The 144179-nt window shown below is 40.7% G+C and overlaps 4 protein-coding genes across 22 annotated transcripts; 3 read left to right on the forward strand and 1 right to left on the reverse strand.

Annotated features, from left to right (window-relative positions):
• Positions 1-4890: 4890 nt before the first annotated feature.
• Positions 4891-72197, reverse strand: SUN3 (Sad1 and UNC84 domain containing 3). Of its 6 annotated transcripts, none has more exons than XM_073003869.2 (14): positions 72071-72197; positions 40673-40797; positions 37939-38036; positions 35615-35705; positions 34351-34406; positions 32258-32343; positions 17845-17873; positions 13168-13239; positions 10206-10377; positions 9461-9560; positions 7597-7712; positions 6264-6431; positions 5351-5443; positions 4891-5108 (listed from the first exon to the last, which is right to left on the reverse strand). In XM_073003869.2, exons 2-14 carry the CDS (start codon positions 40771-40773, stop codon positions 4992-4994), a joined length of 1299 nt encoding a protein of 432 aa, XP_072859970.2. In that variant the 5' UTR covers positions 40774-40797; positions 72071-72197; the 3' UTR covers positions 4891-4991. The 6 variants fall into 6 exon arrangements, with proteins under 6 accessions (XP_072859970.2, XP_072859971.2, XP_072859969.2 ...); XM_073003870.2 differs by lacking the exon at positions 72071-72197 and adding an exon at positions 43339-43474 and having other exon boundaries at positions 9476-9560; XM_073003868.2 differs by lacking the exon at positions 72071-72197 and adding an exon at positions 43339-43474.
• On the forward strand, positions 5997-30363 carry LOC140708366 (uncharacterized). The gene is made up of 8 exons (XM_078377591.1): positions 5997-6072; positions 19795-19878; positions 20032-20073; positions 20802-20920; positions 26610-26657; positions 27003-28475; positions 28861-28976; positions 30174-30363. Exons 1-5 carry the CDS (start codon positions 6017-6019, stop codon positions 26615-26617), a joined length of 309 nt encoding a protein of 102 aa, XP_078233717.1. The 5' UTR covers positions 5997-6016; the 3' UTR covers positions 26618-26657; positions 27003-28475; positions 28861-28976; positions 30174-30363.
• C6H7orf57 (chromosome 6 C7orf57 homolog) lies at positions 42551-68686 on the forward strand. 8 transcript variants are annotated; one of them, XR_013537422.1, is made up of 10 exons: positions 43144-43321; positions 45641-45697; positions 48140-48337; positions 49362-49470; positions 49593-49749; positions 51079-51126; positions 59377-59470; positions 60738-60838; positions 62441-62556; positions 66572-68686. XR_013537422.1 is itself a non-coding variant. In XM_078377589.1 (9 exons), exons 2-9 carry the CDS (start codon positions 45643-45645, stop codon positions 66616-66618), a joined length of 831 nt encoding a protein of 276 aa, XP_078233715.1. In that variant the 5' UTR covers positions 42551-42567; positions 45641-45642; the 3' UTR covers positions 66619-68686. The 8 variants fall into 8 exon arrangements, 6 of the variants coding, with proteins under 6 accessions (XP_078233715.1, XP_020671197.3, XP_020671198.3 ...); XR_013537421.1 differs by lacking the exon at positions 59377-59470 and adding an exon at positions 66256-66395; XM_078377589.1 differs by lacking the exons at positions 43144-43321; positions 59377-59470 and adding an exon at positions 42551-42567.
• UPP1 (uridine phosphorylase 1) lies at positions 71856-87603 on the forward strand. Of its 7 annotated transcripts, none has more exons than XM_073003873.2 (8): positions 71856-72122; positions 74227-74282; positions 75818-75935; positions 77892-78050; positions 81328-81442; positions 81559-81768; positions 84432-84578; positions 86488-87603. In XM_073003873.2, exons 2-8 carry the CDS (start codon positions 74242-74244, stop codon positions 86625-86627), a joined length of 930 nt encoding a protein of 309 aa, XP_072859974.2. In that variant the 5' UTR covers positions 71856-72122; positions 74227-74241; the 3' UTR covers positions 86628-87603. The 7 variants fall into 7 exon arrangements, with proteins under 7 accessions (XP_072859974.2, XP_078233710.1, XP_078233712.1 ...); XM_078377584.1 differs by having other exon boundaries at positions 72030-72122; positions 75818-75897; XM_078377586.1 differs by having other exon boundaries at positions 72031-72122; positions 74227-75078; positions 75818-75897.
• Positions 87604-144179: the final 56576 nt, after the last annotated feature.

The following is a 144179-nucleotide window of genomic DNA, read 5'->3' on the forward strand; positions in this document are numbered from 1 at the left end:
TCCTGTGAGGGAGAACTTGGTTGGTTGGACAGAGAATAATTGGAAATCTGAGTACCCCTATGCAGCTGGGTGAGTTCTGGTGACCACAGCCAGGGCGTACAACAGACTACTACTTATAAGTCTGCCCTAAAAAGATACCTGCTGACCCTTAAGAAAGCTCAGCAGGAGGTTACACATGAGCTTTGTAATCCTAAGATCTACTTGGCTCAATTAGGTAAGACTCAGTAGCTTCATGTGGCCTTGCTTCTTTCTCAGGGTATAGCTAAGACAGCTTCACTGTTCAAGAAGCCAAAAGATTTTATAACTGATCTTTTTACTGAAAAAAATATATATAGATTTACAGAGTAAAGTCAGTTTGATGCAAAAGCATAGCAAATAAGTGTTTTGAAGGCTTGTTACAAATTACAATTAAGGCAAAAAAAAATCCTCTTTTAATTACAATAGCTCTAAAAATCTCTAAAAGCTTCCTTAGGGTAGGCAAAAGGCCTAAAGTCCCCTTTCTCTTCTTCCTTGACTCCCTACATCTTCCCCAGTCCTTTTCCTGCACGGAAACAGCAGGCAAAAAGACCTAGAAAAATCTATGGTTCCATCCAAAAAGGAAAAATAGGAACAAGATGGAACACTGCACATGGCAAAAGTTCTTGGCTATCTTCTTGGCTCCTCCTGTTGCCCTGGTCTTCCCACGCTGTCATACGATCACAGCATAAGGTGACAGAAGCAGTCCCCTCCTTCTCTTCTCATGTGAAACAGGTGTTGTTTTTCTCAGTCCATCGTCTTCTCCGCCATAACAAGTGTCTGGTCTTCTTATCTTGTATTGGCTTGTACAGTGGACCCTGGACTTACGGAATTAATCCATATTGGAATGGTGGCCGCAGGTCGAAAAGTCCATAGGTAGAGAGTCCATTTCCCATAGGAATGCATTGAAAACCATTTAATCCGTTTCAGCCAAAGGAAAAAAAAATTCCGGGCATTCCAAAGCTGCACCTGCTGCTCTCTGTCTCCCGTCCCTGGTGCCCTCTGCCTTCTGTCCCTGTGTGGACAGAAGGCAGAGGGCACCGGGATGGGAGACAGAGGGCAGCGTTTCCAGGTTTGGAAGCCTGGGAAGCCAGAAGCCGCTCTGCCCCTGCTGCTGGCTTTTGGCTTTCCAAGCTTCACAACTCCCTTTGCTGTCCCTCTCCAGGGATGGGAGACAGGGACAGCGAAGGGGTTTTTGAAGCTCGGAAAGCGGAAAGCTGCTCCGCCCCCGCTGCTGGCTTTCAGAGAGCACCAGGGATGGGAGACAAGGACAGCGAAAGGAGTTGTGAATCTTGGAAAGTGGAAAGCCGGCAGCGGGGGCGGAGTGGCTCAGAAACCAGGCAGTAGATGCGGAGCAGCTTTCGGCTTTACGAGCTTCAAAAACCACTTTGCTGTTCCTGTCTCCCATCCCCACTGCCCTCTGCCTTCTGTCCCTGAGGGCACTGGGGATGGTAGGCAGAGGGCAGCAGGGGCGGCTTTGAATTTCCTTCCCAGCACCCCTGCCTTTCGTAGGTTGAAGGTCCAGCTGTTAATGGAAAAACATTTTGCGGCATCAGCTTTTCATACCTCAAAATTTTCATAAGTAGGGACCTTCGTAAATCGAGGTTCCACTGTACTGCCCTAAAGGAAAAACATTCCCACAGCGCTCTGGAAATAAATTCCCATCATATAAAATCATTCATAGATAGAACCAATATGGAATCCATTTTACATTGTTCCCAACTACATATCCCATCTTCAGTGCATGAAAAATGCTCTTCCCCCCCCTTTCCCTTCCGAGGCTTGCCGAAGGCTCGAGGAAGAGGCGGGAACTTTAAAAAGGGTTTTGGACAAGCCTCTGCAGATGCCGATCGCTGCGCATAGGGACCCGGGCGAGTCCCATGGTGCAAGGTAGGCCTGCAGGACCCCCTGCAGGAGAACCCTGGCGGGGGTGCCCTGAAACCACCCGAGCCCACTTTAGAGCACTTTGGAGGCTTTTCCTGATGGTGAAGGAAAAGCTTAAGCTAAACAGCCTTGGACAGGAAAGTGTTCTCATGAAGCAGCGGCACCACACACTTCTTTATATGCATGCTGCCAGAAAAGGAAGAGGCAGGTAGTGGCACAGCAAGCAGCCATCATTTGAGCTGGCTTTAAAAAAATGTTTTCGCCTGGCTCCCTGGGGTTCTCTTGGAAATCTTGTAGAAAAAGGGCAAGCAGTCGAGAAAAATCATCTGAATTTGTAGCACGGGCAGTTCTCCTAGATATTCCATACTCCTGCCTTCTTTGACTCAAAGAGGACTCTTAGGAGACAGATCAAGAAGAACAAGTAGAGCCAACTTTAAGAAGAGCTGGTCTGTGAAGCACTGTATGCATCTTCCCTCTCTTGCAGCATGTGTACAGAGTGGCATGTACAAGCAACATTTTATAGAAGGAAGAGAGGCTGGATACCACCATCTTTGGAACATAGTGACAAAGTAGAGCAACTTAAGGATCCTGAGATAGCCCATCTATACTTAACACTTGGACTGGAGGCACAGCAGGCATGCTACCGTAAGTGTACCCAAGGCAGTGGTGATAGCAGGAAGAGGGAGCCTTTGCATTTATTTTATTCCATTTTTACTCAATCTGCCTTCCAGTTCAGGGAGTCAGCTGCTACTCCAAGTGTTCCACTGCTTGAGGCAATCACCTCAGTGCAGCTAATGACAGGGTGAGCACTGACTGCTCATCATGGATGTGATGAACTTGGTTATGAAAGCTAAATAGTGATTTACTTTATAGTTACAAAGTTAGCCTGGAAAAAATCCATTTGATTCTGTGTGTGCGTTGGAGAGGTGAAAATTCCAAGGATGTTTCTTTTTGCAGTTTGCAACTCTGTGCAGCTCAAGGTGACCTTCATCTCGTAACTTAGCAACTATCCTAGTATAGAAGGAACAAGGACACAACATTTTACTTAAGACTCATGGGAAGGAGAAGAGAAGAAGAATTCCAGCACGGGGAGAAAGAGAAGATGGACGTCAGAAGAAAGGCACAGAATGGGCTTTGTTTTTGAAAGGACCGTAAGAATGAACTTTACTTAATAGAAATTACAGTTTGAAGATGTAGTTTTTCTGAAGTTGGAGAGAAGGTCAGCCTTCCTCTAATTATAATAGTTAGCTGTTTGTTATTTTTTTTTTGTAGAGGAATTCTGTCTTTTGTTGATTGGATGGGGTTGGAAATAATTAAATATGTAAATATGCCTTGCTTTGCTTAAACTTATTTCTTTCTGAACTTTATTTTTCTAATAAAACAAAATATGCTTAATGTCTGGACGTTGACTTCTTGGATAGACCATAAGCTACAATAACTAATTGGCTTATCTAAACTGATATAATTAATAAGGCCACGTTTACTTAACGCTACCATTTGGGTCCAACATATTCCTGAGTGCTAGAAGGCTATATTTCCCTAGTACTCACGTGTGAACCTTGGTTCTCAATGAAATCGGGTCAGACCTGGTCAAAGAGTGATTCAGCTGCCCTAAGGTAAAATTAGTGGACCCAGTTTTGCCTGCTAAAGTAGCTAATCATTCTGAATCCTCTCTGTCCCGTGTATAAGCAGTTTCTCAGGAAGCTGGCTTTTACGACAATGGACACCGTCAAATGGAAGATCACCTGTCTAGACAGCTCAGTGAGTCAAAACACCCCACCCACAAGCTGGTTGTTCTACCCCCCCCCCCCGTGCCCTGTAAGAGAAGAGCCAACCTGTGTGGTTATGGGCAAACTACACAGTTACAGAGTGCCCCCAGAAGAAAGAACTGTTAAGCTATTTCAGAATATTCTATACCTAGGAAATGATGAAAAAGGTCACCAGAATCAACTTCATGACATGTATTTCGAGAAGAGGACTGTTCTCTGACAGCCTTTCAAGTAGAGAACTATCCCCTGTAATAACATACCTGTTGATCTCCAATATTATGAGAGTTTTTTCTTAAACAATGCATAGCTAATGTGTACAGGAGATCACCATTAAGCTGTTAAAATGTCCAGACCTTAAATGTAGCCTTCATACAACAATTTTAGCAAAATATACAGAACTATGAAAGGCTATTCTGTAGCAATATTCTGTAGCTATTTGTACAGAATTAAGGCTTGGAGCAATAATTATTGCATTCACTATGCATATGTAATCAGAAGTGTGCTCCATCAGGTTCTGTAGATCTTACTTCAAGTTACCTGCACTTAGTTCACAAAACTGCAAGCATATTTTCCTTCAAGGAATTCATCTTCAAATTATATGACTACATAGGCCCTCAGATGCTTGGTGTGGGACTTACATGAATGCCCAAGTGCTGCCACTGATTTTTTTGGGGGGGGGGGTAGCACCTTCCATGCCCCGAGGTGAATACTACTTACATTGGGGAAGATGATGCATTGAATGCATTATCCACACACTGTAGGAATCTTCCAGATAGTTATTTGGGTGGCTTGGGGCAGTGCAATTAACATGAGAAGGGCATGAGGGAAAACATAACCTTTCCTGCCCCACATGCCATTCCTTTCCATGACTGTGTAGATGGGGGGGGGATACTGACTCCACCCCCCACCCCGCCATGCAACCTTCCTCAACCCACAGGCAGAACTTGGAAAAGTTACAAATCCCATATTTCAGTCACCATGACCTGGGGGTTTCTGAGAGCTGATCAATTTTACTCCCCCAACTCTGACCTTTGGGAACAAAACTGTTTCCCACCCTTGCTTTGAAAGCAGTCTTCCCATTCAATGCATAGTTTTTCTTTCCCAGATACTGTTCTGTAAGTCAGTAGTTGCAAATAGTTCACCATTTTGTGGATGACAACAATGCTACTTTTTATTTGGTAATAAAAATGAAGGATTAAATAATGTCCCACACACTTTCCACTGTTGTTCTTCCAGTTTTTAATACAAGCAGATGCACAGCAAACTCACATTAGCCTTGCATTGTGTTGTTGTGACCTTATGCGTACACCATTCACAGAATACCTAACTGTATTCTAAATCTCCGTGGACCCTAAAGCGATAAATGCAAGTATAGTTGGGATGGCCCCAGTTGTCTAGAACTTTCAGTTTCACATGGCTCATAAATTCAGAAGATTCATTCTGTAAGAGAAAGCACATATTTTAATTCTTACTGCTATTTAGTTAGAAAACTAAATGATTTGTTCTTCAGTCATATTTTCCTAGACAAAAGATCATTGCATATCCAGCGTTCCAGTAGCAGGTTTCTTCTATATATATCCTGAGAAAACAGGACATACACATTGCTTTGGTCAAATAATTTTGGATTATCTTTTTGTCCAAAAAGAACATTTATTAGAAATATCCCATCATGTTCAACGTACCCTCAGTCTGAATGTTTGAATTATTTCTCCTTCAGTGTCATAAACAAACTGGCCCAAAAATGATCCCTCTTCCTCTTCTTCTTTGTTTAGTCCCTTGACAGCCAGAAGGGTGGGAAGAGAAAGGGCATATTATCATTAGTGAAGAAATAGATTAAAAAACACAGTATTGCACAGATTTTCCCATGATAATAATGACAGCAGAATAAAAACAAAGATTTTATCTCTTCAGAAGTGCAGATCTGAATACACAAAATATCTGGTTAAATAAAAGTAAAATATTTTTAAAGAGTTCATATTATAAGAATTTTTTTTCTAAATACTACCTACCCACATTGTCCCCAAAATATCAATGAATGTTATGATTGAATCATAGCTGTCAAGTATGTGAATGAAATTGTTAGCAGCATTTGTCTTAACTAGCAAACATATTACATTCCTAATATTTAACAAATAAATTGGTTAATGGTACCTTTAATTACTTCAGTGCCATAAACAAGGAGGGGTGAACCTGTGGCCTTTCATATGTTGTTTGGACAACAGTTCTCATTGCCTCTAGTTATGTTGACTGTTTTGATCCTGTCATCCACCATTTAATGAGGTGAACAGTTAGATTCAGAATCCCTGAACAGCAGCCTTATGCAAACCTCTTTTGTTGTTTAGCAGTTTATGAATGGACCAAGGGGAACCACCACTAAGAAGCCACAAGACAACCATGCTATATTGTAAGCAACATATAATTATAACCAAGTGTTTGGAAATTATTTCTGTCACCACCAATGAAATTAAAGTTGTTGGGTTCGGTTTTAGTAATTATCCACTTTTCTTTAAACAAAAGCAATTTGTGGATGATAATTCGTAATCTGCTTCTCATGAACAAATAAATCTTGTATGAAGACTGAAACATGATGCTCACATAAATGACAAAGTCTTTGGGTGCACTAGAGATCTCTCCTGTGGGCGAGACTTTCTTAGAAATATGCTCAATTGTAACTGCTCTTGGAATAATTTTCTTGGCTAGCCTTACAACAGTTTCACCTTGCTTCCCAGGGAATGACCAGCAGTTTCCGGGGTGTACATTAGGCTGTAAAAAGAGGAAACAGAAAGTCTGCAAAGTGTCATATGTACCACCCAAATTGTAAACAACAAGGTCACTGTTGCGAACAGAATAGTTACTTTTAAAATAGTTCTAATGCTAGAAAACCACCTGAAAAATCACCTGAAATCATTAAAAACCAAAATCAACTCTAGCTAGAGCTGGTTGTCACATTGACTGCCACTGTCTCGTCTTTTAGAAGCAGTATAAAGGGAAGATTGTGGAAATACAATGCCTCTAATGGAGGTATATATCTTCCTCTCCAGAACTGAGCAGGAGCATTGAGTGTTGGTGGTAATCAGGCATACAGAGGATCTGGAAAGCCTCTCTTGACGATTCAGTGCCTGAAAAACCCATGGAGAATCCAAAACTGGCATGTAGTCAGCCCTGGAAGGGTTCTTCTCCAGTCCAGATTAGGTCTTCACTGCACAAATAAAAAACATGGTGGGTACATCTGGAGTCTTTTTAGTGGCTGTAGCAGTTTGCTTTTTGTTTTGAGTTTTATTTCCTGATATACTGCTTCTTTACTTAGATCGATAAACAGCTCATTTTCCTTTCAGTGTCATGCACAAAGGAAGAAACAACAACAATAAAGGGAAACAGAGACCTTTCTTTAAAAAGAACATAAAGGAAGTGTAAATATTTTTAGAGGTAATATGAAACAGGAGAAGGTACATGTGAGCACACAGCTAAGATACAGGTTAAAACATGAGAAAATAGGAACTACCTAGCAGAGCTCCATTTTTAGGCAAAGGTAGAGAGAGGAATGAGGCAGAATTTAGCATCTTCAGATCCAGACAGAAAAATCCAAGCTCAAATGAGCTCTGAGTTCATGGATAAGAGAGGCAGTTACTCCATTGTCAATTAGGTCTTTCAATCAAATTGAGAACACACTGCAATTGGAGTCCTGCAGAAATTGTGACCACACATGCAAGGTAAACTCTCTTAACAATCATTCCCAAATTTAAAAATGAAATGTAATGAAATAAATAGGAACCACTCCCTAGGATTTATAGTACTTGTGTCTTGGTAGCCACAAGCAATGACTAAGACTTGGGATGGCAAAGACCCCCCCCCCATCCAAAATAAGAATAAAATGCTTGGGGAAAAATTAAGAAGAAAATGTGAAAGTTTTCATCAGGTTTACTTCTACCTCAAGAATCACATCTGGAGGCTTGACATAAGGCAGCACAATGAATGACATCCACAGATATTTCCCTCCATCATGGCGGTAGCTCCTGGTAGTTTTCGACTCAACAATACTGGCACCTAAAATTGAATAGCTGTATAATAAGACTTTTCATACTTTTCTCGAACGTGATACTGTGTAAAAACAAATCTAGGCCCAGAATAGCAGCACTGTTTGTCAAAAATTACTATCTAGAATAGTGGTTCCCAACCTTGGGTGACCTAGGTGTTCTTGGACTGCAGCTCCCGGACACCCCAGCCAGCACAACTGGTGGTGAAGGCTTCTAGGAATTGCAGTCCAAGAACACCTTGGTTATCATGGGTTGGGAATGACCCACAGCTTCTTCAGCGGTAACTTTAAAACAACTTCCTGTCTCATCTAAGAGGTGCCTGGTGAAATTTACCTTGCCAAGAACTTTATATCTAAGAATAACCTCCTGACTAATCCTATCTTGCCATGAATGTTTGGACTTTTGGTACTTGGTTTGAAGAAGTGTGATTTAGCCATGAAAGCTTCCATAGTGTATGTTTTTTTTATTTCTTATTAGTGGCCTATAAAGCTATTAGTGGCCTATTCTTGCATGTCCAAAAAAGAGGATCACAAAAATATCAAATTTCTATTGGATTTCCTCACTCAGATTACCTCAGTTTGGATTTCTTCATTTGGATTATTACCTCTATTTCACCCATGCTTGTAAAAGCACCTCACTGATATTCCAACAAATGGCAGTGTGAGTCTCATGAGAAGGGCTGTCAACGGCTAATTAGAATGCAAAGAACATCCTGGAAATGGGAGGAGAGAGTTTGAATCTTCAAAATGATGTGGAAAACTGGAATGGCTATTCTTTTACTGCTTGGCAACTTGTTTTCCTATTGGTGCTAGAGCACCTCTGCTGACTTCCTTTTTGCATTTCGATCCTCATTGACTTTGCTTTTGGCTGGTACCATTACATCACTGCAGGTTATCATAATTATTTTGGGAGGGGGGGTTACCTCGTACTGTTATTCCTCTATTATTATTATTATTATTATTATTATTATTATTATTATTATTATTATTATTATTATTATTATTATTATTATTGTTGTTGTTGTTGTTGTTGTTGTTGTTGTTGTTGTTGTTTTGTTGTTTTGTTGTTGTTTGTTGTTGTTGTTTGATCCTTCTTTCCTTTATCTTTTTGGATTCCTTATTTTTTTGGTCTGGGGGAGGGGCACAGGCTTTCTCTGTTTTTGTTTCATGGGGTGGAGATTTTGGTCTGAGATTTTGTCTAAAGTGAGGACTAGCTGGATGGGTCAGATAGGCCTGGGTGAGGCCTATCTGACCCATCCAGTTAGTCCTCACTTTAGTCCTCACTGAGTGAGCAGGGGGAGGATCTGATCCACCTGACCAATTCTGGCATATGTTGACACTACAGGCATATATATGCCAGGCACAGCAGGCAGAGGAGACTGAGGCTAGTGTGCCATTGACATCATGAGGTGGCAGAAAGTGCTGCCTCCAAAGAGCAAGGGATGCAGATGGGGAGGCAGTTCGACAATGGCAAAACATTTTAGTTATTCCTGTCTTAAGGCATGACTACAGCAGCCTTCAAACAATGAGCTGCTTTTGAATGCAGTTAGAGGTTGCATCTGGTACCAAATCTGACCACATACACCATGATACTTACTGGCTAGCAGGTGCACTGAAGTGGCTTCCTAAAGTGTTACAGTACAGTCTTCGTACTAAGGTTGAAAGTGTTTACAGTATTGGAATAGCAAACATACCCAAATTCTATGTGCAAGTTTGATAATACTTGCACATAGAATTTGCACATGGAGTCTGATAATACCTGAACCACTAATACCTGCTGACTTGAGTGCATAATCGGGCATTTGAACGTAATCTTCATCCAGCTTTTCCATAATTTTTTTGAGCATCTTTTCAACGCTCTGTCAGTGAACAACAGATAATTTAAAAATCAGTCATCATCATAAGAATTTACAACTGTGTAGAAAGCAGAAAGATATAAGGCACTGCTGTAAAGCAATAATAAGTCATGGTTGTAATTCTCCTGCATTGTATTAACTCAGTTAGGGCAGAAATAGTGAATCTGCACCTTATGTGCACCAAGTGGCAGAAGTACTTGGAGATATGGAGCAGATTGGCCCACGCGTCTCACTGTGACAGGGACTCAGGCCTATGTTCCTGACTAGTGATTTGAAGGGCCAAAAAAGGGGGGAGGCGAACACTAGAGAGGGACACTTTCTCTCCTACCCAATATTTTGGAAATCAGGGAGAGTAAAAAGAGGTTTTTCCCATCCCATCCCTGCTTCCATTTTGTTATACCTGCCAACCTCTCCTCTGCCGTTGTCTATTTCTCTACTAAGCTGCTCAGCAAAGCCATCCGAAGTTGCATGAAGCAGCAGTCATCACATAGTGCAGCATGACTACTGAAGTGTGTGTTAACAGCAGGATTTTGTCAGGATTTGATTTATTGTATTTTTGTAGTACTGTTAAAGATTTATCACCTTTAGTTTAAAGTAGCCCACAAAAACTATGACATCTGTCTATAAAATCTCATTATTTCCTCTTACCCATGTTGTAATGCCTTTGCTGGTATATCGCTCCAGTACTTCCCTGACAGCTTGAAGAGCAATGTCCTTCCTGTTTGAGCTCAGAACATCAAGCTGGGATTTTAGGTTCTCCACTTGCTCTTTCAGAGGTGGAATTTCAAGTCCTTTTCTTTCCAAAATGTGATAAGCATGTCTAGAGAAAAATCATGGAGGAAAGTGATGCAGAGTACTGCTTCTTTGGTTCTGTTGACCCCTCTTACTATGGAGATAATTCTAAGGAACCAATTTATCCTAAGAGATCTTATTTACTTCTGAAGGGCTTGGGGGTTGATTATTAGAACACCAAAGTCTAGAAAAAGTTTCTTCAAAAGCAGCCCATATTAGCTGAAGTCCTGTTGGGTGAAGTCCATCTGTACTACAGAAATGACTGGTTGTCAGCAGGAGATTGCTGTTGATTAAAGACTTCCTTTTTCAGTTTTAGGGTGAAAGCAACTTGGTCTCACAGCTTGTGAACAATGCACTCTAATTTGGAAAAAAAATCTTTAAACAGCTGCAGTCTACCACTGATTATGTCATTTCCACTGTACAGGCAGAACAGGATTCTGGCCACTCAATATTCCTATCAAATAATACTGAAGTGAGGAGTAATAGTGGCACCGTAATGTAAATTGCAGTTTGATTTAACCACAGTTGGTTTAAAAACCAGGACCCAGTCTGCAGAATAGTAATGGAACTATGGTTTGTTTTGCCTGATGCTGTTTTGATGTCCTTCTGCGAATATCCAAGTACCATATCAAATTGCCTTCGAGCAGTTAAGAAATGTGATTGCTTCACTGCATCACCAGTTCTCTGACCATCAGCTATCACACAGAGAAGGCAGTGCAATGGCTCTCACCCTTTGGTATCCTGAATCCCAAACACTCTGTGAAAGAACCTGAGTCCCACCATGATAGGAAAAAAGGCATATTTTTCTTTGGGACACTTAAATATTTGCAGACCCTCTGTTATCATGTTTGCAGTAAGTTGTTGGGCATGACAGCTAGGTGATTAAGAGAAACACAAAGTGTCCAAAGCTATTACTAGCACATCAGAAGGAAACAGATGGATAATCTGAGGATGGTATGTCATACTGGCAGGAAGACACTTATGTTGAGCGAGAATGAATTCTTGATAATGATGAAAAACCTCCATCCCACTTAGACTCCTTCTGCATCTTGGTTAAGAACCATTGAGAATGTTGATCCTATCTTCAAAAAGGGCAAAAAATAGGAACCTGGAAACTACAGGCCAGTCAACCGGATGAAATCCCAGGGAAAATTCTGGCGCAAATTATAAAACTGTCACTATGCAAGCACCTAGAAAACAACACAGTAATAACTAGAACCCAACATGGATTTGTAAAGAACAAATCCTGCCAAACTAATCAATCTCATTTTATGATCGGGCAATCTCCCTGAAAAACAGGGGGGATGCTGTAGACATAGTATATTTTGACTTCAGCAAAGCTTTTGACCAAGTGCCCCATGATATCCTGATTAGCAAGCTAACTAGGTGTGGGCTGGACATACAGTGGTGCCTCGCATAACGAGCACACCGTTTAACGATGAATCCGTATATCGATCTATTTTTTGGGATCGCTAATGCGATCGCATTGCGATGTTTTAATAGGCAAAACATCGCATTGCGATGATCGGTAAGTGTTTCGCTTACCGATCTTCGCATTGCGACGTTTGTGGAACAGCTGATCGGCAGTTCCAAAATGGACGCCGGGTGCACAAAATGGCCGCCGCAACCATTTTCGCACAATTTCCTCACTTACCAAGGCGGCGAAAATGGCGGCACTGTGATGAATTTGGTTATGAAAGCTGGTTATGAAAGAAGGAGAGAGAAAGTGAACATGGAGGACGGTTGAAAGACACAGAAGGGACTTATTTCTGTTTGATGAATTTTAGCAGAGGATTTTTCCTAATGGACTGATGGATTGTGGATTTTCCAGAAGACTGGTATGTTCTTGATTGGACTATGGACAATGGGATTTACAGTAATATTTTAAGATGTAGATTTTTGTTTAAGTTAGAGGGGAAGCTTGCGTTTCCCAATTTCATTAGTTAGTAAGTTTGTTATGTTTGTTTCTTCTAGAGGAGTCCAGTTTCTTGTCTAACTGGATGAGATGGAAATGTACATAGATGCCTTGCTTTGCATAAACTTTATTCTTTCAGAACTTTATTTTTCTAATAAAGCAAAATATGCTTAAGATCTGGAGTTTGGCTTCTTGAATAGAACAAATGCTACAATTGGTTATTTGGTTTACCTAAATGGTTATTCTTTACAAGGCCACGGAAAAGTAACGCTACCTTGGGTCCAGAATATTCCTGAGTACTAGGAGAATTAGATTCCCTAGAACTCACGTTATATCTTGGTTCTCAAAGAAATCGGGTCAGACTTGGTGCATGAGTGAAGGTGCTGCCCTAGGGTAAAATTGTTGGACCCGGTTTTGCCTGTTTAAGGAGTCATTCACTCAGAATCCTCTCTGTCCCGTAGCAGAACAGTTTCTTAGGAAACTGGCTTTGCTCACAGGCACTATGGAGGATCTTCGCATAACGGTGAGTTTTCACCCCATAGGAACGCATTAAACGAAGTTTAATGTGTTTCTATGGGGTTTTCTCCCCCGCATTGCGATGTTTCCGGATATCGATGATTAATCCGGAACGGATTAATGTCGCTATGCGGGGCACCACTGTAACTGTCAGGTGGATACACAATTGGCTACAGAATTTTACTCAGAGGGTGATGATTAACGGCTCCTTCTCCAACTAGGAGGATGCAACAAGTGGGATACTCCAAGGCTCAGTCCTGGCCCTGGTGCTCTTCAACATTTTTATTAATGACTTGGATAAGGAAGTGCAGGGAATGCATGTCAGATTTGTGGATGACACAAAATTGGGTGGAATAGCTGGAGAACAGAAAGAGAATTCAAAATTACCTTGATAGGCTGGAGCTCTGGGCTGAAAACAACAGAATGAAATTCAACAGGGATAAATGCAAAGTACTGCACCTTGGAAAAAGAAACCAAATGCACAGTTACAATATGGGGGATAGCTGTCTCAGCAGTACTACAAGTGATAAGGATCTTGGAATTGTCGTAGATTACAAGCTGAATATGAGCCAACAGTGTGATGTGGCTACAAAATAAGAAAATGCTATTTTAGTCTGCATTAACAGTATAGTTTCCAAATCCTGTGAGGTGCTAGTTCCCCTCTATTCAGCACTGGTTAAGCCTCAACTTGAGTATTGGGCCCAGTTTTGGACACCACACTTCAAGAAGGATGCTGACAAATTGGAACAAATTCAAAGGAGGATTATCAAGGGGTTGGAAACCAAGCCCTATGAGGAAAGACTGAAAGAACTGGCCATGTTTAGCCTTGAGAAAAGAAGGCAGAGGGGTGATATGATAGCACTTTTCAAACACTTGAAAGGCTATCATACTAAGGAGGGGCAGAATATGTTCTCAATCATCTCAGAGTGCAGTACATGCAACAATGGGCTCAAGTTACAGGAAGTCTGATGTTGATTGAATGTTAGGAAAAACCTCCTAACCGTTAAAGCAGTAAGACAGTGGAACCAGTTATCTTGGGAGTTGGTGAGTGCTCCAACACCGGAGGCATTTAAGAGAAACTAAGACAACCACTTGGCAGATGTCCTTTGATCTATATTTTTGCATCAAGCAGGGAGTTGGATTTTATCGCCTTATGGGCCCCCTCCAACTTCACTATTCTATGACACTATGATTCTACCCTGGTTTCCCAAAAAGCAGACCTAACCTGAAAATAAGCTCTGGTATGATTTTTCAGGATCATCATAATATAAGCCCTACCCCAAAAATAAGCCCAAATTAAGTGAAATCCTGCCCTCTACCATTTTGCAGCAACCAGAAGAAGATGACATGACTATATTTGAATAAATGTAGACAGTTGTACATGAAAAAAAATCCCCTGAAAATAAGCCCTAATGTGTTTTTGAAGTAAAAATTAGTGTAAGACCCTGTCTTATTTCCGGGGGAAAACGGTAAATAAAGAACAAGAATCCTTTCAGAGTTCTTCAGCAGCTTTTGGCATGCTCTGAGACAAATATATTTTTGGAAGCCTGGAAACCCTGCGGGAGGGGAGGAGGAATATGAAAGTTTTTATGAGCCATAAAAGCCCATGCCTAATGAAGTTATCAGCTTTTGCAGGCATATATTTATGAAAAAAGATTTTGGCCAATTGATATAACAAGTAATGTAATGAGGATGCTGCACATTACTTTCTCCCTCACCGAGAAAAATAATAATGAATGTTCCTTTTATACTGTAGAAGGGATAGAATGAATTTTATTTTAGAAATATTCTGGGCTCCAAACATATTGCTAAAGTTCTACCCTTTCACCTGTTCTTAGACATAATCCTCAAAGGCTTGCTAAGTATCACTCTTAACTCCAAATTTCCTAGATAAGGTTTCACAGGAAGTCCTCTGCCCAGAGTCTCATGTCATTTTAATTAAGTGTCCTGGTGGCCCCAACAGTAGGATGGAGGAAGTGATCCAGTATGAGGTTGCTGTCAATATAGATTTATCAGAACAATTCCGGGGACCTTGGTAATGGCCTGTGATCAGTTCTTCTAAAGTGCTTCTAATGGTTTGTGCTTAATGAAGATTGGCTCCTTTAAATCAGAGTATCACTGAACTCGGTGGCAAAACCCAAGGTGCATGTGCGGGCATGCGGGTGCATGTGTGAAGGGCGGTGTGACGCTCACACGGGTGCACGCGTGCTCATGTGGATGCATGGACAGCGTGGTGCTCGGAGACGCTTGAGGCACTTGTGCACATGCGTGAAGGGGTGGGGGAGCGCTTGTGTGGGCGCAGGCCCACATGTGCATGCACAAAGGGGCTGTGCGGGGGGAGTATATGCCTGGGGAGATCTGTCTCCGCGGCCCAGTCTGGCTCAGGCCACGGACCGGCACTGGGCTGTGGACTGGGGGTTGGGGACCTCTGCTTTAGGCTGATGGATCAGATGGAGAGGATGGGCCAAGAGTAGGAGAAATCATTTTCCTCAAACACTCTAGTCTTCTGTTCAAACACGCTTAGCAAATCAGTGGTCATAAACTAGCATATGCAATAAGAGCAAATGCAACTGGCATATCTAGCAGCAGCAGCAACAACAAGAGAGCTAATTGGGGGGGCTTTTACAATAATGATGGGAAGATGGAGCTGACCCTTGGATACCTCTACTCTTGGAAGTAGAGCTTCTAATGCTCCTTCCTTTATAAATGGGAAAATTACATTATGGCTCAAATGTATCACAGGGATATCTTCTGGGACTTGGCCTGCTATCAGTTAATGAGGATACAGTCACATAGACATAGGTGGATTTTGCTCCCTGGAGCCAAGCTGGGTTCTGGGGAGTACAACTCAGCTTGCCAACTTGCCTCCCTTGGGAAAAGGGAGCGCTCACTACCTTAGTACATGCGCTCGTAATTTCTAGATTAGACTACTGTTACGTGCTCTACGTGGGGCTTCCTTTGAAACTGATGCGGAAACTTCAAGTGGTGCAGAATGCGGCGGCCAGACTCCTTACTGGAGTGAGAAAATACCAACATATCTCTCCTACTCTGGCCATGCTGCACTGGCTGCCCATCCGTTTCCGCATTGACTTCAAAGTGTTAATGCTTACATATAAAGCCCTAAACGGTTTAGGACCTTGATACTTGGCGGAACACTTACTCCCAACTAGTTCTACCCGTGTCACCCACGCGAGCCAGGAGGTGAGGCTGAGGAGCCTGACGCCGAGGGAGGCCCGGACGGAAAGAACTAGAAACCGGGCCTTCTCGGCGGTGGCTCCTCGCCTCTGGAATAACCTTCCTCCGAAGATTCGTGTTGCACCCTCGCTGGGTACTTTTAAGAACCAACTAAAAATGTGGATGTATAGGCAGGCCTTCCCTTCCAGTTAATTCCTGTCCTCTTTCCTTTTTTTCTCTTTATTTTATTTATTTTGTATTTTCCCCATCTTGCAGAATCATTTAATTAATTAATTGTTATAAATTTCTCATGAACTTGTTATGCTTTATGTTGTAAGCCACCTAGAGTGGTCAAAATGACTAGATAGGCGGGGTATAAACACAATAAATAAATAAATAAATAAATAAATAAATAAATAAATAAATAAATAAATAAATAAATAAATAAATAAATAAATAAATAAATAAATAAATAAAGACATCTTCCAAAGAGACCAGTATATTGTACGGTTCTCCTCTCTTCAGCTGAGGTGACATCCATATTCTGCTTTAAATATTCTCAGCCTCTCTTATATTTTCTTTCTCTATTTTTGACTTTTTTAAAGTGAAAACTGGTATTTTTCCCCATCTTGCTTAGGGTTTCTGTGATAATTCAGAGAAAAATGAACACACTAAAAAAATAAGGTATGGTAGAGTTATGCCAATGCTTGGAAGCCTGGCAGAGGGATAGAGAGGAGGTGCAGTGCATGACAGGTGGCCCCTCTTTCATGTGACAGGAAAGAGTGTGGGGGTGAACTTCTGGCTGCTGTCTTTCCAGGAAGCCACCAGCAAAATGGGGGCACCAGCATCATGGTGGTGCCAGGAAAGGAGGGAGACTTGAAAGAGAGGTCAGAAAGATGCAAAGGAAGGAATGCATGTGGTTCCAGTTTAAGGGCATAAATAAAAACAGAATTTTATAGAGAGAGAGAGAGCAAAGAGGTGGGTTGTGAATTTTGGACTGCTGGGGGCCAGCAGTCTGAAGTACATATTTTTATTTCTTTTTATATGGAAATTAGCACTATATCATTTAAGCAATGGGCCCCCTGAAACATGCATGGCCATATATTTTCTTTATTGTGCTTGCACACTCCTCAGGCTTCCATATACTTGTTGCTCCGCCTCTTGTCTTCAATAGTGGAAATACTTCAAAAGACAGTATTTACTCCAGCAGAGGCATTCACATATGCTGAAACAATTTAAAACAAATTGCTTTTGTATTGATGTTAAAATTAAAAGCCTTCGCAAAGCTTTTCAAAATGACTTGCTTGGTGACCAGAAGAAATTAGGCACCCCCGAGTGACATGTAGCCAGGAATTTTAAAATCAATTTTAATAATGCTAACACCAATTCAACTGAAATTCTTATTGCAAGTGTGACCAAGCTCTCAGTTCTGCATAAACAGTGTCTCTTGCAGCATGTAGGGGGAGCAACCTACTTCCTCTACAGCAAGAAAAATAACTAATATCATCCATGGACCCTTTTCTTTTCTTTCCACTAGGATAGAGGGAGAGCTTGTCAGAATAATGCCAAGGTCTGAGAAAATATTAGCAATTGTCTCATTCATGAGAACAGCTTCATTTTCTAGATGCTTTTGCCTCAAATCCTCTACAGCCAGGCAGAAGGTGGAACAATGCAACAAACTAGAACAAGAAATGCAGGGGGGGGGGGAATCAGAAACCATAGTAGTTGGCTGGCTTGGGTTTTGACATACACACAAATCACAATCAACTTAAACTATGGCTTACATCTTATCCAAACATGGTCAATGTTTCAAAATTACACCTCACAAAAAGAAACAGTATAGATCTATTTGCTAAATACTTGCATAAAATATATGAAACTCATTCTTACTTTAGGGACCTCAGATCTTTGGCTTCATTCTATGCAAATGGAAAGGAAAAAAGGTGAATTACAATTTCAAGACACCATAAGATTATTATGAAAAAGCAGGCAGGAAACATCAATAAGCTCTCATATTCTTCATTACTGCAAATGCTATACACATTTGAATTACAATGAACAACCTGGGATCAACCAGTGCTGCAATACTGCTGAGTGAAGTGCAAATGAATCTCATCCCCCATACCATGTTATTTCTGAGCAATTTACATCAAAGATCCCATAGACACTGATGTGAAAGGCAAGGCATTAAGAGACTTTCCAATCTAGAATCAGATCGACAGGTTACCCACCTGTAATTGTAGTTCTTCAAGTGGACCTCTGTGATTCACAACCTAGGTGATTCACGCATGCGCGGTGCCTCATTGGAAGATTCTAGAGCTTCTGAGGTAGCAATAAACATTAGAATATGCCCCTCCCCACCCATATAAGTACCTTGGCACCAAGCGTCCTTTTTCTGTTGTGTCACCCACTGCTTAATAGTAAGCAAACAATGGTGTGACAGAGGGAAGGACGGGTGGGATGTGTGAATCACAGAGGTCCACTCAAAGAACTACACTTACAGGTGGGTAACCTGTCGTTTTTCTTCATGGCCTCTGTGAATCACACCCTGGTGACTAATAAGCTGTCTTACCCAAAGGCAAGGTGTCACACCAAGGTAGAGGCTAGAACAACATGTCCAAATGCCACATCAGGCTTCTGCCGAAGGTTAAGTCTATAATGACAGTTAAATGTGGATGGCCGTGCCCAAGTGGCAGAGGCGCAGATGTCCAGAAGAGTTACGACACGGAGAAAGGCTTTAGAGGCGGCCACTGCCCTGGTGGAGTGAGAGCGAACCACTCTAGGGGCTGGTTGTCAAGCAAGTTGGTAAGCCAAATGAATGGTAGAGGTGACCCATCTGGAGATAGACTGGGAAGTCACCTGACAGCCTTTTGTAGGTAGCTGATGGCTTATGAAGAGATGAGATAACTGTCTAAAAGGTTGGGTACGTTGGAGGTAAAAAGCAAGAGCTCTTCTGACATCCAATGTATTGGAGTATTTTTTCTTGGTTTGAAGAAGGTGACGGAAAAATGAAGGAAGGACAATTGGCTGGGAAAGATGAAATTGAGGGACAATTTTGGGGAGGAAGGAAATGTCCATGAATAACTTCACCTTACCGCAGGGATCAGAGAACTTTTTAACCTTTTACCTCCCCCAAAAAATGTATATACGCCAACATTACCCCCTTGATTTGAAAGGAAGGAAATCATACATTATTTGAATTCAAAATCTTATTGAATCTATTCAAAATTACTTTGAAAGCTTCAACTTACTTGAAAACTTCAGATTTTGAAGAAATGATGTTGCTTTATGTTGGATATGAGAGCATCAGTATTGGGGCTCTGCTCATCCTCATTACCCCCAGGATTTTCATTTTTACCCCATTTGGGGTAATTTACCCCTGTTCCCTGACCACTGCCTTACCGGGGAAAAATGTAGATAAGGGTAGTCATAGCATAAAGCTGCCAATTCACTAGCTCGTTGAGCTGAGGTGATGGCTACAAGAAAAGCTGTTTTAAAGGTGAAGAATCTTAAATCAGTTGTAGCTAATGGCTCAAAAGGAGCTTTGGTAAGCTGCTTCAAAACAAGAGTTAGCAACCATTGTGGAGAGGGAGGTCAAGTATCGGGGTAGATATGAAAGAGACTTTTCAGAAAATGTTTCGTTTTTGGATGTTTGCTGCTGGAGAATTTGGAGGTTGGTATGATATTACTGCCAAAAAGTAGACTCTCAAGGGTGAGATGGAGAGGCCCTTGGATTTGAGATGTAGGAGGAAGCGGAGCACAGTGGAAAGTGATGAACTGATGGAGAATGATGAGGAAGATTTGGTAAAACATTGAAATTTCTTCCATTTCTACAAGTAGGCTTTCCTTGTGGATGGCTTTTTGGCATGGTGAAGAACATTCATTAACAAGGGAGAATCCTCCATGCTGGCAGGTACAGAACAGGTAAGCCCTGGTGTAGGACTTGGGAGTTGTTCTGTGTGAGAAGGTGTGACAGGCGGGGGAAATGGCGGATGTCTGACTGCGGAGAACTAGGAACCAAGTCTCTCTCAGCCACCAAGGAGCTATAACGATGTCATTGGTTTTGTCTTGTTGTAGATGGATGACAACTTTGTGGAGGAGAGGGAACGGCAGAAAAAGGTAGGTAAGAGTCTTGGGCCAACAGCTGACAAATGCATCTCCCTGGGAATGCTTACCTATTCCTGCTCGGGAGCAATACCGTGAAGCCATGAAGTAAGGGGAAGAGATTTTGTCTCTTTTCTGCAGAGAGGAATGTGCGAGCTCGTGTGGAGTCTATGAGCATGCCTATGTAATGTATAGTCCTTGTAGGTTTTAATTTTGATTTCTGTTCATTGACTGAGATCACAAAGAATGGCAAGGGTGAAACGGGTGTCTCATCGAGCTTTGCGACTGGAGATTGCTACAAGGAGCTAGTCATCAATATATGGAAATATGAGAATGTTTTGAAGTCTGAGGTAGGCGGCTACCAGCACCATGCACTTGGTAAACACTCTCTGAGCTGTTGCAAGGCCAAATGGGAGTTTTTTGAATTGGTATGCTTGTGATCCAAGTTGGAAACAGAGGAATTCTCTGTGTGTGGGATGTATTGCAATATGAAAGTAAGCCTCGTATAGGTCTATGACGGCGAACCAGTTGTTTTTCCTAAGTAAGTAAAGAACTGATCCTAGAGTAACCATGCAGAACTTTGTGGTGATGATGTAGTTATTAAATAATCTTAAATCTAGAATAGGCCGAAGCCCCCCGTGTTTTTTGGGGACGGTGAAATAGCGAGAGAAACCCCCGGTGTTGTTTTGATATATTGGTTGTATGGCATCTTTGAGAAATAAATTTGTTATTTCTTCTTGCAGGGGTTGTGATGGAGGAGTAACGACATGTGTTGTCGGAGGAAGTTTGAAGAAGTGGATGCGGCAGCCATTTTTGATGATGGAGAGTACCCAGGAATGTGTGCTGATGGATTCCCATGCAGGTGTTTCCAGAGGGCAGGGTTGATGGGGTGGGTGGTGATCTCGGTCAGAGGAATGTCAAACATGGTGTTTGGGTTTCCGGTCATTCTGCCTACTGGCAGGCTGTTGCCGGGTTTTGGCTCTTTGGTTTTTGAAGTATGGATTGTAAGAGGTTTGTTGTGGAGGGTCTCGTTGGAACCTCTGTTACAAGTTATAGGGCCGTTTCCATTGATTTTGCTGAGGACATTGCTGGTAGAAAGAGTAAACTCCCCAGGGTCTGGCTGCTGAATGTTTCTTTTGTATGTTCTCTAGTATATCATCAGTCTCAGCATGAAAAAGACCTGCTCAATCGAAGGGGAAGTCTTCAATACATGCCCGAGCATCTTCGGCTAAGTTGGACGTTCTTAGCCAGTAAAAATGGCATGGGGCTACTGAAGTGGCCATGGACTTGGCTGTAGTTTCCATGGTGGGCAGAAAGCATCTGTTATTTAGCAACAGAGAGACCTTCTTGTTGGAAGGTTTGAGCTAGTATCTTTTTATCCTCTAGCAGGGATTCAATAAAGGTGGACATGTTGTCCCAGAGGAAGCATTGGGAAGCTCCCAGGGCTCCTTGGTAATTAGTGACTTGCATGGTACAGGCTGCAGAAGAGTAAAGCCATCTACCCATGGAGTCTATTTGTCGGCTGTCTTTATTTGGTGGTATGAGAATTTGTCGGTGTCGAGATCTCAACTGAGAGGCTTCGACAAATACAGAATTTGGAACTGGTTGTTTTTGGAGGAAAATGGCTCCTGGGTCATGGATTCTATAGAGGTTATCAATCCGCTTAGACATGGAATGGGAGGAAGCTAGTTTTGTCCAGGATCTCTGTGCAGTACTAAGGAGAGATGGCAACATCAATATGTGTACCGGAGTGGTTGTATTTTTAGAGATTGGATCATATAGATGATCAGCTGGTTCTGTCAATGGTTGATGGATCTGCAGATCAAGGGATTTAGCCATGCGAATCATAAGTTGGGCATAGGTCTGGAAATCCTCTGCCGGTGATGGCAGGTCAGTATCAACAATGTCTGACTCTGGAGAGGAAAGTAATACTGATGGAATCTGTGGCTGAGATTCATGGTCAGAGCCATCGAGGTCGCGTTTGGAGTTGATGGACTGTAGATCGACTTCGGTGTCAAGAGGCTGAGTTTTGTAGTATTGCCAGTTAAGAGTAAAAAAAGATGGAGGTGGCATGTCCATGGACATCTGTCGATGTTGAAGATTGTCAACATCGAAAGATGGTGGTTGAGCATCGACGGACCTCGATTGGTAGGGATGGACTTCGATGTTGAACTTGGTGTCGTAATGGTGCTGGGTTTGATGACTTGGATTTACCAGAGGACGGGAACTGTGTTGATGTAACAGAATGGAGTGTGTGTCCATGGACCAGGATGAATATCGAGGATCGTCGATATCAGGACTTCAGTGTCAAACTTGGTGTCATAACGGTGCCGGGTTTGATGCCTTGGATTTACCAGAGGACGGGAACTGTGTTGATGTAACAGAGTGGAGTGTGTGTCCATGGACCAGGATGAATATCGAGGATCGTCGATATCAGAGCCTGTGTCTATGTGATGTTGAAACAGAGGTTGCTGATGCAATGGCATAGCAGTACAATAAAAGGACGCTGGCAATGCCAAGCATGAAGAGTGATTTCCGTCATCTGTTATAGTAGGGAAGTATTGGGAGGCTGAGGATGAAATCTTCGATCGTCCGAGGTTTTTTCAATACCAAGTGGGGTGCAGGTTGAGGTATAGTCACCTCTCTGTGATGTGGCCACTTCGACACTGATGGTTGTCGAGAGGTAGGCTGACTACTAGATGGTATTATTGAACCAGGTAAAACACCTGGTCGACTAGTCAGTGCAGTCTGTCAAGCAGAGCACTGGTCTGGGCAAATGGCAACTCGATGCATGTGCTGAGTGTGGGTTTGAACCACATGCGATGAAGCGAGCTATCGAGATTCTTGATGTTGACGGTTCTGGTTAGGGATTGGAGGGCAATCCGAGGGCATCGAGTATGAAATAGTGTCGAGCTGTTTGGGATGGGAATTCTCAGGTGATGGAATAACTGAAGGATTGCTGGAAGGAATAGAAGGTTGTGGACAGGGAGGAGAGGATGTTAGTTGGTCGACTCTATCATCCTATTCTGGAGACTGAGAAGAGGGTTGATGGGACAGAAGTGTGTCATCATCTGAGGGAGATCCGACCAAAATTGATTCTGAAAGTTGTTGTGGTTCTGGTGGGATGTCTGTAGGCTCAGACTGTTTAGCTCGTTTAGGAGGAACAAGCTCCGGAGCTGGAGCAGCTTCAGTAGGTCTCTGACGTTTAGAAGTTGTTTTTGAAGTCAAGGACTTCGGTATCAAGGGTTTCGATTTGTGCGTCTTTGAGGTCTTAGACGTTGCAGATGGAGAATCGAAATGAGCTGGTGTAGCCGATGGACATTTATTTCAGTAATGGCTGAATTGGAATGAGCTGGTGTAGCCGATGGACATTATTTTCAGATAATTCAGTAATGGCCTTTTCCATTGCTTTGGTTTGGGAAGTGACCTTACAGGGAGGTTGGGCCATTTGAACTGGTTGTAAGGATTGTTCCCAAAGTCAGAGTTTTAGCCTTGAGAGATAAGATTGAAGGATTCCAAGCTTAAAATTTTTGCGATGGGTACAGGAGGAGGTTTGATGTTGTTCTCCCAAACAGAAAAGGCACTTAGCATGTCCATCGGAAAGTGGGATCTTATTATCACATACAACACAGTGCTTACACGGGCCCAAAGGGGACATGAATAGGAGAAAATAATAGAGGAGGAAAAAGAGAGGTTACTTACCTGTAACCATTGTTCTTCAAGTGGACCTCTGTGAATTCACACAATAGGGTTCAATCTGCACTTGCACAGGAATTCTCGGAAGTTTCTAGAGCTTTTAGAAAAAAATCATAGTTGAGAGTTACCCCTACAGCGTGTGCTCTGCCCACCTCAACCCTCAGTTCCGTTTTATCTGCCACAATTAAACTGAAGGTGTGGCTCAAGGAGTGACGGGCAGAGGGGAGGTAGGGCAGGATGTGTGAATACACAGAAGTCCGCTTGAAGAACAATGGTTACAGGTAAGTAACCTCTCTTTCTTCATCATGGCCTCTGTGAATGCACACAATAGGGTGATTAGCAAGCACAATTACCAGGAGGAGGGACGTCACTCCAGGATAGATGTCAATACTGCTCTCCCAAACTTTGCCTCCTTTTTGGCTTGTAGGTCTAGTCTATAGTGCATTGCAAATGTGGACGCTGTTGACCAAGTAGCTGCTCTCCATATGTCAGGAATATCTACACCTCACAGGAGTGCTATAGAGGTAGCAATAGCCCTAGCCAAGTGGGCTCTTAGGCTGTCTGGAGGGGTACAGCCTGTAAGTTCATAAGCTAGAGTGACAGTAGACACGAGCAATCTCAATATTGTGGAGGACGATGCTGGAGATCCCTTGTGTGGACCATAAAAGCATAGGAAAAGTCTGGGAAAAGATCGAAAGTCCTTGGTCCATGATGTGTAGAATGCTAGAGCTCTATGCACGTCCAAAGAGTGGAGCATCCTTTCTGTGTCTGAAGAAGGAGAAAGAAATAACGTGGGCAGGATTAGTGGTTGATTTATATGGAAATCGGAGACCACCTTAGGAAGGAACGACACATCTGGATAGAGGAGCACCTTGTCACGGAAGAATTGTAAATAAGGAGTTTCTGCCCTTAGGGCCACAAGCTCACTAGCCCTTCTTGCTGATGTTATCGCCACTAAAAATAGAGTTTTAAGTGAAAGCAGCTTAAGATTGGAGGTTGCTATGGGCTCGAAAGGTTGCCGTGTAAGACAGCGCAAATTAGCTTTAGAGACCATTGCGGTACCGGAGGACGAACAGGTGGGCGCAGGTTATTTAGAAATGCTTTGAGGGTAGGACGGGAAAAAAGATGTGCTGATTCCAATTGATGCGGCTGGAAAGAGACAACTGCTGAAGCACAGACCTTTAGAGTTGAAATAGCCAAACCAAGGTCAAATAAGTGGCATAAATAAGTGAGAAAAGTAGAAAGAGAAACAGGAACTGATTTCCCAAGCACTGATTTTTAGATTGTGCAAACTTCAGGAAGCTTTTCCATTTATATGAATACAACAATTTGGTTGATGGTTTTCGCGCATTATCCAAGACTTCCTGAATCAGGGGAGAATCCTCCAGACTGTCAGATGTAGAGACTGGACATCTGGGTGGTAAATGTTGCACGCATTCTGAGTGAGTAGACGCGGCAATGGAGGCAATGTCATTGAATCTGATGTCATTTGTAGTAGTGCTGTAAACCATGGCTGACGTGGCCAGCATGGAGCTATTAGGATTATATTGGCTCTTGTCTGATGAATTCTGATGAGGGTCTTTTGTATAAGAGGGAAAGGCGGAAATAGGTATAGTAAGTCCTTGCCCCATGGAGTCATGAAAGCATCTCCAAGCGAGTTGTGAGTCCTGGCTGCACAAGAACGGAACATGGTGCATTTCTTGTTCCGATGGGTTGCAAATATGTTGATCAGTGGATAACCCCACCTCTAGCAAATCGTGTGGAACGTGTGTGTGTCGAGCTCCCACTTGTGGTTTTGTGCTGTCATACGGCTTAATGTGTCCACCATCTCATTGTCTGTTGTAGATACATGAATTGCCACTGAGAATACATGATGGTTGAGATACTACTCCCAAAGGTTGACTGTGAGATAAAGTAGGGACATCGATTTCGTGCCTCCTTGCTTGTTGATGTAAAATACCATTGTGGTATTGTCGGACACCACTTGCACTGCATGACCGGTAAGAAGAAGGAGAAAGGCACGGAAGTTCTTTATTAGTGCCAATAGTTCCAGATGGTTTATGTGCAGACACCTTTCTCGTCTGGTCCACAGTGCATAAATTTTGTGATGAGCACAATGCGCTCCCCAGCCTGCGAGGCTGGCATCCATTATGACTTGAATGGATAGTTGAAGTGGATGGAATGGGCGACCCGTCGTCAGGTGTGGGATGAAAGTCCACCATTCGAGCTGCTTTGTGAGTTCTGGAGTGACAAGAAGTCATGTGTGTTGGCTGTCTGACATGGGATCGAATTGTGCTAAGAACCAAGCTTGGAGTGAACACATTTTGAGTCATGCATGTGGCAGGGCAGATGTTGTTGAAGCCAGTAGACCTAACAGGTGTTGAGTGTGATGTGCTGAGACACTTGAGTGAGGACGAAACTGTTCGCTGCGAAAATTTTCTGAATGTGTTCTGGTGGAAGAAAAATTCAGGCGTTTTTGGAATCAATTCTCGCGCTGATGTAATGTACAGTTTGAGAAGGCTTGAGATGGGATTTCTTTGTGTTGACTTTCAGACAGAGTCATTGTAGAGTGTGCAGAATGAATTCTGGGTCTTGATAAGAGTCCGCTACTTCTAACCAATCGTCTATGTAAGGATAAATTGTGATTTTGTTGAGATGGAGATATGCTGCTATGGGTGCCATGCATTTTGTAAATGTACGGGGAGCGGTGGAGAGACCGAAGGGAAGTGCAGAAAATTGATAAGCGGTATTTGTGAAGATAAAACGTAGGTATTTTTGATGATGTGGATGAATGGATATATGAAAATATGCATCTTGCAATCTATGACAACGAACCAATTGTTTTGTTTCAACAGGTGTATGATGGATTCTAATGTGAACATGCGGAACCAACGGGGGAGTAGGTAAGTATTTAGTTCTTGAAGGTCTAGGATGGGTCTGATTCCCCCGTCTTTTTTCGGCACTGCAAAGTATCGGGAGTAGAAGCCATCCATGATGTTTTGTTTTGGCACCTGTTGGATAGCATGTTTTTGAAGTAACATTGTGATCTCGTCTAGAGCTGGAGAAATGGTGTGAATTTTAGAAGCCCTAATTGGGGAAGGTTTGCGAACTCTAGCCAATAACCAAATTGAATTATGCTTAGCACCCAAGTGTCCTTTGTGATTTGTAACCAGTTTTGAATGAAAGGGGATAGACGAGTGGTTAGAAGAGGTTTTCTGATTTGTCTTTTTTTTTTTTTTTTTGAGAAGGACGGAAGGATTGTCACCACTGTGAAGACGTCTGGGACCTAAATGGAGTAGATGTGGAACAGCCCTGAGAAGATCTGCCTTGGTTTTGCTGCTTAAACGAACAGTAAGGTTGTGATGTTGGCTGATATTGTTGTTGAGTATAAGATTTTTGCCATTGGTACCTCTGGAATTTCAGTTGTTGTTGAATAGTATAAGATTTAGCTGTTTTCTTTATCTTATGCAAGTTCTCCATGGTGTCATCTGTCTTTTTGTTAAATAGACACTTGGCATCGAAGGGAAGTCCTTCAATGCATGTTTTTGCATCTTCTTTTATGCCAGAGGATCTTAACCAGGCGTGTCTTCATAAGGCAATTGCTGATGTCATTGACTTGGAAGTCACGTCGGCTGCATGACGAGACGCGAGCCTTTGATGTTTGGCTACTGACATGGCTTTGGTATAAGTGTTAAACAGGGACTTCCTAACCTCTTCTGGGGCGGACTCCAACGTAGGAAGTACCTTAGCCCACAGTTGGCGCTGGTATGCCCCCATTGCTGCTTGATAGTTGGACACACGCAGTAAGAATGTAGCGAAGGAGTACATCCAATGACCTAGTACGTCCAACTTCCTACCCTCTCTATTGGTTGGAGTGACTTTAGCTTTCCCTCTGGTTTTGGAAATGTTTGATTGCACTATGGTAGAGTTAGGTGCAGGATGTTTACTAAGAAAATTTGACTCATCTCCATGTGTACAATAGTGATTTTCCACTCGTCTAGTGACCTGTTTGAAGGATGAAGGTAAGTTCCAAGATTCCTTAACTAGGTCCATTAAAGTTGGGATAAAGGCGAGACTCAGAGGTGGGGAACATTCCTGATTAATGCCCCCGAAAACTAAGTCATCTTGAGGAGGTGGGGGCTGTTCCACATCCAACTTTAAGGTTTTTGCCATTCGAGAAATCATATTGGCATAAGAGGAAAAATCCTCAGAGGGGGAGGATGGATGAGGGTCACCAGCATCTGAATCGGGCATCCTTCTATCCACTTGAGTTTCCTCTGATACTTCAGATAGAAGTTCCTGATCTTGGTCAGAGTCAGCAGATGTGATAAAGTCCTCATGCACTGAAGGCAGAAGTGTAGGTGTTGCCATTTTTGTCCTTGTTTTGTGAGTAGAATGCTGTGTTTTGACTCTAGATTGTGAAGGTTCGGGGGTGATGGTGGAAGGTCTGCACCTTTTGGCACATCACAATGCTTTGATTCCTTTAAGGCATGTTTGTAGACGTCGTAATATCTGCGGCTCTCGATGTCTAGGTGGAGAAGGAAAAGAAGAAGACAACGTCGAAGCATATACATATCTGATCTTCTTGCTTTTCCTGTAGTGCCTATCAGAAGATGAATTGGAGTTGGAATCTTCATCTCGATGACAATGTTGGGACTGTTTCCGGCCGAGATGTATGACAAGTGGGTTGTCATATTTGGATTTAGTTCAACGTCAACTAGGTACGATGGCAACTTCACGATGGGATGATCTGCATCGATCCGGGGAAAGGTGTTTCTTTTTTGACAGTCTTTTACGAGGTGGAGACTGCGACCCCGAAGAAATGGATGGAGATCGATGTGCCATCAATGCCCGCCCGGTGTAAACAGGGCTTTGATGGGCAGAAGCCGAGCTAGATAGGGCATTATCCTCTAACTGACTGGGATTAGGCGAGTGGCTTGACAGTTGAGGTGGAGCCTGTACTTGTCGAGGGGGAAGCGATGGAGCGGCTTCTGACAATGACTCCCGGTCCCGGGAAGAAGGGGAGATCGGAGGGATATTGCCTTGTTGATCTTTCTTATGTCCCTGCTTGACTTTATCTTTTAATGCACCCTTTTTCTTTTTTAGATTGTCCTTGGATGGCGCCACGGAGCAATCTGTCGATGTCAACGCTGAGGGAAGTTGTCGTTTCGATCCCAACACAGAGGTGTTTTTGGGTGGTTTTTGTGAGGTTTTCGGCGCTGGTAAGTTGGTCAGTGACTGCCCCGCAACCTCTGGGTGGGGAGTGGTAGAGGATGTAGAGGCTGTCTCCATGTTGGTAGGTTTTGTTGCCGACAAAGTCTTATCCCACAGAAACAACTTTAGGCATTGTTGTCTCACCCTGAGAGCAGGCTTGGTCAGATTTGTACAGTGTCTACAAGATTGCGGGTGGTGAGCTTCCCCTAAACAGAATAGACACCGCTCATGACCACCCGATAATGAGAACTTACAAGTACAGGTCATGCACCACCTAAAGGGACCTGATGGGGACATAAATTTATTTTTATGTATTTATTTATTTATTTATTTCATTTATACCCCGCCTATCTAGTCAATTATGACCACTCTAGGCGGCTTACAACATGCATTTAAAAAAGAAACATATAACAAACCACATCACAAATAATAATTACATAAATTAAGATAGAATAAAAAAAAAATTTTTTCCCCCAAAGATGGCGAGAAACGGGATATATTATAACAGAAAAAGAAAGTGTTAGGTAGAAAGGGGGAAGGCCTGCCTAAACATCCATGTTTTCAGTTGTTTCTTGAAAATACCCAGCGAGGGAGCTGCGCGAATGTCAGGAGGTAAGTTGTTCCAGAGGCGAGGAGCCACCGCCGAGAAGGCCCGGTTTCTTGTCTTTTCCTTCCGGGCCTCCCTCGGCGTCAGGCTCCTCAGCCTCACCTCCTGACTCGCTCGGGTGACACGGGTAGAACTGGGTGGGAGTAAGCGTTCCGCCAAATATCGAGGCCCTAAACCTAAAGTGCAGGGCAAGATAAAACTCACAAAGTACGAGCCAAAGTGAAACAGTCCAGGTCAGAAACCATAAGAGTAGAGTCCAAAGGGGTAAGCGAATAGCATGGTTAAAAAAAAACAGTTTGTGTGAGGCAGCAAAAAACAGTCCATGAAAAGAGCTTGGGAATGTAACGATCTGGGTCTTGCCACAAGAAAAATCAGTCTGAAGGGGGAAAAAGAAAGCAAGGGAACTAGCGCTGGGGTAACAAAGCCAGAAAGAGTAAACGTAGCCAGTCAGTCCGTGGTCGATCATAAAAATTCAAAAATAGAATGAGCTCTAACCAAGAAGTTCCAAATACCAGGGTGGTAAAATGGAACTGAGGGTTGAGGTGGACAGATCATGCACTGTAGGGATAACTCTCAACTATGAATTTTTTTCTAAAAGCTCTAGAAACTTCTGAGAATTCCTGAGCAGGCGCAGATTGAACCCTATTGTGTGAATTCAGAGGCCACGAAGAAGAACTGATGATTGAAAAGGGGTGTGTGTGCTGCGGCTGGAGGCCGAGTGAGGGGAAAAGAAAACATCTTTGATGATAATACGTAGTTTAAAAGAAAAAAAAGATTAATAACAGGAAGAATTATGAGGCTCTCAATGCAGCGGTTGAAAGAAACTGAAAGAGAATGCTTGGCATCAAGGTACTTATATGGGTGGGGAGGGGCATATTATAATATGTTAATTGCTACTGCAGAAGCTCTAGAATCTTCTGATAAAGCTCAGCGCAGGTGTGAATCACCCAGGGTGTGATTTACAGAGGGTGCAAAGAAGAACTATGTATCTTATGTTGGAATATGTCTGTGCAGGATGAAAACCAAGGGCTACCAGGACAGGATGGTGATTTGTTGCATGAACTTTTCAAAATTATGGCTGCCTTGGGATCTATGCATCTGGTGTCTAAATTTCATAAACAGCCATGTGAATAGGATCTAATCCAGTTTGATCGGGGTTAGTTAGTATCCCATTAATTACAATTACCAGAATGCCTTCCCCAATCTGGTGCACTCCAGATGTGTTCAGCTATAACCTTCATCATTCTCAACAAGCATAATCCAACAAATGGAGGGAGGGCAGGCTTGGAAAGGCTATAATAAGACATTTTCTGAAGCTGAGAATGAAATAGGAAATTAGGCAGCTATGTGGTTTATGTGGCTCCTGTCTCTACTACAGAACACCTAATAAGAAAAAGACTAGTGCAAATGTCATGGAAGGTTTACATAGGTAAGATCCTTTAAGAATGAAACCTCTTCTCATAAGTTAGAAATTATTACTTCCAGTTTTGCCTCTGAATTCACTCTACCACTTTAAAAATTGTTATATTTCTATGTCTTTAAACAGGTTGGCATATAGCAGCGATGGTGAACCTATGGCACGCGTGCTACAGCTGGAGCCCTTTCTGCCGGCATGCGAGCCATAAGTCGCCAGATCGCTACTCCCCCCAAGCAGCCAAACCTGAGAAGGTGGCTGCAGCTGCGGTGCTGGTGCTTCAGCAGGCAGATCCGGAGCAGCTGGCACTGGCAGCAGATCCAGAATGGGGTCTCGAGGAACCTCCATGCCCAGGATTCCCCCTTCCGCTGCCACTTCTGGTTCCACCACCGCCACTTCCGGTTCCAACACCGCCACACCACCCACTGTTTTTTCTTTTTCTTTTCAGTTGGTCACACAACCCCAAAAAGGTTCGCCACCACTGGCATATAGAAATTAAGATTGATACAAAGCAAGAGAGAAGAACCTGTGCTCCTATGAATGTTGTTGGACTCCAGACTACAGCCATTATGGCTAATGGTCAGGAATGATGCTAGCTGTTATCCAACAGTATCTGAAGGGCCCCAGATTCTCCACCTTGACACAAAGTGATCAGAAGAGCTTCACTGACTTAACTTTTGCATGCGAGGCAGCTATTTTTAAAAAAATGGCAAATCTAGGTCGAATACAAGATATTTAGCATTTTACCTGATATGTACAAGTACTGCATTGATTTTGGATGCAGAATGAATGGAAACAATGCATGGAATCATAGAATAGTGAAGTTGGAAGAGGCCTATAAGGCCGTCAAGTCTAACCCCCTGCTCAGTGCAGGAATAAAAATTAAAAAATCTGCCAAGTGGTTGTCTAAATCAGTGGTTCTTAACCTTTGTTACTCGGATGTTTTTGAACTGCAACTCCCAGAAACCCCAGCCAGCACAGTTGGTGGTGAAAGCTTCTGGGAGTTGCAGTCCAAAACCCCTGAGTGACCCAAGGTTAAGAACCAGTGGTCTAAATTTCTCTTGGATGCTTCCAGTGTCAAAGCAATCACCACCTTGTGAGATAATTGGTTCCGTTGCCTTACTGCTCTAACAGTCAATAGATTTTTCCTGATATTCAACTGAAATCTGTCTTTCTGTAACTTGAGCCCATTACTGTGTGTCATTATATCAGCATATTAATCATATACAAGAGAAGTTGGTGAACTAAATTAGATATTAAAAAATCACCTGGATGAGATCACAAATGGAGAAGTCTTCCCATTCTTCCCCAAATAGCTGTTTACTTCCATCAAACAGTCCCATGTAGGTAGCACCTATCAGCAATTTTTAAAACCTTGTATTTAAACCATTTCTTGAGTTCTTTCATGTCAGCAGATTATCACCTGCTTTAGCCTCTCAGACATCTCTAAATCAGCAAGTTTCAGCATCATATACAGAATAAGTGTTGCTCTCTGCTTCTTCATATTACATTATCTATTTTTCTTATTCTACAAATATATATTGCTTGAAACTTCATCTCATAATGAAGGTATCAGGCCAAATACTTCAAAGTTGACATGGTTACATAGCTGAGGCTCCTACAAAAAGCAGTTAGAGTATTTTAAATAAAATGAGAAGCCGAGGAAGAACATATGCATTTTCCTTGGAGCTTGGGTTTCAATGAATTCAGCTTTCTGCCTGAACCACAGCTAAATTGTTCACTTAGCACTACTGATAACCTCAATTATAGTCTATTGGAGTTTCTACCATCAAACCATAGTTTCATATCTTGTTTAAATAGTTACCAATGGTTAATATTATGGTCACTTTAATTGTTTTTAATGCCAGTAGTTTCTTACCTATCTGTGTTCTTTCATATCAATGATTTACTAAATTACTTTGGCTAGAGTAGAAACTCCAAGGTCTCATTAAACATCTTTTCACTGTGCCACAAAACATGTTTTTAAATGTCAGATAGTACAAATACTCCTTGAACCCAAAATATTTTGAAGATACCATCCTCAACATACTTGCAAGGAATTAAAAATGCAGTCTGAAACAGACTTTTCAGTAAGCCAAGACACAAGCGAGACTTCCTTCTGAGTAGACAGACAAAGAGTGATGCTCTAAATTCCACTGAATTGTTAGACATATCCAAAAGCAAGAGTGGATGATACTTTATTAGATCAGATAAAACATAAAGGTTCTAAATATCATGGCCAGTGATCCATTTCAGGTCCTTTGTTAATAAGTAAGTTTCAAAATGGGGGCTGCAGACTTAAGACAGAAATGGAGGCTTCATATTCTGCCTCTGGTGGTATAGATTGGAATATCTCTCTTCATCTTGTTAGATGTGTCGGGATGTGAGTGAAATAAATCACTCTTTGGTAGTTAGCGGAGTCCAGGAAAGAAAATTTACGCTTCCTCTTCTCTGGACAGCAGTGAAAAATAAGACACAACAAAACCTTCACTCTGAGGATTCGAACAATATAACTCACAGAGAAATTGTTGTTTTTCTCCAACAAAGGCTTTTTATCTCATAGTTTCAGGAAAATATTTACAGTAGCTATATACAGCATTCCAGACAGCAAATGGACAGCATAACGCTCAAAACTTCAAGCTCCACCCACTGGAGAATGGTACTGACTTGGTTACTTTTATATCCACAAAACCGATGCAATCTTGCTACCGGGATTGCATCAGATACACAGTGACCCGGCAGAGATTCACTGCATAAATCCATCATGTCATACCTTTTCTTAAAGAGACAATATTCTCCAGCATTTAGATCAATACTCTGACAAGATGAAGGGCTGCAAGTCATTCAGCATTCCTCCCATCGCCTTATACTGAAACATAAGATTCCTTTTGGTTGGGAACAGAGGTATAGAGAAATGTGGCAACCGTACATCAAGGAAGCTAGGTTAAAATTTGAGTTACACACTAGGTGAGCCAACTGCAGCCAAATTAACAGAACTGCCATTAGTATTACCATTGCTAGTTATTTTCCATAGTCTAACAAAAAAGAAATGGGATGTACATCTGACCATAATTTTTGGAACTTTTATGTATGTTTTTTCTGAACACCACAGCTCTGTGGCACCCATACAGCCTGAGGATGAACTATACTAGCTAGTTTGTACTGACAGTTTTAAAGTAGTCTTATAAATGTGTCACCCATTTTGCCTTGGGAACATGTATAAGGAACATATGTTTTTTTAATTATTGAGACATGTCCATATAACCAGTTTCTCATAAGGCAGGTTCTAATATGCAGTAGTACCAGTGAAACTTTAATTGATTTTTTAAAAAAATTCTTAGCCCAATGGGAAGAAGCTCACCCAAAAATAACAGGAACAAGGTCATCCAAAAGACAATTTTCTGAGCACAGCTCCCACTGTGAAACAACAAAGAAACAGAATATAATGTCAGGATTAAACCATCTTACAGCATTAGATAAAACATTCACACTGGTGTTTCTGCTATGGTCTTGATGTGCTGTTTACTGATATTAGATAATGTATGTGTGTGTGTGTGTGTGTCTGTGTGTGTGTGTGTGTGTGTGTGTGTGTGTGTGTGTGTGAGAGAGAGAGAGAGAGAGAGAGAGAGAGAGATTCCTTCACTAGAACCACAGTATACCCAGCACTTTTGTAAGGCTGTTGTAAGAGATAATTTTCTCTACTGTATTTCATTCAGTTCTAAACTTTTCCTCTAATACCTTATATGCCGCCGTACTAGGTGACGGGCCGTATTAGACGACCCCCCCAAAATGTGGCGCCAGGAAGAGGCTTGGGGGGGCAGCAGCAGGAGGACGAGGAGGGAAAGCGGGGAGGGGCGGGTGAGCGAGCGCGCGGCACTTCCCTCCCTCCATCTGCCTGCCTGCCCGCCTGTGTTCCTCCCCGCCAGCGGCAGGAGAGGGAGGAGGAGGTGGAGGAAGAGGGAAAGCGGAAAAGGACGAGGAGGAGGAGGAAGAGGGAAAGCGGGAATGGCAGGCGAGCAAGCGAGCGCCGTTTCCCTCCCTCCATCTGCCTGCCTGCCTGCCTGCGTTCCTACCCGGCCAGCGCGGCCCCGCATCACTCTCGCAGCGACCGGCGGTGGCAGCTCCTTCCTGGCACCCGGCGTACAAGACGGGGCCCCCACTTGGAGGCATGTTTTGGGAGTCCCAAAAGTCGTCTTGTACGCCGGCATATATGGTACATACTAGCCAGAATCCAATAAACTGTATAACAGTGAGAGCATAAACATTTCCCTCCCCTTCTGCATACTCATCTTGGCAAGTCCAATTTTTGAATTGGCTGTAAAAGCAGGAACAGGGCAAGCTGTATATTATTCAATTGCCCTTAAACGTGCAGTTTTTCTGCAGCTGGATTTTTGTAATTGCTTGTACACACAAACACTGATTCTCTCTCTCTCTCTCTCTCTCTCATGTACATGAAAAATTAAAAAGTGAAACATACACTTCAATGCTAACTACTGAAGTAACATTCTTGCATTTCTAACTTCAGAAGGGAAAAGAGTGCATGACACATTTATGGGTGAGTCCTGTTTCAAAATGCAGCTTGTTTTCTGTGTCATTATTTAGAAAAGATTACTGTTCACGTTTACCTTGATAAAGTGCTGCAGTGTTTTTTCACTAAGCAAAATGGGGTTATTAGGCTGAGCACTATCAAATTAAAGATGAGTCTGATGATACTTTCTGGAAAATATATAAAAGTACAATTAAATAATACAAAATGTGCTTACATGACATTACAAACCTCATGCTGTACAGCACAATGACATGGTCACATTTACTTCAGAAATAAAGTTAATTTACTGCACCATAATATTGGCAAAATTGTCCCCAGAAAATTAGAAATGAGGTACTGAAATCAGTGGAAGTTGAATGCACTTAGTTTTGGCTGGATGATTACTATATGTTATTGATATACTTATGAAAGTTACTGAAATACATCTCAGAATGTTTTTAAAAATGAAATCCTAAACATTCAAATGAAAAGCACTTAAGTTGGTCAATTCTTCAAAAAAACCTCCAGTTTATGAAGGTGGGATATCATGCTTTTGTAATGTGTCAAAACGCCAGAAAATGGCCCAATTTTGCTGCAAAATATTGTGCCTGCATTGCTAGCAGAAAAACGGATGCCAAGATTTATGTAGCAAAGGACAACCCAGATGTTGACAACACCAAAGGTAGCAGTCGAGATGGCCTACAGCAGTGGTGGCGAACCTTTTTGGGCTCGCGTGCCCAAAATGGGGGGTGGGAATAGCAGGTGGCGTGACTGGAAGTGGCAGTTTAAGGGGGAATCATGGCGACAGACCCGGAGGACCTGGAAGTGGTGGTAGAAGGGGGAATCTTGGCTGCAGCTGCCTCACGAGGTTTGGCTGCGCAGGGGGGACAGGAGAGTAGCAACCTATGGCTCACGTGCCAAAAGAAAGGGCTCCGCGTGCCAGCTGTGGCACGTGTGCCATAGGTTCACCATCACTGGCCTACAGCATACCCCTCCACCCCTGCTACCTCAACCTCTGCACCCTCTGGCTGGTGGGGTGGTCTGAGTGTTGTTCGACGCCGGGCAGCAGCCACTCATCCCTACCACACTGCCTGGCCCCCGGCTGTGAGGAGCTGAGCTAACGCCGACACTGGGGCCCCCACCACCTGGTCACCCTCCACTTGGCTGCCCACTCGGTCTGCTTTCACCGCCTTGTCCAGGACACTGCCCTAGAAGCAGTTGAGAAGCACTTCTTGCCAGGCCTGGACTGACCCCCCCTGCCACCACCCTGCGCCAGACCCTCAGGTAGCGCTCCTACATGGACCTGCAGGACTACCACTGCGACTTGGCGCCCGCCGAGTGCCCCATGAGCTGGTGGTGACCACTGAGTTGCCTTTGCTGAGTTCCACCACCCAGGCCCAGCTGGAGATCCACAGGCGGGAGCTGCAGCTCAACTCACCCCACCCAGCCGCCTGCGCCTCCCCTACCCGGTGGACAAGGATGGCGGCCAGGCCACCTTCCACAAGGTGGAAGGGGCAGCTGGTGGTCGTCCTGCTGGTCCTGGCAAAGCCCGGGCTGGAAGCCTTCACCAGCGGCCAGGAGCAAGCTGGAGCAGAGAGCGATGACCTTGCTTCCTCCCAAGAACCACAGGAGGATGCCACTGCCCTGCTGGCAGGGGATGAAGCCCGACCAACTAAGCTGGCGCCTCCGGTCCTCCATGTGGGGGCAAGCGGCGCGGCTGTTCTGGGGTGCGCCCTTCAAAGAGATCCGGTGGAGGTGGCGGTGGTCACGAGCCTGGATTCCTCGCCTTCCATGCAAGCGTGACACGCCCACCCACAAGCTTGACATGCCCCTCCGCAAGTGCAACACACCCACCTGCGTGACACCCCCCAACCAGTCCGCGCACGGAGCCCGCCCGCCCCCCCCAACTGGTCTGCGGTCCGAAAAAAGTTGGGGACTGCTGTTTTAGGAGCTAAAAAGCAGTAATTAAAGGGGCTAAGTTAGAGTCATCAATAGCCCAATTCCTGTGGATGAAAAAAGAGAGGTTAAAATGGAGGTTTTATTCCCAAGGTATGCAATTTTTGTCTTGTCTACATTTTTCAACTCTTTCCTAAGAGCTGTAGAGAAAAGTCATATACGCATGGGGGTAAAACAGTGTTAGTTTTTTTTAAAAATGCACAACTTGAAAACTCTTTGCTCAAATATCACCAAATTTGGCACAGTGCAAGAGCAGACATTCTACTATATCTGCGCCAAATCTGGTGCTGATTTGAGGTTGAGTTCCATAACTATGATATTTTGTTTGAGGGCCCCCTTCTTTTGATTTTGCTGGTAGAATCCATTTTACAGTGCTGCTGCAAAATATATTTCATTCATTAGATTCATTCTAAGTGTGCCTGAATCTCAAATCAATCAATCAATTATGCCAACAGTTCAACTTACTTTTTGGTGGGCACGGAAACTGTGGATTTTCCCGTTCATGAAGGAAGAGAGGGTGATTGTCTGTACAGGTGCAAGATGCTCTTTGTCCTTGAGACACTCTATAAAATGGGGGGAAATGCTTTGCTTCAAATGATGCATAAGAATAGGTGGCTCACATCAAAAGTCCACCTACAGCTGCATTTACATTCATGTGCTTCTTGAAGTAACTAAGCAGAACATTTAATGTTTTAGTCAGCATCAAGACATTCATTTAGCTATCATAGTAAATACCCACTGGTTATGGGTTTCTCTAATTGGGATGTCTCCAAACTTGGAGCAAGCCCATTAAATTAAATGGAACTAGTGCTTGTTGTTATGTATTGTCAAGTCATTACCAACTTATAATGACCCTATAATTTATTGACCTCCAAAAGGCCCTATCATTAAAGCTCTGCTTATATCTTGCAAACTAAATGACATGGCTTCCTTTACAAAGTCAGCCCATCTCACATTAAGTCTTCTTCTTATATTACTGCCTTCAAATTTTCCTATTATTACTGTCTTTTCCAGTAAATCTTCTCTTCTCATGATATGCCCAAAGTAGAATAGCCACAGTTTTGTTATTTTAGTTCTAGAGAAACTTCAGGCTTCATTTTATCAAGCTCCAACTATTTGTCTTTCTGGCAGTCCCATGATGCCTGTAAAGCTCTCCTCTAACACCACACTTCAAATGAATTATTATTTTTCTGTCAGCTTTTTTCACTGTTTTGGTTTCATATCCATATGGACTAATTAATAATACAATAATATGGATGATCTTGGCCTTCATCTCTAGCGACACATGCTTACCCTTAAATATATTTTCTAGTTGCTTTCATAGCTGCCCTTCCAAGTCTCAGCCTTCTTCTTGGCTGTAATCAATTTGGATTGATGACTGAACTAAAGTATAAAAATATCTTCAACAATGTTGATTTCTTTGTTCTCTGCATTGAAGTAATGCAATTTTTCTGTACTATGACTTTTGATGTTCAACTGTAATCCCATGTTTGCACTTTCTTCTTTAGCTTTTCTTAACTGCCATTTCAAGTCATCACCATTTTTGCAAGTATAATACGGTATCATCTGCATATGTTATATTATTGATGTTCCTTCCACCAGTTTTCACCCCTCCTTAAACTAAATCTAATCAAATTTTTCATATAATATGTTCTGCATATGGTCTGAAAAGATAAGGTGGTATAAAATATACCCTTGTCTGACACTTTTGTTTACTGGCAACACTTCTATATCAGGTTATACTTCAGGGCAAGCAAATGTTTTGGAAAATCTGTTTCTTTTTAAACAATTCATAAAGCTTCATGAACCATACAGCATATATACACCTGAGTATGACTTTCTTTTGAAAAGTTATTGCTACACTAAGTTCATTGGTTTCAGTAGGTTTACCCCAAATATGTTGTTATATATGTTGTTTTTGATAACAGACTAACAAGATACTCCTCTGTGAATCATTGTTTACCTTAACTGTGCACAGTATGAAAAAGTATTTTATTCTCTGTTGTGGACTGGGACTGCTAACTACATTAGTTCCACATTGTAAAAGTAGATTCTATGTTGCTGGACTGATTTTATTTGTGCTTCTGTTATATGAATAGCTTTGCAGTGTTTTTATTTTGATATTATATTGATTCTATATAGTCTTGCATTGTTGCTTTGAATTCTAACATAAGGCAGGATATAAATGTCAACAATTTAATATAATAATTAAAAAATGGAATTATTATGTTTTTATTCATTTATTATATTTATATGCCACATTTCCTCCAATAAGCTCAAAATGTCATATATGCTGTCCTCACAGTTTAACCTCACAACAACCCAAAGAGATGTCACTCAAGGTCACAACTGTGGTTTTGGATCTAGCAGGTCCCAGTCCAGCACTTTAAACACTGGCTTTTAAAAATCAAACATTTCTAAGATTAGTAGTCCTTAAAAACCTTAAATGAAGGTTTAGGTATCTGCTTTTTTACTTTTTTTCAAAAGAAAATCTCAGAAAAATTTTGTTATTTGATTCACTCCCTTTGTCTATTGAGCTTTACTGCTGACCCAGCAGGTGCAAATAGATTGTTCCCCTAATACCCTGGTGATAGCCTCTGTACTCATCAGGCACAAGCAATTACCACATTTTAGCTACTAAATTTTACTCTTGAGTCTCCAAAGACCTGTGATCCTGTCTCACATTATTCATAATTTGATAATGTTCTCCCCCTTATAAGTACCTTCATCTTTTTTTCTAGTCCTAAAATGACCTTGCTATATTCTTGCATAATTTTCATAAATAGAAAATAGAATTTGCTTAATAACACTATGTGTGCAGCTACACATGCATAGAGCAATCATACAGTCCATTAAAACTCTTCCTGTAACTTGCCTTAGGACTGGTTTAGCTGAAAAATAAGTGCTAATTCAGTCAGGAACTGAATCTGAGAGAGATTCAGGATTTCCATAACAGAGCACTGGGATCTGTCCTAAATGATGGTAGGAACATCAGCAAGAAAATAAATTTATATTCCTGTGAAAGCTTACCAGAGTAAAACAAAATTTAGTTCCCCTAGTCATTTGACTGAAAATATCCCCCTCCTTTGAAAGGTCAAACAAGCATATTTGTAAGAATAAAGAGAAAGCATTCCATTCTATTTAAATGTGTACTTCTTCAATACTAAAATTATTTGGTTATGTTGAAAATTATGCATACTTCTCTAAAAGATGTTGAGTGTCAGAGTCTAAATCATTGCCTGCTTCATTAGATTCTTCTGCTGAGTAGATACTCCTTGAGGTTCTTTGGCTGCTGTACATATTTTATGTGCTTAACACTTTAGGCTGAAACAATGAATAAGAAAGGACACATGAAACAACATAAAATTAATCATTGCATTCAGTTCCTTGCCACAATTAATTATGTGCAATATTAAATGCAGGGGGTGTAAATTAAAATGTCAGACCTTGCACTTGTTTAGGCTCTTTCAAAGATAATCTGAAGTGCAACAACTATTTTTCAACAATAGAAGACATAAGAAAAAATCTACTTGTAAATCCATTTTTCCTAATGTGAAAGTCTTTGTATCTTTTTCTTGATACAATATTGTTAAAGGCAGCAAATCTATAGTATGTTTAGCCAGGTGAAATAGTCAAATATGTATCAAGAGTATTATTGAAGTGTATATCACTTTCACAATAGCCATCTTTTTATCCAGTTTTATTTTTTAAAAAGGGGGAAGCCAGAAGTAGCATATATGTAAATGAATAATTGTGTACTCTGGCCTGCCCCCAATCTGTGCCCATGCATTCAGTTTGGACACAGATTGGGTTTGGACGCGAGTAAATTTCTGCATAAACTGTGTGACCGCTGGGAAACAGACTGCACCTGACTATTCTACAAGTGGTCTAAATTGTAATCAATTTCCCTATGTGATCACACTCTAAAGTGTGTAAAAAGTTTACGCTGGTGCCTTTCCACATCTTGGTGGAGAAGACAAGATGAAACAATAGTAAGCTGTATAATGCTGTACTTACTTACACAATTGTTCATTTATGGCTACTATTTTGAAGAGTTAGGTTGGTACCAATTCCCCAGTAGATGGAATGGTCACATAAAGGGAGACTGCTCCTTTTAAAATGACCTTTTCTGGTGAGATAAGGCATGTGCTTTTGCAGCTGTCAGATCGCTTTCCCTGTTTCCTTTTAAAAGGAAAAAAGTACCAGATTTTGGGGGGGATTTTGTAACGTTTGCTAATTTATAACTAACTCAGTTGTGCACTGTGTGAAAAAGGTAAGTATGGGAAAGTAGCTAGATACCCAGGCAGACTGCACTGCTAGGTACAACCAGCATCTTTCCCTAGAAACCCAGGTGTATCTTGCATTCCTCACTCACAAAGCACAATCATCTAGCAAATGAAGAATTTTGAGGATATCTGTTAAATTGCTGTGCATTGTGCTACAAGCATTACATAGGTATGAAAACATACCATTCCTCAAAAGATGCTGAGTTAGGTTTTGCTATACTGGTAAAACGAAGGGATGTGGTGGCGCTGCAGGTTAAACCGCAGAAGCCTCTGTGCTGCAAGGTCAGAAGACCAGCAGTCGTAAGATTGAATCTACGTGACAGAGTGAACTCCCGTCGCTTGTCCCAGCTCCCGCCAACCTAGCAGTTAGAAAGCATGCAAATGCGAGTAGATAAATAGGGACCACCATGGTGGGAAGGTAACAGCGTCCAGTGTCTAGTCACGCTGGCCACGTGACCACATAAATTGTCTTCGGACAAATGCTGGCTCTATGGCTTGGAAACGGGGATGAGCACCACCCCCTATAGTTGGACACGACTGGACTAAATGTCAAGGGGAACCTTTACCTATATTGGAAAACATTAAAAAAACTTGTTTTACAAAGTGTAATAGCCATTATTTTCCATCAAGTGCAGGAACTCACAGTATACCTGTTCTATTTCCTAATATGCACGCTTGTTAACTGCTAAAACTGCCTAGTATCATAAAGCCAAAGATGAAGTTGAAGACGAAAAAATTGCACAATCCAGAAGTCAAGCTCAGGATTTGAGAGGCATCAGCTTCTCCCTTTTGGAGCAGCTGCATAAGGGTAAGCAGAAGTGTTATGAAATTCAGGCTTTTCTCCTGAACATGCATAAAAACTTCTACTCCAATAGCTGAATCTCAATGTTCTGAATGCAATGCATTGGGGTGGAGAGGGTTAAAAAGGAGATGTTTTAATTTAGATAGGGAATTATGTCATAATTATTCTCCTTTTTAAGTTAAATAGTCGCTCAGATTCTGTTTCCCATTGTTTCTGCCCCCTTCGTTTTTGAACTTTCAAAGCAGAATAGTGATACAACAAAGTACCCCAATTTCAATTCCCATGGGTGTGTCAGCTTTCAAGAGTATTTAAAATTGAATCTTTCATGGTTTTCTTGAAAACGTGTTGGAACAAACCCGAGTTTTAGTTCATACTTTCTACTATGTGGGACAAAAAAGGATGTTGGGGAGGAAAAGAACTGCAGGGTCCCAGAGTATTCCCAGAAGAGAGGAACAGCAAACCATTTCTGAATAATCTCTTCCTAAAATACAATAATACTTTATGTCACAGATCTAACGAAGGAGGAAAGTGTCTCTATAAAAGCTGCATGAGAAAATCGGGGTATAAATACAATGATTGAAAATGGCCGCCGGACGATTTCCGGAGGCTTCCCAGAGGAGAGGACATTTGACCCCTGACTTCCTCGGTTCAAGTTTCCTCGGTTGAAGTTTTGGAGTCTAGGCAGGAGAACGAATGCTAAAACTTGTTATGTCAGAAGGGAAACTCTTGGGTATTTTCTACCAGGGGATGAGCAAAAACGGTAAACAGCGGGTTCACCTCTACGGCTTGAGTAAACCGCCTCAGTGAGAGGCGGAAGCAGCCCAACGGTCCCGCTGCTCCTCGCGGGCATGGGACTACCGCCCTCTCATACGCGGGAGCAGGACCGCTACCTCCCTCGCCGCCCGAAGCCTCGCCCCTTTTCTTGCTTCGGCGCCGCGCACTAAGCAGGGAAAAGGCTCCCGCACGGTCAGAGTGCGACTTTCCGGTTGCTGTGGTGACGGAGATTGTTTACGGTCGCCGCGGCCGCTCTGGTGGGGCCTTCCCCCCCCTTCCCCCTCCTTCCTCTGTACGGTTCGTGTCTGTTCGAACGCTCCGGCCGGCGGGAAGCTGCCAACGGCGAGCGGCGGCGTCGCCCCTTGTCTGGTCCCAGGCGGCGCGGGGGAGCCTAACAGTCGGTGGCGGCGGTGGGTTTTTAATGTGTCTCTCGCCGTGTTTCTCTTTCTCTCTAAATTATATATCGGGGGGGGGGGGGGGCGCGACTCCCATTTTATTTTCACAACATCCTTGCAAGGTAGGTTAGATTTCTGAGAAGGAACATGGGCCCAAAGAGAGCTAGTTTGGTGACTGATGTAGGATCTGGATCCATTGTGTGTATGCCATGTTGACTGTGTTCTGGGGAAATAAATGACAGATACAGGGAGAAAAGAGTGTTTTCCCGTGGGTTCCTACGAGGAAAAGGGGAGCTAGGAGGTGAGGGAATGTTTTAGCTCTGTAAGTTCTCCCCCTCCCAAAAACACACACACATACACTTAAAACAGGCAAGAAATAAAAACGAGTATGTGTGCATAGCTGAAGGTAAACTTTAGGTGGAATAGAAAAGTAGTCCTGACACCTGCTAAATACCTGCCTGCCATGCAGCTATTGAAAACATATTGATGCTGTTTATTTCCGATTTTTCTATATCCTGATATTTTTCTTACATGGAGCAGAAGAGTGTTGTGAGATTAAATCATCAGCATCATAATAAACAGTTATGGGCAAAAGGTGGCTTGTAATCCTTCCGAGAACAGGCTTGCTCCTTAAAATTGTGTGTGTTTTAGGAGGGAAATACAACCATTGCTTTCTTGGTGAATCTGCCTTAACTATAAAGGAAACATGAAGTAAGTTTAAGAGACGTGTTTGGCGTAGAATTAGTAACTTCCTTGGCGGCTGCCCTCAAACTGGGGAGCTGTTTTTCTCTTGGAGATACAGTATGTCCATAGGCAACTCCTGTGCCAGTTTACTTAGCAATAAAACCTACTGAGTTCACTGGCAGTTCCTTTTTGGTAAGGATGTTATGAAATTATATTACATAGCTTGATCCTTTTTTTGGACATAAAAGGCCTTTTTATTTAGTTTGCCTTCTGCTTCTGTTTAATTTTTATCTACTGCAAATGATTCTGATTAGAATTTAAACAGCTGTGGTTAGAAGGCCGGTTGGATTACTGTAGAGCTGCCGATGGAAAGTGTCAGGAAGCTTCCGCAGGTCCAAAATGCAGCAGCCAGATTGCTGACTGGGGCTGGTTACAGGGATTACATAACTCTCCCATTACAGCAGCTCCATTGACTGTCTATCAGTTTCCAGACACAATTCAAAGTACGTACTGGTTTTAACCTATGAAGCTCAAAATGGCCTGGGTCGAAGCTATCTCAAAAGACCTTGCCTCCCTCTATGAGCCAGCTTGTGTGTTAAGATCATCAGGAGAGGCCTTTCGGTCCTGCCGCTTTCACGGGTGTGTCTGATGGGGACCCAGGAGAGGGCTTTTTCTGTTGTAGCTCCCAGACTCTGGAACTCTCTCCCATCTTTGCTATCCTTCTACAGGCAGGCAAAGATCTTTCTCTTCAGGCAAGATTGTTCTCAGTGACTGGCTATATGGCTGGTTACATGAGTGACTTTCAGATTGTTATGCATTACTGTTCTGACTGGCTCTTTAGGATTACTTGTTTTTACCTTCTCTCAGAGTATAGTATTTGCATACTTATTGTTTTAGCTTTAATATGGCATTTTAATGAAGTAAGCTGGCTCTTTATACTCCTTGTTCTTAGCTTTAAATATTGTCTTTTTAATGATATAAACCACCATTGTATGCTCATTGTTTTCAGCTTTACATTTTGTCATTCAGTGGTATAAGCTGCATTGTATCTTTTTAAAGGAGAAAGGCAGGGTACAAAAAGAAAGGAATAAAAAAAAAGAAAGATAGAACAAATGAAATGAAATGCATAGGACTCTCAGTTTTGGCATTAATTTTATGTAGACTAGGAAGATATGTGGACATCTCTATTTTTTAAAAACATACAGTACTTCCTTTCCACTGTACAGGTATGAGGAACACAAATAAAGACACCCGTGGACCCCCTAACAGATATGCACCATGTGGCAAGTATACAGTTTATAATCATACTTATGTGACATTTATAGATATAGAGTATCAAAATGATACCTTGCTGAGAATAACTTGGTTTGTAGCAGATTGGCAGCATAGTCATAAGAAATGCACTGTGCAGAAAAGTAGATGAGCACACAGGCCATTAATGGAAGACTTAATTGCAAATCTGCTCATTTGCTGAAATAGAAGCCAAAGAAGAAAATGATAGTAAATTATTTAAACTTGGTATTTGCCGAAGTGCTGGAAAAAAATGAAAGTATGTTGATTCATAAAACCGAAACAAAATTCAAAATCTATAGACAGGCAGTACCTTTATTAGGACCAGCTACAGTTACAGGGGTGGTGGCGCTGTGGGTTAAACCGCAAAGCCTCTGGGCTGCAAGGTCAAAATATCAGCAGTTCGAATCCCTGTAACGGAGAGAACTCCCATCACTTGTCCCAGCTCCTGCTAACCTAGCAGTTCAAAAGCGTGTAAAATGCAAGTAGATAAATAGGTACCACCACGGTGAGGAGGTAATGGCGTTATGTGTCTAGTCGTGCTGACCACATGACCACGGAAGCTGTTTGTGGACAGATGCTGGCTCTGTGGCTTGGAAACGAGGCTGAGCACTGCCCCCTACCCTGTTTCTCCAAAAATAAGACCTAACTTGAAAATAAGCCCTAGTATGATTTTTCAGGATGCTCGTAATATAAGCCCTACCCCAAAAATAAGCCCCAGTTAATGAAACCCCGCCTTCCACCATTGTGCAGCAAGCAGAAGAAGATATGACTGTATTTGAATAAATGTAGGTGGTTGTACATGAAAAAAAATAAAACATCCCCTGAAAATGAGCCCTAATGTGTTTTTGGAGCAAAAATTAATATAAGACCCTTTCTTATTTTCAAGGAAACATGGTAGAGTCTGACATGACTGGACATTTGTCAAGGGGATGACACATTTACCTTTTACCTTATAGTTACAATAGTATGCAGCAGTGTCCAGAAATTGACTAGGTATTTTAAGCCAAAAGGTTTATGAAAAAACTCAGTCCCACATTATCAGATTTAGGACTGAGTTTAATTACAGATATCATCATGTGGAATGATTAGTCAGATGTTTAGAATTTCATTTTACTTCTTTCTCTCCTAAGAACTATATAGTCAGATGAAAGGTTCTGAAGAACTTAAAAGCTAGGATCTCTTGTAGAATTACAGTTGGTTTTAGAGACAGTGTTGCTCACTTTTAGATTTGAGATTTAGTTTTGTTCTTTTAGATCCATATAGCTAGCTCCCTTGTTTTCGCTGTTTCTCTTTCAAGTCTGGTTCTGTAGTGTGTCCCCACCCCCACCCAAAAAAAGGTCACCTGCAAGTCTTTGGAGTGTCCAGCTGGATTGAAATGTTCTGAAACAGGGTTTTATGTGCTGCCATTCCTGATGTTACATGTATGGTCATGTGCCCAGTTCCACAAGTGACTGAACAACGTCTCTCAACAATTTGTTGATTAGCTAGCTGCAACTTATTTGAACCTTGTGCAAACACCAGTTGGATTCTTTTCTCTGTCACTGATCTTAAGGTGGTTAAAAAGGGGGAGTGGGGTTCTTAACACTGGCTGAAAATGGATTATGCAACTATGCAAATAGTGTAACCTTTTGAAGCAAATTGCCATAAATCTCCATGGCATTATCTGTTGCATGCTGAATCATACAATTTGATGTGCAACAGATAAGGAAGGACTGTGGAGATTTTTTAACTTATGGCAATTTGCTTCTGAAAGTTAATGCTTTTTGCATAACAGCACAACAGGATTTCAGCCATTGTATACATAAGCTGGTTTTCACTATGATCTTGTGTACAGCCTAACAGTTGTTTTCTGTTGCAAAACTGACCTCAGTGCGACCAGCTCATTCTTGAGAACAAAATTCTCATTCTAACACTTTAGAGACATAAGTGTAATAATGTTGTATTAGCCAACAAGACATGTTAGCTATTAACTTTTACCTATTGCCCAGATATTTATATAAGGTAAAGGTAAAGGTTCCCCTTGACAATTTTTGTCCATTCATGTCCGACTCTAGGAGGTGGTGCTCATCCCCATTTCCAAGCCATAGAGCCAGTGTTTGTCTGAAGACAGTCTTCTGTGGTCACATGGCCAGTGCGACTTAGACATGGAACGCTGATATTTATATAATGAACACTTAAAAGTTCATTACCAGCATTAAAAATGCTGTAAATATCTTGTGCATTCCAATTCACTTGGTTTCCATTGCCACACATTTATACTATCTATGTAAACCCGAACAAGTAGATTTTAATCTGCAGATGCCCAAACTGAAATAAAAGTGTTAATTTTAGAGGTGCTGCATGACATTGGTTTGTGGGTGAGGGAGCATTCTAATTATACAAATAGTAACTGTGTGCTATTTATCATTGCTATCTCTTTCTTGTCAATACAGATTGGTACTATCATGTACCATTGAAGCGGTCAGAGGACCTTCCTAATTCAGAGACTCCACAACAACCAGCCTCTCAGATTCCGGGTCTTGGTGATTTTGGAGATTCTCACACTGAGGTTACATTTGGCGGGCGGAGGAAGTGGATCAAGGACACCGACTCAGAATATGTAAAGTTGGCAAAACAAGGAGGCCGACCTGGTGATTAAATTCATATGGACATCATGGATATTTCAGGGGGCTCACAAGATTTATACAAAGAAAGTTGATAGACTATGATAAGACATTTTGGGAAATGGGAAGGATCAAAGTGCCCCCGCCAAATATATGAACCCCCCCCAGCCAAACTGTTGTGATTACACTACATAATATCTTAATGATTACAGATACAGCGTGTCTTAGCTATCTTGGTTTGCCAGGAGTTTCACCCCACCCCTAACTTTGAAGTTTCACTCAGTAAGTTGAGAACTAGCAAGGAGGAAAATAGTGAACTATGAAATAGAAGGAGAGCCTCTTGAAATTAAGTAGGGGATATAATTTTAATCTAAGATATCTTTTGTTCTATGCATGCATATGTCCCGTGCAGGTTTCCTGGGACCTCATCCAAACTTCTATCCACTACAACACTTTGGCTCTTACTATATAGCATATATCAGTTGGTATTATCTTTAAGAATATAATTTCTTGTCACATACATATTTTGCATGTTCCAGGTTCCTACTGTAACTCTCAGCTTGAAGGTTCTTAGTACCTTGTGACTGACTAAAGCCTGCCCAGGGCTGAGAGCCCTTCACATTTTTGTCTAGAAGTACATTTTTGATGTACTTGGGCAATATAACATAAGGGTTTTCCAATGCCATCCACATCTTGTTGCTGTGGCTGGTTGCAGCTGCTAAGATCACGTGAAATTTCTCATAATGAAGCCCCCCAGACATTCTTTGTTTTTGTCCTGTGGTTAGTACTGATATTGCGAAACAGCTTACCGATCGTCACAAAGCAATGTTTTACCATTTAAAACATCGCATTGCGATTGCAAAAAAGCCATCGCTATGCGGATTCATCGTTAAATGAAGCGCTCGTTATGCGGGGCACCACTGTATATTAGTGTGTTTCTAATATTGCTTCCTTTTTTCAGTAGTCTGCACAAAACTTTATTGTTTACTTACTATTTTTAAATGTACAACATTTTAAATATCTTTTTCTCTGTAAATGTCTTTGGCTTAAGATTTGTTGAGGCACTTTACACCTACTCCACGAAAAGTGTGCCTGGGATCTTACGGTGCACCCGAGTGGTACTCCCATCATAGCAAGACAGCCACATCTGATGAGTCTAAGTGAGTATTTTGTAATTTCTTTGCAGTAGCTGGTGGGGAGGAAGTAAATTGCTAAGATAAAAAGAATATTTCATCACTTGTGAGAGACAAAACAAATCATAGACGTTAAATTTTGTATGCAGACCTCGAATTCAAGCCATGCCAGACTACATGATTCATGAAGAATTTAAGACTGATCAGCCTGCCAACTATGAACCTAAAAGAGGGCCTTTTGACTTTGATGTGAAAAGTGTTTGGCAGAGAGATGCTGACGACAAAGAAAACAAAGAGAAAAAAGAGGTATGATTTAGATTTTCCTTAGTTATTCCTGTACTTTTAAGAACAAGTTTTCTAATGTGTTCCTATATATACTTATTTGAAAATCTGTGTAAATGCCTGAAATCCTGTAGCTTAGCATAAGTAAAATTGTAACTTTCAGTCAGTTCCTGCCTGGCAAATAGAGTTGCCTGGCTTGCGTGCATGCATGCTCCAGTGAAGAGTTTCATTTGCTGGGTGGGAATGGACTGAAAGTCACTATTTTTCTTACACTAAGCAACAGGTGTGGTTGGGATTGTACTAATCATATATGTTGACTTTTGCAAATAATATAATAAAGTTATTACTCTTTAAAAGGCTGCAAGACTCTTGTTACAGTTTCAGGTTATGTCAGTAAAGACTTTCTGCCATTGGTACATTTATAACTCAGGTTTTTTAATTATTCCAAGAATCAGTAGTTTAATACAGTGGACCCTTGACTTACGCAGGGATCCTCCTGCGGACTTTTCAAGTTACAGACTTCTCCGGCTGCAAAATTTCACTGCCTTGCAGCCGGAGAATTGACCTATGGATCAGAAGGGGGAGGTGGGGAAAGCGCCGATCATGCCTCCGGATGCCTTCCAGGGCTTCTCCGCTGCCATGGAAGGCCTTTTGGAGGCCGTCCACTGCCACCGGCTTTCCCAGGGTACACTGGGTCTACCGGGGGAGGACTTCCTCCGGTAGGCCCAGTCTACTTCCCGGGAAGCCTGGTAGACTGGGCCTACCAGGCTTTCCTGGGGAGGAGACCGGGCCTACCAGGGGAAGCCCTCTCCTGATAGGCCCGGTCCACCCTGGGAAAGTCAGCAGGGGTGGGGGACCTCCGAGAGGCCTCCGGCAGTGGCGGGAAAACCCTCAGAAGCCTCAGGCAGCAGTGATGGTGGCAGTGAGGGACCCCCATGAGGCCTCCGGTAGCGGCGGGGAAGCCCTCGGAGGCCTTGGGCAGTGGCGATGGCGGTGATGGGGGACCCCTGGAAGGCTTCGGACTGGTAAGCTGTATTTATTCCGTGTGGGTGGGTGGAGGGGTATTTTTTTCTTAGGCCAGTTACAGATTAATGGGTTTTCAATGCATTCCTATGGGAAATGGATCCTCGACCTACGGACTTTTCGACCTGCAGCCACTGTTCCAATACGGATTAATTCTGTAAGTCGAGGGTCCACTGTAGTAGAAAATATTTCATTGGAATGATCTGTAAGGTATCTGAGTATTATCTTCATTATACCTAATTTTATAGTCATATTAATATTCTAAACCAAAATTTTGATAATCCAGGTGCTTTAATTCTTACTTACATCATGTAAAAAATTGTCTAACAGGAAAATGGAGTACAAGTTGAGGGCTCTCCAAACAACACAAAAGAAGAGGTGAGTTTCCCTAAAACTCAAATTTTGACAAAAGCAGAGTAAGGATGTTAAAAATTATTTTAGATATACTTTATCTTAAGGAATAAGTTTTTGACGTAGGCTGACAGCCATATCTATAGATCATGGCAGATTCTTCCCCTTAGTGCACCATAATGGTCTCTAGCTTTCCTTAAGTCAGAGGCATGTGACCCATTAGCTGCATCAGGACTCTCAGGGTCCAAACTTACGAACATTCTGACTTACGACCATTTTGAGTTATAACCAGCTCCGGCTGCAAAATTGACTTGCAGCCAGAGCTTCCAGTTACAATCAGAAAAAGGCAGGGGAAAAAGGCGGGTAATTCAAATTGCTAATGGTTGGTGGGCGAAGAGGCTGCTCCTTTGTAGCTCTTTTACCCCAGCAGTTAGAGTGAGTGCGATCGGAGGAGACTTGGGACTGCCTGGTAAGGTAAGGTGCTGCTTTCTGCTTTTTAAAAACTGTTCTGGGTGGGTTTTGCAGCATGGTTTTGAACTGGGTGGTGGGATTATGTTTCTATGCTGTGATGTGTCTTGGGGGTTTTGTTTGTTGGTTTTTCCCCATTTCTGATGGGTCTTGGGGGGTTTGTTTGCTTTGGGGGGTATTTCCCCCCATTTCCGATGGGTCTTGCAGGGTTTGGTTGCTTTCTGCTCTGCTTTTTTGCATTTCCGATGGGTCTTGCACGCTTTGCTTGCTTTCTGCTTTGCTTTTTTTGCATTTCCGATGAGTCTTGCACGCTTTGGTTGCTTTTTGCTTCGCTTTTTTGCATTTCTGATGGGTTTTGCACGCTTTGCTTGCTTTCTGCTTTGCTTTTTTGCATTTCTGATGGGCCTTGCATGCTTTGTTTGCGTTTTGCTTTGCTCTTTTTGCATTTCTGATGGGTCTTGCATGGTTTGCTTGCTTTTCTTCCCCCCTGCCCCCCTCTTTGGCCGGAACGGATTAATCACGTTTCCAATTGGTCTTGCAGTGTTTTGTGTTTTTTTTGTTGGGTTTTTTTGGGGGGTGATTTTTTTTCCTTCGGCCGGAACGGATTAATTGCATTTCAGTGCATTCCTATGGGAAATGGTGCTTCGACTTACGACCATTTCAAGTTATGACCATCTTCTGGAATGGATTAAGTTTGTAAGTCGAGGCACTGCTGTTCAAGTAAAACTTAATGATGGCTTTCCCAGCTCCACCTTTTTCTCAGCTCCACCACCAGCAACCAGCCTCATGTGTTTGTTGAGCTCTGTCCCTGCATGATTTCCAAGGTCTGCTTGTAGCATTTTCAAGATAAACCAACACAGGAAACTCCGTATTGTAGCTGGGCAAAAATTAGAACATTAATATATTCAAAAGGATCAATAAAATGTATCACCAACTGATATCAAACCATCAAACAATACTTGTAAACAATGTCCTGTTTTATGCTAAGCAAGTAAATAATATGATAAAGTTCTCTATTTGCAAAGCAAGGCTAGTTTAAATGTTTAGCAAGATACAGACCTTAAACATCTAACTGTTTTCATCCCTACCTGCTAGTACTGCATTTAACTTACATATAAAGATAAGCATGTTTTTGGGTCATGCTTGTGTATGGAATGGATGTTTTGTCTCCTACTAAATCCATCACAGAGTTTTGCTGCTGTTGGATTTCACAGTCAATTAGCACCATGCAAAGTAAATTATTTAATGTACAATGGTGACTCGCAAGACGATTTTAATTCGTTCCGCGAAAATCGTTGTGAATAAATCGTCTTGCGAGGTTCCCTATGCATTGGTCTCAAAAAAAAGTCTTGCGAAGCATCAGTCTCAAAAAAAGTCTTGCGAAGCATGGTCATAGAAAAAAAGTCTTGCGAGGCACCACAGTGATCGCAAAAACCAATCGTCTTGTGGGTTTTTCATCCCACGAGGCAATCTTCTAGCAAAGCACCACTGTAATTGCTTATTCCTTCTGGAGTTTAGAGAATAGCAGCTCTCTCATCCTCTTCCCTGACATCATCCCATGGCTCTCACCGGTTGCTGGGGACAAATGCAAAGGTTATTGTAATGTGTGCTACAAAACCTTTGAACGAAGTGATATGGGAATTAGAGCTGTGGAGTCTCAATGACAAGGATCATTACTTTAGAAGAACCTGAAAATTAAATCAAGTCCATTGCAGTATGTTTAGGTTCAAAGCCAAATACAAGTTCAGATAGTAAAACCAAAGAGGGTGAAGAGACAGCCCTTGTGAAACTGGAAAACATGATCAGAGTGATGAAAATGGCAAAGAATTACCCACCACACAAACTAGTATGGCTGCCTATGTATTCAAGGATTGTGTTAGGACAGCAGAGTGCCTCAATTTTTTGCAACGTATTGAAGATGTCATTTAACTCGTGTAACAACATCAGTGAATTATTCAAGTGAATGTTCTCAGCCAGATAGCTCCACAATTTCATCTTGGAAAAACAAAAGAAATGTATATTCGCGAAGGTTTTCATGGCCGGGATCTAATGGTTGTTGTGGGTTTTTCGGGCTCTTTTAGCCGTATTCTGAAGGTTGTTCTTCCTAACATTTCGCTAGTCTCTGTGGCCGGCATCTTCAGAGGACAGTTTGACAAAAAACACAAAACGAAGCATCCACACCAGAATCAAAGAACATGAGAGACACTGCAGACTAAAACAACCAGAAAAATCTGCACTACCTGAACATGCCCTAAAACAAGCTGGACATGAAATTCTATTTCAAAATGCTGAAATACTGGACAACACCAGCAATCATTACATCAGACTGCACATGGAAGCCACTGAAATCCACAAGCACCAGCAGAACTTCAACAAAAAAGAGGAAGGTTTTAAACTCAACAGAACTTGGCTTACAGCGTGCAAAAGGTCAACGACCTCTATCCAGCCACAAGGACCGGGGGTCAATACACACAGAAGACCAGCTAATGACACCCATCAATCACAGGTGACAGATAATCTCTCCTCCTTATCACAACAATATACCCACAACAAGACACACTAATCACCCATCTCCTGAATTGGACAAAAGCCTATCTCACAGCCATAAATACTCCACTCCCAAGCAAACTACACCAGAGCACTGAGTGCTGTCCTCTGAAGATGCCGGCCACAGAGACTGGTGAAACGTTAGGAAGAACAACCTTCAGAACACAGCCAAAGAGCCCAAAAAACCCACAACAACCATGTTCATGCACGCAACACACATCAGTTGGAGGCTAAACACCATAAGCAACAAGAAGACATTCAGAAGAAAGAGGAAAAGAAGAAACGTGAGTGACAAACATCTTGAAAATGCTAAAAAAAGAGAGAAAGACTGAGGGAAGAAGCCAAAATAGAAGAGGAAATAATTAATGAGAAACTAAAAGAGTTGCAAAAAGAGAAAACTGTAGAAGTGATCATTTTATATACAGTGGGGTCTCTACTTAAGAACTTAATCCGTATTGGAAGGTGGTTCTCAAGTTGAAAAGTTCTTATGTTGAATCTGCTTTTCCCATAGGAATGCATTGAAAACCATTTAATCCGTATTTGCTCTTTTCCGTCCATAGAAACTACAGTGGAACCTCTACTTAAGAACTTAATCCATTTTGGAATGGTGTTCTTAAGTTGAAGCAAAATTTCCCATAGGAATGGACTGAAAACCAATTAATCCGTTCTGGCTGTTTTTTTGTTATGTAGAGGTGTGTTCGTACATTGAAGCATTAGTTCCCATAGGAACTAATGCAAAGCTGGTTAATATGTACTCTACCACTAGGGGGAGAATTTTTTTTTTAACCTAAGATGACCTAAGGTTAAAAAAAGTGCAGGAAAGGTTTTTTTTCCTGTTCTTATCTTGGATTTCTGTTCTCAAGTAGAAGCAAAATTTAGCAAATGGAGCTGTTCTTAAGTTGGATTGTTCTTAAGTAGAGACGTTCTTAAGTAGAGACCCCACTGTATTAAATGTTCTTTCAAAACAGATTACTTGTATTCTAATTTCTAACTTGATTATTACTGCAGTTTCAAAACTATAAGGTTTGTAATGTGGCTTCAGAGAAGCCATTTTAGATAGAATAGTTATATAATTTTTAGTGTACCTTTAAAACAATACCAAAAATGTTATGTCATTTGTTAGCATTCAGAGTTTACTTGAATTGAAGTTTGTATCTTGGTGTAATTTTTTGGTGAAATTCCAAAACAGATGTTGCTGCAGTTAATGTTGAAAGAAACGGATATTAAATCTTTTACTTTGACAAATATTTTTGCAGTTGAGACTTGTGTAGTTTTAGAGTGGAACATTTCATTAAGACTTGCATTAATGCAACACGGACTGTTCATTTTTAACTTGTGGTTATATTAGAATAGTGGTCAGGGCAATTGACAAATGTTTGTCAGGGAAATGAAAAATAACATTTCAGTAGCAACCCTGAATTAGTTTGAAGTGCTTGTTCTTATGCAGCAAAAATTAAGCCTTCAGTTTCTTTCTTAATGGTCCCCAATTTTAGCCATGCCCATGTTGAATTATTATCATGCTTTCCATCAATATTTCTCAGGTGTTGTCCATGTAGTAGTATATTTTTCAACAGTTCAGTTTATTTTCAAATTGTTGTTTCTTATATTGAGCCTTTGTTTCTGTTGTTTCCAAAATATTCTCCATTTTCACATCCTCAAGTAATTTTTCTCTATTTGAACTAACATGATAATTTAGGCTTCTTTTTTTCCTCTACTACCTGCTGTATTTACAGTAATCCATGGCCTCCAATTATTTGTGGAAAATATAATCTGTCCCCATCACGCTTTAGATGTATTGCATGATGCATCTTCACTTGCTTGCATGTTTCTTGATCCAGCTCTTCTAATTCATTTTGGGTATCCCATTGTAGGAACTGCCTGCTTGTTTATGGCTTTGTTTTACACAATTTAATTTTGATTTAAGATTTTCTGCAGTCTTTTTGATGTATTCCCTTTTTGTTAGATCATTAAATTTTTGTATGAAGGATGTTATCTGCTTCAAATATTCCAATATATTATAATTTTCGTCACTTGATAGAATGTTATAATATCACAATTTTTTGTTGTATTCAATCTAGTTTTTGGGTCTTGCCATGGTGTATAGGCAGAGCTGAATATTTGTCAATTCTAAATTTCGCTTCAGTGTCTTCATTGAGTATTCACACTGTGTTTAACAGTGATTCTATGTCTGTGGAATTTTTGCATATAACTCTAGGTCATCCATGGGTAACATATGATTAATTTTTCCTGCTTCTTCTGAAATAAGGTAGCCTAATCCAGTTTTATTTCAAATTATTGACATGGGGATTTGTTGTTGTTCTGTCATTAAGTCGTGTCCGACTCTTCATGACCCCATGAACCAGAGCATGGCAGGCCCTCCTGTCTTCCGCTGCCTACCGGATTTGGGTCACATTCCTGTTGGTAGCTTCAATGACACTGGCCAACCATCTTGTCCTCTGTTGTCCCCTTCTCCTCTTGCCTTCACACTTTCCCAGCATCAGGGGCTTTTCCAGGGAGTCTTCTCTTCTCATGAGATGGTCAAAATATTGGAGCCTCAGCTTCAGGATCTGTCCTTCCAGTGAGCACTCAGGGTTGATTTCCCTCTAAATGGATAGGTTTGTTCTCCTTGCAGTCCAGGGGACTCTCAAGAGTCTCCTCCAGCACCACAATTCAAAAGCATCAATTCTTCAGCGGTCAGCATTCTTTATGGTCCATCTCTCACTTCCATACATCACTACTGGAAAAACCATAGCTTTGACTATGCGGACCTTTGTCGGCAAGGTAATGTCTCTGGTTTTTAAGGTGCTGTCTAGGTTTCGTTGATTTCCTCCCAAGAAGCAGACATCTTTTAATTTTGTGGCTGCTGGCACCATCTGCGGTGATCATGGAGCCCCAGAAAGTAACATCTTTCACTGCTTCCATATCTTCCCTTTCTACTTCCCAGGAGGTGATGGGACCAGTGGCCATGATCTTAGTTGTTTTAATGTTGAGCTTCAGACCATTTTTGCGCTCTCTTTCACCCTCATTAAGAGGTTCTTTAATTCCTCCTCACTTTCTGCCATCAGAGTGTTATCGTCTGCATATCTGAGGTTGTTATTTCTTCCAGCAATCTTAATTCCGGTTTGGGATTCCTCCAGTCCAGCCTTTCGCGTGATGTATTCTGGGATGCATATCAGTTAAATGAACATGGAGATTAGTGAGATGTTAAATAGCAGTTGTGATAGAGAATCCTCTTGAAATATTCTTCTTTTGTTGTTACCTTCCTCAGTTTCTTCACCGTTTTCCATGTTTTTCTTGAGGAACTTTGAATATTTTTATTAATCCCAAATTGTTTTTTGACAAGTGTTAATTCAACTGTGTGGGAATGAGTCAAATACCTTTTTATAGTCTATCCAGTCCATGTTAAAATGTGTCTTTTGACTTTTTTCATTCTTTAATTTCATTTTATTAATGAGCATCTGACCTTTCATACCTCTTAACTTTTTAAAGTTAAGTAATTATATATTGATCTTGCAAGTACTGTGCTTCCGTGAGGAGCTTGAACATTGTTACTTGCTTCTTAATCATTTCAGTTCTTATTACATCATCCATGTTTTCCTTGATTTTGTTTAGAAATGTATTTAATCCATGAGGCACTTTTTTATGTCCATTGGGCTCTCCTAAATTTCTTTCCAAAGTTTTAGAGCACCATCTTTACATGGGCCTAATTTCTTATGCTCTGCATTTTCCCCAGTGATTGATAGAATAATAGTTGGTTATTTTGAAATTGTGTGTTTCCCCCATATTCCCTATTTGGGTGCTTCCTTTTCCAAATTTCCATAATTCTTTTTTTGGAAACCACAGGCTGTTGGGTTTGCTTTGTCATAACATTTCCTAATTTCTTGATTCTTGGCAGGAGTCCAAGTTTTGCATTTAAGTTATTCTAGTAGCTTTGTGGCAGCCTGTCCTAGTTCTTCAACAGGGTCTGCTGAGCCCTGTAGCCCATATGTCCAGGGGGCTATAGTGTCTGACGTGGTCCTTGTTAACACAGGTGACAACTGATCTGGTATGGATTTCTGTTTGTTTATTTTCATCATAATTTCCAGCACCCATCATGTCTTTCAATTTTATTTGCTGTAGCTGTTACCCATTGTTTTAATTCTTCCATAATTTCAACAATTCTTTTCCTTTCTAGGTCATATCTTTTGCATAATCTAGTATTTACTTTTTCAGTCTGAAGTTTTAAATCTTTTAAGTTGCTAATGTAATTTGTAGAGCTTGAAAAATGCACTCATCTCTGATGAGTGAAAAATGCTGCTGGGTGAGTCACCGCTCCCTCCCTGCCTGCCCCTTTGACGGTCTCTCTCTAATCCTGCAGTCTCTCTAATCCCATGGCAAAAGGAAAACTGCCCTCTTCTCGTGAGAAGAGAGTTCGGGCGGCAGATAGAGATATTGCTCTGCAGGAGAATGTAGAATAGTCCCATGGTGGAGAATCAGTGATTCCCAGTCCCAATAAATTGCAAGGCTATATATAGTCCAGTCATGCTGACTGGTGAAAACTTTGACTGACTGGTGAGACATTCTAATTTTTTTCAAGCCCTGGTAATTTTTTCTAGTCAATTTTTTTCTGTTTTGGAGTGTCAGGAGTGTTCTGAAGCTTCTAGCCAAGTTCCATGGTTATTATGGTACAGTAGTTGTGCTATACATGAGCTGTTTCAATTCCTTTAGTGTGTTGGTTAGGATTGTTTTGATTACTATATTTGTATCTATCAGTAGATCTTTTACTGATTTACTTTGTAATTGGTGCAAAATGGGGAGCCTTTGTCTTTCTGTGCCTTGGCTAATACGGGTTACTACTTTTTCTCTCAGTGAAGTCTGCCATTCTGTCAACTCATAATTTCTGGTTAGTTCCTTAAATGTTCCTCTGCTGATAACAGTATCTTCCACTATTGTGCCTGCCTCTACCCTCCATTTGTCTTCCATACTATGGTCATTGTTCTATGTTGACTTTTCTTTTGCTAGCTTTTCTAGTTGTTGCAGTTCCATTCTGAAAATATTTTATTCTGGATGATAAACCTTCTCTGGCCCATTAACTGTTGTTCAGTTATGTCACTATTTGGGTGTTTCCTTTTCCAGATTTCCATAATTCTTTTTGGAAACCACAGGCTGTTGGGTTTGCCTTGTCATAACATTTCCTAATTTCTTGATTCTTGGCAGAAGTCCAAGTTTTGCATTTAAGTTATTCTAGTAGCTTTGCAGTAGCCTGTCCTGGTTCTTCAACAGGGTCTGCTGAACCCTGTAGCCCTTTTGACACCAGCTGTCCAGGGTGCTATAGCATCTGATGTGGTCCTTGTTGACACAGGTGACAACTGATCTGGTATGAATTTCTGTTTATTTATTTTCATCATAATTGATGGGTGGTGGACACAGCTGGTCAGGCTTCTCAGTTTGAGATCTGTCTGGTTTGGGAGATCCTTCTGGTAGAGACACTACCTCCAGCATAGCTCTCAACTTCGCTAAAGCACACAAGCCCCTCCACCTCAACAAGACCTGTGACCATTGTGGGGATTCTATTATTATTTTTAAATCTTATATATTGTTTACTTTCTATTTTTTATTATTGTGTATGTTTTTTTTTAAATCTTCAGATCTGTTATTTTTAACATTCATGCATAGATAAATAATAAATATATATATAATTATCATTACCATAATTATCATGTGCCATCAAGTCAATTCTGACTTAATGGCAATCTATTCTTGAAGGCTTTCACAGCTGGGATTCAATGGTTGTTGTAGGTTTTTTGGGCTGTTTGGCCGTGTTCTGGAGGTTTTTCTTCCTAACGTTTTACCAGTCTCTGTGGCTGCCATCTTCATAGGACAGGAGTTAGAGCACAGACAGAGTTCTGGTGAAATGTTAGGAAGAAAACCCTCCAGAACACGGCCAAACAGCCTGAAAAACCTGCAACAACCATTAATGACAATCCTTTTCAGGCTTTTCTAAGTAGAGAATACTCAGAAGTAGTTTACCATTCCCTTTTCCAGAGGCAAACTATTCTCCCAGGAGGCACAGTAGGGAATCAAACTCCCAACCTCTGGCTGTGCAGCCAGATACCTAGCTCATCAAGCTATCCAGCCAGCAAATGTCTAATAATAGTAAGCTTTTAAAAATTTTAAGAAATGTTTAATGAATGTTGACAAGTTTATTCTTTAAGAACTTTCAGACAGCTGACAACCACTGAACATTGTAGGGCAGAACGGGAAAATGGAATAAGCAGAAAGAAAAAGGAGCCAGCAGAGTGGGAGAGCTTGGGAGGAGGAGGGAGGGAAGCATGGTGGCAGAGACAAATGATATGCAGAGAAAAGAAGTGGGCACAGAAATAATTTCTGGAAATATTTAGTACCAGCTGGGTCTTGCCAATAGCCAGTGTTGGCTGCAAGAACTGCCTGTATCCCCAGCCTCTATTGTCCTGATAATTTATTGCCAAGAGAATGTGGCTGTCACTAGGGAGCAAATAGGTTATTCAGCCATCTTACAGAATATGCTGCAATATCCTAGAAGCCTCCCCTCCCCATTTCCTCAGTTACTTTTAACCATCTGAGTATTTATGTTAGCTACTGACCAGGTTCTTCTTTTTACACAGATAAAGCTTCCTGCTATAACACCAAGATACCCATACAGAACACCACAACCTGCTGCAACTAAAGAATTCCATGGAGGAAACAGGCTTTATTTCCCTCCAATGTTAGTAATATGCAATGTTTGTCTTTTAAATCCGGTTTGTTCTACGGCATGTACTTATGAAGGCACTTTGTGCACTGGTATAAATAAGCCTTGTAAATAAGTCCACACAAGTTGCAGAATTGCTGGAGGTTGACAATAGGGGGCCTGGGCAGTGCACCCTTCCTCTAGCAGTCTTGCTGCATTGGGATGCTGAACTCAGAAAAGGAGTCCCTCTCCAGTTCTTTTGGTGCTTGTGTGGAGAGGAAGAATGAAATGAACAGTCCCTTAATCATCTCACTCTCTTGCATACATGCATTTGCTTGCCTCCTGTGGCTACAAAGAGTGCTTAAATTAAAGGGTGGCATAATGTTATGTTACCTTCAGACTCCATGCCATTTTAGTGAGTACAATACATTTTATTGTGATATATTTAGTTCCTGTTAATCTTAAGCATATCAGTGAAAGTTATGACTAGAGACCTGTTGCAGGATTGCAAATGAGAACGAAAATTACATAGGCACTCTGTTTCACCATCAGGCTCTCTGTTGGCTGTGAGATCAATTGCACAACAGGGCCTTGTTAGAGGGGAAAAACTGCTCTCTGAGTACAATTATATACATCATTGTCATGAGTAGGATTTTGGCCTAGAAATTTAAGTATATCAAAATACAAATTTTGTTAAACAAAATAACCAGCATGTTTTGTAATATCAGCTAATTATACAACACTTTTGTACAATGGCAGAACTCTTGCATAAGTTATGCCAGCAGAAGAGTGATGATGTCAGCAGCAGTGGGAGATTTTTTGGGAATTAAATAATTGCCCCTTTTCTCCAGCTTCTCTGATTCTCAGAATAATCCATTTCATTTCATGGAGGGAAGAAGGAAGTCTTTAATTACGAAAGATCTCCCTCTAGTGATGACATCATCCAGCAGCCGCCATTTTTAGCAATTAATTTTTTTTTTCTGTTTTGTGGCTCCAGCAGCTTGCAGACAATGGAGCAGATGACTTGGGAGTCAAGTCACAAGAGAAAAGGAAGAAGTCTTGAATTACTGAAAATTGCCCCCACCCCTGTAGGTGACAACATCACCCTTCTGCAGACATAAACTATGCCATATGTCATCCTGTATAAGGACTAGTTTTATCCCATATAAATCCAGGATACTGCAAAATTAATTCATTAATTTAAAAAATAATACACAAATAGATCAGGATCTATTGGGATTTTTCCAATGAGCCTGCTGATTCTGCTAGAATCAGCTATCTCCTGCCTCTCGTGAAGGCACTGTTGCCACAGTACGCACATACAAAATTGAAATCCTCTGGAATAGTTTTTGGTCACCAAAGAAGAGTGCATCAGAAGAGCAAAGGAAGGGAAAACCCTGCTGGTCAATATGAAAATACATCACTGGGTTTTGCCTCTACTGAAAAACTTATATGAAAAATAAATATAGGGCTAAATCCAATTGTAATGTAAATTAGTTTAAACCCACTGAAATCAATAGAACTTCTATAAGTGTTGATTAACACATTCCATTCATGTCAGTGGGTCTACTCTTTGGAACTAAACCAGATATAAATAGGATTAAGCCTTAATTCTTTGTTGGACATTTCTGTGTGTAGGCCTGTTCACACAAAAAATCAACCAGTTAACTTCAGCAAACTAATCAGCAATGGTTATGGGGACGAGTGGCTTCAGCAACGAGATGAGTGGGAGAAAAAGACTGCCCAGCCTAATGGTAATGTATTACAATTCCTTTTTAAACTGTGGTAGTTTTTGAAATAAGCAGTGAAGCTCACTCGCATTTTGCATGCTTTCGAACCGCTACGTTGGCGGGAGCTGGGACAAGCGATGGGGGCTCACTCCGACACGTGGATTTGATCTTACAACTGCAGGTCTTCTGACCTTGCAGCACAGAGGCTTCTGTGGTTTAACCTGCAACGCCACCACATCCCTTCAAACTCTGCAGATTCTTTTAGATTCTGCAAAATTCTTGAAACTAGACTCCAGTCTGTTTTCCCTGATTTTGTTTTCCTTCAAATATATTATTCTAAAAGGGAAATATTTGTGCTCACTCTAAAGCATCGGCATATAGTTTTCATGTCCAAGGGCCTGCATCGACACAACAGGACCCCTTCTAGTGCTGTGTTGGTGAATTTTCACAGTGCAGCAATGGAGACAATATTTCAGGAAGCAGTAATTGATTCCCCAAAATGTGTGCTTCCTACATGTCTTTGTTTTAATTATGTTTTAATATTTATTTTATTTACCATTTTTAATATAATATTTGTATAGTTCTTCTTAAATATTTCGAATCTCCCATCCTTTTCCCCTGCCTTTTTGCCTTTGCAGCAGCGGGGGATCCCCAACATTTGTCAAAGTTACAAATGCATAAATGCTTAATCTTGATCGGATTTCAACAACTACGGCCTTCTAACAAGACAGAGTTGTTGAAAAGCATTCCCCCTGATCACCACTGCAGTCTGGAAGTCCAAGTGAAGTTGCAGTCAAAGAACACTCTAGAGCTATGAGTTTTTAGTCTGGAAGTAAATCCTAGAAATACTGTGAAGGTACTGACTGAGCCCTTTGCTGTTGGCAATGGGCCCATTGGAGTAGCCCTTACTGAATAACTGATAGTCTGTTTTGCACAAATGTGCATCGGTCAGTGGCAATTTAGTAATGTCTGACTGAATTCCAAGTACAGTGGTGCCTCGCATTACAAGCGCTCCGTTTGATGATGAAATCGCTTGACATTGATGTTTTTGCGATCGCAAAAGCGATCGCAAAACGATGTTCCCTATGGGGGAATTTCGCTTTGCAATGATCGGTCCCCTGTTTCGGTAACCGATCATTGCAAAGCGATGATTTTTGCACAGCTGATTAGCGGTTTCAAAATGGCCGCCGGGTAAAAAAATAGCCGCCCGCTATTTTCTGGCATGGATTCCTCACTGCACAGGCAGCGAAAATGGCTGCGCTGTGGAGGATCTTCACTGGACGGTGAGTTTGAAGCCCCTAGGAATGCATTAATCAGGTTTTAATGCGTTTCTGTGGGCTTTTTAAAATTGCATGACGTTTTCATTTTACAGCGATTTTCGCTGAATGAATTGACGTCGTCATGCGAGGCATCTCTATACCAAGGAAGGAGGATGCTCCTTGTAGTGGTCCTTTAGCTGCCCCGTTTAGGGTGGCCTTTACATTTGAATTCCCACAACTAATGACTGAATTTACTTGGAATGAGTGATCTCTAATTCCCCATGGTATTACACATGTTCTTAAAAGTTTACTGTGAGAAGAACACAAGGGATAAAATGCCCCACTGCTTGACTTGCTGTATTTATCTTTGCGCACCAATGTTGTGTTGAAGTGCTGTGATTTAAAAACCTGTTATTTAAAACCTGCAACTTCAGTCCAGTCCAGAAACCTCTGTCAAGTTTTTAATGTCAACCAGTTGAAAAGCTATTCAAAAGGTTTTCAAATAAAACTCTCATTCTTCTGTTTTCTGCTGTAGCTGCTGATGCATCTGGCATATATATCAGTGACACCCTGCATGTATAACCAACTATACGCACTATATACATAGCCCATGCCAATTATGCCTACAGTGGACCTTCGACCTACGGAATTAATCCGTATTGGAACGGTTTTCGTAGGTTGAAAAGTCTGTAGGTCGAAAATGCATTTCCCATAGAAATGCACTGAAAACTATTTAATCCGTAACCGGCCCAAGACCCCCACACACACACACACACAAATTAAAATAAATAAAAATTTACTTTTCTGAAGCCTTCCAGGGGTCTCCCGCCGCTGCCACCGCCACTGCCCGAGGCCTCCAAGGGCTTCTCCGCCGCTGCCGGAGGCCTTTTGAAGGTCCCTCGCTGCCACTGTCACCGCTGCCGGAGGACTCTCGGAGGTCCCCTGCCCCCGCCGATGCAGGCTTTCCCAGGGTGGACGGGACTACCAGGGGAGGGCTTCCCCCAGTAGGCCGTTTACTGCCCAGGAAAGCCTGGTAGACTGGGCCTACCAGGGGAGGGCTTCCCCTAGTAGGCCCAGTCCACCCTGGGAAAGCCTGCGTTGGCAGGGGGGAACCACCAGAGGCCTTCCCCGCCGCCATCTGAGGCCTCTCGGAGGTCCCCCGCCGCCAATAGTACCTCCAAAGCATGGTGGGGGACGACCTCCAAGAGGCCTCAGATGGCAGCAGGGAAGGTCTCTGGAGGTCCCCTGCCGCCGCTGCTGGGAGCCAAGCCATGCCGGGCGATCCCGGCCATGCTCGGACTCCTGGACTTCCCCCGCCACCGCTGCTGTCCAAGTGTGGCTCATCTCCCAGCAGTGGCAGCGGCAGTCCAGGAGTCCAAGCATGGCTGGGATTGCCAGGCACAGCTCCCAGCAGCGGAAGCGGCGGCGGGGGACCTCCAGATGCCTTCCAGGGCGTCTCCGCCACCATGGGAGGCATTTCGGAGGTCCCTCCCTGATGCCGATCATGCCTCCGAAGCATGTTCGGTGGCGGCGGGGGACCTCCGAGATGCCTCCCATGGCGACAGAGAAGCCCTGGAAAGGATCTGGAAGCACGATCGGCAGCCTATAGATTGGAAGGATCGACTTACAGACCCTTCCAGTCCGTAAGTCGATTCTCCGGCCGCAAGTCGATTGGAAATCTTGCGGCCAGAGAAGTCCGGACCTCAGAAAGTACGTCGAGGGTCCACTGTATATCTATCTATCTATCTATCTATCTATCTATCTATCTATCTATCTATCTATCTATCTATCTATCTATCTATCTATCTATCTATCTATCTATCTATCTATCTATCTATCTATCATCTATCTATCTATCTATCTATCTATCTATCTATCTATCTATCTATCTATCTATCATTAGATATCTAAATCTAGATAGATAGATAGATAGATAGATAGATAGATAGATAGATAGATAGATAGATAGATAGATAGATAGATAGATAGATAGATAGATAGATAGATAGATAGATAGATAGATAGATAGATAGATAGATAGATGCATAATTGGCACGGGCTATGTATATAGTGGGTATGGTTGGTTATACATGCAGTGTGTCACTGATGCATCTATCATGAAAATGCAGTTCAGGGTAGACTGAATAACTTAATCAGATGAGTGACAAGCATGCTATATATTCATATTTTAAAAACAAATATAAATTGTAAAAACTAGGATAACTGGGAAAGCATACACAAAGCTAGCAATGTCTTTTGTTTACTTTAACCTTCTGAAGAGTTTGGTGTTGTATTTTCCTTTATTTTCAGATGGTCCCTGGGGCTACTGCTAAAGCAGACTATAAGCCACAGTGCATTTTAAATAACATGTGCTTTCAAGTGCTAAAAGCGCTTTAGATTCTTTTTTAATATACTATATGTTAAGCCTTTAAGATAAATCAGGAGTGTTACCCCTGTATTGCAGATGCAGGCTGAGGCTGAAAGAACAGTGGTTGCCTAGTGAATCTGTGGCCTGTGCAATACATCGTGGATTGCCCACTTAGCTACCATACTACATCAATTCAAAATCACAATTGTGATTGTAGGCTGGATGCAGCTCTTACAGTATGTAGTATTATTGATCATAATACTTTACAGTTTATATACCATGTTGCAAGAATCCAAGGTACTTAAATGTTTTACATTTTTATAGTTAAAGAGCTGGAGATTTTAAAAATGAAAAACTGTTTTTTCACAGTATTTTAGCAAGTATTTTCTATTTCTCTTCTTTTATCTTGCAGATTCAGAGATGTCCCAGACAGAATCAACACAAACAGAAAATGAGTAAAAGCTGATTCCCCATAGAATTACCACAAAATTCTACCACTATTTCAGAAGAACACTAGGTGCAGAAAATTACAATACAAGTTTAAGAAGCAGGCTTCAGTAATTAAATGTTGCTTTAGATTATGTGACTCCAACCAAGATATTTAAGGAACGGGCCATTTCATTCCTACTAGTTCCTCTGTTTAAGTAAGCTTACAAAGGTTATGAACTTGATCCAGTAATCAATTTCAATCCAGCACTTGAAGTCTGTGTGCTTGATTAAGTTGTTGAATGCCTTAGTCTGTGTCTCAACATGGTACTGCTTCTGAAGCCTGGTGCTATGGTTCAGCTGGAGCCTAGCCTTCTAAAGTTATACCAGTTGTCTTAGATGTGGTAAGCAATAGCAGCCCTGGACCCACAAAATCTGGTCAGTCTATGATGTGATATGGAGTTGTATTGCCAGAGAGAGTGTAGCAGAGCATTGCTGTTAGAACTGTTTTAGCAACATTAGTTTTGCAGTGCTGAACCTTTAGTCTTCATGTTTCTATCTTCCAGGTGTTGAGTGGAATAAAGGTCATATCCTGTGATGTTATTTATGCTGAATTTCATGCATACATTAGCCTTGAAATGATTATTTTGAAAGTTGGATTACACTGAGAGTTTTCAACATCACTCTTATTTTTTTCTGATTTGTACCTCACATCATATCAACTTCCATAAATACTTGGATTTTATTTGAATAAATACCACTAGAAAACGGGAGAATTGTCCCTCAGTGATTATTTTTAATAAAAAAGATTATTTTTAATAATAAACCTTGAGATTGTAATTTATATTAAAACAGGAATGGATAAAATTATCAAAAATACAATTTCTTTTCTCAATTTGCATTTCATTTAAAACATGCAGGATATGAAAACAAGTTTAATGTATTATGTAACATTTCTTATTGCTACTTTAGGGGCCAACTTGGCAACAGTTCTGACTGTTACATACTTTGTTTAGTGCTTAAGGACTGTATATCAAATGGATCTCTCCTCTGATCTGACCACACCAAGCTGTTGTATTTTTAAAAAAATTATCAAAGACTACCCTTGGGAACAACTGTTTAGAAACCCATCTGGAACAAATATGGCTCACTTCAAATTTCATTAGGTAAAGCAGATTGAAGGCAGAAGAAGAACTTCACAACTGTGTTTCAAAAAACATTTCTTCCTTCTTACATGATCAGTACTTGATCTAGTTCTGCGCTTTGCTAAACTGTCCTGTTCACTTTAACTGAAGGACAGCTCCACCATCTCTTAGTCCTTAGAGAACTACACCTTTCTTTCCAAAGTTTGGAAGTAATCTATTCTTGAAAAATGAATGGTAAAACTTATTTTTACCAGTAAACAGGAGAACAAGCTGGGACACCTTTTAAAAATAATATTCAGAAAGGAATATTTTAATGTTACTTTCAAAACATTATTTGTAAAAGATTATATGTATCAGTTACTAATTGTCCTGTTTAATGCAAAGGTAACTATTTTAATATTAATATATTGGTTGAAATTCTGTCAGTCAGCTTTCTCTTGTGCAACAGGACTTACCTTATAATCAGTGACAGATTGATACTGATTGAAGACTTGAAGACTTCCTTTTTGATGCTGAGATGCTCACAACTTCATCTCATTGCGTGCATCAAAAAAGGAAGTCTTTAAATCAGTAGCAATTTATTGTTTACAATGGCATCATTTTGCCCAGACAGAGCTGTGCAACAAGATTTTAGCCAATAAACCTATTACTTCAAAGTTTGACACTTTTGACATGAACAGAGAAACTTCAAAATGCAGAGTTCTGTCTCATTGTGATTCTTTATGAAGATCACTCATTTCTTCAGTTGTGACAGAAAAAGAGCATAGCTTTTAAAAGCATTTTGGTTTGATGCAAATGCAAGATTCAGGTTATGTCTCATAAACAGAGGTTCAAAACTTTGGGTTTTTTAAAGTTTTGCAGTTGACTTTCCTTCTGTTGTAGTGCAGAAGCCATTTTTATTCTGTTAATTGCTGTTCCACATATATAAAATAAATTAACAAAATTATTGTCTTCTACATTGTGTTTCATTTGTTTTTCTGGAATACCATGTTACAGTATTGCATATACCATGTTACAGTATTGCATATCCTAATCACATTAATAACTAACAGATTAGAACTCATTTCCCATTATTTTAGTTTGAAGGGCGGGGTAAATGTTGGAAAATAAATAAATAAAAAAATAAAAATAACCTAGCAGCCTTAAGATCTGACTACCCTTATCTCCGGTTTTACCCAGATAAGGTCAAACTCTGTAGATATTTCTTTCCTGCCCAAGGTTGTCTCCCAGTTTCACCTATCCCGACCCCTGGTTCTTCCATTCTTCTTCCCATCTCCATCTAATCCTCAAGAATGGATTCTCCATACCTTAGATGTTAGATGGGTTCTGGCTTTCTATATAGCCTGCACCCAATCTTTCAGGCGCTCAGATTCTTTGTCAGCTGATTCTTTGTCAGTCTTACAAAGACCTCCAAGTTACAGTGGTGCCTCGCAAGACGAGCGCTCCATTTTACATTGAAATCGCATAACGATGAAGTTTTTGCGATCACAAAACAATGTTTCCTATGGGGGAATTTCACTTTGTGATGATCGGTTCCCTGCTTCGGGAACCGATTCTTGCAAAACGACGATTTTCCTACAGCTGATTGGCGGTTTCAAAATGGCCACCGGGACGGATTCCTCACTGCATGGGCAGCGAAAATGGCCGTGCTATGGAGGATCTTCGCTGGACGGTGAGTTTCAAGCCCATAGGAACGCATTAATCGGGTTTTAATGCGTTTCTATGGGCTTTTAAATTTCGCTTTATGATGTTTTCATTCTACAGCGATTTCGCTGGAACGAATTAATATAATGCGAGGCACCACTGCACAGTGAATATCTAGGTGGGTAGCATCTGCTATCCAGCTTGCTTACCAGCTTGCTCGCATTCCAGTGCCACAAACTATCCACCCTCATTCCACCAGGGCATTTGTGACATCCATGACATTTCTCCGAGGGATACCCCTCACTGACATTTGTGACTCTGCTGCATGGTCACAGCTGTCCACATTTATCAATCGCTATTGATTGGACATTCATCAGAAGTCTGATGCTGCTTTTGGTTGTGCTGAGTAGTAATATTACTACTGTGCTGTACTATAATCTACCTTGGCATGACACCCTCCTCCGGGTAAGGTAACTTGTTAAGTCACCCAGAGTGTGATTCACAGAGGCCAGGAAGAAGAATGACGGGTTACCTACCTGTAATTCCAGTTCTTTAGTTATAGGATTCAATGGACTTCTGTGATTCATACATCTCAACCCGGCCTCCCCACTGTCACACCCTTCTTTTTACACAGCAGTTGACTTAACTGAAGGGAGAGCCTTGGTGCCAAGGTACATATACTGGGGGGAGGGGCCTGCACTAATGTATCTTTTTGCACCACAGAAGCGCTAGAATATTCCAACGAGGCTCCGCACATGTGTGGACCACCCATAGTGTGAATCACAGGTCCACTCAAAGAACTACAATTACAGGTAGGTAACCTGTCATTTTTCTTGAATGCCTCCAGTGTTGGAGTACTCACCAACACCAAAGGTAACTGGTTCCATTGTTGTACTGCTCTAACAGTTAGGAGGTTTTTCCTGATAGTCAACCAAAATCTGGCTTCCTTTAACTTGAGCCCATTGTTGTGTGTCCTGCACTCTGGGATGATCAACATCATTTACACAGCAGTGCTGCACAAATTTTATGTAAAATATATGTCCAGTCATTTCCTGAATAAAGGAACCTTAAGTTTTTTCTTCCTCACTGGTGACCTGTCTTTGCCCAGTTTCTGTTTAATTATATTCCATATACAATCCCTTGGTGATATAGTTAACTGTGATGACTGAAGAAAATTATGGAAATGCTATATCTTTAAAGAGCATTTGTACGCTAGAAGAGTTGCACTGATTTTTAGGGTTATTTTATGTTCTGTGTGGTAATTCAGGATTTCCTGCAGGTATTTCCTTTAGTGCTGCATCACTGTGTCAAGTTGATTTCTCAAGCAGAGTTTCTTGAAGTACACACTTGACACACCCTGAAACCATGTTTCCCATCTTTGAAGCTGCAAATATAGAAGAGAGGTTTTTAAAGGGAGGCCTCTTTCTTACCGGATCATGCACCCATAGGAAAATACAGGGGCACTTGCATGGTGCATGCAGCAAAGTGTTACAAATATCTGAAACCGACACAGTGACTCACAAGCCAGAGGGATCTGTTAAGTACTGTATACAAAAAGACTTCTCTGCAGTACTGAAAGACTTCCTGTTTCTTTCCTCTGAATAGCAGATTCACATGCTTTGAAAATTAAAATCTTTTCTAAAACAACAACAACACTATTTCGAAAGGGGGAACAGGAGTAGATGGCTATCAGTTGGAGATTTCAGGTTGCTGGCTGCCAGAGCCATAGCTAGCCATTTTGGCACCAGGGGCAAGCAGCCCCATCTCTCACCTACTCCACTGTGAGGCATAGGCACAAGCCCCCATGAAAAGGAAGAAGAATGTGATAGCCTACCAAAATAAAGTTTATGCTTTCAAGAGAAGAAAACTGAATAAGGCCAAGAAGTGTTGGTGTTTATTTTCTCAACATTCACCGTTAGTTTCTCATCTAAATTTGGGCGGCCTGGGAGAAAGCCCCAGTTGCTCTGTGGACTACAATACGCCTAGTGGTCCTCTGAACTTGTCCAGAGTAGTACATTATAAGGAGAGTTGGTGTGTCACCAGAAATGAATGCATGCACACACACGTGAACTTTTAAAGTACAGTACTATAGGTAGTGTCTAGTTGCAAATAGGGTAAGCTCACTGCATCAATGGAACTTGCGGAGCAGGTGAGTGATTGACTTAACTCCCCAGTGATCCAACGGACTTTTCATATTTAGGAATTTGTTACTGGATTTCAGCCAGGCTATACCACACATTACCGGGGGGGGGGGAGGAGGAGCCGGCAAAGCACCAGACTACTTGCCATCAAATGTAAAAATAAATGTTTTTTTTTTACAGGTTTGTGATAGGCAAGAGTTCACCAAGTCAAGCGCCTCCCCAGCCATAAGAGCTTTGCATGCGAAGTGGCGGAAAAGAAACCGGCAAAGATCGGGCCCTTTCTCTAGACCTGGTAGATCTGAATAATGATGACAAATGCCGACCGGAAACGAAGGCGATCAGGAGGAGGAAGGAGACCGGCTCCGAGTCACCTTTTTTTTTTATTGCAGTGTTCTGTTGCTTAAGCGACATCGGCTTGGAGGAGCCTGAATAACAGGAAACCCACTGTTGGGGCAGGCAGGGCAACCCAAAGCGCCGGACCTCCTCGCTCTCTAGGCGGCTGCAGTGTTTGCACTGCAGGGACTCTGAGAGCGAGCGAGCGGGGGCACCTCTTACCTGTCTGCTCTCTGGCACCTCGTTCTTTCCACCTGCTGCTTTGTTCGTTAAGGTAAGCAGACATGGCGGGGGGCCCCGGGAAGGAGGGCAGGGTCTGTGTGGACCCCTGTTGTGTGCAAAGGGGGGGGGCGCGGCGCTGGCTGGCTAGGCGGCGTCCCTTCTTCTCGAGGTCTGGATGCTTCCATGTCTTCCTTCAGGAGAGAAAGTGGTGGTCCAGCGTCGCCGTCGCGGAGAGCCGGAAGGAGGGCGCCCCCTGCGCGGGGTTTTGCTTCGCGCCTTTGTCGCCTCGGCGCCTTGTGGCGTCGCCCCTCGCCGGTGCCCGCTTGACCCGGAGCTGCGGCGGCGGCGGCGATCGGCTTGGGGAAGCGAAACCACACGGGGACCTTGTTGCCCGCTTCAAGGGCAGTAGTGACGGCCACTTCTCTCTGCCTTTATTTAGTGTTTCAGGCTGCACCGGCGTCTCCCACCCCGCGAAATAATGATGGCTAGAGACCTAGCCCGCACGGAGAAGCAGGGTTCTGCGTTGTTCTGTGGCTGGCATGCTTATTTCTCCATCTTTCCCACACAGTTCCTTGTATGGGAGCATTCAGGAAATAATTCCTCACCAGACGGGTTAGGTTCCAGGAAGAGCTTTACTGCTGCATCACGAATCGTTGCTGTCATGGTTTTTTGAGGCTTCTAGAAAACTCCTTTTCTCCCTTTTTTCCTGTTGTGGAAGGGGAAAAAAAAAAGAAGGCAAAGAATGATCCTTGCCGGCACTTGCTTCATTCTTTCTTCTTGGGGCAGGAGAAGAGGGGAAGGCGCTTTGCCCAAGCACGGCTTTCTGTATGTGTGGGTTCGCTCTGTGGATCTTTTTGCACCGGATCACATGCTTTGCAGCCGAGCCAAAGGATTTCATCTTTTCAAAAGTAGAAAGATCTCTGGTGAGGAAGGAAAAAATACAGATTGTGGGCGTGGGAATTTTGGGTGATGTGCATTTCCCATGACATCATGTGATCTTTGGGAAGAATGTGATTCAGACCTGCAGTATTTCCCGTATATTTTCCTGTGTAATCAGTCTTTAACACTCTCTACTTACTTTCAATAATTTAATACACTGTAATCTAAACCAAATCCCTTATGAATACACAGTGGAAGTGAAGAACAGATTTAAGGAACTTGATTCGGTGGACAGAGTGCCTGAAGAATTTTTGATAGAGGCTGCTAACATTGTACAGGAGGCAGCAACAAAAACCATCCCAAAGAAAAGGAAATGCAAGAAGGCAAAGTGGCTGTCCAAGGAGGCCTTACAAATAGCAGAGAAGAGAAGGGGGGAAAATGCAAGGGAGATAGGGAAAGTTACAGAAAATGGAATGCAGACTTCCAAAGAATAGCAAGGAGAGACAAGAGGGCCTTCTTAAATGAACAGTGCAAAGAAATAGAGGATAATAATAAAAAGGGAAAAACCAGAGATCTGTTCAAGAAAACTGGAGATATTAAAGGAACCTTTTGTGCAAAGATGGACATGATAAAGGAAAAAAAGGTAGGGACCTAACAGAAGCAGAATACATCAAGAAGAGGCAGCAAGAATACACAGAGGAATTATACCGGAAAGATCTGGATGTCCCGGGTAACCCAGATAGTGTGGCTGCTGACTTAAAGAACCTCTTAATGAGGGTGAAAGAGGAGAGTACAAAAAATGGTCTGAAGCTCAATATCAAAATAACTAGGATCATGGCCACTGGTCCCGTCACCTCATGGCAAACAGAAGGGGAAGAGATGGAGGCAGTGACATGTTTCACTTTCTTGGGCTCCATGATCACTGCAGATGGTGACAGCAGCCACGAAATTAAAAGATACCTTCTTCTTGGGAGGTAAGCGATGACAAACCTAGACAGCATCTTAAGAAGAAGAGACATCACCTTACTGACAACGGTTTGCATAGTCAAAGCTATGGTTTTTCCAGTAGCAATGTAAGGAAGTTAGAGCTGGACCATAAAGAAGGCTGACAGTATTTATTTGGTGCTTGCAGTAAATACACAGTAAATGCCAGACTTACTTGTGCAAAGTTGTTTATTTTACTGGATTCCTTTTTAAAAGCAATACTGCAATCTCTAATCTTTATCTCATTTATTTGTTTGATTTGTATTTTATATTTATTTTCTCTTCTTCCTCAGGCTCTGACGATTACAATGGCTTTCCAGAAGAATATGGTGGATGAGCAACATTCAGAGTAAGAACAGGATCTGCTGCCATTTATTAGGATTAAGTATAAACTGAAAGTGCAGAATGCCTTAAAATGGAAACAAGAGTGCAGAACCTCTTTACCATTGCTATCTTAGAAGTAGTGCCATAAAAGACTGGATATGAGGCTATACGTATCTTTGGCTACCCTTGTGTTTCTTCTAATTCCTACTGCTATTCTGATATTATTTAAGTCTTAGGCATCTGACCAGAATAGAACGATTGCAACAAAATTGTATTTTCCAAAATATGATTTGTTCATTTTTGTGGTAACAGTCAGGCCTACAGCAATTCTTTGAATTCTGTGAACAATAGATAAATGAAGAATTGATGCTTTTGAATTGTGGTGCTGGAGGAGACTCTTGAGGGTCCCCTGGACTGCAAGGAGAACAAACCTATCCATTCTAAAGGAAATCAACCCTGAGTGCTCACTGGAAGGACAGATCCTGAAGCTGAGGCTCCAATACTTTGGCCATCTGATGAGAAGAGAAGACTCCTTGGAAAAGACCCTGATGCTGGGAAAGTGTGAGGGCAAGAGGAGAAGGGAACGACAGAGGATGAGATAGTTGGACAGTGTCATTGAAGCAACCAACATGAATTTGAACAAACTCCGGGAGTCAGTGGAAGACAGGAGGACCTGGCGTGCTCTGGTCCATGGGCTCATGAAGAGTCAGACATGACTTAATGACTAAACAACAGTTTAATATTATGCTCTAGGAATTGTTCAGACCTGATTTCCATATCCCAGCAAATTACGAGTTTGTTTGCCCAAGAAAGCACACAAGGTAGCTATCCAGAGTAACAGTATATCTGACACGTCAGTATTGTCAGTGGATTTTTTGCCACAAAATAGAAGCATTTTGGCATGGCATAATCAATTGGATGGAAATGCTGACTAATCAAAAAAACTGTGAATAAAACATTAGTATTATTTTCAGCATTTACAGGGGGAAATGAGAAGCTGTTTAATAAAGACTTAATTGCAAATATTATAGGGATGGCAAGGTGTGAGATTGCTAAAAGCTGGAAAAACACCCAAGAGCTTTCATTACAGACATTTTAATAGGATACGGCAAATGCTCTTGATGGAGAAATTGACCAATAAGATCAGAATATACAGAAAACAAATAAAACACAGTCACTTTTTCGAAACTTGGAAACCTTTATTAAAATACGCCCATGAACGAAATGAGAAGTCACATGATTTAGGGAATAATATAAATTGCTCATTTTGTTGGTCAGTAACTTTCTAGAATAGAACTGGGAAATTACACTTTGAAATTAAGTGTAATTTTGTTAAATGATGTGAATAGCGTGTTTAGAATGTTAAAATAGTAAGTAAAATGAATAGTTAATTATATTATCTGTAATGGGATTGATTGTCTAAAATAATTTTTTAATTTTTTTTAAAGTATTGTCAGTGTTCTAATCCTATTTCTTCAGTCATCAGTGATTGACTTGTTTAAAGATAATTAATTGTATCCAATCTATGAATTCATACTAGCTTACTCTCTCCTTTAACAGGGAAACCTTCGTTCATGTTCCCAACCCACACCTTGAGAAGATGAAAAGTGACATCCTATATCATTTTGCCCTTGGGACTGGTACTCATGATTTTCCTGCCTTATTTGGAGATGTAAAGGTTAAAAAAATACACTGACTTTGCAATAAAGTAGGACTTGTTTTCCCCTTCCCCCTGAACAACTCTCTTCTATGAGATTTCTCTGGCATCAAGCACTACACCAGGCATAGACAGGTTTAAGGCTTGCTTTCGCTCTCAAAGTCCAAGTTATTCCACCTGGAGTCAGATTCTGAAAAGTAAAGAGGGTGGGGAGGCACACGGTGTGGGAGGTTGAATGGTATACTTGTCTGGGCAGAATTAGGGGGCTCCACAGCCAAGCAGCTGTGGGAGTGCACTGCCACTTGACATATATGTGCACTACTGATGGGGGTATTCACATACGAATATGAATAACCCCACACAGGTGGTGATAATGAGGGTCCAGCCCCATGGGGCCAGGCGGTCCACTCACCGATCTGCCGCTGCCGTGGACACCGTGATTCTTCCAATGGCTCCACAGACTGCAATCGGCTAGCCACTCCTGGCAGGAGGCGGGAGGACAAAACTTGCTGCAAGGTTGAAGACTGGCTCACCAATCACGATCCGCAGAGCTATTGGAAGAATCGCGATGGCGGATTGGTGACTGGACTGGACTGCCCCATGGGGCTGGATCCTCATTGTCACCACCTATGCGGGTATATTCGTATTTGTATAGGAATGGTGCACATTAGAGATGGGGGTATTCGTATTCGTATAGGAATACGAATACCCCCATCTCTAATGTGCACCATGAGTGGTTTGTGTCTTGACTATCAGAGGTGTCAAGGCAAAGAGGGTGTCAGGAAGAATCACTCTTGCTCCCTCCTCTATATTTAAGGCTCAGAAAGCATGCCCTCACAAACTGGAAAAAATGACACCATCAGATGGTATGAAAATAAGTACTTGCCACCTGCCTTCCCTGAAGTTGTTGCTTGTAGGTGTAGAACAGAAGGATTTGCATATTCCTAAGTGATCCAGTTCTTGTTCCTGCTTAATCCAGTCTTTTGTTGCTGGGCACTCAATTGTGGGTGGCAAAAGCTTTGACAGTGGGAGGATGAAAACAGGATTGGTAGAGAGGTTCAAATAGGTAAGAGGGTGGAGAACCTGATGGAATGAGCCTGTTTGGCTGGTTGGAACTGGAGTAGGTGAAAGTGTTAGGGTGGGTAAGAACAGTAGGGAAAGGGTGAAGAGGTAAGATTATAGGGAAAGGTGTGGGAAATGGTCATGTTGGGTAGGTATGGTAAGTGAGGAAACGATGTGGAAAGTTGGGTTGGGCAGGTGAAAGTAGGGTGGGATGGTGAAGGGAACACATTTATGTGGAAACAACTAATGCTGTAGCTTAAGGAAGCTTGGCGCTAGGCATAATAGCAGTGTAATATATGTGTAAAGCCCAAGCAGGCTTGGCTTGCAAGAGTAGCAATGTAGAATTTAACCTTTCCTGCCAAGAGTAGTGAAGTGCTGTGCTCTTCCAATTTTTCAACATTTTCAAAGCCATGAATTATTCTCTAGAAGGTCAATCAGATAATGAATATTGAGATGAGGGTTAACCATTCTGAAGCAATAAAGTGGGATGCCTGATGTGCATAATGTGGGGAAGAGAAACCTAGAGAATACAGACAGAGATCCAAATGCGATGATCAGAATTGATGTTATTATAGCCTATTTGTTCGTCTAGCAGTGGGATTAGAGCGCTTTCCATGATCACATTATCAATAGCAACAATACTAATACATTTGGGGAATAAAAGAAAGTGGAAGGCAATAGAAGACCCATTTTTTTTCCTTAAATGCACCCAGCTGCTGGCAAATGTGATCTCTCTCCTTCACCACCTTACCTTTTAATTTTGCACCTTTTCTCCATACTCTCATCCTTTCTGCACCCAGTCCCTACTCGAGTTTTAAAATTTTTCTTAAAATCTATTGCTAACTTAGTGTTAGTGCATCTCAGAAGGATGTATAATAATTCTGACAGTCTTCTTTCTCTCTTTAATCTGCTTAGTTTGTATGTGTTGGCGGAAGCCCTTCACGGATGAAAGCTTTTATTACCTACATGGCTGAAGAGCTAGGAATTGGTGACCCTGGTAGTGACTATCCCAATATATGTGCGGGAACAGATCGGTATGCCATGTACAAAGCAGGTCCTGTGCTGTCAGTCAGTGTAAGTAGTCTAAATACTTATGCATCTGAGGTGTGGATATCAATGTCCATTAAAAAAACACCTTGGGATCAGGGTATTAAAACATATGTGTGTTACTTAAAGTCTTATAAATGCACCTGAATTGTACAATTTAAAATTACTGTATTTCAAAAGGAACATGATTTCCCATATGATCAAGGAGTATTTTCCATATAGTCTAGGAGCCTAGAGTCTTTCTTTCCCAAGCCGCAGGCTACCATCCTCACAACAAACAGCTTTTGAAAATTATTTTGTTTGGAATGGGGGACCAGAATCAGCTTTTGCAAGACAAAAAGTCATTTTTCCCCCTGAGAATTTAAAAGCCATCGGGAATGAAGAAAATAAATCCTTGAATTCCAGACATATTTTTAATTCTATGCTGATAAAGATTTCAGAATAGTTTGGTTTTAAATCTACCATTAAAATTAAAATGGAACCACTTGTGATTTAAACTGAGATTTGAGGTCTGACTGACACTTGCCAGGGCTAGTGGGTATTGCAGTACTAAATCACATGGGAGGTACCACTTAATCCACCCCTGCCCTTGAATCTTATGCACTTGGCATTTCATTCTGGTGAATGGTGGGGAAAGCTGTGAAAATTAAAACATTGATAGTTCACTCAATTTGCAGAGATTAGGTTGGGATAGAGCACAACATGGTAATTCAAACCATGTCTGAGGACTGTCTGGAACATGCATGTTACAAAAAATGTGCATAAATCATTTATACAATTTTTTTCCTAGCACTCTTGAGTATACTTCAAGCAAACTATCAGTGAAGGTTAATGTGCCCATGAGATATCTGTTTATTTTCCAGATATTCAAAAGAACACTTTTGAATTTTATTATGGGAAATTAATTCAATAGTAGATAGAACAATTGTATTTTAGGACCTTGAGTGAAGCAAAAGGCGACCAATGTAGACATTAAAATGCTCTAATATTTTGGTAATGTCTTTTGCTTATACTTAGATAACATATCAGTATCGTTCCCACCTCAGCCATATTTCTACATTTACTCTTTGACTGGCAGAGGCTTTATTCTTTCACATTGTATTATGTCTATAAATGGAAAACTCTCACTTTGGTCACTTTTTGACAACTTTCACTTTTGTGTCTGTGGCCTACAGTCATTTTCATGTTATTATACACAGGTTCAATAGACCAGAGGTCCTCAAACCCTGGTCCATGGCCTGGTGCCGGTCTGTGGCCTGTGCTGGACCGGGCTGTGGAGAGAGACCGCCCCCACCCCCGCACGCACTCCCCCCTGCATAGCTTGTTTACACCTGTGCATGAGCGTATGTGCCTGCACGAGCACTGCACCACCCTTTTACACATGCGTGCGAGTGCACTCCTTTTTAGTCTGCGTGTCTAAAAAGGTTGGGGACCGCTGCAATAGACCATCAAATGGGGGAGGGCATGAAATTTTTGTTATGTACCTATCTATCTGTGTAGGTTTCACTAAGATCCTGGTCACACAAGGAACATGTTTTCTTGTTCTGATACTTTCCATACCTCTGTTGTATTGAATCATGTTCATGTGGTTTATATCCCAGGATGAACATCACAAAACATTTAGCAGCACTGTATCGATTTATTTCCTCCTATTTGGATTGTTATGGCCAACTACACTATGGTATCAGTTTATATTCTGTGTTGGTTCAAGGGGCAGTTTAGCCCCTTGATATAGACACACACACACACACACACACACACACACAGAGAGAGAGAGAGAGAGAGAGAGAGAGAGAGAGAGTTGTGTGTGTGTATTTTAAAAATAATATTTATTGTTACGTCAATATATCAGAAATAAGTCTCCCTCTAAGGTGGGTGACTGCATGAATGCACTTGACTCTGCATCCCATCCGCGCAGCTTTCCTCTTCCCCCGTGCACCCACAACTTTTGTTTCCAGCCCCTTTTATTCTTGTTGCAATGGAATTCCACATGTGTGGGTGCTGTTTAGGAAAGTGTCCCTCTGTGGCACTGGCTGCTCCTGCTGAAATTCATTGCACACAATGGACTTGGGATATCCACGCAACAGTGCTGGCAGTCACCCTTCCCTGTGACATTGGCATACCAATGTTTCAGTGTATATTCCCACAGGAGAGAAAAAAAGATTATTTGCCTGTAATGTAATGGCAGCCACCACCACACCCCAGTGACATACTTTTACCAACATATTGATGTATCAGGCATGATTTTTTAAAAAAAATATCCGCAGTGCCACCTTCCTGACTTTGATTCTAAATAGAAGCAGAGCAAGTAGAGCACACAGACAATCCTAGTAAGGAATGCACCAATACAACAACGGTATAAAATAACACAACCTTCCTGGCAATGGGGTAATGTTCCATAATTACACTGCTAGCCAGGAAAATGTCTCAGTCTTGACTGTGTCATGTGACCAGGAAAAAAATACTGACATAACCAGTGGATAACTACATAACATTTCCCTCATGTGAGCAGGGCCTAAGTGTGGAAGTGGGCTTGATTTCACCATGTAATAGAAAAAACTACTATGAGTTCGGCATGTGCAAGTCATAGGAGTCATTTACTGCAAGCAATACTGCTGAAGAGCTGTTCCTTTAATTTCAGCTGTTCTCATCTGTATTTGCCACTTAACGTCTTTCTTTGTATTTACTTCTTTTTTGGAAGATTGAACCTGCCATTTTTAATGCTAACATTTCTAGGGGAATATATATAAAATAAAACAGTGAAAACAGAAAAGCAAATATGAAAATAATGTGTATGCCATTTAAAGAGCAGAGTACAGAAGTAAAAAAGCAAAGGCATGTTAAAAAGAGTACAACAGCTGGGGAGGGATATTCTGAAATTGGGGCATTATAACTAAAATGACCCACTCTGTGGTCACTGCTGGCCTCACCCTTGACAGCAGTGGGATTAAGAGATGGGTTTCTAAGAAAAGTCTGAATATATAAGCAGGCTTGTGTTCCTAGACATTGCAAAGACACTTCAGATACAAAGTGTAATTATGAAGTGATAACTGTACTTACAGATAATTCCCCATTAGTTACTGTTTTGGATACAGTATGTTATTAGTGGAAGTATGTAGTACAGGATTTGTATTTTTCCTGCTCCCACTTTAGTGCAGAGAGGATGAGAAATGATCCCACATACAATCTCTCTATTCTTTGTCATGCACATATACATAATCCAGAACACACTGTGCTACAAAGAGAAAATTTATTATACAAATAGGTTAATAATCTTTGTACTTCTCTTCCCTTTTCATTTCAGCATGGAATGGGGATCCCTTCAATTGCTATCATGTTGCATGAGCTTATCAAGCTGCTGTATCATTCCAAATGTTCCAATGTAACAATTTTTCGTATTGGCACATCTGGTGGAATAGGTAACTCTACAATTTTTATTTTATTAAAGTAAAAATGGTTTAAATATTCACAGTTATTCATTTGCATTGTCTAGATGTAATCAGGAAACAGATAACATAGTATGCTTGAAATGCAGGTTTGCCACCAGGATCTGTTGTGATCACCAAGCAATCTGTTGATGCCATGTTTAAACCTCAGTTTGAACAGATTATTCTGGGGAAGTCTGTATTTCGCAACACAAACTTAAATGAGAAGCTGGCTGAAGATCTGATGGAGTGTGCCAAAGAATTGGATCAATTCAACACAGTTATTGGGAATACTATGTGCACTCTGGACTTCTATGAAGGTAAGACTAGTGATGTACAACCATACAGTATTGATATGAATATCAAAGCTAGCACAATCAGTACATTTGGATAATTCATCAGAGGGAAGGTGGGATACTCAGCAAGGTGTATTGGATAGAATGACGGACAAGGATTCAGGAGGCCTAAGTTTGAATCCCACACTATCTAGGAGTATGGAACTAAATGTCTCACTTTAACTTGAAAGCCCTGTTAGACTTGTTATAAGTTGGTTCTAACTTGATGGCATATAGTAACAAGGATGGGATACCTTATGAATGCTTTCCCATGAAGAATAATCTTTGTACAGACAAAACCTTGCACATGCAAAACAACACCCCCAGTGGAAGTCTAGTTATGTATTTTTAAAGATTTCTTTCCCTCAATCACTCGATCTCTCTGTGTCTCAAACTATGGAAGTCCATTCAATGATGTAATTTTCCCAAACAGTATTCTCAAATATTATGGTCTAAAAGCAGGCTTATGTTTTTAGTTACTGTTTATGTGAACTGAGGCTTGGACTGTAACCTGTCAATTTTAATTAAATTTATATAAGATAAAAATGGCATGTCACACACGTGGCATACACCTGAGTTATAACAAATGAGTGGTCCCACTGATCTAGGGTTGAGGGTGAGGGGAGATATAAGAGGCAAATGTGTTGAATTAAAACCCATTGTGAATTAAGCCCCCCCCTTTTTTTAATGGTGAATTTATTTTTTATGAATTATCCCAGAGACCTGAACATTCATACCAAAAGTAGTCACAGTGAGTTCACCATGGGTATGTTTGGGGACATAATATCTCTAATTTACTATATTTATTTGAGATATTTGGTGGATATCATGGATCAGGCTATTGAGTGAATATATTGTGTTACTCAGCCAATGAGGCCAGCATCCTCGTCCATGGAGCACAGCAGCAGAAACTTGCTCAGTTCCATTCTGCCACTGGAGATAAGCATTGTTATCCAGGACAATATTAACCTATGGCTGGGCCCCTAAGCTTTCAGATATTTCTGCCCACCTCCGGCACTTCAGTCTTTCATCCCACTACAGCTGACAGCCTGACCCTGGTACAGTAGGTACTACATCACAGTACATAGCCCTATACCCATTTTGAGGGTCTCCTGAAGACTACAAGTGTGCCTTGCAACTTCTCAAGTTTTTTACATAATGACTGCTTGTTCAGCATATGGCTGTACGAAAAGGGATCGAAGGGAGTTTATAACATTCCACATGTAAGTGGAGAACTTTAGAACAATACACATTTCATAGAAATTGACTAAAATAGATGGGAGGGTATATGTGAACTGAAATGAAGCATCTCCTGCCTCTTATTACTCTCACCTGAATATTGGAATAGAGATATGGACTAAAAATGAACCAGTAAGCAGTATGGCATTAAAGTGTGTGTGTGTGTGTGTGTGTGTGTGTGTGTGTGTGTGTGTATGTATGTATGTATGTATGTATGTATGTATGTATGTATGTATGTATGCATGTATGTATGTACTCCTCCCTTAATGACCAAGTTCTGTTCTTATGACTAGGTCATTAAGCAACCTGGTCGATAAGCAAAGAGCAATAATACTGTATTAAGGTAAAGGTTCCCCTTGACAAATGTCCAGTCATGTCCGACTCTAGGGGGTGGTGCTCATCCCCGTTTCCAAGCCATAGAGCCAGTGCTTGTCTGAAGACAGTTTCCATGGTCACGTGGCCAGCACGACTAGACACAGAACGCTGTTACCTTCCCATCAAAGTGCTACCTATTTATCTACTAGCATTTTTACATGCTTTTGAACTGCTAGGTTGGCAGGACCTGGGACAAGCGACGGGAGCTCACTCCGTCACGTGGATTCGATCTTACGACTGCAGGTCTTCTGACCTTGCAGCACAGAGGCTTCTGCGGTTTAACCCACAGCACCACCATGTCCCATACTCCTTAATATTGTATTAAGGAGTAATAAATCCCATGCCATTGAGAAGGGGCATGGTGAAAACTCAAGCACGGATCTATGAGGGTCACAAATCTGAAAGTTCATTAAACAGGTAGATTGTTAAGTGAGGAGTGCTTGTACAGGATTGCTATGGCACAGAATGCAAAGTGCCGTTAACCATTGGAGCCCTAGGGTGCCTCAGCAAAAAAATAAAAATAAAATAAAATTGATGGGCCCTTAATCTCTGTGGGGCCAAATCAGCCTTTTGAATAATATGGCCTTGGTTACCCCTCTGACAGCACTAAGTCAAAGGAATAGGAAAGCATAGACAAAGGCATAGGAGGGAGAAATGGGGGGGGGGAGAAGGATAGCTTGCAAGCAGGCTTATGAGTGTAGCAATGGGCATCCAGCCTTTTGCTTTCTTCACAGCTTTGTACAGGAGCTTAATACATTACAACCATCTTCTGTGTGAACAGCACTGGAGATCCTGATGCTTTGAAGACAGAAGCCTCAGCATCAGAACAGAAATTGTGACTGGAAGATGCATTTGTGATATTTCATGGAAATCTTGGGTCAGGCTATAGAGGGTGCTTTTGAGATCTAAACAAAGCTGTTGATACAGCTGAATTGTTCATAACTCTTCCATCCAATTCTCACCCAATCAAGCATGTTTCTAGAGTCTTGTCCATGATCACTGAATACATATGGATACATTTCATCCACTTGCAGGCCAAGCTCGCCTTGATGGTGCAATCTGCTCATACACTGAAAAAGACAAACTGCAATATTTACAGGAAGCTTACAAGGCTGGGGTCAGAAATATTGAGATGGAATCATCAGTTTTTGCAGCTATGTGCAATCTTAGTGGCCTCTCAGGTAACTAAAATTTATGTTTCAAATATAAAACAGTAAACAAAGTGTCCTGCAAGAAGCAGCAACAGGATTGTTATAATACTACTTCACGTTGTATACATGCTGAGAATTTTAGCTGAATTGTACTGGGAATATTTGGTGTTGTCATAGATGTTAAAACATAGGTTTTTTGTCGTTGGAGATACAATCTTGTAAAAATATAGGTCAGTATCCTAATACATAGGTACATGTGCATAAGTCCACCAAGTCACAGACATGGTATGTGGTAGCACAGGCCTACACTGACTTCTTAATTTGCAATAATTTGCTGCTGAAATTTATACCAAGGAAATTATGCCAGATTCTACTCACAGAGTACCTGAAAACCACTATCTCACACTATATTCCAGAGTTGATATACATATACTCAGTGCCATAATAACATTGACTCTTGGTTCTGAGAGAAAGGTGGAAATGACAAGCAGACAGTCTGTCATTCATTCATTCATTTAGTCGGTCAGTCAAATGAATAAAAGTACATGAACATATTGGCGGAACTCTTCTACTTGTGGAAGGGAAATTTCATTAAGTCACTAATGAGGTACTGGTTGAATTTCTGGATATACATCTGATCAGGCAAGCATTTGGGAATCCAACATTTTGTACATGATTTGACAGTCTCCTTTATGCAAACATATATTGCCAATATGGTCTGCTATCTCCCCCCATGGGTAGGTGGGGCTTGTCAGCCTTGGAAGGCAGCCCATCTAGGAGAAGGAAAACTCTGATTTCAAACCTCCGCTGCCTTGTGGCTATATCCACTGATGGAAAAGGCTTCAGGAGTTAACCTTGAGGCAAAATCCGGAGCCAGAGTCCCAGAGGCAGTTCGTGTCATTCTGGCAACTCCTGCGACGTTGCTGGAACCAGTTGTATTGGCTCTTGCCTTTCCACTGGACTATTTCAGCCACGTGGAGAGGGGGGATTTGCTGGTTGGGTAACAGCCTATCCTCCATATTATTTTACCCAGGCTTCGTGCTCTGGAGAGGACACTCATACAGAACGTGTTATCACAGTCTTTTGAGACTGAAGGGTGCCTAAGAATTGCCAATAGGATTCTGTTCATTAATTTTTCCCCCACTGTTGCCATGTTTCTTTCCTCAGCCAAACATGCATCACAATTCAATTTCTATGTGCAATGCTTCAAATTGGTCTGTTGCTGGAAGATATATATTGCTTTTTCCTCTTACCCCAAGATGTAATTTAGGATTTGGTCCTTTTCAGTTCTAAAGAATCAGTGGGTCTTATCTGAAAGCATTTGAAACCCTTATTTTGACATCTGTAGAAGTTCAGTATAGAGCATCAAAGCTAATAAGCCATGGTGGGTTTTGCCAGGAATATATTTAGAATGGAAGCCTGACCCAGTTTTCCAAACCAGACAAGAGAGGAGTCCTTAAGAGTTGGGGCACTTGTAGCCCTCCAGATCATATTGAATTGTAACTCCCATCAGCTGTAGGCAGCAGAGGTAACTGTGAGGGATCATGGCAACTGCAGTCCAGCAACATCTGGAAGACGCTGCCCCCTCCTATCGTAAGTATTTTAAGTCTTCAGCAACAGAAGTTCTAGTCTTAGCCATGGCTTCACAATGCTTGGTTTTGAGCAAAAAGATGGGATGCTGACATTGCAGAAATCACACTACCTGATGATCTTCTCCCTGTTCTGTTTGAAAGCAAAGGGGAAATAAACTTTGGGCCAGTTCATTCATGCGAAATGTCTTTCTATAGTTTTATCCTCTTTGTGAACTTGCTGTTATTTTCCCTTGCTAGTTTTAACCACTCTTATCTGTGTAAACATGAAACCCTTTTAACCCCCTCAGTATTCATAAGGATACTTTAATTTAACTTGAGGAATGGCTTTTGTGATTCTTTCTTTCAAGGTGCTGTGGTATGCGTAACACTTCTGAACCGACTTGAAGGGGATCAGATCACCACACCTCACGATATACTGAAGGAGTATCAGACAAGACCTCAGAAATTGGTGGGACATTTGATTAAGAAATACTTGGGGAAACAGTGACCACTCTTTTCTTAATTCTTTGTACTGTGTGTTTAAGCACCTTATCATTTGTACTGAATTTGTTCTGATCATTACATCATGGAAATATGTATTTCTGGGGGTTTTCTTTTAACATCTTTAATACAGTGTTGCCCCGCGTGACAATGACCCCGCTTGACAATGAAATTGCTTTACGATGCCGTTTTTTGCTGATGGTTCCAATGTGCAATTTTTGTTTAACGATTATTTGGTCCCTGCTTCGGGAACTGTTTTTTCGCTTGACGACGATTAAAAACAGCTGATCGGCAGTTCGCAAAATGGCTCCTTGCTGTTTTCCGGACCAATTCTTTGCAAGACAGGGATCGAAAATGGCCACCCTATGGAGGATCTTTGCTGGACAATGAGGTATTTCACCCATTGGAATGCATTGACCAGTTTTCAATGCATTCCAATGGTTTTTTTTCACTTGACAATGATTTCGCTGTACAGCGACTTTGCTGGAACACATTATCGTGGTCAAGCGGGGCACCACTGTATTGTGAGACTGCAGGTGAATAAAACTGAATACTGATCCCATGGTTATGGGATCCTACTGTAATGATAACACTGTAATTTATTTTATTTTAAAAAAAATTACCCCACCTTTCTCCTAAGGTGGCTTGCATCATTGAAACACAATATTAAAGCTAAAACCATTGAATTATTCAGATATTCAACAAATTAATAAAATTATATATACAAATTTTTGGTGATTGTTACCACACTTAGGCTGTGATGATCCTATGCATATGTTCCTGAGAGTGAGCTCTTAAGATTTATATGTAATGGACTGTATATGTCCTGATAACCATGAAGGATGTACTTAATTGTGATCTGTGCACTTAAGCCTGTTCCTGTATAAACTATTCACATAACCATACCACAATTTTATGTCTAGAAAACCTGAGATCTACAGCCTAAATATAATATGCACATTAAATAAATCTCTATAATTTTGCTTCACCTGTGTTATTTCTGCTTGAGACATAAACCACATACTTTACACACAAAGGGTCTTTAGTTCAGTCTCCTCAACAGGATTTCAGCCAATATCTAGTTTGACCCTGCTAATGTCTCATTTCTTTACCATGAGGAGAAGGGGAAGGGTAAATGAAATGAGCTATGTAGATACGTCATTGACAGGAGAGTGTGAGACTCTGAGCTCAGAACTCAATTGGGTACTACAATTTCTGGTTGAGAATGTGTTCCTCCTCTATCTGAGGGAAGAGGAGAGAAGCACGAAGTATGAAACTCCTCCCAAGCACAAATTTATTCGTTAGTTCATCGGGGTTTTTTAGACAGCCAGAGGCGGCAGTGACTGCTGCCATGCCACCACTGCCGCAGCACCACCACCGTGCTGCCGCAGTGTCCAGCTGGCCTCCACTGCTGTGGCTTGCAGTAAAGGACACTGGCTGCCCTTTGCAAAGATGGAGGCTGTGGTTTCATTTAGGCTAGGAAAGCTGCAGCGTTGATCTTTGCAAAGGGCAGCCTGGATTCCCTTAAGGCGGGTTAAGGGAATCCAGGCTGCCCTTTGCAAAGATGGACGCTGCAGCTTCCCCACCCTAAAGGAAGCTGCCTCACCATCTTTGCAAAGGGCAGCCAGTGTCCCTTACTGCAGGCTGTGGCTGCGGAGGCCACCTCAGCAGGCAGTGATGGATGACGGTGGCGCTGGATGGTAGCAGCGATTAAAGTAGGGAGAGGAAGGGGATGGGGGATAGGCTGTGGGGGTGGGTGGATATGGGGCTGCCTGGTTGCTTAGTGGCCTGCCAAACAGTTGATCAGCAGTCCCATAGGCAGAATGGGAAGGCCATTGGAATAGGGGGATAAATAAAAATGGGGCAATATTCGTATTCGTATTCATCATATTTGTCGGGGTCTCTGGAACTGACGAATATGAATGGATGAATATTTAATGAATCAGCAATTTTTGACGAATATCGTGATTTGTTTTTTTATTCATCCCCATGTCTAGACACAATAATGTCAAGACCATGACCAGTGAAACACTGTAGGAAGGAATCCCTTGTCCTTACTATAGATCCACGTGTTCAAATTGTTCAGTACAGTACTTGTATTGATAGAGTGATTTGCTCCTGAATACTGGAGTAGCTATTCTGAGAACTGGAAATGGCGGGGGGGGGGGGGGGAGACAAATTTCCTGTTTATTATTCAAGAAATCCATTTAAAGGTAGTATAAGCAGGAAAAACCTTCTAGAGCTGTTTCTGATTCTGAAGGATCTTCTGGAAACCATGTCTCTGGAAGAAGCAGACGCTGCCCTTACAAGGGAAAGAAAGAAGGAAAAATCATGAGAGTTCCAATCTGCATGCAGATTTAGTAAAAAGAAACAAAAACATCTGGGCTATTTATTTGTTTATCATTCTTACATTGACGGAGACGATTTTCCACATGCTTAAGTGCTCTGTTCCAACATCTCACGTCTTAGATCAAACGGGCTGATTGTCTGGCAATAAAACCCTCTTACATATTCAGAAAGAACCTGAACGTTGTATTCTTTCTTCCAGCAGTCTTATTTTGCCACTCCATTTATGAAACAGTCTTATAACTATTTACTGCAAGGATAATTCTGTGTGGGTTACTGGCTTAATGTAAATATATTTACAAAGGAATAAAATTCCATATGATTACAACAGAAGTTGCCCTTTGGTTTCATTACTGGCTGGAGAGAGGGACAAAGGCCACCGTTGGTTGTTGTGGGTTTTTCGGGCTCTTTGGCCGTGTTCTGAAGGTTGTTCTTCCTGACGTTTTGCCAGTCTCTGTGGCCGGCATCTTCAGAGGACTGGAGCAGGAACTCCATGCTCCATTGTTGCTACTCCAAAGGTTTACTGCTTTACTGTATTACCGAGTGCAGGCCAGCTCACCCAAATTTCAGGAAGCATCAAGGTTTTATGAAAACACCCTTCTCAGAGCCTTTTGCTAGACATTCTTTTCTTTTTGTTAGGTGAAAACCTTTTCATCTGCACAGGCGTTTTATGCTCATGTTCATTGCATTATATATTTTATTGTGTGTGGTTTTTTTCTATTTTATGGTCAATGTTATGAACTGAAGCATGGCTAATACATGGGTTAAATAATAATTGTTTTAATTCCTTTTTTAAAGTTCTGTGTTCAGGTCACTGTCTGCTATTTTTTGGAAAGAGGTGGAACAGAAATAATTTTTTAAAAAAACTTTTATCTGCTCAATATGCACAATAATATGCAGGCCAAGCCAATCAGTGGAAGATGGCAACCCCATGACTGCAAAACTGAGCAGGCTTCAAATGGCAAAGCAGTATTTCTGTTCAGAAGGTAAAAACATTGCAGCTGTGCATGGGCTTCCCTAGCTGCCTTCATACTACGCCTGTCTTGTTTTGATCGGGGGCTGCAGAAGTTAATCAGTCTAACCAACAGATTAACAAACAAAATGGTTACAATAGATTTAGACTAGTAAGTGTGTCTAATATATTATTAAAAGTTAATGTGTTTATACAGTGGGGTCTTGACTTGAGAACTTAATCCGTATTGGAAGGCGGTTCTCAAGTCAAAAAGTCTGTAAGTCAAGTCTCCATTGACCTACAGTGCATTGAAAACCGATTAATCCCGTAACAGGCCGTTTTTGTTCCATTTTGGTTTTTTTCTGGTCTGTAAGTCAAATCTCAGTCTGCAAGTCAAACCTAAATTTTGCGGCCAGAGAAGTCTGTAATTCAAAAAGTCTGTAAGTCAAGGGTCCACTGTATCAGGGATGAGGGGACACATGGCCCTCTAGATGTTGAACTGTAGTTCCCATCATCACTTACCATTGGGTAAGCCCCACCTCTGCTTTATATTTTGGAGGTACAGTGGTGCCTCGCATTGCAACATTAATTTATTCCGCAAAAATCGCTGTTGAACGAAAACGTCGCAATGTGAAATAAAAAAGCCCATAGAAACGCATTAAAACGTGATTAATGCATTCCTATGGTCTTAAAACTCACAGTTCAGCGAAGATCCTCCATAGCAGGGCCATTTCTGGTGCCTCTTAAGCGAGGATTCCATCCCAGAAAACAACGGGCAACCATGTTTTTTTCCTGGTGGCCATTTTGAAACCACCGATCCGCTGGCCGAAAATGGTCGCTTTGCGATGATCGGTCATTGCAAAGCGAAATTCCCCCATAGGGAACATTGCAAAGCGATCACTTTTGTGATAGCAAAAAATGTGTCCCAAAGCGATTTTGTTGCTAAACGGAGTGATTGCTATGCGAGGCACCACTGTAGTTGTTATTCTAGTATGTCACTATAATAGGACTTGCTTCACTGGAATATGATGGCAGTCAGATACTGTTTGATGTAATTATGTTGTGAAGGCAGATTTTCCCCTTATGTTTTAGAACAATCTGATGAAATCATGAGCACTTGCTACTCATCAATCATGAATGGTTTGTATGACATCCCAGTAATAGGGCCACGCCACAGTAATATTTAAGTGTATCAATATACAGTAAGGTCCTCTGGCATTTGTCGCTGTGTGGAGCTTCTTTGCCCTTCCCCTGGGATAATGCGAGATGTGATATTCGCATCAGCTACCCTTAAAAGGATGCTCCCCCATGTGTTCAGTGTCTTTCGAGGCTTTTTCTTGTGTGTGTGTGTGTGTGTGTGTGTGTGTGTGTGTGTGATTTATTTATTTTTACTTATAAAACATTTAAGTAAACGGTGTCCTTGTTCAAAGATCAGTGCCTTGAGTTGGAATAATGAGTTAAAGAACAGTATTGAAAAGGAAAAAGAAAAAAGAGTCCACTAACTAGCTGTGAAATGGGGAGAGAAGAGCTCACTAAGCATTGAACCTAGAATTGCTTAGTACAAGAATCTAAACCATGGCATTCAAACACATATCCACTTGGGCAGCAATGAGACAAGAGATATTCCCCTCCCAATTCCTTTTTGTTGTGTGACACAGATAACTTACAGCAGTGGTTCCCAACCTTTGGTAAGCCAAATGTTCTTCGACTGCACTTCTGAAAAGCCTTCATCACCAGCTGTATTGGCTGGGCTTTCTGTAAGCTGCAGTCCAAGAAGACTTGGCTTACCCAGGGTTGGGAGCCCACTGCTTTACAACATCTGATCCTTACCAATTATGAATATATGTAAGCCTGTTATCAGCCTACAGCTATACAGGTACACTTCCCAGGTTAACATATTAAATGAGTGAGCATTTTAAAATTCTCTCTCTCTCCCCCTCCCTCCCTCCCTCCATATGTACGCGTACGTGTACACACACACATATACACATGCTGGGGAGAGTTTCATTGCTTAATCCCTTCTCTGGGACATATATTAATAAACTGCAAAAGCAACATGTATTATTGGTATTGTTTCCTGGTTATATCTCCCTATTTCTATAGGGAAAAACCAGAGATCTGTTCAAGAAAATTGGAGATACTAAAGAAACATTTTTTGTACAAAGACAGACATGATAAAAGACAAAAATGGTAGGGACCTTACAGAAGCAGAAGACATCACGAAGAGGCAGCAAGAATACACAGAGGAATTGTACCAGAAGCAGAAGATATCAAGAAGAGGTGGCAAGAATACACAGAAGATACCAGAACGATCTGGATGTCCCGGACAACCCAGATAGTGTGGCTGCTGACCTTGAGCCAGACATCTTGAAGAGTGAAGTCAAGTGGGCCTTAGAAAGCCTGGCTAACAACAAGGCCAGTGGAGCTGATGGCATTCTAGTTGAACTATTTAAAATCTTAAAAGATTATGCTGTTAAGGTGCTACACCCAGTATGCCAATAAGTTTGGAAAACCCAGCAGTGGCCAGAGGATTGGAAAAGATCAGCCTACATCCAAATCCCAAAGAAGGGCAGTGGCAAAGAATGCTCCAACTACCAGACAACTGTTTCTCTTCAATGTACCATCACAAGTGTATTGGCTGAGTTCTAGGTTGCATATTTGGAGGCAACAGTATATCTAGATTGAGAGACAGGAAAAGTACTTTTCTTGGACTGCACCTGCCAGAATATTCCAAAGAGCACAGTCAAAGTGACTTTTCCTATCTCTGGTCTAAATTAGGCTTGAATAGTACCCTCTGAGCATGTGTAGTTGAGTATGCTTTAGAAGCATTGCAGGAAGGATACTGGGGTTCCATGGCAGATGGCCAAGAGTCCCATGGTGGGTCAGTGTCAAAGGGATGACCCAAAGAGACAAGTTTGAAAACCAGAGGCCTAGAGACATCATCAGTCATTGCTTCAGAGAGGAGAAATCCAGCTATTGTAATAGGAGTTTGCTAGTACTGTCAAATGCCATGACCTTTTAAAGGAATTATTGTTCTTGCTTTCCTGACCAGAAGGGAGACTTCTACAAGTTTAGTTCCTCTCTGATGGACTGACTCCATTATAGCTCAGTGGTTTAGGTATCTGGCTGCAGAGTCAGCAGTTAGGAGTTTGATTCCTCATCGTACCTCCTTGACAGGGGCTGTATTTGATGATCCATAGGGTTCCTTCCAGCTCTGCATTATTGTCACATATTCTGGGCCGCATAAAAAGCTCAAGAGTTCAGTTTCTTTGCACAGATTTATACATGCTTGTTCCTCTTCTAGAGATAACTGGCAATGAAGGGAATGAGGCTAACTAGGCAAATCATGGCCACTGGATGTCGCTGGTGTTCCACATATAAAGGCAGGCATACAATCTCTTTTGTTCCAGTAAAAAATTTCATTATTTAAAATGCACTTCGAATTCAGAATTCTCTTCTAAAGCAGATCTAATTCTGATTTTAGTTTATTTGTTCTACTTTTTCTTTGGTTATGTAACTTGCATTATGACTTATTAATTTAGTTTCCTACCAAGAGATCTCCTTCACAGGTTCAGAGAAATCAAAGGGAAATGTAAGCTTAAATGAATGCTGAAAACCAACTGGGAAGCGCGCTAACTGACCAGGAGAAAATAAAAGGAAGGTAGAAAAAGCATACTGAAGATAAAAGGATAATAGATTCCCTTGAAGAGGAATCCTGTGACAAAGAACCTGGACTTCTACAAAAGTGAACTGAAAGCTGCTCTGAAAGCACTTGAGAAGAAATAATTGACCAGTAGTAGTTGGAATATCAATAGAACTATTTCAAGCCACAAGATGGAATCTGTCAAAATCCTAACAAGAATATGCTAACAAATATGGAAAACAAAACAATGGCCCACAAACTGTAATTTAAGATATGTAGATAATGCCATCTTACTGGCAGAAAGTAGCAATAACTTGAAATGACTTTTAGTGAAAGTGAAAGAAGAAAGCACCAAAGCAAGACTGCAGTTGGACATTAAGAAGACCAAAATCACAACTACACAAGAAATACACAACTTTAATGTTGACAATGAAGAAATTGGAATAGTTAGAGATTTTGTAAATCTTAGTTCAGTCATCAGTCCAAAGGGAGACTGCAGCCAAGAAGTTAGACAGACTTGGAAGGGCAGCAATGAAGGAACTAGAAAAGACAATCAAATGTAAGGATTTGTCACTGGAGACCATGCCCAAGATAATCCACACTATTGTCTTCCCAATTACTATGTATGAGTGTGAAAGCTGGGCAGTGAAGAAGGCTAACAAGAAAAAAAATAGTTTGAAATATTGTGCTGGAGGAGAACTTTGCAGACACCTTGGACTGCTAGAAAGTTGAGCAAGTGCACCATAGACCAAATCAAGCCTGAACTATCTCTGGAGGCAAAAATGATTAAATTAAAGCTGTCCTACTTTGAGCACATCATGAGAAGGTAAGATTTTCTGGAAAAGACAGTAACGCTGGGAGAAGTTGAAGACAGTAGGAATAAAGGGAGACAACATACGAGATGGACTAGCTATACAGAGAAAGACACAGACATGAGGGCTATTGAGGATAGGGCATTTTGGAGATCACTCACTCATATGGTCGCCATAGGACAGAGGTGATTTAATAGCACATCACAACAATTAGTTGTCAAAAGAACCTGCAAGAGAGAAATTTCTATTCTTTTGAATAATACCGTATGTTTTGGCCAGAGCACTATCAAAGGAAAATGGGTGGGAAAAGAAATGTATAGGACAGACTTAGGTAGTAAGGTGACATTATGGGCTATTAAAAAGGAGAAGTAACTGGGTTACTTCTGCATTTCTTGGGAAATAGCTTATTCTTGTGGAGTGATAAATGAATAAACAAAATTCATATAACAAAGCAGAGACAGGAAGAAATGAGTGAAGGAATTGCTTCTTGGGACATGAGAGTTAGTATTTATCTTCAAGACTACCTGATGATCTTTTTTATTTCCCTTACACGATGACTTGTGTTGTCTAGAGACAATGAAATGGCACTGGAATTAATGTAAATTGCCATATTATGACTATAAAGATACTTCATCAGTGGACAGAGAGAAATGTGAGTTAATAGAAGAAGCCCAGCATTCATTTTAACTGGAACCAGCATAAGCCAGTTCAAGCACTGAAAACACTTAATTTAAAGTAATTTTAACATTTCCTACTCTCTCTCTTTTTAGGCTCTGAGGTTCCCTAGGGCTCCCTTTTGCTCTGGGGACATATTTGGGAGCCTCAGGATGTGGGGGAGTCTTTACTAGTAAAAAGATGTTGCCAGAACACCACCAGCAGGATCAGAATCACCAGCAATGATCCAGTGGTGGTGGTGGTGGTTGTTGTGGTTGTGGTTGTTGTTGTTGTTGTTGTTGTTGTTGTTGTTGTTGTTGTTGTTGTTGTTGTTGTTGTTGTTGTTGTTGTTGTCTTCTCCTAACCCCTGTCCTGAGGCATCCAAAGGTTTCCCCAGGGCAAAAGGAAGCCTTAAGAAACTAAAAAGGGAACAAAAAAGGGAGACATAAAACGAGGGAGACAAGAGCTTCTAATTATTTTAAACTGAATGTTTGTGACATGCACAAAAAATCAGGAAAAGGCCCCATGGTCATGGAAATAATACAAATGCAGGAGCAGGTGATATTTTTAATTGAGTATTAAGAATATATATATATATAAAAAAAAAACCAAGCAGGGAGCTTTTGATTAAAAAAATCATCATCTTCAAGGTTGTGAATTAAGTTCTTATGGGCAGTTCCAAACTTACGTGCTGTTTTTAACGTCCCAAATTCACATGGCTGAAGGTGTAGTGGTGGAAATGGCTGCAGCATGCATGTTGTTTTCAAACTCTTCTTCAGCTAGCAATTTGGAATGTATGGCCCGTCTCTTAAAACAGAGGACAGTCACAGGCAATCTGGGGGAGCCCTCCTTCTCCCATTCTGCCTTTTTGAAACTCAAAGAGTTTCTCTTTTGCTGGGGGAGGGAAGACTGCTTAATTAACATGGCCTGCCTCTAATAGAGTTGGAACACAAAATGACCCCAACGGGATTCTGCACTTTGAAATATCTAATACCAATCCCAAGGCAAATACAGTGGTGCCCCGCATAGCGAGGTTAATCCGTTCCGGATTAACCATCGCTATGAGGAAACATCGCTAAATGGAACGTAAAAACCCATTGGAACGCATTAAACCGTTTAATGTGTTCCAATGGGGCCCAAACTCACCGTTCAGCGAAGTTTCTCCATAGCGCCGCCATTTTTGCACCCTCGGTGAGCGAGGGCAGGGCACGAAAACACTGCACACGGCCATTTTGGGCATCCGGCGGCCATTTTGTAACCACCGAACAGCTGTTTAAAAAAATCGCTATGCGAAAATCGGTAAGTGAAATGCTTACCAATTGTTGCAAAGCAATTTTTGTCCATTGGAAACATCGGTATGCAATCGCATTAGCGATCGCAAAATCTGCATCGCTATGTGGATTCATCGTTAAACGGTGCGCTCGTTATGCGAGGCACCACTGTATATTGAACAGGAAGGTAAATTGGTTGCTGGTTATTGAATGCTGCAGGTGTTGTTTGTATCCTGATTTTTGAAATTATGTATCTTCTGCAAATTTGTGGATGTTTCTGTTCTTCTCCCTTCCCCTCTACCTGGATAAAGCCAAGGAAAAGCTAATTTTTAATTCAGTGATACAGATGAGAAACTGTAACCAAGTATGTTGGTAGCAGGGCACCTGAACTTTCTCACTGTTGCTTTTAGGGAGATTTTGTTTGTACAATTGCACCACTTAAGAAAACTGTGAAGTTACTTTCACTGCAACGGTTTCCCTCTAGCATCCTTGCAGCTGTTTTAGTGGAAAGATGTGATGTGGACATATTGAGGCATTTACAAACATTTTGACTCAAGTTGCCATCAACTCTGCTTCCTGCCTCCATAGGAATTAAACACCACAACTGTACTTCTTGTGTAGGATATAAACCAACACAGCATCCTTTATAAGATGAACAAAAACAGTGATTGTTTTCTGATTCTTCTTGAAAGTGGATAGCAATGAAAGTCAGATTAAGAGGAAACTTACCTGTTATCTTCAGTCAGTGGGTCACTAATCAAAATTAACAGGTAAATCTCTTTTGCACAGTCTTCACTCTCCCACTTAAATCTGCAAAATCAGTTTGCAAAGGTATTTGGAAAGTGCTGGAATGGGTTCCCCTGAGCTTCAACAGTGTCCTTTTTTAGGATGAAAGACAACCATTGAACTCCATGCCACTCTCTACATGGAGAAAGTTGAAACGACGATTGGATGGAAAGAGAGCACTGGCAATTAACAGGGGAGGGAAGTTTGTAGGCTTGTTGAAAAACCATAAATCATCTGTTATTAAAATCATGTCTTTATTTTAAAAATATATTTTCTTTCTGATCAAAATATATTCAGAAGTAGACAATTGACTCAACACACTATTGGATGTTATATCCAGCATGAGCTCCCTTTTGAATAAAATTCATGGAGTCTTTGAAAATCTTCCAGCATCCCCTCAAACATTTAGAAGCTTATCTGTATTTGATACTTTTCCCTTTCATGGATTGCTGCCTTGTCGTGGTGAAGGGGCTTGAGTAACTCAGAGAATGGTTGCTGTGGGTTTTTCGGGCTCTTTGGCCATGTTCTGAAGGTTGTTCTTCCTAACGTTTCGCCAGTCTCTGTGGCTGGCATCTTCAGAGGACAGCACTCTGTGGCAAGAATACACAGAGGAATGATGCCAGAAATATTTGGATATCCTGGACAACCCAGATAGTGTGGTTGCTGACCTTAAGCCAGACATCCTGGAGAGTGAAGTCAAGTGGGCCATAGAAAGCATGGCTAACAACAAGGCCAGTGGAGGTGATGGCATTCCAGCTGAACTATTTAAAATCTTAAAAGATGACGCTGTAAAGGTGCCACATTCAATATGCCAGCAAGTTTAGAAAACTCAGCAGTGGCCAATGGATTGGAAAAGATCAGTCTACATCCCAATCCCAAAGAAGGGCAGTGCCAAAGAATGCTCCAACTACCATACAATTGCACTCATTTCACAGACTAGCAAGGTTATGCTCAAAATCCTCCAAGGCAGGCTTCAGCAGTATGTGGACCGAGAACTCCCAGAAGTACAAGCTGGATTTCGAAGGGGCAGAGGAACTAGAGACCAAATTGCTAACATGCACTGGATTCCCTGGACTGCAAGGAGAACAAACCTATCCATTCTAAAGGAAATCAACCCTGAGTGCTCACTGGAAGGGCAGATCCTGAAGCTGAGGCTCCAATACTTTGGCAATCTCATGAGAAGACTCCCTGGTAAAGACCCTGATGTTGGGGAAGTGTGAAGGCAAGAGGAGAAGGGGACGACAGAGGATGAGATGGTTGGACAGTGTCATCGAAGCTACAAACATGAATTTAACCCAACTCCAGGAGGCAGTGGAAGACAGGAGGGCCTGGCGTGCTCTGGTCCATGGGGTCATGAAGTGTCGGACATGACTAAATGACTAAATGATATTTTTTCTTCTTTTCAACTGTTATATTGTGACAGAACCCTAGCAAATTTTGTCTGGTAACAGAAGAAATAAGGTGACTGACTGGGGGGAATGCAGGAGGTAAGTGTATCCAGGAGAACCTGAAGGAGAAGGAGCCAAGAAGAGCTGGAGAGAAGAGAAGTTAATTCGTATCCGAAGAGGGAGGTTGTGCACATTGGCAGTTGGGCTATAACTCAAGAAAACCTTATGCTCACCAGGTGTTGCTTTGTGCTAAAGAAGATATTTCTTCATCCTTTAACCGCTTGGTCTTGTCTAGTGTGTTTCTGTGAAGCCCTTTTAAGGCAAATTATTATAAAAAGTGGCAAGCCTAGGCAGAGGCTGGTCACAGATATTTTTACAGCTGAGTTTCAAGTAAGTGACAAAGAACAAATTTGTTAAGAAATCATATTGCGTCATCTGGACTACTGGAGGATATTGAAAAGAAAGTCTAGCACAGTGATTCTTAACCTCTGTTACTCAGGTGTTTTTGAACTGCAACTCCCAGAAACCCCAGCCAGCATAGCTGATGGTGAAGGCTTCTGGGAGTTGCAGTCCAAAAACATCTGAGTAACCAAGGTTAAGAACCAGTGCTCTAGCATATCAGGGAAAAGGCTTTGCTCCAAATTCAGCCAAGGTACCAGCTGTCAACTGTATGCAAAATAACTTGCCTTCAGATTTTGCTATTTAGGAAATTAACTTTTAAATTCAAGTAACCTTTTCAAAACTGGATTTTACAGACAGAAGTAATTAATAATGTCATCATATCTCAGTAACAGATAAACTTTAGAAAATAAATTAACAGCATTAGCTTAGATGTTCAACCTGTAGTTCTTCTGCCTCATTTCTAGCACTGGCCAGCTTGGATGCTTTAGAAGATTTATATGTAATGTTGCTTAGTGTAATTATTATCCTATTCCTTTTGTTTTGTGCTATGTTTTCCTCTTTATGCTTGATGCTCATTCCTGTCACCGTATTTCCTCTGTGAAAATTTTCATTGATTTAGCAATTCAGTAATTATATTTTCTAGATTAATTATCCGTGCATTCTGCTCATCAGCACTTTAATCTCCACAATTGACTTTTTTGTTTCTTCATGTATTATTATAAATTAATTTGCCTTAATCTACTTCTAATCCTGGACAACCCTACCATTAGGTAGTCTACTTCAGACAACAGGTGACAGGTGGAGAGATTAGAAGCTTGGGTCCAGAGCTATTTGCCATTCCCTTTTCCTTCAAACTAGTTTATTACCTCAGAGGGAGTACTTTCATGTTGCCAATGCTGATTCAGTAAACATTCTGGTTGACTTCTAAACATGGAACAGTGGTAGTGGGACCAAACCAGTTGGCTGTTTTCTTTTGGTAGCAAAATGTTTTGTAATCATCATTTTCTAATTCTTATTATGAGACTGGAACAAAGAAAAGGGATTAAAGGTTCAATTGTTTGAGCACAACAGCTCAGAGAGCTGATTTTATTAGGAACTATTCCTCTGCCACACTCTCCTGTTCTAAAATGCTATCTCAAAGCTAAACTAAATAAGAATGTGGGAAAATTACTTTTATAGGCAAATCTCTTTGTATCCCCCAACCAGTATGACTTGTGCTATAGTCCAAAGAAGTGATTTCTCCAAGTCTTGAATAGGACTTGACAAGAAAGTGGCTGCTCCTTCTGTGTTTGGGAGCTACATGGAGTGGGAATGTGGATGGGAAAACCTAATTCAGGATTATGACATATGGAGGCATCCATTTTGGGATTGTGGCACATGGAAATAATGTTTTTCTCTGGCAATAAACCTGGTCCTGATTAGGCTCAGCAAATAAAAATGCCAGCATCTATGGGTCACTTGTATGTACAGGCATATGAAAGCGTCAGAGTGCAAAAGGGATTGAGGAATAAATTGCGCCAATGATCGCGTTGGGTGAAAGCACTCATGCAAGAAAGAAGGCAAAAGCTAGCTATTGTTTAAATTTAATTCATACAGATATATAGGTAAACTGTCTGCTTATAAACAGTATTATATAAATCTCATTTTCAGTAGGCCCAGTCTTAAAAATGCAGCTCAGAAACTAAAGTTCAAGGATAGATTGCAGCCCAAAGGGAGAGCCTAGCCTTTTCCCTTGTCTCTCCAATCTGACAGGCAGCTGCAGCAACTGAGAGAAGCAAGCCAAGCCTACAAAATAACAACTGTACCAAAGATGTATTTAGTTCCTTCCTAGTTACATATAAGTTATATTTCGTAACATTATGCCCATTTCTGCTACTTCCAATTTGTTCAGGGACACACCTCACACTAACTTCTTGGCAGTAGCACTGAAAGGTAAATGCATAGTAATTCTGCTCTCTTTTTGGTCCTACAACCAGCTATTCAAAATGTAGCTTGGTCACCACAGAAGCCAAATGCAGGTTCTTAGAAAGGAGGGTGAATGCCAGAATCTCCAAGGTAGCTTCCTATATGAAATTCTACCTGTTCCATTCACAGGGCCAGCTAGACAGGTGAAGTTGAGGAGACAAAGCTGTACATTGTAGGTTTTTTATTTTCTTTGTTTTGTTTTGTTTTGTTTTGTTATGAGGAATATTGTGGATGAGGAAGGCCCGTACAAAAGTGATCCAATCCTCTCCAATCAGGATGGGCCCAGAGTGTGGTATGTTAAAAAGATGGTGCAGTAGCTTTTAAGCAAAATCCGAAAGAGTTGAAAATGCAAAGGCTTCAGGGGTAGGCAAAACAGGTCATGATCCTTTAGTAAAACATGATAGCCAATCAAAGAAGCAAATGGTTAAAATATGAAATGCATATGCCAGAGACATCTGAAGATGGACATTATGTAGTTGCTTCTGTGCTTAATGTCAGGAACCCTCTAAGTCAAAATGATAGACCTCTATGTGGGCCTGCCCATGGGGCTGTTATGAAAACTTCAGCAGGTTCAGAACACAGCAGCCAGATTACTGAGCGGCATAAAGAGATATCAACACATTTTCCCTACTCTGGCCACCCTACACTGGTTACCTGTCCATTTCCATGCGAGCTTCAAGGTGATAGTGTTAACCTGTAAGGTCCTAAATGGTCTAAATGCCTCCTACTAACTAGATCTGAGGGATGTGGTGGCGCTGTGGGCTAAACCGCAGAAACCTGTGCTGCAGGGTCAGAAGACCAAGCAGTCGTAAGATCGAATCCACGCGACGGAGTGAGCGCCCGTCGCTTGTCCCAGCTCCCACCAACCTAGTGGTTCGAAAGCATGCAAATGCAAGTAGATAAATAGGGACCACCTCGGTGGGAAGATAACAGCGTTCCGTGTCTAAGTCACACTGGCCATGTGACCACGGAAAATTGTCTTCGGACAAAACACTGGCTCTATGGCTTGGAAACGGGGATGAGCACCGCCCCCTAGAGTTGAACACGACTGGACAAAAATTGTCAAGGGGAACCTTTACCTTTACCTCACTAGATCTGCCTGTCCTGTACGATCGTCCCAGGCTGGGCAGTTGAGAGTTTTGACCCCAAGAGAGGCCCAGAAAGTGACAGCTAGAAGCCAGGCCTTCTTGGCAGTTGCTCCACAACTTCAGAATAGTCTCCCATCTGAAATTTGCCTGACCCCTTCACTGGGAAATTTTAAAAGACTACTAAAAAATGTTTGTTCAGACAGGCCTTTCCAGACTTTAGCATGTCTTAATACAGTGGTGCTTTTAACAATTATATCTTCAACTCCCCTACCATGTCCTTTTATTACTTTAATTATTTTATTTGTTGTTGGTGGTGTATCTTTGCTTCTAATTTTGACATTGGATTATTTGTTCTGTATTGTTGTTTATGATGTAGTTTAATTTGTAAACTGCTCAGAGTGGCCTTGGTAGCCAGATGGGTGGTATAAAAAACAAATTAATTAAATGGAATTGGGGTACTTGGTTTTGAGGAGAAACATAATTAGATTGGGTGTAATAAAACCTTGGTGGAAAAGAGAGAACTGGCATATGATAATCTCTAGATACAAACTCTAAGAATGAAAAGGACATGTGTAATGGGAAGTTGCATGTCCTCCCAGAGAATGGTAATACTTATGAGGTGATATAGAAATTGAATTCAGTCAATCAGTCAGTCAGTCAATCAATCAATCAATGTCAGGGAGGTCACAGCATCAACCAAGTTAGGGACCTTAAAATGTCACTATCTTCTCTACAAATTTGCTGTGGTTGACAACATCAAGTCCCCAAAATAACTTAGTAACTTGATTTAGTTCTTTTCCCCAATTGAACTATGGCATCTTTATTCTGGATTGCCTCCTGGCAAAAATTCAGGGCACAAATCAGGGGACTTCTAATATGAATAGGCTTACCTGGAGGAATGGAGAAGGCATGATCCTGCTGTCTCATTATTTGTATTCTGTAAATGCCAATGAATCGGCTCCAAGTCCTGGTTTCGATAACTGAAATTTTGCACTTTGATCACTTGCTCATTTGTATGATAATCTATATTTTCCTGCCCAGAAGCTTGTGGAAAATTTGTTTCAGATCTGAGGGACCAATATCTAAGGCCCTTAACAGCTGGGATCAAGAGCACTTCCCCGCTATGCACAGTCCTATTTCTGTTAGCTGGCACAAACTACTGTATACCGTACAGGACTGCTAAATTTGTTAAAAGAAGCATGGAAAGGCTGAACATATTGCCTGCTTCATAAGTTCTTCAAGTTACTCTCACATCTTGATTCTTTTTTAAAATTATTTTTTGAGAATGCGATTCGATTTTATTGATATTATTTTAACATATTATGCTTGTTTGCATGTACTTGCGTGAGATGCCAAATACTGTTTTAGTCAGGTTTAATCGGTGTAAACCTGATTGGCTACAAAGCAATAAAGTATTTGTATAATGTTTCATTTTAAATGACATAAATAGTTGTTGGACATTGATACATTTTTCTTTTTAAAAATGCTTTCCATTTTCCTCTTTTGTCCTTGCTGCTGGGATTTAATCTACTGATAGCCAGTAGGAAATTTCTAGTAGATGATCATACACAATCTCTCTCTGCTGCTCAGTATAAGAGATTAAATGGATGGCCTATAATACATCCTGTCAGTCAAGACTGGTGATTCAGACAATTGGCATTCTCTGCTTTTGCTACCTATCTGAGGACTTTATGTCACTTTCAGAGTACTGCCCTGACATTTGGCTGGATTTGAGTTTTGGATTAAAATGGGTTGATTTAAAGGAGCTGAAGCATGGCTTGAATTCTTACATAGCTGCTTAGAATTCAACTTTGATTTATCAAAACAAGAGAACAGGATTTAGGTCTCCTGCTTATGTACTTTTGGTCTTTTCTCATACCTGCTCTGTGCAAGTACTTGATCAATATGCAATTATAAGCTTGCAGTACAATCACCCAGCAACTTGCTCTGCACATAGGCCCATAGCCTGAAATATGGTGGTGAAAAGACCAGACACATCTGTCAGAGTGTGCACTTTGGTCCATGGCTATGGCCCTATTTAAACAAACTTATTAAAATAAATCAAATCTTGAATTTGAAATGCTAAGCTTAATTTGTAATTTGTAAGCTTAATTTGGCGGGTGTTTTAGTTGGTGGGCCTATGTGCTAAAGCCACAAATGTCTTCGTTTTGTTTGAAGTTTCTCTTGGCTGCAGTGCAGAAGTGGGAAGGCTTGTAGATTTACATTGTTTTTAATTGGAATTCTGGACCAGATGCAAAAGACATGTACATAGATAAGAGGTGGGAGCATGTGGTCCTTTGGGAAAGATCTCAATCATGTTAAACAGGATTGCTTGAAGTACAGTGCGGTTTCCTGATCTGAAATAATGTGATGCAAGGAACACAGCATGCACCTCTAACCAATTTTAACTGACCTAAAGCAATCCTATTAATTGTGAGGCAGCCTGCTGCAATTTGGCAGTCCAGAGAAGCTAGTAAGCTTAACTTTTATAACATATTGGACATTATTATAATCAGTTCTTTTAAAAAAACCCTCTATTTTATGAATGTGGGATGTTGTGCTTCTGTATCCATAATTCGGGAAAATACCCAGCATTGCTGTAGAACAGTGGTTCTTAACGTGGGCGATAATGCCCCCCAGGGGGCGATTTCATTTTTCAGGGGGGCGGTAGAACGAAAAGGGGCGGCATGGGGGCGCTGGAGCAGAAGGGGGCGGTAGGGGGCGCTGGAGCAAGCCAAACCTGTGAAGATGGCTGCAGCCTTTTTACAATGTGCATGAATATATATTTTCCTCCAATCTTAATTTAGTTTCAGAGTTTTCGTCTTGAAATTTTTAGTTCCTGCATTGTGGTTTGTTTTTATGCCCTTTTCATATTTCTTTTTGAGTCTTAAAATTCGCTTGCAACTAAATCATTAAATGTTACTTTTGGGGGGCATTTCTTTTTCTTGGAATTGAATTTTGTTTTCAGGGGTCATTGGATTTAAGTGTCTTAAACAAACAAACAAACAAACAAACAAACAAACAAACAAACAAACAAACGAATGAACAAACAAACAAACAAACAAACAAACAAACTAAATAACTAAATAACTAAATAACTAAATAAATAAATAAATAAATAAATAAATAAATAAATAAATAAATAAATAAATAAATAAATAAATAAATAAATAAATAAAAGATATCACCGCAGGGAGGGGAGCGATGATAACTTCCTCAATGGCTCAAGGGGGCGTTTCTTTCAAAAAGGTTAAGAACCACTGCTGTAGAATATCATGTCCACATTGCCAGCCGGAAAAAGTGCAGCCTGAATGTTGATGACACCAATGGCAGCAGTCAAAATGATGTATAGGTTCCCTTCTTATGTGTCCTACCCTTCACAAAGAGACAACAAGCAAAGGAACACCTCATAACCTGGCTCCTTTTTTTCATCAATTAACCACTTCTCACCCAAACACAAACATTATCATGGTTGTGTGTGTTTGTGTGTCTGTCTCTGTGTGTGTGTGTCTGTGTTTTTACAAATATGAATAATGGGGAGCACAAAAGGATATCCTTTTCAATTAAAATCTGTCATTTTACTCTGTTTCTGCGGCTATTAATTGCATAAGCTCTCCAAATATCTCCTTTTCTCAAGCATGAAGTTGTAACAATGTATCTAATTTGCAAAGTTCTTACTGGCAAGAATGTTCCATATATGTTCAGTGTGCTACAAAATCAGTTTCACCCTTTTGAAAAATATTTTCCGAGGACCAATATTTCAGCCCCTATAGGCTCAATTGTTTGAACAACAACAGCAACAACTAGCATTTGGGGCCAAGCATTATTGTTCAAGATAAGCAAGTCTGGTCTTTTCAATTTATATGAACTAAATCTGGGAATATTTATGGTCTCCTGTTTCTGAATGGGTGTGAGTATAAAAGAGTTTTATTTTGAAAAAAACTTAGAAACTATAGACCACTCCAGCTGACATAAATCCTGGGGAAGATGGGGATATTTGGCTTGGTAATACTACATGCAAGAAGGATTGTTGAATTTTCATTGATCACATGTTGAATATGAGCCAACAGTGCAATGCAGCTTACAAAAAAGCAAATGCTGTTTTAGGGTGCATTAACAGAACTGTAGTCTGCAAATCCATGAAGTACTACTTCCCCTCTATTTGGCACTGGGTAGACCTCATATTGAGTAATGTGTCCATTTCTGGACACTGCAGTATAAGAAAGTTGCAGACAAACTGGAAGAGGTTCACAAGAGGGCAACAAAAATGTTCAAGGGACTAGAAACCAAGCCCTATGCAGAAAGGCTGAAGGAACTGGGCATACTTCGTCTTGAGAAAAGAAGACTAGAAGGAGACATAATAGCACTCTTCAAATATTTCAAAGGTTATCATACAAAGCGGAGGCAGGATCTGTTCTCAGTCATCCAAAGGTGAAGGACACATAATAATGGGCTCAAGTTACAGGAAGCAAGAATATCAGCAAAGTGTCATAACTGTTACAGAAGTACAACTGTGGAACCAACTGAGATATTTACAGGAGGTGTTAAGTGCTGGAGGCATTCATGAGAAATTTAAACAATCAGATAAAGTTTGATTTGGATTCCTACATTGAGCAGGGGGTTGGACTTGAGGGCCTCATAGACCCCTTCCAACTCCATTATGTTATTATTAATTTTTCTTTTGTTATTCTTTTGCCGACTTGCTTTTGTCTCTACTATGACAAATCTCACAAAAACTGTGTTCAAACAAGGAATTAGCTGAAAACATTTGATGGGTATCAGGTAAGGACTAATATATTGCACATAATTAGGCACAGCATCCTTTGTCAATATTTTGTATAGCAATTTGCAAATGTTTGCTTTGTTCTTAGTGAAGGAGTTAGTGGGAAGTTAATTGGGAAAAACAAATGTAAGCACTGCTCTGACACTTTCTTGGTTTTGAAAGTTGTTTAAAATGGATATGGAGATAGTTCCATTTACTGGGAAAATAGTACAAATGTTTCAGAAGTAGATGAAACTGGGGAAGTGTTCCAAGACTGGACAAGGCCCAAATAAATTAGAAACAGAGGGGATCCGTCTATCAGGAGGAATATTTTCTTTCTTTCTTTTCCCATCTGCTCAACACACACACACACACACACACACACACACAGAGAGAGAGAGAGAGAGAGAGAGAGAGAGAGAGAGGCACATATGACATTTCAGCAGATTTTGAAAAATTTCTGTGATTTGAAAAATGGCACGATGCCAATTTGTACATTACTGTAGTAGCCACTGTGATCTTCTGCAAGTTTACTTCAGATTTTAATTGAAACACAAAATTATGAACAAAAAAATGGGGAACATAGACATAGGGATCATGAGGCAATTTTGTAGAAACAGCAGGAAGAAGGCTGGGGGTCTCATTTTTTTCTTGTTCCAATTCCCCTTGAAAATGTTCCCATTTCTGTTTTTCCTTCAGCAGACAATGTGAAGCATGGCCCTAGGTTCTGGGAGAAATGGATGAGAAGAGGACAATTCCTCACATAATTTACAGTAGATAGTATTGCTGTAAGCTGAGTGTCCTTCTCTCTTCACTTTCATTTCCACTAGATATAATTGTTGGGATCTAGGGAGATCTTTGCAAATGGACAAAGTGACAGAGGAGGGGTGAAAGGTTTTGATTTTACCATGTGTTAGCAACTTTTCATGTTTCACTGAAGGGTGGCTTGAGAATAATAGAATCATATAAAAGTGAAGTTGGAAAGGGCCTACAAGGTGATCACATCCAACCCCCTGCTCTACACACAAATACAATAAAAGAATATCTGCCAGGTGAATATCTACGTTTTTCTTGAATGCCTCTGGTATTGGAGCACTCACCAACTCCCAAGGTAACTGGTTCCATTGTTGTACTGCTTTAACAGAAAGTTTTTCCTGGTATTCAACTGAAATCTGGCTTTCTTTAACTTGAGCCCATTGTTGTGTGTCCTGCACTCCTCTGTATGACCGCCTTTCAAATATTTGAAAAGTGTTATCATATCACCCCTCAGTCTTCTTTTCTCAAGGCTAAACATGCCCAGTTCTTTCAGCCGTTCCTCATAAGGCTTGGTTTCCAGCCCCCCGATCATCCTTGTTGCCCTCCTCTAAACTTGTTCCAATTGTTAGGATCCTTCTTGAAGTGTGGTGTCCAGAACTGGACACAATACTGAAGGTGAGGCCTAGCCAGTGCTGAATAAAGGGGGACTAGCACCTCATGGGATTTGGAAACTATACTTCTATTAAAGCAGCCTAAAATAGCATTTGCCTTTTTTGTAGCCACATCATACTGTCAGCTCATTTTTTTGGCGGGTCACTAAAGGAGCATATTGAAAACTGATTATTCCTGGGCAATGTGTTTTCTGTGCCTTACATGAATGTAAATAAGTTTTAAAATACTTAATCTGTGTATCAGAATATATGGGTAGACATTTATACAGTATAATCAAAGTACATAACCCTTCACAAAGAATAGAGATGGCAGATTGTTAACAATACCAAATGGACTCAGTGGAACAGCAGTGGAAGCAGGGGAGTGAAGGATGCAAGGACACAAATCATGACTATTTTAATTGTATGCATATTTGTTATTTTGGGGAGCCATGCATAATGGCTAGTGTGGTGTAGCAGCTTGGGGGATGGCATAGGACTCAGGAGACCTGGGTTCAAGACTTTCCTTCTTGCTCCTTCTATGTCTCTCCATGTGTTGTCACTGTTAAATCTACTCTTCAAATATCTTATTATTTTGAAAGTTTCTGACCAGGTAATGAAGCTGTACTGGAAACATTGCAGTGCTAATCCCGTCCCTGTAAGACAGTTAAGAAGTAAACCATGGTGAAAGGAGGAATTAAAAAAAAACATGAATTTTGTAAGTGGAATAAGTGAGATGAACCAAACTTCACAGGGAATGGCAGGTGCATCCGTGATAAATCACTATACTATACATACTATATCACTATACTACACATACTATGCATACTACAGAGAACAAATGCCCTATCTTGTCAGTATATTGTGCATGTCAAACCATGGTAACATTTTCAAAATAATAAGATATTTGAAGAGTAGATTTAACAGTGACACACACATAGAGAGACAGAGAAGGAGCAAGAAGGAAAGAAGGAAATTCAAGCTTAAACTGAAGAGAGTAGGAAAAACCACTGGGCTACTCAGGTATAATCTAAACCAAATCCCTTATGAATACACAGTGGAAGTGAAGAACAGATTTAAGGAACTAGATTTGCTGGACAGAGTGTCTGAAGAACCTGGAAAGAGGCTCGTAACATTGTACAGGAGGCAGCAACAAAAAACATCTCAAAGAAAAGGAAATGCAAGAAAGCAAAGTGGCTGTCCAATGAGGCCTTAGAAATAGCAGAGAGGAGAAGGGAAACAAAATGCAAGGGAGATAGGGAAATTTACAGAAAACTGAAAGCAGAATTCCAAAGAATAGCAAGGAGAGACAAGAGGGCCTTCTTAAATGAACAATGCAAAGAAATAGAGGAAAGTAATAGAAAAGGAAAAACCAGAGATCAGTTCAAGAAAATTGGAGATATTAAAGGAAAATTTTGTGCAAAGATGAACATGATAAAGGACAAAACTGGTAGGGACCTCACAGAAACTGAAGACATCAAGAAGAGGTAGCAAGAATACACAGAGGAATTATACCAGGAAGATTTGGATATTCCGGACAACCCAGATAGTGTGGTTGCTGACCTTGAACCAGACATCCTGGAGAGTGAAGTCAAGTGGGCCTTAGGAAGCCTGGCTAACAACAAGGCATTCCAGGTGATGGCATTCCAGTTGAACTATTTAATATCTTAAAAGATGACGCTGTTAGGGTGCTACACTAAATATGCCAGCAAGTTTGGAAAACCCAACAGTGGCATAAGGACTGGAAAAGATCAGTCTACATCCCAATCCTAAAGAAGGACAGTGCCAAAGAATGCTCCAACTATCATACAACCCCACATATACACACCGGGAAGGGGGGACGGTGAATTGGTGGGTGGGAGGAAAGGAAGGAAGAGGATTGAGGAAGGAAGAGGAAAAACAGAAAGCTTTTGTTTGGCTTCCGGCTCCCCTCCCCAAAACAAAAGGGGAGCTCTCCTCCCATTATCAATAAATAAATAAACAAACACCGAGTCATCCACTTCCTGAGCCCAGAGAACAAAATAAAAGGGTGGGAACTGTGGGGACACAAAGAGCCACACGGGAAGGCTTCACGTGCGGGAGTTGCAGCCGTCTGCCTGGCCGGCCAGTCCTACAACTCATGGAGCGGGGAAGGAAGAGTAAGCCAAAATTTGGTAGGAGGCAGTGGTGGGATTAAGCAGGCCAACAAACGGTTCTGCAGAACTCATAGTAAATTAGGTACCGGATCTGTGGAACTGGTGCGAACCGGCTCAATCCCACCACTGGAGTCTACTCTGTTTTGTGGGCAGATACATAATGAAAAATATAATAAAGAAAATGAAACTTTCATTATGAATAGGCTGCAATAATATTTTAAAAGAGACAATTGTTTTGAAGATGCTATGAGTAGAGAAGGAAGAAACATGTATTGTTTTGGAACATATAACGTTTCTTTTCCCAAATAGGAATGTGATGCATTAGAAAAACTGTAGCATACGAAGTATTCTCAAAGGCTTTCATGGCCAGGATCCAATGGTTGTTGTAGGTTTTCCAGGCTGTTTGGCCTTGCTCTTAAAGTTTTTCTTCCTAAAGTTTTGCCAGTCTCTGTGGCCAGCATCTTCTGAGGACAGGAATTAGTTTTAACTCCTCTCCTCTGAAGATGCCGGCCCCAAAGACTGGCAAAACGTTAGGAAGAAAAGCCTTCGGAACATGGCTCAACAGCCCAGAAAACATACAACAACCACGTAGCATACAAAATTACAGAGAATAAATTTAATAATGCCTGACTAAAAGTTCCCCACAGAATGATCCATAGCTGTGCAAAAGTCTACCTGTGCTCACCAGTACAACATATGCAAGATGTTCCCAATGAATAGTATCCACTGAATTAATTTCTGAAGAAAATTGTATGGCTTATATGTTGGTTTGAAAAAAATAACATTTTTCATATTTATGAATGTAAGCTTCCCATTTGGCACAGATCATACTTTTTTAATGGTAACCCAGGCAATGACTCCTTGCATTCATAAAATATGTTGTCCCTGTTAAATTCCACCATTGAACATCCTCTATTTCTTTATTTTTCTGTCTTGTGATAAAGCACGAGCCTCTGTTAGGTTTTCAAGAGAAATAAATACTTGTTGCTTAGCACCGACACACTTTGTCCAGTTCTCAGTATTCATCTCTCCTCTATGCTTGCCCCTTGTTATAAAATAAATTTATGCCACACATTTCACTAGTATTATGACTTACAGAGCTATAGAATGTGATACGCTTAACATTCCTCTCAATAACACGAATATTGTTTATGTAGTTGGTTAGCTCAACCAGGTAATCATTTGGGTAGTGATATTTATGGGGGAAAAGCTTATTTTTTCTGTTTTAAACATGTAATGACAATTGAAAATTAACTGGGATTGACAATGTTTTTCCGTAATTTAAGTAGAACCATTCTTTTTTTTTCAGAGTATGCTAATTAAGACATTTATTTTCCTTCCTTGCAGTCAACTTATCTTCTCTCTCTCTCTCTCTCTCTCTCTCTCCCCCCTTTGCCCCTGCACATGTGCGCCACTCCACACTCCCGCACTGTGTTCTGTTGCGACCAGAACCTAATGTGATCACTCTGCAGAGGAGGAAGACAGCTGTGTGCAGGGATGCAGAGATGTGCATGCATGTGCATGAGCCCAGCTTGGAGGGAACCTTGCTTGCAGTTAATTCTTTCTAGAACAACTTTGGGGCAAGGAGTGCCTGTCCTTACATTATTTACATGACAAGGAATAGGTAGAATCACAAAACCAGTTCCTGGACACAGCCAAGCATAGAAAGAAAGAAAGAAAGAAAGAAAGAAAGAAAGAAAGGCTGCTTCGTCCTCACTCCTTCCTTCTTTCTCCCAGTCCCCTTTCTCTTGCAGCTATCCACTCCATAATACATGCGATAGCATTCATGTTATATATGCATTTGTTCTAGAATGGCCACATGAAAGGGACAAGAGTTGTGTGGAGAAGAGGAATTTTCCAAAGGGAGTAACATGATGCAGAATGTATGCAAGCTATGTTTGCTTTAAATTCCTGCTTCCATACAACCATTAAAGGTGCAGGAGCCTTTTTCAACTTTTAATGCAGTCAACTTAATACTTTCTATCTATATGGCGCTCTTCATTCTGGAAGTTCTGAATAGTATATATGTAATTTTCAAGGCTATGCTAAGGATCAGACCCCTTTATCTTCAGCAAGTGTGCCTTTTGTGCATTCAAAGAATTCTTAAGGGGCAATAAAATCTCATCTATGTTGACATATATACTGAAATAAAAGGGGGGGGAAATAAAATTATCTGCTTAAACATTATAACTGACTACCTAGTCAAATTCCTTGCTGACTGCCTATAGGAGGTAACATTGCAAAGGTATGCCAAAAGGGGGGTGGGGAAACATGAAGGAAGAGATGGCAGCATGCTGCGAAAAGTGATGGACTCAATCTTCCTTCCAGCTTTTTTTTTTTTTTTTTTTTTTTTGGAACTGGCCAGAGAGAGAAGGATGTCATCTGATCACCATCTTTAGCAGTGAAGCAGCCCATCCCTGCAACAGACCAAATGGGGGATTAAGTGACCTTGTCCGCCCAGCCCAGAATAAGGAGATGAGGCACAGTAACATGGGGGAAAACTGGGCTACAACTTTATTAACTTATTTTAACTTAAAATTCCCCTTTCACAAGGGGGCCTGCTGTAGTGTAAAATGGTTTGTAACCAGAATCTACATTGGCCTTCTGATCCAGACCTTGTCCTAGTGAATTCCTGTTCTGAAAGCTCGGTGTCCTACTATACAGCACCTTCGGTCCTCCAATAGCTGGAGTACCCTGCTTCCCCTCCCCTCAGCTAAACTCTGTTAATGTCATCCTGAGAGGAGAGGTGCTTTGCACCCTCCAGGGTTCCTCTTTGGAATTAACTTGAACCTGTTCCTTTTGCACAACCCGCCACAGCATGAGCCTACAACTTGTGCCCCATGGCCCCCACCAAGCTGACTATTTCAGCCCTAAGGCCCCCCTGTAGGTTTTTAAAGAAAATGTCTAACCCCATGTCCGATAGGCGAATGCCCCCAGCCCTGTATAACTCAAGCTGAGAAAAAAATTAACATTGGGGTGTGCAATAACTGACCCCAAACCTCGCCTCATGGCCCTGCCAACTTCTATGTTCACTCCTTTCTGGGCCTGATCAATACATCTAGGAACACATCCAGCATTCCACATCAACTGTGGAACAATTGCAGACCAAATAATTTGGGTTGTTGGGCAGTGTGCCACAAAGGCCATTAGGTTACCTATGATCTATAGTTTCAAAAACTTGCCTGTGGTGAACACCCTAAGATATGCATTGTAAGTTATGAATTATTTGTGGTATATGTTAACGTGGTTAAGAGGTGGGGCCGAGAGAGATGTTAAAAGGTGGAGCCTGAGAGGAGGAGGAGAGTCAGTTAAGTCAGTCAGAGTCGGGGTTAGGAATCAGAGGGGCTGAGTCAGGATTTGGAATCCGAGAGAGAGAGAGATAGTTTGGGGATCTGAGGAGTGATTAGTCTGAGGAGTGATTAGTAACATGTGATATTTAATATAGAAGATTAATATTGATGCTTGGTGAAACTGAAAGAATATGCTTATGAATTATCCTAGAAACCATCTGTAATCAATAAACCTGTTCTATTAAAAAGTCAGTACTGAATGGACCTTCATCTTTTCTAAGTAAAGTATGTTGATAAGGAGATCAACTGGTGGCAGTGTGTCAAAAGGTTTTGCTTTGCCTTTGTGAGCTCTGTGTTTGGGGAGACAAACAGGGGCCATGAGGGTGAATGTCACATTGCTCAATCTACAAACCAGGTTGTTGCCTCCCAAATGAATCACCACAATATCAGGGATCTAATCCGGAGTACCCTGGGACGCTAGTTTGAGAAACCCATCCCAGAGCATGCCTCTCTGTCCCCTCCATTCTTGTGTGGCCACAGCACCTAGTCCCAAATTCCAACCCCAACTGGTCTGACTGGTGTATTTGGCGATCCAAAATGCATAACTGTGTCTGCATATCAGAACTCGAACCTGGGACAATGGCTTCTTTGGATCTGCATCAACAAAACCAGAAAAAACACAGCAGTGCCTAACATTGTGGCAGAGGACACACATAGGCCAGATACTTGTGTGATGATCACCTGCCTATTTTCTTAATGTCCTCAGTTCCATACCCTAACTCTAAGAATGATCTTTCACAATTTGTAGGCCTTTCAGTAAAACATACAGAAGAAAAAGAGGATTTTAAGGAAAGTGAGAGCACTGCAATGATTGCAAAAGAAGATAATGTTGTGCCCAGCTTGGATTACACTGATACTGCTAAGTGGCTTAACTATTGCAGTGATAATTTGTGACAGCTTATAGTACAATATGGACCACAGCAGGCTATTTAACTCTTCCAAAAGAGTCAAAAACAAGACGATTTTCTCCTAGACACTACAAGAGGAGACTAGCAAATGGTGATGTGCCGTCAATGGCTGATATATTTCACCTCAAAAGATGTGGGTTTTTTTTTTGTTTTTGTTGTAAGCTGTTCAACAAATAGTGCATCAGTGTTACAAGGACAAGGTTCAAAAGACTGGAACAACATTGGAACAATTCTGTCTTCACATGAGAGAAATCCTCTCCACTAAGAAAACTATCAGACCTGGAGGGAACTTGAACTGCACTCGTCGCGCAGTGGTTAAATTGCTGTTCTGCAGCCAAAACTGTGCTCACAACCTGGGGTTCAATCCCAGGTAGCCAGCTCAAAGTTGACTCAGCCTTCTATTCTTCCGAGGTCGGTAAAATCAGCACCCAGCTCACGGGGGAGGGGAGTGTAGCCTGCATAATTAATTTGTAAACCGCCCAGAGAATGCTTGAAATGCCATGGGGCGGTATATAAGCAGCATGCTTTGCTTTGCTTTGCTTTATATAAAAGAAAAGCAGTTGATGATATTAATCAGCAGAAAATCAGGAAAGAAGAACAATATTGGAAATAAATCTTGGAATGCTTGATTGCTTTGTTCAAACTTCTTGGGAGGCAAAACTTGGCATTCCGTGGTGCGACTGAAAAGTTGTATAGTGCGAACAATGGAATTTTTTTTAAAATTTGTAGAATATTTAGCCCTTTTTGATCCTTTCATGGATGAACATTTGTACAGAGTTAAAAATGAAGAAACAATGGTTCACTACTTAGGAAAATATATCCAAAATGAACTTATGTAATTTCTAGCAGGTGCTATAAAGCAGAAAAGTTTAGCAGATATAAAGTCAGCCAAATACTATTCAGTTATTCTGGATTGCACACCTGATGTTAGTCATACTGAACAGATGACGATTGTACATTTTGTCAATGTGATCAAACCAACAGATGCTGAGATGTCCAAACCTGAGGTTATGATAAAAGAACATTTCTTGGGATTTGTTTCACTGAAGGATGCTGCAGGTGTCTTTATGACAGAAACTCTTCTTGGACAGCTTGACTAAATGGGATTATCAATTGAGGATCTGCGTGGTCAAGGTTATGATAATGGGAGTAACATGAAAGGCAAAGAAAATGGCGTACAAAAGAGAGTTCTAGACATAAATCCACATGCCTTTTTTGTGCCCTGCAATACACACTCTTTAAACTTGATAGTCAATGATGCCGCTAAATATTGTCTGGAAGCAACAAGTTTCTTCAGTTTGATTCAACAGATCTATAATTATTTCTCTGCATCGACTCAGTGTTGGCAAATTCTAACTAGCCATGTATCAGACATAACTGTTAAGCCACTGAGTCAAACAAGATGGGAGAGTCAGATCGATGCTTTAAAACCCCTGAGATATCATCTTGGTAGTATATATGATGCTTTAATAGAGATCTTTCATGACACAAGGCTAAAGAAATACTTGTTGAATTGAACCTAAGGCCCTTGCTGATGCAATTTGTAAGTTCACATTTGTGATATCCCTTGTTACAAGGTACAACATTCTTTTTGAAATTAATCTTACAAGCAAGCTGTTACAAAATAAGAAAAAATGATTTATATTCAGCTACAAGCCTATTGCAAGTGACTAAAAATCACCTTGTGAGCTGTAGGTGTGATGTGGATTTTCAACAGGTTTTGATGAATACTACTGAGATTACAAAGGAGCTAGAAATACTACTAAACTTTAAGACAGAACAAGTTAGAAAAAGAAAAAGAAAAAAGCAGTTTGAATATGAAGCGCAAAAGGAGGCACCACTAGATCCAAAGCAGAAATTCAAAATAAGTTTCTATTATGCTGTCTTAGACATGGCCATGCAATCTGTTGAAGAGAGATTCCAAACAGCTACAACAATATAATTCCTTGTTTGGCTTCCTGTGTGACATATACAAGATCAACAAAAAACGTACTGAAGATGTACTTAAGGGCTGCAAGAATCTGGAAAAATCATTGATGCACAATGGAAACAAAGATATTGATCCTGAAGATCTGTGCTGTGAACTTATAGCAATAGCTCGAAGACTTCCAAAGTCTATGCCACCACAAAGAGTACTTCTCTTCACAGTGCAACAAAAACTCCTGGAGAATCTGCCTAATGTTTCTGTTGCTCTAATGATCCTTCTCACACTTCCAGTGTCAGTGGCTAGTGGTGAATGCAGTTTCTCAAAACTCAAGCTTAACAATTTATGCTCAACAATGCTGCAAAGTAGACTAGTTGGTTTGATAAGTATATCAATTGAACATGCTGAAGCATCAGCCATCGACCTGAAGGAATTAGTGACAACATTTGCAAAAGAAAAGGCACACAAAATGAGATTTTGATATGGCAAAAATAGAAACATTTAAAAGACATTACAGTTCATAGGATTATTCAAAATGATTTGTGTGCTAAAACTGTTTTGTATTTGAGAAAGAAATTTGAAGACTGTTCTATTGCTTGTTCTCTCAGTTTTTTTAAATAACATTTTCACAACTTCAACTTTTGTACTTTCTGTTTTTCCTACAGTTTGTCTGGTTTGAAAATTGTTTGCGGGGGGCGGGGGTGGGTGGGTCGCAAGTAGTTAGTCTTGCCTAGGGCACAAAAAGGCCTGGCACCAGCCCTGGTTGCAGGCAAAGACTTCCTTCTTCAAATGCCACAATAGGCTGCATGATGACTACGTGAAAAATTTCCATATGCCAGATTGGAGCCCTTGAAGTTAGCATCAATTGCAGAGGGAGCCAGAGTTCTAAACATTTCAGATACATTTATCCATACAACACTTTGTCTTAAATTAGTAAATGTATGAACATATTTCTAGTACACTATAGCATCTTAAGGAATGGCCCAGTTTTCCAGGTAAAATTTAAAAATGTTCACTGTGCAATATTTTCTATAGCCAAAGAGTCTCCATACTTTAGTTTAAAGCGTTAGCTGGATCAATGTGCCATTAGAGAGTTATGTTCCTGCAGCAAGAAATACTGTTAAGCCGGAAAAGTAGAGCTAGCATCAGGCTCATTGTTCTTAATAATTTATGCACTTGGGAGAAGCAGAACTTTTAAAAATACTTTAGCAGTATAAAAAAAATCAGAAAATATATTAACTTATTAATAAAATTGCCTCTTTAGAATATGGTTAAAAAAGATTTTCATTTTTGTTACAGCTACTCACTGCTCCCACTATAAAATCCCTCATACACAAAGTCTGTGCTTTGGGAAACAACATTTCTTCATGTTTGTGAGGAAACGAGAAAAACAGCTGTCTCTTTGCATATCTGTAATGGTGATCTTTCTCAAAACTACCACTGTCCAAGTTATTTTCAAAATGGCAAAGCTGGGACACTGATAAGTAAAGGTGTTAATTTTATTGCCACCCAGCTTCTCTACATTTCTTTAGAATTTTGCAATGCATCATTTTAAAAAAGAGATCGCTATTACAGATTGTACAAAAGAACTATTAAATGAACTAATATAAAAATAATAATTAATAAAAATGCTAAGCGAAACTATTGTTAGGAAAGCAGTTCCACTCATGCCCAAAGGGCCTCTTCTAAGTATGGAACAGGCCCAAGCTTCTGATTCTACTGTCATTAAATCTTCTCTTGAACAAGACTATGAGTTTTATTTTTAACATTTATAAATTATGCTTTCTTCCCAAAGACACCTTTAGAGAGTTGGGGGATTGTATCGCATCCAATGAATCAAAGCTGAAAATGTAGGAGGGCATCCACCTTCTTTTAGGAAGTAATATTCTTTAAAATCAGTGACTGAATATACTGGCCAATATATTATTTAACAAATATTTTTATAGGCAGGCAGAGGATATCCTGCAGCTTTTGAAGTTTGTTTTGCAGACAGTCACCAACAACAACATAAAAGGCTCTTGGATAGATCACTTGAATCCTTGACCCCTTCCAAAAATAAGTAAGCCATTTCAAGGGAAATTGAGTTTCATCTTATTACAGGGGACTGTAAATGAAGATGGGCAGCATGTCTTTCACAGAAATGGAGGTGGGCAACATGTCTTTCTTTGTCTACAAACGTTTAATGAAAATGTATATATAAGAAAGCCATGTTATAGTGTGTAGTGAGGAACAGAGAAAATTTAATTTCAAACACAAAAAAATGTAAAGAACAGACAAGCCCAGCTACATAACAAAAGAAGAAGGAGACAAAACATTAGGTTTAGAAGTAGCAGCACAGAAAATGTTGCAAATATATGTTATTAAATGTGGTTCTGGAAAAGAAAATAAGGAAGGATAAGCAATTTTACAATAAAAGAGAGAAGAAATTTCATACCACACACATTTTAAAAAGAAATTACATTGAGAGAATCTGAGTTGGCGACAGTCCAGTAAAAGCTATTCTTTTTGTTTGTTTGCTTGCTTGCTTGCTTGTTTGTTTCTTTGTTTGATTGATACCTTTTAAAAATAGATTGTTAAGAGTCTTTCTCTTGAAAACATCACTGGCAACAACTCTGGGAAACTAAACTTGTTTATGTTACATGTAAGAGCTATCTAAGGTGCCGGCAGAAAGCCTAGAATCAATGACCTCGAACACTTTGTGGCTGTTTGGAATTCCCTTTCTTTTTGAGGACAGAACAGAACTACAGATAAATTAACCCTAGAAAACCTAATCCAGCCAAAGTGGAACTTTTAAACGGTATCCTGGGTTCTGAACTTGACTGGACTTTGAGCCTTTAGGTGGAGAAAACTCTCTACATCTGAGACTGGATTCAATATGATCAATCTATTAAAGTGGACCCATGGGAGCAAGTATTAACGGATTTGGACTGATTATTTCAAGCATCTGGACAACTTTCACTTGGAATACAATTATTTGACACCTGAGACATAATGCCACAACAAGAGCAATTTGGGGATGAAACAAAATCTACCCTTCAAGCAATCTTAGAAATAGTGAGATCCCACAACAAAGAGGTGAAATTATTCAAGGAGCAGTTGAAGAAGAACTACAGTCAACAGGAGACAGGGAATAATGAACAAGGAAATGAGAGGGTGGTGGGTGATGCATGCCAATCAAAAGAGGGGCTGGAGGAAATTAGAGGAGAAAATCCGGGAGATCTAATTCTAACCCTGGAGCCAAGGAGAGTTTTAGGTGTGCTAAGGGAAAATAAGGGGAGAGAATCAGCAGATCTAATTAAAAAGAGCCTGGAAGATTTACTGGAGATAGATCAAATGTATAAAATGTTCTCAGGTGGCATAACACATAGCAAAATGTTTAGAGAAATAGAAACAAAAATTGGGAAAATACAAATAAGAGAAGGAGTTACTTAGAAAGATGAAAAAGGAAAAAGTTTATATTGCAGTGGGTGATGAGAGTCAAACCACAGGTATTGATTGGTGTGTGTAAGTCTTCTGTATTCCTAAGCTGCCGTTATGTGCTGACTACACAGTCCAGGAAAGCCAGCCAGTTGTCTTTGGTGTCTTCCCTAATGAACTTGATATTTGAGTCCACTGTGTTTACCGTATTTTTCCGTGTATAAAATGACACTTTTTCCTAAAATTGAGGAAATTTTGAGAGTCATTTTATATACGGCAGTCACACGCGCGCTCGGCCACCTCTTGCTGCTGCCGCCTCACAGCTTGTCCCCTCCGGTGCCTGAGGCAGCAGCAGCAGGCAGAGATGGAGGCAAAGGACCATTCACATGGCCTCTTGCTGCTGCCTCCCCTCCCTGCCCAATCACCATCTGCAGTGGGACTGATGGGCTCAGCTCACGTCAGCACCTTGTCCCCTCCAGTGGTGGAGGCAGCAGGAGGCAGAGGTGGAGGCAAACAAGCACTCAACTCGGGCACCTCTTCCTGCCGCCGCCGCTGGATCACCTCCTCCAGGAGACAAGGCAGCAACGTGAGCTGGAGGTGAGCCCCAGCAGTTTCACTGGAGAAGGTCATCGGGCAGGCAGTGGAGACAGCAGCAGCAGGAGACGGAGGAGGAGGGGTTGCCCATTAACTGCTCCTCCGCCTCCATCAAAGGTCAAAATTAGGGGGTTGTTTTATACATTGGGGGGTTGTTCACATGGAAAAATACGGTATGTGGCCTGTGAAGGCCTGTACTTCATGAATCTTGATCTTCACCCAGGTGTCATCAACATACCTGAACCAATGGGTCAGAGCCTTCTCCTGGAAGGTGTTTAGTGCCTTCTTTTCCACTTCTTCCATGTATACAATGGCAACCAAAGGCGACAATGGGGAACCCATGGCTCAGCCATGTTTCTGTCTGTAAAAGTCACATCTGTAGGTGAAGTAAGTGGTGGTCAGACACAGGTCCAGGAGCAGGCATATCTGGTCCAGGTTGAGGTTGCTTCTGGTGGAGAGGGTGTTGCCTTCTTCCAGTCTCCTTCCAGTTGTTAGGGCATCGGGGGGGGGATGCTGGTGAAGAAGGATGTGGCATCATAGGATACAATGGTTTCATCAGTATTTAGTTTCAATTTCCTGACCTTGGACACAAACTCCTCTGAGTTGTGAATGTGGTAGTCCGAGTGTCCAACCAATGGTGCTAAAATGGTGGCCAGATATTTAGCAATGTTGTATGTTACCAAGTTTATGTTGCTGACAATGGGTCTGATTGGGGCTCTTTCCTTGTATATCTTGAGAAGTCTATAAAAGCAAGGGGGCGGGGCTCTTCAGGATACAACTGGTGGTAGGTTGCCCTGTAGGTGGCGTGGTCCTTTTCCAAGTGTTTCAAGCATTCTATTTTTTTTCCTGTAAATGCTGGGGGTCCCTTTTCAGTTTCTCATATGTGTGTTGTTTTTCCAAAGGCAAACTTTCTTTTCTGTGGTAATCCATAGTGTTGAGGACAACAGTTCATCTTCCTTTGTCCACAGGCAATATGGTGATAGTCTCCCTCCTTGCTGAGGGATGTCAGAGCACTTCTGACATCTGTGTCTAGTGAGGTTGGATGGTGGCAATTGAGCACTGGAAAGTGCTGCGTAAACTTTTATCCAGAGCTGTTCAGCTTCTGCCACTGGTACATTGTTGTTCTGGACAGCCAATTCTGTGCCTATATGGAGGTTCACAACTGGAATCTGTTTGTGATGGCAAAATTTAGGTCTTTGACTGAGTGAGTTCCCTGTCTGAGAGATTCTTCACCCATTTGTCCTTTGTGCTGTCTGCTGCAGTCCCCTCATCATCCTTTTTCTTACTGAGTTCCCCTGCTGACTGTTTTTGGGAGATAAGAGTATCGAATTTCTTGGTTTGCCTCTCTTTGCCCTTGAAGTGCTGGGCTAGTTGTGCTTTGCAGACAAAATCTAGGATTGCATCCAATGTTGGTTTGGGTAGTGTGGAAAGTCGGTGTTGGTGAAGGAGGTTTAACTGCCTATGATGAAGTTGACCTGTCTGATCCTTTCATTAAGCAGCTGTTCTTGTGCCTTCTGAAGGATCTTGTTCTCCCATTGGCTTCTTACAGTAGAATGCAGGTGTAGACTTGTCGGGGTGAGGTTTTGTTGTCTGCATCCCAGGTTGAAGTGCTTGCCTCCAGAACAGATCCAAGGAATTGAGCATTGGCAGTTGAAGGCCTGTAAAAGTGTAGATATGCACACCACATGCAGGATTCTAAATCTGTTTTTCCCTTTTCAGCACAGGTTGCCAGGAGCAATTCTGGAAGACGGGGCACAGTATCATTCACTGGGCCAGTCAACATGCAACTAGCTCAGCATGGGGACAGTTGTGGTGGGATGAGCTAATACCATCTTTATGATGATGATGACTAAAAGCACAAGGACTACCAGAAGTGCTGCTGATCCAGCTGGGCAATAATGATCTGTAAGGATTTTGGACCTGGACCCTCCAATTGCTCCACAATTGCTCCACAATTGCTCCACAATTGCTATCCTGGCATTCACATTATGCAGTCTGATCTCCTCAAGAGACAGGTCTGGAGGGAAGCTCAGGATCCCAGGAGATGGACATTGCCCACCAAAAAGTGACCAGGGCAGTAGAGAAATTGGTGACAGTTTGGGGCAGAAGCTGGATCAGGCGCAATGACATCTCACATAAAAGGGACCTGTTATTCAGGTCTGACTACACATATTGGACCTGGGACAAGAAGTATGGTGAAATGATATTAGGAAGGCCTTTGGAAATTGGTTACAGCTGTAGTTGTCTGGTGGGAACTGAGCTTGCCTCAGCTCTAGTGGCAGTTTGGTGCATTGAGATGGATCGAAGTGGTCATAGGGTGGCAGGTGGGGACCTGCATATCCTGGTTGGTATGGAATCCCTACACAGGAACCATGGGTGGGATATAGGTGCTATCCCAGCTGGGGTGGGACAAAGTGGCCTTGTCCCGGATGGCAGGGAGCCATGGAGTGGCATATGTCTGTGTGGTCTCCAGGTCAGCTGCCATTCCAGGTTGTCACACAGGAAGGTCTATTAAGATGGTGTATTACATCAAGAGGCATTTGGGTCTCCTGATGAGCAGGATCCAACCCAATGCTGTGCCAGGTTAACTGCCCCTGAGATTGACAAAGTTGTGGCCTTTTCATTTTATTAATGGTGATGCATCTGATGTTGGGAAAGTGTGAAGGCAAGAGGAGAAGGGGATGACAGAGGACGAGATGGTTGGACAGTGTCATCAAAGCTACCAACATGAATTTGACCAAACTCCGGGAGGCAGCGGAATACAGGAGGACCTAGTGTGCTCTGGTCCATGGAGTCACGAAGAGCCAGACACGACTTAACAACTAAACAACAACAACAATCTGTTATTTAAGGGATTGGGGCCATCTTAGTAGTAGACCAACAAAGCAAGCACTGAAAGAAGTCTAGTGGACAACAGATGGACTACTTAATTCTTAGCCTGAGCTTACATATTTGTGGACTGTCCTGAAACACTTAACAGGACAGTCCACAAATATGTAAGCTATGGCAACACTAAAAGCTAATTATCGGTGGTCTGCATTGGGCTCTGAGGGCACAAATTTCAAAATAGAATCAACCCAATTATTTAAGTAGGAAGTCAGTTGTATCCATGGAAACTTTTGTGTTTTTAGTTTTTACCATTCAGAGATCTTTGGGGACAAACTAAAAGGCAGAACAATGTTGGTAGTATTTAGAGATTTTCTCCCTTCAAATACTGCATGAATTTTAGTTCAATTAAATATTGATTTCTTATATTTCAAGCTCTGATGGTCCAACCATATTTTAGAGGATTCCCTAGAAAATATTTTCTGAAAAAAAAGATGAAGAATGGTGGCTGAGTTTCCACTGACAGTTATTTTCTCCACCACTACTTAACATCCCCTACAATGATCAGCTGTTGGAAAGTATTGTGTGTATGTGTGTGGAGGGGTTAGTGCTAGACTATATTCTTAGATCAAGTGTGAGACAGTGAGCTTCTATTAGCCTGTAGAGAACCCAGATATGCTTGCCATAGGATCCTTTACAACACTGAAGTGTTCCTAGGGAACAAAGGAATCTGGACAGCATTCCTTAAATGAAACCATTGTTCTATGGAACCCTCATACTCTGAGATAGCATGCCTCTTGAGATCATTGGAGATGGGGAGCAAGTAAAAAAGACATTCCAATTTCCACATGTTTTTGCAATAACTTTAAAATAAATATCTCTTAAAAAGCATTTCAGTAGGTGACAACATCATCAGGGAACAGGGAAGCACTCTGATAAACCTCAGAAGGAACATGAGTGATCTTGCGGAATTACAGGCTGCATTAAAACTTTAATCAGTTAGGCATTTTTAGAAATTTTTCCAAACTATTTTCACCTTTTGCATGGTTAACAAAATATTAAGATACAGAATCACAGAGTCATACAACAATGGCACCGGAAGTGCCTATAAGGCCATAGAGTTGAGCACCCGGCTCAGTTCAAGAATCCAACTCAAAGTATATTTGACAATTGGTTGTCTAACTTTCTCTTGAATGCCTCAAATGTTGTACTGCTCATTACCTCCAGAGGAAATTGGTGCCATTGTTATACTTCTTAATAGTCAAGATGTTTTTCCCCCCTGATATTCAAGTGAAATCTGGCTTCCTGGAACTTCAGGTCATTATTACATGTCCTGCATTTTGGGATGATCAGGGTCAGATCCTGTCCCTCCTCTAGATGACAATTGTTCAACTCTTTGAAGAGTGCTATTGTATCTCCCTCCAGTCTTCCCCTGTCAAGAGTAAGCATGCCCAGTTTTTCAAACTTTCTTCATAGGCCTTGGCTTCTAGTCCCCTGATCATCCTTGTGGCCCTCCTCTAAACTCATTCCAGTTTGTCTGCGTCCTTCTCAAAGCATGGTGTCCAGAACTGTGCACAATACTGAAGGTGAGGCCTAACCAGTGCTGAAGAGGAGAACTTGAACTTCATGTGATTTGGAAACTACACATTTCTCAGTACAGACTAAAATAGTATTTGTTGTTTTTGAAGCTACATTGCATTGTTGGCTTGTATTCAGCTTGCGATCTACAACAATTCCAAGATCTTTCTCACATTTAGCATTACTGAGCTAAATGTCAGAATCTGATAAGGACACCTGACTCCCCCAACAGTCCTACAGAGATAGATCTTCCAGGCAAAGAACAGACCCTATGATTTGTTATAGATGAGATTATCCTAGTAAAGGGATAATCACAGAATGAAACCAGACAATCAGTGACAAGCTTTTCCAAAGTCATCTAAGTATTTCATTGTAAGATATTCTTTTGTTGCAATAATTCCAGGCAACACCAAAACGTGTTAATTCTGATCAAGTTCTATTTATTTACATTTTTTTTCTAGGTTCCACATGAAAGATACAAAATCTAAAAGTATTAAAACCATGTAACTTGAGAAGTTTAAAGTATGTTGCTTTATCTTGAAAAAAATCATCCTTAAAGCTGTGAACAAAGCTGTAGGTACAAATACTTAAAAATATGACAAGTAAACTGAACTTGTACTTGAATAGAAAACATGGGAGTGTTGAAATAACAGAGTCAAACATATAAGAGCATAAGTATAAAAAATAAAAAAAGAATGTTTTAAGTTGCATTATGAAATACAGTAACATTTCTAGCAAGACTACAAACTCTGTCAACAGTAAAAGTGAACAGTAAGGGCTTATAGCCTAAAAAGGCAGAGAATTCATCATCATCATCTCAACTGCAGAGCTGGAAAGGACCCTATGGATCATCAAGTGCTGCTCCTGTCAAAGAGGCACAGTGTAGAATTGAACTCTCAACCTCTGGTTCCATAGCCAGATGCCCAAACCATTGAGCTATCCAGCATCTTTAGAACACTTCAGAGTGAAGTGACTTCAATTTTACCCTTGGTTTCTTCCCTTGCCAGAGGAACTGAGATATAATCTGATCAAGTTCTTTAAATATTAATTGTTTCAGAATCACTGGGATGTTTTGGAATAAAAAGATCAGCTTTGGTAAATTATTCATTTTGACTGTTGCAATTCTGCCCATCATTGTTAATTGTAGATTTCCCTATCTGGTCAAGTCTTTCTTTATTTCTTCCATGTATTTCAGATAATTATCTTTCATTAAGGTACATTTTTTGTAAAGTTTATTCCAAGATATTTTACTTTCTTTCCCTCCTTAAAATTTGTAATATTCAAGAGATCTATTTCTTTATGCTGCATATTTTTAGATAATTTTTTTCTTTTTCTATGATTTATTTTCGGGCCCACCATTTCTCCAAACTCTATTAATTCTTTTATGAGTGCTTTAGTTGATTCTTGTGGAACTTCCACCACTACAAGTAAATCATCCACAAAGGCCTGTACTTTAAATGACTCACCTCTAATTTTGAACCCTTTAATTTTATTAGAAATTCTTAACTGATGCATTAGAATTTCAATTACTATCAAAAAAAGTAGGAGTTATAATAGGCAACCTTGTCTCATACCTTTTTGTATTTCAATTTCTTCTGATAATTCTCCATTAATTCTTATTTTTGCTTTTCAATGGGAATAGTCACTTTATATTGTTGATAAAAGATTGGCCCACCTCCATTTCTTCTACTTGGAGTATCAAAAACTTCCAGTTTATGTTATCAAAAGCTTTCTCTGCATCAATAAAAAATAATGCTGTTGGTTTTTCTGCATGTGCATCATATTATTCCAGGGAGTTTATAAGGTTCTTTGGATTTTGTCTTAAACATCTTTTTGGTAAAAATCCTGCTTGGTCTTCATGAATTACATTAATCAATACTTTCTTCAATCTTGTAGCCAGAATAGTTGTATATATTTTATAGTCCACATTAAGAAGAGATATTGGTCTGTAGTTTTGAATCTCTTCAGGATCAGGATCTTCTTTATGGATTATTGTGATTATAGCATTTTCCATGTATTCGGTATCCTTTTCTCCTGTTGAAATTCATCAAGTGATTTCTTAAAGGGTAAAATCAATATTTCCTTTAACTTTCTGTATTACTCTGCACTAATCCCATCACTTCCTGGAGATTTAATAAGTTTTTGTTTAAAGAAAGCAGTTGATATTTCATTCATGGAGTAAGGTTGATTTAAAATTTCCTGTTGATGTTTGGATAATTTCAAATGTCCTGCCCCCCCCCCCCAGATATCTTTTTTGATCTTGGGATGGCAGTCCCTCCTTTGTGTAGAGTGTTGTATAAACATTTTTCACTATTTTTTTTGTCTTTTAAATTTGTACAATTCTCTCCCGTTTTATTCTTAAATCTGGCACACTAGTTTTCAGTGTGCAACTGCACTCCTGGCCACTGCCGCAACCTGGGCATACAGGCTCAAACATGAATCCAGGAGTATCCTTAAGCTGTGCACCTGTTTTTTCAACAGGAGTGTAACCCCATCCAGTACAGACTAAATCCCTGTTCCTTGATCTGCCTTTCGACTGACCAGAAGCACAAAACATGTGCATATTACATCCATTAATAATAAAGAATATATATTTGTTTACAGCTTTTCAAGCACTTAATTATTATTAACCATTAGAATAAAGCCTTATAAAAGAAATGATACCTTAGTTTTCCTTCTTTATTTGCTTATTATTTTTTAAAAAGCTTAAAATAACCTTCATCTATCTCTTCTTTTACACTATTCTGTATAAGCTTCTGCTGTACAATATATTGTTATTCTCATTTAACATAGATTTCTACAGCTATTTTGTGATCTCTTTGTCTATTAACATAAAATCAAGCATAACATTCTAACATCTTAAAATGCATTTCCATTTTTTTCTGTTATTCTGTTTCACATCAGTGCTCAGCTGTTTACTTTCTTTTGCGAAAATGGCACAAACTGAATGAGCTTCTTATGCCTTGTTATCTTTTCAGGAGCTTTTGTACCAAAACATGTGGTTGTTTTGGTTTTGTAACATAAAAACTATCTTCACAAAATAATTCTCTAATTGTACTTTCATTTTAATCCGTCTCTGTGAGACATACTTTAAAAAGCACTTTTCATTTTTAATGCAACATTCCTGCATACCATGAACTGATTTTTAATACAAACATCCTACATCTTGTAACTGTGCCTTTATTTGTTTGCCTAGGTGTAAAACGATGCACTTCTCTTTGCCCAAAAGCGATTGTAGAAAGAATGCACAACAAGGAAGGAAAATAAATGTCTTAATCGACACCATTATAACATATTCTGAAAACAAATAATGATTATATCTTCAACTCTGGAAGAAATAACAATTAAACATTGTCAATCCCAGTTAATTCACAATCATGATTACCTGTTTAAAAAAAGAGGTGTTTTTTTTTAAAGAAATATCACTACCCAAATGACTACCTGGTTAAATCAACCAATTGCATAAGCAATATTCATGTTATTGACAGGAATGTTAATCACATCACACTCTATAGCTCTATAAGTCTAGTAACTAGAAGAACATGTGGCATAAATTTATTTTCCCACAAGGGACAAGCATAGAGGAGAGATGAATACTGAGAACTGGACAAAGTGTGTCGGTGCTAAGCAACAAGTATTTATTTCTCTTGAAAACCTAACAGAGGCTCGTGCTTTATCAAAAGACAGAAAAATAGAAAAAATAGATTATGTTCAAAGGTGGAATTCAACAGGGACAATGTATTTTATGAATGCAAGGAGGTATTGCATGGGATGCCAGGAACCTTGCCATTAAAAAAAAGTATGATCTGTGCCAAAATGGGAAGCTTACATTCATAAATATGAAAAATGTTATTTTTTTTCAAACCAACGTAATGAACCATACAATTTTCTTCAAAAAATTCAGTGGCACTATTCATTGGGAACATCTTGCATATGTTGTACTGGTGAGCACAGGTAGACAGCTATGGATAATCCTGTGGGGAACTTTTAGTTAGGAATTATTCAAAGAATTCCAGGCCCGGCTGAAGCAAATGCATCTGAACAATAGGAACATTTCAAGAAAGCTGTGCATAACACCACCTTGTCAACTTTTGGCAAGAAGACCAAAAAGATGGCTGACTGGTTCGAAGCCCATTCAGAGGAGTTGATGCCAGCCATCGAGGATAAGAGGAGAGCTCTATTTATTTATTTATTTATTTATTTATTTATTTATTTATTTATTTATTTATTTATTTATTTATTTATTTATTTATTTATCTATCTATCTATCTATCTATCTATCTATCTATCTATCTATCTATCTATCTATCTATCTATCTATTTATTTATTTATTTATTTATTTATTAGATTTCTACCCCGCCCCCCAGACAGCGTCTACTCTAGCAGCATACATAGCCTGTCCTAGCAAGTACAACTTGCAAGGTCTTTGAGCTGCTCGTAGCCAAGTCTAACAGGCTGCCAGGAGATGTTCCAAATGATTATTGGCTTCAGCTGTGCTCTCAGATACAGATAGCAGCGGACACAGGTAATGTCAAAGGAATGTATTATGGTATCAAGCAGGCTTTAGGTCCAATACAGAAGAAATCTGAAGTCTGCTACAGGCGTGATCATCCAGGACTGAGCACAGCAGATGGACCGCTGGGTGCAGCACTACTCTGAGCTATATTCCAGAGAGAATGTAGTAACCAAGAAGCATTAAATAATATTGAGTGCCTTTCTATCTTGGAAGAGTTGGACAGTGAGCCAACTTTAGCAGAAATAAAAGCGGCCTTGGATTCACTCACTTCCGGCAAGGCACCTGGAAAGGATAACATTCCTGTTGAAGTGCTGAAGTGCTGTAAAGAGATCATCACCACCGAACTCTATGAAGTCTTTCATCTTTGCTGGAGCGAAGGTGGAATATCACAGGACAAGAAGGATGCAAACATCATCACATTGTATAAGAACAAAGGAGACAGGGGCGACTGCAATAACTACTGTGGCATCTCTCTTCTCAGCATTGTATGGAAGCTGCTTTCCCGTGTTGTGCTGAAGAGACTCCAGGTGCTTGCAGACAGAGTCTATCCAGAATCACAGTGTGGATTTCGAGCTAATAGATCCACCACTGACATAGTATTCTCCCTCAGACAGTTGCAGGAGAAATGCAGGGAACAACAACAGCCACTCTTTGTGGCCTTCATAGATCTCATGAAGGCCTTTGATTTGGTTAGTAGGGATAGCCTTTTTAAAATATTTCCCAAGATTGGATGTCCACTTCGACTCCTTAACATGAGCAGGTGCTTTCATGAGGAAATGAAGGGTACTTTAGTTTTTAATGGTTCAACATCAGACCCCTTTGACATCCGAAGTGGAGTGAAACAGGGCTGTGTCCTCGCGCCAATCCTTTTTGGACTCTTTTTTGCTGAAGCACATCCTTGGAACTGCAACAGAAGGTGTCTGTCTCCAGACTAGATCAGATGGAAAGCTCTTTAATCTCTCTAGATTGAGAGCGAAGACCAAAGTCCAGCTGAAATGCATGTGGGACTTTTTTCATTGTAAAAAATAGCAGCTGTGGGCTGCATTTTTCATCTCCAACTCCCACTTCTCTCAGTAGAAGCTGCTGCAGTGGGTGCAGGCAGTATTTCTGCAGCCTTCCCCAAGTGCCTACTTCTTTTACCACACTTTTAAAAAATACTCTCTGTAGACTTTACCAGAAGAGAATAGTATCTGATTGCTGCTACAGCAGAATACAAACTCTTCCAATGAAAATCACGCAAGCACACACAGAGAGACATAAAATTTAATAATGTATCAGTCTCTATATAACAAAATCTTATTTCCCTGCCTCATATACCCCAAATGGTCTAAATCTAATATAATATTTCCCTGTTAATTTATAATGTATATTAATCTATGAATCTACTAATCCTAAATCTTCTTCCTAACTATACAATGAGATGTAAAGAATGTAAAAAAGGACACAGAGAAAACTGGTGCAGTGCAGGCTTTCATCAGAGCATATTCTAACAGCAAGAATTTATAGCAGCTATGCCCGACTTTCAATTGAAAAGAATCAATGTGGAAAAAAAACCTCATGGTCTCTGTGCCTGTTTCTATATCTCATTATTTATTATTTTATTTATTTATTTATTTATTTATTTTATATCCCGCCTATCTAGTCGATTAAGACCACTCTAGGTGGCTTACAACAATAATATAACTATGTGAATAAAAACAGTTTTAAATAAGGGGAAAACTTTGGACAAATGGGACAGACACTAGAAAAGGTGAGAAAGGGAAAGTCAGGAATTGGCTGAGGGGAAGGCCTACCGAAACATCAGTGTTTTTAGTTGGTTTTTTAAAATACCCAGTGAGGGAGCTGCGCGGATATCAGGTGGTAGGTTATTCCAGAGGTGAGGAGCCACCACCGAGAAGGCCCGATTTCTTGTCTTTTCTTTCCAGGCCTCCCTCGGCGTTAGGTGCATACAGGCATTGTTTCCAGGTTTTGATCTCACCCCAGCCCCCGCTTTGGAAAATCCATGGCAATCAGGACACACTGATGTATCTGCCCCAATACGCTTGGTGTTAGAGTGTCTTTAAGTCTCATTTCTCAAGTAATCATTCCAGGATGTGTAAGAAATAGGTATCACTTTTAATTTTTACTCTAACAAGCAGAAACATAGCTTTTTGCTTTCTAATGTATAGGAATAAATGGGACTCCAAATATTTTAAACTCGGAACCATACAATTATGGCATAATTCAATGAATTCCAAATATTTCTGAATCTGAATGTATATCCCTACTTTACAGTACGAAAGTGTGATGGAGGCCTATAGCTGATTTCAAATTTTGAAGGCATTAACAAGATCATCTGGAGCAGATGGCTCCACATGGACATGCTGCTGACAATCTTCCTTTTTCTTTGGATGCACAGTTGGTTTGCATTTGTAGGATGTTTACTTTCATAGTTCCATTTGTCCCTCCAGTTACTAGTACCTGTTTTGCCCTTGGTTGTTCTCTTTGTTACTTCAACTTTTGCTATTTGATCTAGCAATGGCTCCTCATATGTTCATGGAATGTATGGTTTCAATAATTGGCCTTCTCCACACAAGATGGATTTATGTGTTCCCTTTTATGATTACAGTGGTGCCCCGCATAGCGACGATAATCCGTGCTGAAAAAATCGTCGCTATCCGGATTCGTCACTATGCGGGGGAAAAAACCCATAGGAACACATTAAAACACGTTTAATGCATTCCTATGGGGAAAAAACTGACCGCTATGCGGAAATCCTCCATCTGGCTGCCATTTTTGCTGCCCGGTAAGCGAGGAAAGGGCGCGAAAACCCTGCGGGCAGCCTTTTTTCCCCGGTGGCCATTTTGGAACCGCCGATCAGCTGTTTTTAAAACATCGTTATGCGATAATCGGTAAGCAAAACGCTTACCGATCATCGCAAAGCAATGTTTTGCCATATAAAACATCGCAATGTGATCGCTTTTGCGATCACAAAAAACGCGTCGCTATGCGGATTCGTCGTTAAACTGTGCGCTCGATAAGCGAGGCACCACTGTATTGCTCTTGATGACAGACTCCAGACGAGTGCTCCAATATGATATTTGCTTCATTCTGCACCATTTTCACAGTCTTGGACTGTGGAGTTTTGTCATTGACCTTAAAACAATACACTGTATATTGGAGTTCACATGGATTTGACTCAAAGCAGAGCTTTCTCCTTTCTTGTTGTAATGTTTATTTTAGTAGCTATTGAATGTTCATTGACTGGCCATGTTATTCGCTACTTATTAGGCCTCATGACCTCAACTACAGTTGCAATGCTCTGTGCAATCTCCACCTGTGACTGCTCCAGTATTAGTAATTGTGATTCTGCTTCGCAGATGATTAATGTGTGAGAGTTACTGTTACGCAATCTGTTTGTCCTCAGGGAAGTTACAATATTATTCTATCAAGGTTTGATACCTTGTATATTTAAGAAAGTTAGAAAAATTTATAAAATGGCTATTTGGTGGAGATGCAGCTAATTGCCCTAAAGTTGTTCTAAAATCACTGTACTTTTAAATGTGTGGCATTGGTTACTATAAGTGTTCCAAAACAATCAACCAGCAGAATGAAGTAACTGTTTATAGAAGCACATAATAATTGAGTTGGAAGGGACCTATAAGGCCATCACCCATTGCTCAGTGCAGGAATCCAATGAAAGTATATCTGAAAGATCTTTTAAATCTGCAGTATTAAAAAAGTGTTCCAAAACAATGAACCAGCTATGAGATCACTGAATTCCTAAGCACTTTGCTAAGTGACTGACTATTTTGCTTTCGTGGTTAAAATTTGTAAACACAAATAAGATTATCATAAACAACAGGTAAATGATGTAATGTATAATGAAAGACTGTATAATCTTTATAGTGCCATCTTTTGGAAATAGAAAATATTTCAACTATAGGTACTCCTGATTTCAGAAAACATTAGTCAGAATTGCATTTTTCAGGATTTATGATATCGATAGTACTTAGTCAAAACAGTAACATATTATAAGAGTTAAGCTTCAATTCCAGGAAAATGGAAAGAAGCAGAGTAAATGAGATATTGAATTGTTGTTGCTTACCCAAAGAAATGTTTAAACACTATATAAATATAACATCTAAAAAACAAAACAAAATAGAGCATAGATAGACAAGCTGATGTTGCCTGGAATTATTGCAACAATGAAAAGACCGGTACTTTGATATTCAGATGCACATTAATATAGATTGTCTACGATTGTTTGATTTCATTCTGGGATTAACTCTTAACTGGTCTAAATACCAGCTGTGATGAACACAGGCTTCTGACCTTTTCCTAGTGGGCCTAGATATCTTTGTAGAACTCCTAGGGGAGACAAGCACCCTATCTAGGGGTCTGATAGTTCCCACGATATCTTCCAAGTTTTTGTTCCTCTATTAGTTTCTAAGGTCAGGTCCATTTATCTTTGGCACTAACCTAATTCTTTCTTTTAGTTAAAATGGTATTTCTAGACCTTTAGATCTAAAATATTCTAGGAAAACTCACTGAAAATTCAGGGCTATCATTCATACTTTTTTTTTAAGTCAGGAGGAACTTCAAAAGAGAATTCAGAAAGGACCGTTAAGGGAACACACTCGTCTTTTCAACCTACCATCCCCCTATTATGAATCATCTCTTTCAACAGCTCTATCTCTCACAAGATTTCAGACAGAACCTTTTCCAAGCAAACATAATTTTGAGTGACTTGCAGTGAGGAGCCAATGACTGCGGAAAGAGTGTCTCTTCCCTTTCTGTAAATTGCCCTTTCCTGAAGCAGCTTTTCACCTTAAAAACAAGCATCAAAGCTCAGCTACATATGATTGTCTTGAATGTGTTTAATGGTTGGATGAAATCACAGCCCTCTTTTCTTTTCATATAGTGAACAGTAAATAGCAGTAAATCTTTCCTTTACCCCTACCCATCCCCACCAAGCAGAGGCTGGAAAAGAATAGGAAGAGGGACTTCAAAGCCAGAGACCTCACAGGTCTTTCTGCCCTATGGCAGTGCCTCTTCTGAGCTTTACTACTTTTTAAAAAATGGTTTAAAAATATGCAAGCAAGTAGAGGCAGTGGCTACTACTACCCTGCCTGATTTCCTCTGAAACAGTAAAGGAGGATTAGGCTGACTCACAATGATGCCTAGGAAGGAGCGGTGCACACATGCTGTTCACTTGCTTATTGTCTTTGGGTAGTGCAGCACTCCATCTCATGAAAAGAAAAGAGTCCTTGGAAAAAACCTTGATGTTAGGAAGGTGTGACGGCAAGAGGAGAAGGGGACGACCGAGGATGAGATGGCTGGACAGTGTCTGCGAAGCAACCAACATGAATTTGACGCAACTCCGGGAGGCAGTGGAAGATAGGAGGGCCTGGCGTGCTCTGGTCCATGGGGTCACGAAGAGTCGGACACGACTAAACGACTAAACACACACACACAGTGCAGCACTGGAGACTGATAATAGGAAAACAGCCACTTCAATCCCAAATCTAAATCAAATAGCTTGTTCCAACTGAGACCCATGGACTCATTTGTTGACTAACAAGTCACCAGTTGTGTATTGACAAAATGTCATTCTAGTTGTGAGTAGCAATTGGATTTAGGCTTGTGGTGGTTTCTTCTCACCCAGTCAGCTACCTTTCCTTTAAAAGGGAAAATGATCAGTGCCTTTTAAACTGCTTTTCAAAGATCTGTTTAAATGCCAAGATTAGGTAGGCCCTTAGGAATATGCATATTCAGCGATTTTGTAGAACTGCAGAGAAAAGCAAGGCATGGTTCTAATGGCAGAATTTCGGACCAACTCAGCAATTTTGTTTTGTTTCATTTCTTCTAAAAGCAGGCATCTATTCCATGATACATCCAATGCAGGACTAAGTGTGCACTTGTAAAATGCCTAGTAAATTGCAGGGGGAAAATTGTGTCTAAAATATGATTTCTAGGGACCGGGGAACTAAATTTTCCTACCCCAGTGACGAGCAGAATGACAGAATCACCTATACAACCAAGCAAAAATGGGGAAAAAATGAGCAGTTTGCATAAAGGATGCTGGTAAGGATATATGATTTAGTTTCTCATGCCACAAATAACATTTCTCAATCATTAAAAAAAAGTGGTCTTTGTTTTGGAACAGTTAATCTTTTGAAATTTGATGTCCTTAGAGTTACATGAGTGCTATCTATTGTGACACCTCTCTCAAAAAGTGTTCGTGTTGGAGCAAATATACCAGACAAAATGGCTTTTGCCAAAACTTAAGGGAATGTCATACGCTTAACCCCAATTTTAAAAAAAATAAACACCATGCATATTAGCACCATCACCCCCAATACTGCTCTTTTTCAAAACTGGAAGTAATGTATAATGTAGGGAGCTACAGTCGTGCCCCGCTTAATGATTACCCCGCATTACGGAGAATCCGCTTTACGACAATGTTTTTGCGATCGCAATTGCGATCGCAAAATGATGGTCTAAATGGGGGAATTTCGATTAGCGATTATCGGTTCCCTGCTTCAGGAACCGATTTTCGCTTTACGACGATCAAAAACAGCTGATCGTTGGGTTTTTTTGATTTTTTTGAATATAGGAATAAAAATTCAAAGCTTTTAGCAAGAAAAGCTCAAACTAAAAGATCAAAAAAATACAAAAAATACAAAAATACAAAAAATACAATTGGAGATTAAACAGGAAAGAACTGCAGCCTAACGAAGGAAAAATTAAAGATACTACAGGAATTCCATCAACATTTATATAAAGGGAACAGTGCATCAAAAGAAGATATAGAAAATTATATTAAAGAAAATGTTAAGAGGAAACTATTAGAGGATGATAAAAGAGAATTAGAAAAAGAGATAAAGGATTAAGAGATTATAGAGATTATTAATAAACTAAAAAATGGTAAAACTCCAGGTTTTGATGGAATGGGATCAGAATATTATAAAACTTTTAAATCAATATTGATCCCTACGTTAAAAATACTTTATAATGAGATATTGGAAGGAGAGAAAATACCAGACTCTTGAAAACATTCATTAATAACTCTTATTCCAAAGCCCAATAAAGATTTAACAGACCCAAGTTCTTATAGACCTATTTCATTATTAAATCAAGATGCAAAGATATTCACTGCAATATTCACGAATAGGATGAATAAGTTTATTACAAAATATATTAAAGAGGATCAGAATGGGTTTTTAAAGGGAAGAAAAATGGAAAATCTAACCAGGAGGATTTTGAATATTATATATAATATAGAAAGTTTATGTAGAATTGTTTAAAGAAAAAAGTGATTAGATTAAAAGATTCATTGTACAAAATGAGATTGAAAGATCAAATCAAACAAATCCTTCAAAATAAGAATATCTCATGGTTGAATTATATACAATTAGATGGACTAATGAATGGGTAAAGAAATATAACAAAGGCAGAGAATACATGAAGTATGAACAGTTTTTATTATCATATGAAGATATTCAGATGACTGATTCAATGAAGGATACAGTGAGTAAAATTTATGGATTCCTGTTCAACAGAAGAGGAAAGTGAGAAAGAAGGATTGAAGTTAGTGTGGGAGCAAGACTTTGGAAAAAGAATAAATGAGGAAGAATGGAGGAAGATGTGGAAAGTGAGGGTTTTAAGATTTTTGTCAGTGAGAATAAGAGAATTTATTTTAAAAAAACTGGGTCTAAGATGGTATTCAACACAGACAAAATTAAATAAAATTAATGTTAGTTATCTGAATGTCTGTTGGAAATGTGATAAGGAAATTGGTACATACTTTCATATGTGGTGGGAATGTGAAAAAGTACAAAGATTTTGGAAACTAATTTTTAAAGAATTAAATCACGTATGTGAAAAAGATATAGAACATAATCCTGAGATTGCTTTGTTATCAATATTTGAGAATATGGAATATGATAAGATAAGAACTGATACCTAACTTATTAACAGCAGCTAGACTAACAATAGCTAGGCAATGGAAATCAAAATCTGAATTTCGAATGGATGAATGGTACAATGAAATATGGAATATAGCTATAAATAATAAGCTAACTAGTAATTTAAAAGTTAAGAAAGGAGAGTTGAAAAATAATAATTTTTGTGATATATGGGGCAGATTTTTGGAATGTGTATTAATAAGAGGAAAAGGGAAAGCTTCAAATCATGAATCAATGCAGTTCTGGAGAAGAGGACAATAAAAGAATAAGAATATAGATGGAGGAAGAAGATTATTGCAAGAGGTCCCATCTATGATGGTGGGGAACACTGTTAATTTGTATTTTGGTTTGTGTATTTTATGTTAATGTTATAGTAAATAAAAAAATTAAAAAAGAATAATGAAGTTGGAAGGGGTTTATGAAGCCATTGAGTCCAAATCTCTGCTCAATTCAGGAATACAAATCAATGGATATATTTGATTGGTTCATTGGTTCCTTATCATATGCAATATGGAGGTGATAATTGTGATAACTGCCCAAAGTAGACATGTTCTAAATGGGCAGTATATAAATAAAAAGCTAAATAGCTAAACAGCTAAACAGCTAAACAGCTAAATAGCTAAATAAATAGCTAAATAAATAAATAAATAAATAAATAAATAAATAAATAAATAAATAAATACATACATAAATAAATAAATAAATAAATAAATAATAGTGACCTCTCATTGTTATCATAGCACCTGAATAATGAAAACAAATGCAAATGCTCTATGTTTCTTTCTCTGCACTGAAACCGCTTCCTCAATAAATGGAATACAGTGGTGCCTCGCAAGATGGACGCTCCGTTTAACGATGAATCCACATTACGATGAGGTTTTTGCAATCGCAAAAGCGATCACAAAACGACGTTTTGAATGGGGGAATTTTGCTGTGCGATGATCGGTTCCCTGTTTTGGGAACCGAACCGATTTTTGCTTCCTGACGATCAAAACAGCTGATCGTCGGGTTTTCAAAAAGGCCACCAGGTGCTCAAAATGGCTCCCCGCTGTGTTTAGGAGCCATTTTTCGCTGCACAGGCACCCAAAAATGGCCGCCCCTATGGAGGATCTTCGCTGGATGGTGAGTTCTTAGCCGATTGGAACGCATTAACCAGGTTTTAATGCATTTCAATGGCTTTTTTATTTTCGCTTTACGACGTTTTCGTTCTACAGCGATTTTGCTGGAACGAATTAACGTTGTAATGTGAGGCACCACTGTAATACTTTAGGTCAGGAATGAATTCTAAACATGAACTGAACCACAGATCTTTTACATTAAAATCAATCTCCCTGTATCTTTTACAGCTCCTGCAGAAATGAAACAGATTTTTTTAAATTTCAGAATAAAAACTGACTCTTCCCTGGCTATTTGAGTGTGTCAGAAACATCATCTTTGAGGTGTTGTATAGGAAGCAAACTTAACTGGCTGGATAGCTTAGTGAGCTTGAGCATGGTTGGGAATTTGATTCCTGACTGTGCTTTCCAGCAAGGAGCCAAGCTGTGGGTTTTGGAGAATCTATGTAGTTCCTGAGAACTACCAAAAGAAGGAACTGGGAAACTGCTTCTGATTACTTTATACCTAGAAAACTGTGAATAGGGTGGCCATAAGTTGGAATCAGATGGACACTATGCAGTTATTAATTAAGAGCAGAAAGCTTATGTTGTCCCACATATCTATTCCTCATTAAAAATCACCAGAAATTACACATCCTTGAGTTGTATTGCGGAAATTAATAAATCTAAAGTTTTTAGTTTTAATTCCATCTCAGCTCAAATCCTTTGGTAATGGAAACACTTTCCTTTCTCAAAAGCTGAACTAATTTCTCTGTCCTCCAGCAATTAAGAAATATGTCCATGGCTAGGTAAGATTGCCATGGGAACTAAATTCTTTAATTAGGTTTTTTTTTGCCTGCAGACAATAGATCTCTGACTTGATGAAGGAGATTTAATGGTGTTATCCTCATGAGGTTATGAAAGTTTTCAAAGCAAAATAAGGTGTCAAAAGATAACAAAGAGAATCCTTGATCATCCCTACTTTAAATATCACAAACCAGCAGGGTCAAGGTTGGTAATCAGCAGAATTTGGCATCTATTGAGGCCTGTAGGCTAGAGATGTTAATGACAGCTAAGAAAACGGGAAGCTGACTGAGTTTCTTATGAATAACCTCCCATTCCCCAAATGGGATCGACTCCTGAACAGACCACAATATGGTCTTTTCACACTCTTTTTGCTTCTGCCACAGTGACATTGTCTTCAGTTTGGCCGTGTGAGAAAGTGATATCTGTAAAAAGATTCCAGGAGATGGTAGCAGGTAAGCAGGAAAATATAGTAGGGATATGCTACTTCAACTCCCAGATTTCTCCAAAAATTCTAGGACTTCCTGCCTACAGACACATACCTAAAGACACCATCATATACCGTATTTTTCGCTCCATAAGACACACCTTTCCATAAGATGCACCAATTTTTTAGGAGAAGAAAACAGGAAAATATAATCTGTTTTCTTCGCTCCATAAGATGCACAGACTTTCCACCCCCCTGTTTTGTGGGAAAAAAGTGCATCTTATGGTGCGAGTGTCCTGCTACAACTACTCTTCTCTTCCTCTTTTTGCAGGGTATGGGGTCAGTGCTTCTGCTTAGCTGAATTTCAGTTCCTCTCATGTACTCTTGAGAGGCCTTCTCTTTGACTTTGTCTGCTTGCTGTCTCCCAAACTCCTCATCAAGAACCTGAAAGCAGTTTTCAGTCTTCTTCTTTTGCTCCTAACTGTGACTTTTCCACGCTTCTTTCTCCACTATGTTTGCTCTCTCCTCAGCATCGTCCTCCTCTGCCTTCCCTTGTTGCTCTTTCACCTCCAGTTGCTCCATTGATTGCTGCTCAAAATGTATGTCAGTGTGTGCTTCATCTTCCCTTATAGCCTTAAGTGTGGCAAGTCACTCTTCCATTTCTCTCATTTTTCTTCTAATAGTGCCCTTAGTTTACACTTTTTGCATGTGTACACCTTGTTACACTCAGGCACAAAGACAAACATTGCACAAACTTTGCAGGTCACTATAAATGAAGTGTCTCTTTCCCCTATAATCCTTGTTACCTTTTTGCTTCAATCCGTTTGTCTATGAATGCCCTTTGCTTTATTTTGTTAGCCTCAATGTAGCTGGGAAAGTAGAGAGCATTGCTGTAGTCAATCCGGGAGATGACTAGTGTTGCACCAATGTCCTGAGGGAACCCTCATCTAGGTAGGCATGGAGTTGGGTGATAAGTCTAAGCTTAAAAGCTGATCTGGACAAGGTTGCTATCTGATAATCTGAATAAAGTTATTAAGATCATCTGTTGCCAATCCATCATGGCACACCGGCAGCTTTTATTAGCCAAGCTGGGCAAGGGCTGAGTACAGAGGTGGTAGGTCTATAGCTAACCAGCACCCTGGACAGTTCCTCTGGTGGTACAGGGTTAAACTGAGCCAAGCAGCTGGGCAGGAGGGTGAAGCAGTGGTTCTCCCCAGTCAACCAAACTGCTGGTGGAGTTGAGATCAGCATGAATGGCCTCAATTTTAGATCTAAAAAATTCTGCAAACTGGTCACTAGAGAAGTCAAAGTGAGGCTGTGACAGACCAGAGTTGGTGAGGCTGTGAACCCCCTGGAAGAGTGCCGTTTGTCAGTTTATAGCCTCACCAATAATCCTGATGTTAAAGGTCTTTTTTGCCACCTTTAAGGTATTGCCATACCTACTGGTCATGTTCTTAACAGCAGCCAAATTTAGTGCTGACTGATCCCTCCCCCATCTGCTATATAGTCATCTCCTAACAGACTTCATACTTTACAGTGTTTTGGTTTACTAAGGGATAGAGTGAGCTCTGAAGTGGAGAGGGCATTTGGAGGTGATTGTGTCAGCTGCCTGATTGTCCACGAATACCATCAGATCACCTGGGCTTCAACAGGATTATCTACCAGGTCAGCTGGATACCCTCCCAAGACTTCCTGAAACCTCTCTGGGTTGAGAAGCCTGCAAGGGCAGATAAATTTCACAGGTCCCTTCTGCCCACGTAGAGGGGTAGGATCAATGACATGCTGGGAAAAGTTCATGTCTGTCATGGAATCCATTAACTCCAGGGTTGGACCTGACAGTCCCAACTCAGCATGGATGTTGACATCCCTGGCTATCAGTAACGTGGCAGACCTCAACACCTCCACCTGAATGGAACAATGATCCATTAGAGGCATGACAGCTTTCCATAACCAGACCTTGCTCATGAAAGAGAAAAAAAAGAAAAGAAAATAACCCACCCAGAAGAAGTTGCCATCCAAATGCTCATGGTTTCTAGCAAATAAGAATTAAAATTAAAAGGGAAAGGAAAGGGGAAAAGAACAAACAATAAGGCTAAGCCCCTATCTGGACATAACAAAGCAACTCCACTAAACAATTAGAACGAAACATCCTTCCCACCCAGCCCAAAGCAATATGACACAGAGATAACAAAAATAACAATAACCGCCCTCCAAAAAAAATACTGTAATAATAAATAACATGATGCAAAACTGTTCTAAGGCCAAAACGATGAAAGCCAGTTCATATATGAAACTAACCAACAAACAATATTTGGTAAAATATGAGATTTTACTATCACAAGTCTACCAGATAAAGACAATTTTAATTTAGCTTTTCTTAATTTTCTCCTCTATGGGTATGAATATTTTCTAGATGTTAATTGATTTTGATTTATACGTTTGTTAGCTTAGCCAGATTCTTGGGCATTTAAAACTAGAACTAGGCTTGACATTGCCTTAATTTCTTTTCTTTTTCTAATAAAGGGATATTCATACAGAGCAGTTTCAATTTTCAGTAAGTTTTAATCCCATGTGGTACTTTGAATTTTCCAATATTTGTTTTAATGGTTCTATGCTTTTAAAAGCTGATTGGATAACTCAGTGGTTTAGGTATCCAGCTGCCGAACCAGAGCTTGGGAGTTTAATTCTCCGTTGTTCCTCCTACAAGAAGAATCAATCTGCGACCTCGAGCAAGCTAAACAGTCCCAGAGTACCTCCAGAAGAAGGGAATGGTAAACAACTTCTAAGTATTCTCTACCTGGAAAACTCGTAAGTCAGAATTGACTTGATGGCACACGGTTATTATTATATTTTGTAATGGAGTCTCAAGAAACAAAAGCATGTCATCAGCATTCAAATTAATTTTATGTTGTCTATTTTTTTATCTTTATAAAATAATATCAACATTTTCTCTGATACAAGTAGCAAGTGGTTCAATGACTAAAGTGAATATTATAGGGAATAAAAGATTCCCTTGTCTTTTCCCCCTGTGTAAGCCAAAATGCTTAGATTCTATTCCATTAAGCATTATTACAGCATTTACCCCTTCATACAGATTTTTTAGAGCTGTAGAAAATATTTCTCCCCTCCATAAGGTCAAACATATGCATCCATTCCATGTAATTAAATGCTTTAAATGCATCAAGTGAAAGTATTGCCACTTTTTGCATCTTTAATATAGCCATATGTAGAATATTCTGTTCTCTAAGAATTGTACCAGACATGTCCTTATAAAGCTATATTGATCTGTATAGCTATAATTTGTAATAAACTATTTCATCTCTGGGCCAAGATAGAAGGGGAAAAATTGATCTTGATTTTGCAAAGTAGTTGGTGTATATGCACAGGGGAGGGTAGGATCTCTTTCTTATTTTGGGATGGCAATTATTCCAACTAACTTTCAAGATTCAGGTACTTTCTAGCAGATGTTAAATTGTACATTTTAAAAAGATGTGTGGCAACATAATCTTCTCATATCTTTTAAAAATCAGCTGTAAAGCTGTCACACCCTGGTGTCTTTTATTTTTAAAAAGCTTTTTAATGGTCATCAAGTTACTGGGGAATTGGATGGATGTTTATGCTCTGCTGAGATTGAAGTAATTGATAATGAGCTTACAAATTTGTTTGAGTCTTTTTCTAATGTTATTTATACTACATGCAATTACTTTTAATATTTCTTTAAAAGTGTAGACATCTGTTGCTGTGCTGTTACCATTATATTCAATTCTTCAAAAAACCAGTTTAAGAATGTGGCATATTGTGCTTCACAATATTGTGTCTGTCTTGCCAGCAGGAAAAAGGATGTCAAGCTTTGCATAGTATGAATGTTGACAACACCAATGGTAGCAGTCAAGATGGTCTACAGCAGTGGTCCCCAACCTTGGGCCTCCAGATGTTGTTGGACTACAACTCCCAGAAGCCTTCACCACCACCTCTGCTGGCCAGAATTTCTGGGAGCTGAAGTCCAAGAACATCTGGAGGCCCAAGGTTGGGGACCACTGGTCTACAGGATACCCTCTTGCTCACTCCCATTCACACTTGTTGAAAAACATCTCTGACGATTGCTTTGTGTTTGGATGAGAAGTGCCTAACTGGTGAAAAAAGGATTTTCCCTTGCGTGGTGTCACTTTGTGAATGGTAGTGGTGTGGGGGACTCCTGTTCAACAACCTTGACCATTAGCCTGTAGAGTGTCTCAGGGTTCCATGCTTCCCCATACTATTTCACAGGCAAAGGTAAAGGTTCCCCTTGACATTTAGCCCAGTTGTGTCCAACTCTAGGGCACGATGGTCATCTCCATTTCCAAGCCGTAGAGCCTGCGTTTGTCTGTAGTTTCCATTATCATGTGGCCAGCATGACTAGACATGGAACACTGTTACCTTCCCACCGAGGTGGTACCTATTTATCTACTTGCATTTGCATGCTTTCAAACTGCTAGGTTGGCAGGAGCTGGCACAAGCGATGGGAGCTAACTCCATTGCATGGATTCGATCTTATGACAGCTGGTCTTCACAGAAGCACAGA

The sequence above is a fragment of the Pogona vitticeps genome, chromosome 6 (assembly GCF_051106095.1).
Source record: "Pogona vitticeps strain Pit_001003342236 chromosome 6, PviZW2.1, whole genome shotgun sequence".
NCBI classification, from domain to species: domain Eukaryota; kingdom Metazoa; phylum Chordata; class Lepidosauria; order Squamata; family Agamidae; genus Pogona; species Pogona vitticeps.

Coding starts and splice junctions, on each gene's coding strand:
- C6H7orf57 (XM_020815538.3), top strand. CDS start 43,255: ATGCTAAAACTTGTTATGTCAGAAGGGAAACTCTTGGGTATTTTCTAC. Junction 43,322..45,640: donor CCAGGGGATGAGCAAAAACG/GTAAACAGCGGG, acceptor TCCACTGTACAG/GTATGAGGAACACAAATAAA. Junction 49,471..49,592: donor GCCACATCTGATGAGTCTAA/GTGAGTATTTTG, acceptor TTTTGTATGCAG/ACCTCGAATTCAAGCCATGC.
- SUN3 (XM_073003869.2), bottom strand. CDS start 40,773: ATGTACAGCAGCCAAAGAACCTCAAGGAGTATCTACTCAGCAGAAGAA. Junction 38,037..40,672: donor ACTCAACATCTTTTAGAGAA/GTATGCATAATT, acceptor CCCATTTTATAG/AGTGTCTCAAGGACAAAGAG. Junction 13,240..17,844: donor AAAGATCTGAGGTCCCTAAA/GTAAGAATGAGT, acceptor TCTTTTTCCAAG/GTGCAGTACTTTGCATTTAT.
- UPP1 (XM_073003875.2), top strand. CDS start 72,898: ATGTGTGGGTTCGCTCTGTGGATCTTTTTGCACCGGATCACATGCTTT. Junction 72,994..74,226: donor CAAAAGTAGAAAGATCTCTG/GTGAGGAAGGAA, acceptor CTTCTTCCTCAG/GCTCTGACGATTACAATGGC. Junction 81,769..84,431: donor CACTCTGGACTTCTATGAAG/GTAAGACTAGTG, acceptor ATCCACTTGCAG/GCCAAGCTCGCCTTGATGGT.
- LOC140708366 (XM_078377591.1), top strand. CDS start 6,017: ATGAATGGACCAAGGGGAACCACCACTAAGAAGCCACAAGACAACCAT. Junction 6,073..19,794: donor CAAGACAACCATGCTATATT/GTAAGCAACATA, acceptor TTCTACAAGTAG/GCTTTCCTTGTGGATGGCTT. Junction 20,074..20,801: donor AGAGGGAACGGCAGAAAAAG/GTAGGTAAGAGT, acceptor TTCTTCTTGCAG/GGGTTGTGATGGAGGAGTAA.